The sequence below is a fragment of the Thamnophis elegans genome, chromosome 3, assembly GCF_009769535.1.
Source record: "Thamnophis elegans isolate rThaEle1 chromosome 3, rThaEle1.pri, whole genome shotgun sequence".
Classification (NCBI taxonomy): Eukaryota; Metazoa; Chordata; class Lepidosauria; order Squamata; family Colubridae; genus Thamnophis; species Thamnophis elegans.
Window position 1 is genome coordinate 41,585,091 of NC_045543.1, and position 144,179 is coordinate 41,729,269.

General features: G+C 39.6%; 4 protein-coding genes across 6 annotated transcripts in view; all 4 read right to left on the minus strand.

Annotated features, from left to right (window-relative positions):
• Positions 1-4,077: 4,077 nt before the first annotated feature.
• Positions 4,078-13,836, minus strand: GPR162 (G protein-coupled receptor 162). The gene is made up of 4 exons (XM_032213111.1): positions 12,973-13,836; positions 9,928-10,117; positions 6,849-7,000; positions 4,078-4,644 (listed from the first exon to the last, which is right to left on the minus strand). Exons 1-4 carry the CDS (start codon positions 13,834-13,836, stop codon positions 4,078-4,080), a joined length of 1,773 nt encoding a protein of 590 aa, XP_032069002.1.
• A 22,076-nt stretch (positions 13,837-35,912) lies between these two features.
• On the minus strand, positions 35,913-72,394 carry LOC116506394 (T-cell surface glycoprotein CD4-like). Of its 2 annotated transcripts, none has more exons than XM_032214122.1 (10): positions 72,322-72,394; positions 48,227-48,319; positions 46,308-46,478; positions 46,076-46,210; positions 45,671-45,922; positions 44,693-44,980; positions 37,669-37,920; positions 37,436-37,572; positions 37,249-37,316; positions 35,913-36,683 (listed from the first exon to the last, which is right to left on the minus strand). In XM_032214122.1, exons 2-10 carry the CDS (start codon positions 48,267-48,269, stop codon positions 36,653-36,655), a joined length of 1,377 nt encoding a protein of 458 aa, XP_032070013.1. In that variant the 5' UTR covers positions 48,270-48,319; positions 72,322-72,394; the 3' UTR covers positions 35,913-36,652. The 2 variants fall into 2 exon arrangements, with proteins under 2 accessions (XP_032070013.1, XP_032070012.1); XM_032214121.1 differs by having other exon boundaries at positions 37,657-37,920.
• A 30,089-nt stretch (positions 72,395-102,483) lies between these two features.
• On the minus strand, positions 102,484-110,803 carry LAG3 (lymphocyte activating 3). The gene is made up of 8 exons (XM_032212460.1): positions 110,441-110,803; positions 110,020-110,155; positions 109,683-109,909; positions 108,949-109,206; positions 108,421-108,714; positions 105,546-105,818; positions 102,962-103,077; positions 102,484-102,593 (listed from the first exon to the last, which is right to left on the minus strand). The coding sequence occupies exons 1-8, from the start codon at positions 110,493-110,495 to the stop codon at positions 102,489-102,491; spliced, it is 1,464 nt and encodes a 487-aa protein (XP_032068351.1). The 5' UTR covers positions 110,496-110,803; the 3' UTR covers positions 102,484-102,488.
• Positions 110,804-136,249: 25,446 nt separating this feature from the next.
• PTMS (parathymosin) overlaps positions 136,250-144,179 on the minus strand; it is an 8,575-nt gene continuing 645 nt past the window's right edge. The window contains exons 2-5 of one of the 2 annotated variants that reach the window (XM_032213085.1): positions 140,565-140,633; positions 138,274-138,358; positions 138,109-138,176; positions 136,250-137,227 (exon numbers count right to left, since the gene is read on the minus strand). In XM_032213085.1, the coding sequence (XP_032068976.1) occupies positions 137,177-137,227; positions 138,109-138,176; positions 138,274-138,358; positions 140,565-140,633 (273 nt within the window). In that variant the 3' untranslated portion in view covers positions 136,250-137,176. Of the gene's footprint in view, positions 137,228-137,262; positions 137,378-138,108; positions 138,177-138,273; positions 138,359-140,564; positions 140,634-144,179 lie in introns of those variants that run through there. The other variant, XM_032213084.1, reaches the window with a different exon arrangement.

Consider the following 144,179-nt stretch of genomic DNA (forward strand, 5'->3'; position numbering starts at 1 on the left):
ACTCCAAAATTCTCACTGAAATCTTCCTTGGCCAGAAAGTTCTACAGCTACCTTTAAAGCTTTTAGGGTATTCATAAGGTTTTCTAAGTTTGGCATTTCTGGGTTTGCGCAGGAAAATCTCATGCATTTTTTTCAAGTTTTGCCCTTTAGTGATGGAGGGTGGGAGAGCCCCTAGCAGAAGGATCTTCCCCGGATATGTCAGAAGATTCCGTTTGATTGGTGTCTATTAGCTGTCATTTTTTAAAATGAGAATTTATCAGTAGGCATGGTTGCTTCCCTTCCAATATATTACAGTTGAATTAACATAGTTTTTTTTCTTACTACCCATAGGTATCTAGATTGTTAAGATAGAATATAAGGTTAAAAATATGAGTCAGTTCATTACCATGTGAAAAACAGGCACCTAGGTCAATAGATTTGAGTTTTTTACATGCTGTGGGTGGAGGAAAGGAGACGATTTGTTCCTGATCTACCAGCGACAATACTAAGAATAGAAATTAAGTAGGAGGTATCTAAGTGACATGGTCAAAAAAAGTCAAGATGGTGACTACAACAATGTGGTTGAAGTTCCGTCTTTTTTTAATACATATCGCACTAATTCCTAAGACCAGTTGCAGGTGTTTTAAATTAATTACTCTCCAGAACTATTAAGAATGTGATCAGAACTTTGATATCCCTGTACAGTATTTAGCATATTCTGAGTGGCCATCGGTAAACTAAGTATCTCTAAGTTGATGTCATGTGAGTAATTGTAACAGTTTGTTGACTTGCAAAATAGTCTTTTGTTTAAAAATCCATGGTATAGGTTTTTGGAATAGTGTAAATTGGAGTAAAATTGGCCTTTGATTATACTAGTGGCATATTATCCTAAATGAATCTAAACTGACTGAAATACATTATTTTATTGGTAACAAGCCATTATATGAAAGCTTATGTGAAAGCCACAATAGTAGATATCTGTAATTATGGGTTTATCTAGTGACAACTGTGGCATATGAAATATTGTGATTTGTAGTATAAATGATACGGTCCTTGCATTGTTGAGTGAAATTGATAAAACAAAAAAAAGACACATGATGTGCCTGTGAAACTAAGAGAAAGGGGAAGGATATAATAAATTTGAATGAAGGTAGCTTGGTTGTGGGGAATTAATGAACACAATTACAGAATTCACTGTGAATTGCAAATAAAATGTATTCAAGAAAAAATGAATCCGTATCATTTACTTTGCTGTTCATATGACAATAAGAATTCATAGGTTAGTGATAGTGTAATGGTAGAATCGGGGGTTAGTTTGGGGAAAAATTTAGCAACTTTCTAAATAAATGCAGTCCTGAGGAAAAGGTATTAATGCTAGGTGATATGAATGGATGGCTGAGATGAAATAATGTAGAAGAAGTGTTTAGGTCATTTGGAGTTCTAAGAAAACATGAGAGGTGATTGGCTTAAAAAGGCCTATTTGTGATTTCCGAGGAGGAAATGACAGTCTGAAGGTGGCTTTGAAAAAAGTGGAGCCAACATTCACAGCAGAATGAACAACTGGTGAGTACACTGGCTCTTTGATATTTCCTCTTCAAAGAAAGAACTCGAGATCACCTGCAAGTGCTCCAGACATCTGCTCCCCTCAAGGAGACCAAGACAGCAATGTCTGGTGGGTTGAGAACCCTGGAAAACAAGAAAAGAGTCATCTTGCTCAAGCCATAGTTGGCAGTTTGAAAGGACACTAAGATTACATATTACCTTTCTAATCATTTTCAGAAATTGTTTAATTGTTTTTTAGCTATTAGGGACCTTTGAGATCAAACAGATTTTACACATCAGATCAGTTTTCCTAAGATCCTTAACAAAATACGTTTTAACTACAAGTTCAAGAATTATATAAAATGGGAAGGGTGAATAATCATCAAAAGGTGAATTAAACTTTAATTTTAGAAAGTTAATGAACTAAGTGGACTAAGCACAAATGAAATACGATTTTGGAATTAATTATAAAGAATTCTTCCCATAGGAAAATGTTTTTGTTTTAATTTCTTTTTCAAAAGTGAATTTTCAGGATAAGTAAAACTTTAAAAATTGGATACTAGAGGGAACTAAAATTACAATTAAAGAAGAAATCTCAAATTCAACTTACAATTACAGAATGAAACAAAATTAACATTGGAGACATTGTCAGGTATTTTTGAACCATGTATGAGAAGTTAATTTTAAGAGTGTCATTATAGACTGTGTTTAATAAGATATTATGGAAGGTTTTGCTTGAAAGAATTGAGACTGATTTGAAAGTGGATTTAAAGATGACAGGCTACAAGAATGAGATGGTAAAAGATCTTACACTGGACATACAAAAGAACAATCGATTGTCATAATTTGTTATTTGTAAATCCATTTTAATTAAGAGAAACCCTGGATATTTTTCCTATGGATTTACAAAAGAGGTTTGTTAAAAGTTTTACAGAACTTTGTAAGAAGGGACAAAGAAAAAAAATGAAATCAAGTTCCACAACATTATTCGAAGGGACTAAAGATCAAGATCATTAGAAGTAAAATGAAGGAAGAAGAATCAAATGGTTTACAAAAGCTGTCTTCTGGGATGTTTGATGAGTTCCTGGTCTAGCCTACTAGCACTTCCTGGTAATTTCTATCTAATTAACTAGATCCAACTCTGTTTAGCTTTTGGGGGATATCAATCAAAATCAGGTAGTTGCTACCATCTGCTACAACATAGGTGGATCACATATATATGTTCCCCCATTACCAACAAAATGTGAGTGAACAAGGCATGATATATCCATACTCAATATCCCCAAATGGTTGTCTCTTAGGTAGTATCAGCCAAAAGGCACCATGCCACAATTCCATCTTTCTTTCCTTAATGAATTTTCTTTGGTAAAAAATAGTTGTAGGAAACATGAAAAACTGAGTGATGGAAAATAACATTTTTACCTTCATAAAATTCTAATTGCACATTAAAAGCATCATCTGGAAGTACTTCAACTGTGAATACAACACTAGACAAATCCCTTCTTCTCTTTCCCCTGAATTAACTACTACCCTCTGGGGATAGATCTGGCATAAAAATAAACTTTGAATATATGAACCCAGACAAGTTCAGCTTGTTTATAGTGTCTTTCTTTCAGTTTTTGGCACTAGCTCTGTTTACGTTTGCATCTGTGATGGAATAATGATAAAAGATAGCTGTCAAAGATCTAATGAAATCCTGCTTTCATCATTCTCTGTTGATGATGTCCATTTCTTTCTTGAACATTTTTATGTCTCCAATTAGCCCTCCACATCTGTAATGTATGGATTACAATGCTTTCCAAGAGACCCACTGTAAGAACTGTTGTGGTATTATGTGTGAGCTACTGGTTTCTAGAAGTCAACAATGACTTGATGGCCCATAATCAATCAATCAATCAACATTGGAATGCATAACAAATACTTTCATGATCACTGCAAGTGATTCCTCTTTTCACATTTAATGCACTTCATTGGTAGATAAGGTTAACTAAGGGTGATTCTTCCCAGTTTGTCCTGCTAAGATTTACTAAGCACTTGATGACAGCACTCTCTTATATACCTTTGTGGTGTGTCCTGTAGTTTTTAGGGGCACTAATTCCCAGCTAAGTACATATCGGTTTGTAGCCTGAATCACTTTAATAGCACAAAAACATGATTAATTAACATTAAAACAAAAACCAGACACATGTGACATTTCATATATATTTATATATATATGGAATATACCTTCCATATATAAATATATATTCCTTCTCACCGTACCCGATTTTTTTTCTCTCACAATGAGTGGAGCTAAAAAAGGTGTGAAATGGATAGTGCTAAAAACACTGCCAAAGATAGAGAGCAGAGAAAGAGTGCCCTCAGTTAACTAGGGTGGTCTGGGCTAAAGTTGTCCACTGAGAGCAGGATGCCATTGTGCTCTCCAGCTATGACGTTTTTCTACCCTATCACTACTATTCTCCCCTCCATATCAGGTTCCCTTATGGCATAACTCCTATCCTCTTGGGAGTATCAAGAAAAAACACGGGAGCCTAAATTTTGAGTTCTGGGATTTCCTTAAAAATCCACAGCAGAGCTATTGCCTTTGGTGCCATTGTATAGGATGACTTCCTGCAAGGGTTGTGCCCCATGAGCTCCCATGATCCATTTGCTAGGCCCCTGTTCTCCAGCACAGAGGTATAGACTTTCGCCATCAGTCAATGAACACTGTTGGTTCCTATCAGAGCCTTCTAGTTCGGCGCCATTTAGGGAATGGTGCCTCTCACGCTGTACTGTGAATGGGACGCGTGAGTGGCGTGGGGTGCTGTGAGGGGAGGGCACCGGTGTTTCATCAATAAAGGTTGTAATCTCATCGCGGAAGAAGCAAGCACTGGAGCCAGGTCCCCGAGCCATTCCGGTTTGTAGAAACTGCCGAAGTGTAGTGAACTCATCCTCAGGGTAACGTCGACGGGGATGGTAACTACGGAACTCTGGAGGCAGAAAACTGGATGGTCCTCCATGTTTGTGTGGAGGAGCCACCCGAATGTCATCAGATGAGGACCACTTGTGAAGGAAGGAAGGAGTCGAACGATGGGAGGAAAATATATTGGTTTCATCGTGAGACATCCTCCGGGAGATAGGAACCTGAAAGGAAAGTCAGTGGACAAACAGCAGCTGAAGAATATAGATTGTTCTCCATTGATAGAAATGTCCAATAGCTTAAACATTTTAGGAGTCTAAATGAAAGAAAGAAATCTGAACCACTTAGCATATTCCTCTCTTCTCTTTATATAACAAGTCCCAGAAGGTTCACGGGCAGATTTCAAAAGGAATACATGGTAAAGTGTTTAAAGTAATTAAGTTTGAATTGTCTTTAATCAAATGTTAATAGTATGAAACTGAAAAGATTCTCAAGAATTTGTTAATCATTCCAATGCCTTACCACTAATTGGCTAGAACGCCTCATGCAAAGATCAAGTTTACTTTTTCCTGTGCAGTTAAGACTGCTAGAATATCTCTTTTCTCAGCATGCAAAAGCCATCTCAAGATGGAGAAGATCAGAGAAGGCTGCTGTCAGATATATTTGCTTTGAAATGTATGGTTATTTGAATTTCCTAATTGTTCTTTGATTATGTGACAATCTGCTCATAATGCCGTTTTACAAAAAAAGGTAATTCCCTCCCTCCCTCCCTCCCTCCCTCCCTCTCTCTCTCTCTCTCTTCTATACATGCTTTCCCTATACTATGTATTTGTGGAAATGGGGGAAATTCACTAATGATATTTTTTTTATTCAAGGGCTTCATTTTTCAATTTGTATTTTCAAGGAATTTTAGAAAAATCCAGATGGGGGTTCTTTGGTGTTTTCTCAGATACCCCTTTTCTCGGTATAAAATTCAATTATAAAAGGAAAGCTTGAATAGCCAGTATATCCATGTTACTCTGGAATGTTAATCTTTCAATATGTTCAATAATTAGAGGAGCAGCTCCCCAGTTCAACTCGGCTTAAGTAGAGGGAATAAAGCTTCTACTGTATCTCCATGCAGTGCTACATCAACCTCCAAATTGTTTTTCTCCCATGATGTTTTCTAAACACACAAACATGAATTATTGCATATAGCTCAGATGCTTGGAGGAAAATTGTGCCATATTCCTACAAGAGATGTAGAAACAGATGGGAGGTTGTATGGATTACACAGTATGAATTTTAAAAAGCTCTATATTTAAATGTCCCCCCCCCCACTCCAGATGATTGTGAAAATACAGCCTAATTAACACATAGCAGTTTGGCATCAACCTGGCAATACTCTTTGTTTAGTTAGTTACTAGCCCCCTTATGAAAACAACTAGCTTAGAAAACAGATGAACTATGTACATTCATCAAACTAATAAGTTTAAATGCCTCTGTATTCTCAGAAATAATAAAGACCCATTTAGCTATTAGCATGTCTCTAATTATGAAGTCGATTACAGAATAAGAATTGGAAGGGACCTCAGAGGTCATTCAGTCCAACCTCCTGCTCAAGCAGGATTTCCATACAAATGGTTATCCATTGTCTTCCTAAAAAGCCTCCAGTAAATTGTAGAATCAAAAGCAGAATCCAGTTTTAGAGTTCAAGATCGATGCTGTGTAATTTGAAATTCTACTTAGAAAAGAAGATCTTCAGTTCAACTCTAATTAGCCATAACATCTATTAAGTGTCTTTGGGCCAGTCTCTCAATCCAATTTATTAGCTTACCGTACAAAGGACAGTGAGTTGTTGCAATACAGTACTTTGAATCTAAGAGAACATGATTAGGTGACACTGACCATGGACTGACTCAGTCTAATAGAAAACCATATGCATATATTTAGAAGTGTAATTTGTGTATCAGGTTTCTGTTACACAACAGAGCCGTAGTGGCAAGTGGTAAGAATACAGTACTGCAGGCTAATTCACTGCTCACTTCAGGAGTTCAATTCTGAGCAGCTCAAAGTTGACTCAGACTTCCATTCTTCTAAGGTCAGTAAAATGAGAACCCAGTTTGTTGGGGGCAATATGCTGACTCTGTAAACCGCTTAGAGAGGTAAAACACTGTGAAGAGGTATATAAGTGCTTTTGCTATTGCTATTCTATCCTGTTCTTTGTTTATGCACTCATGGTAGCATACAAAGTAATCCTTTTTCCTACTTTGCTCCACAATAGCAATTGTCAAGTAGACTGGGCTGAGACCACCTGTTCCAAAATCATCCAGTGACTTCCATAGTTGCAGATGGACTAGAATCTGCAGTTCAGTATCTTTACTAAAAATGCTGCTTCTTTATTCATATGGTAGTTGCAACCAATTATCACTCAGAGCAGGCAGCTTACCTGCAAATAATGTAAACTGTCATGAGGCAACAGCATATGGTGTACCGGCAGCAGCTTAGCATCTCTAGGATCCTGCTTCATGGCTGTAGCACCATTGGCATTGAATCGCACCTTGCAGATCCTCCCATCTCCATAGTCATCACCAGGGCCATCTATATAGGAGAACAGAAGAGCTTAAAAACCCCTTTCAGTCTCCCCTTCACCATAGAGAAAACACATCTGCACATTGGCATGGCAGGGTATCTTTAAAATCATTGTGGCTCACTTCTCTTTCCCCTCCTCAATGCTATTTTATTTACTTTTGTATTTTATATTTTATAAGTTAGTAAAAATGTTTTTTAAGTCATTGAGGCTATGATATGTTGTTGGTTTCTAAAAAATATTTTACCCACCTAGGGTTCTAAGTCTATATTGTGCTGTACTAGTCCTGCACTTCACAGTACAGACCTGCTTTTGTTAATAGCTTGCAATAAATAGCCCATGATATGTTCCTATCTCATTTTTAGTGCTGTTAAAAGGTATGCTATGTATGCAAGAGAGGTTTGTTTGTTTGTTTGTTTGTTTGTTTATTTATTAGACACATTTATATGCTGCCCAATCCTGAAGAACTCCGGGTGGCTTACAAAAATAAAGAGAAAAAAACACATAACGAAACACATAACGAAAGAAACAGTTTAAAAACAGCAACACCTCATACATTCATTCTAATCGGGGCTGGATCTCAACAGTGAGGTCAACAGCCCCAGGCCTGCCAGAACAGCCAAGTTTTTACAGCTTTCCTGAAGGCCATGAAAGTGGGTATGGTCCGGATCTCCGGGGGTAGCTGGTTCCAGAGAGTCGGAGCAGCCACAGAGAAGGCTCTCCTCCGAGGGGCCGCCAGCCGACACTGTCTGGCTGACGGCATCTGAAGGAGGCCCAATCTGTGGGATCTTACTCGCCGCTGGGAGGTATGTGGCAGCAGGCAGTCTCGAAGGTACCCTAGCCCTAAGCCATGTAGGGCTTTAAAGGTGATAACCAACACCTTGAATTGTGTCCGGAGACACAGTGAGGTTGTTGAGAAACCTAAGCAATAAACAAGCTGGATTATGTTCAATTCCTTGATTTCCTGTTTAAATGGCCCTTCTTGGGTAAAACAATTGGAGTTAATTCTTGTCTCATTTGGTGCAAATGTGAATTTATTTTTCTACTAGGATTTCTATAATTTTACTGGATGTCCAAATCCAGTCTAAGAACTGATTATGGAAGATGCCTATAAGGTCAGCATTATTCCTAACCTTTAATCAGCACAAGCAACTCAGCAGTTTGGGGAAGGATCATGGGATGAAGCTTCAGACAAAGACATAGGCCTACAATGTCCTAATCTGGTAAAGTAAAGGTAAAGGTTCCCCTCGCACATATGTGCTAGCCATTCCTGACTCTAGGAGGCGGTGCTCATCTCCGTTTCAAAGCCAAAGAGCCAGCGCTGCCTGAAGACATTTCCATGGTCATGTGGCCGGCATGACCAAATGCCAAAGGCACATGGAACGCTGTTACCTTCCCACCAAAATAGTCCCTATTTTTCTACTTGTATTTTTACATGCTTTCGAACTGCTAGATTGGCAGAAGCTGGGACAAGTAATGGGAGCTCACTCCGTTACCCGGTACTAGGGATTCAAACCGCCGAACTGCCAATCTTTCTGACCAACAAGCTGAGTGTTTTAGCCACTAAGCCACCATGTCCCATCCTAATCTGGTACTGATCTATTAAGAACAGCAGAAATGGAGAGACAGCATTTCTGACTCCAGACTTATAGTAATCTAGTATTTGTTTAAGTGTATACAACTAATAAATGGAGTTAAGAGCAAGATAGTTGCTCTTAAGATAGTTGAGTCAGTATACAACTATCTGCATGGTATGTGCGGGGGGGGGGGGAGAAATGAAATAAGGGTTGTGTGATTAGAATCACATTCTCGGAGTTTGTAGGTCTGCATATATTCTCCCCTTATTAGAGAGATTGTCAGGGAGGGAAGACAATTTTTAGGTAGGCTTTCTCCTCCAGGACACAAACCCGGCTACCACGTATGCAGTGGCAAAATTCTGTGTTGTTGCAATGTCCACAAGAAAAAAATTGGTTACAGAAGTATAGTTGTCATCGTGTACCAATTATTTGGACATATCTCTAACAATTTCTGGACCATTGTTTTTACTCCCATATGTATCGACTTTTCACCCATGTAAACCAGAGAGTGACCTGAACAATTTGAGAACATGTATGTTATTATCCACTTTTAACGTCAGTACTTTTAAATATATTGTAAAAAATAATGTATATTGCTGGTCTTTGATCATAATAAAGATTTATACTATACTAGAATCACATTCTAGATTAGAACTCTAAAGTTAGTTATTGAAAAAGCACATGTGTAAATTTGATCTTTCAGATATTTTACCTGAATATTAGCTGATGTCATCTGATCAATTGATTTTCTACAATTTGATTTCAGTAACATGTTGTCATATATTTAAACATTGAGAATGCCACAAATGGCAATACTGTCTTTTAAATTTCATCTTGGTACTTGACTTTATAAGTGCAGAAACGGATTGGCTTCCAGGCTTCTAGGAATAAGGATTTACTCTTTAGACCTACTGCCTTCCTTTCCCTGTCTTGGATATGGAAATGGCAGGATTGGATAGGAAATTGATTGCGCATATCATGCTGAAGGGATTGAGTATAAAGATTCCAAAAACTCTTGCAAACTGTTAATAACATGTTAATGTAGCCCTCATCCTTAAAACTAAGGGAAAGTAAGGAACTTTTTTATTTTCCTCTGTGGAAAACATTGCAATTTTAGGAATTATTTAAGGTGCCACTCTGTGAGAATTAATACAGACACATAAACACCATCTAAAATATGCAAATTTGCAACAGATAAAAAGATAGCTGCTCCTCTGATGAATCTCCTGACAGGATACCTAATTCTGGTTGCTGATCTCACACTTCACACCTTTGAAGCTTGTGATTATTCCCCGCCCCTCTTCACAGTATGAGGCTTCCTCAATATATCATACAAAGACTGAAGTGGATAGGTTGCTCACCTTCTTCCCCATCATCTTCTGACATTATTGCTACACATTGTTCCCAGACAGTCCGGACATCTGCCCGGTAACGTTCACAAGACCAGATGAATGATGGGAGTAGCAGCGTCTGCACCATGGAGCACCAGAGCACTGCCAGCACCATCCAAGTGGGAGCAGTGTCATAGCGTAGGCTGAAGAAGCTGACCACCTAAAACAAGGAGAGATAAGAGTTGGCATGAGTAAAATTCCACAGTTGGCTCCCTGTTCATGGCAGAACACTCCAGAGATTATCAGAAAATTTCTCAGACAGCTAAAACAGGAATGCTACTCATGTTCTTTTAACTTTCAGAGTACTGATAGGCTTTGCAAATGGAATATTCTCAAAAAACCAATCAGCCGAATCAGTGAAAACATAGCTAAACATAAACATGTATTGTGGCAAATGCAACCACCCTCAGCACACTTTTTAAATTATTGCCTGTTTTCTACTCCAGCATTACAAGGGACGGGAAACGCTCGCAAATACTTTTTGGTGAACAGCTTCCTAATGGCTAGTTCACCTTATGCAGAAGCTGAAATTGTATGTCTGGAAAATAATTTCAGTATGTGCTGGCTATTGTCTTACAACACATTACAGTATTTTAATTATTTTTGTAAAGAAAATAATTCTAATTATTGCTATCATCAAGTAAACAGCAAGAGCTGATCAAGTGACATCAGCAAAGGGCCAGCATACCGTAATTGCCTTACAGAAAATCCTAATAGCTCAGTTACTCTGGTCATACTCAATTACTTTTCTGCATTCTTTCTTTATGAAAGAAGTCTGCAGTTTTGATTTGTTCTGCTGGATTTAATCATTATTTCTATGGAGAAAATACTGTTTTCCCTATAGCATTTAAATAGCAATATGTTGGTTATTGTGAAAATTAAACAAGTATGTGTTATTATCTCAAATGATGTATGGCACATGATTGCACAGATGTTACAACCACCAGATAATTCTCGTGACCTCACGGATCAGTGCCTAAAAATAATCTCCATGGATATCTATACCCTAAAAAATGCTATTGATATTTTTAAGAAATATTTTATATTATTCTAAAATTCCAATTAACAGTAGATCCATTTAGTAATGTTTCCTGTAAAGTTTCCTGCCATTTTTCTTTAATTATTGGCAACTCTGTTTTGCTGGATGAGAAAAACAAAATCAGTAACTGTGCATTGTGAATGAAAATTCAAGAGATACATTGAAATTGACAATTGCAATATGTTTTATTCTTAAGAAGGAAGACCTTAACTTATTTCCATTCACTGAAACATTGAGTGGTAAAGGAATTCTGTGTTGTGTTTTTTTAAAAGTGATCTGTAAAACCATGGCATAAAAAAAACCAATTCAGGTTTGTCTTGAAATTGGGGTGGGGGGGCAAAAAACCCATAAATGTAAAGGGTTATCTTTGCTCTATCCCTTGACTGTCTGGAATTTCTGAAAAAATGACAAGGAGTATTTGGAGATAATTGCAGGGATTTTCTATGACTGAGACATACATGTAAAAAACAACTCGTGCATTTAAAAAAAGTTCAAAAAATAAAATTATAAAGCACTTATTAAAACATTTAATTTAGAATTCAGCCACACCTCAAAGCATCTTAAAGCAAATGATACTACATCCATGCAGTCTCCTTAGCAATATAGCAGAAGTGGATTTCTATAGTTTTCTTCTGGGTTTTCTTTTACTTCTCCGTCTAACCAATAATCCTGGCATCGCCAGGCGCTACCTCTGGCCAAATATTTATCTTCTGCCATCTGTCAAGGTTGGCTGAGTGCTGCCACCTGCTCAGATTTGTTTCACATTAACATTAGGATTTAGAATAGAGGAATTTCATTATTCCTATTGTTAAATAATTGCTGATCTAGCACACGTCAATCAGGTGGTCTAGCAATAAATATGGACTTTTATCTAGCCCTGGTTTCTGGGACATACGTATAGAAATAAACAGCTCTCAAGATTCAAACATTTTTGTCCAGCATGAATGAAACCATCAAACATGCAATGATATATCTCAAAAGGGATATACATATACATACAGTGGATTATCAGTGCTTCCCATTAATTAATTAAGATATACTCAGCACTGCTGAGAGGAGACCAGAATGGCATTAAAGACATTAAGACAGTTTAAGTACTTACTCCCACCCCCACCCCAAATGTCCTAGAATACCTGTATTTCCTTTCTATCCACCCATGACATCTATTTACTTTTATAATGAAAAACAAATTACTACACCCAGAACACAATTTTGATTAGAGCAGCCATCCTTGATGCCAGATGATGTGTCTTGCATGGACAAGACACCTGGGTACCACATGTGGTCCCAGAGTCCCCAAAGCCTTGAGTGAAATCCCCAGTTTTCTCCAGAGATGGCCACCAATTATAATTTTTAACAAGACAGAAAAATGTATCAAATTTTTTATTAATTTGCAGTATTACTCCTGGCATACTCTTCAAAGCCATCCATGTATTACATAGCCATCCACCACCACCACCCCTACCCTACTTGGTGTATAGGTTCCTTTTGAAATACTATTAAGGCGTTTGGTATTTCCTTAGTGTAATGCATGGTTAGGAACTAGGCCTAAGGACACAATCTATGACTGATATACACAGTCCCCGAAGACAATAAATGAATCAATCAATCAACCTATTTATCTTTCTTTCTTTCTTTATTTATTTTCTTTCTTTCTTTTCTTTCCCATCTATCTCCCTCATCCAGGGGCTCTAGGGGGTATACAATTTTTGCCAGGAATGGCTAATTTTAAAGAGATAATGAAAAATGACAGATCTGAAATATACTTCAAAAGCTTCTTGTTACCATTCTATTTCAGAATGTCAAATGTCTTTATTTCAGGAAATGTCTTTGTATATGCAAGTTTAACAAACTGCTTTGTTAAAGTGATTTTGGTTGTGTCAGTCCTAACAGAAATTAAGGATTCACAGCTGGATTTATGCCTTCTAGAGATCCTCCAAAACAACAGGTCAAAAATAGGAAGGGATATTTCTTACCAAAATGGGTACACCAGTCAGTGTGTCATACAAAAAAACAATTGCGCTGATGAGATTGGTCATCTGCATGGAAGTCTTAGCAGATTCAGATCCATCCAGTGAAGATCTTCTTTTGCCTCTGACATCCTCTACTACTATGGCTGGCACATTGAAAGTGTTGTGAACTGAAGAAGGACAAGAAGAGGAATCTTCTGTTCTTTGGTGATGGCATCTATGATGCCTTTGGTGTGCCCACAAGGTCTGGTAGAAAGTAATACCCACACACACCAAGCCCATGACTATGCCTCCAAGAAGAAGCAAGCTGAAGCACACACCAAATCCTAGGCCGATCTTACTGACAATAAACTGGCAACCACTGGCATAATAACGTTCTCCATTGTTATGCCAGCCAATGGATGGCAACGTAGAAAGGATGAAGGAGACCATCCAGATGCCCATCACAGCATGCAGAGCCTGCTTCTTGGCATTGCTCAGCCGATAGTTGACTGGCCACCTTACCATCCACATACGATGATAAGATAAAGAGGCCACGGTGAAGCATGTGGCCAAGGCCAACGTATAATATGTAGAGACAAAGACCTTACAAATGCTTTCGTTCCAGTCGTAGTCAGAAGATTCACGTCGCAGCTGCACCACTGCATAAGTTGTAAGTGGCACTGCAGCCATGAGAATGTGTGTCCCTGCCAGGAAGCAGAGCAGGAGCTCCAAGGGCTTGTGTTTCTGTTGCTTCGCTGTGATGCTCAAGATTATCCAGGAGTTGGCTAACAGCGCAAGAAGCCCACAAGCCAGCCACCAAAGTGAGTTAGTGTGCAGAGTAGCTTTGGACAGTTCCTCCATGGAGCTGCTGTCGCCTCCACGATTCATTGTGCAGCCTCCTTCCTGGGATATGAATCCACACAGAAGAGAGAACCCAATGATTACTTCCTCCTATCTCCTAAACAGGAGAGGGGTGCAGAAAAAGTCTAGCTATTGCCATGAGTGCATATAATGTCTTTCTTCACTCTTTGTTGTTCTTTTCACCTACATCCCTTGCACTTTTAAAATTACTGTACATTGTTCCGATCCATATGTTTCTCGGACATGGTTCTGATTCATCTCTTTTTTCTTTTGATTATTTTCTCTCTCTTTTTTTTAAGAAAAATATTTTTATTCCAGAAAAAATGAATTGTATAGAGCAAAAGCTAGGCCCTGACAACACAAAGCTGAATTGCTCTTATTTGCTGTGAAGACACTGCTTTGTTTTCAAGGAAAGTTAGCATCTTCAGTGAATTGTAGGATTCCTATATTTTCTTAAAAGAAAAGACCATTATTAGTGAACAGCTTCTATATAAGGATATTAACTTATGTCTGTCCAACATGGTTTTTTGGGGAAAAATATAAGGTCCCTTGATGTTACATGTATTAAATTACTGATCTGTATAATTGCTGATTTACTGTAGGCTTGGATAATAGTTTTTGGGCGTGTTATATATTTGTGCTATTCATTTTATCATTCAGATTACTGCTAAAATTTCCTTTAAAAAATTAAGCTGCCACCAAATGTTTCAATGAATAGTGCATCTTAAGAAAACTAAGTAAATAAAGGATAAATATTTTTTTTCCTGTTGCCATCTTTTCTTCTGTTGCTGCCTTGCTTTCTCTGTCTTCAAAAATTAACTTCTGTCCGTAATCTCATTTGACGTTGCCTCTCCAAGATGAATTAATGTTGTTAATTGTTAAATAAAAATTAAAGGGTTCTTGCGGGACAGGGTTGGAAGAGTTCACTTGGAAGCAGGATGAAAGTCTTGGCTTTTAAAAGACATGACTGAGCTGTTGAATGACCACACATGACCAACTTCCTTTGCTTTTCTGCCAGGCACTTGGGCTGGCTATCCACCAAACCTTGTCCTCTGGTCTGGAATCCATAGATACCCAATCAACAACTGCAGGAAAGGTTTTAATTTCCCCAAGTTCCTTAGCCATTTAGAATTTATAGAACCAGTTGTACTGTAAAAAGAAGAAAAAAGGGAAAATGTAAAAAAAGCACAAGAAGATACCCTTTTCCTGTCTATTCTCCTGCCCTCACAGAAACCATTCCTAGTCATCCACCCACACAAATGAGTAGGTAATGGAGAAGAAAAACTATTGTGTCACAACACTGGATCAATACAACACTGAAGCCTACAGACTGAATTCAGTCACATGTCATGGCATAAGGATCTATTGTAATCTGCTTTTTGCACCCCAGGAAAATTCAAACAAAAACAGTTTTGTGAAAGCTTCTAGTGAAGAGGAAAAGCATCCTAACTTCTATTTCTTAAGTAATTCTCTCAATCTTCTCCTAGAGTCTGATAAGGCCCAACTATTCTTCTGCCTACTGTAAGGCAAGGCAAGCTAGTAATAGAATAACAGAGTTGGAAGGGACCTTGGAGGTCTTCTAGTCCAACCCCCTGCTCAGGCAGGAAACCCTATACCATTTCAGACAAATGGTTGGCCAATCTCTTTTTAAAAACATCCATTGTTGGAGCATTCACAACTTCTGGAGGTAAGTTGTTGCAGTGATTAATTGTTCTAACTGCCAGGAAATTTCTCCTTAGTTCTACCTTGCTTCTCTCCTTGATTAGTAGATTTTATGGGTAATGAAGAGTGGCAATATGCAGTTTTGGTTCATCTATTGCAGTGTTCTGTAAAGTCCTGTGCAAGCCTCTTTAAAATGCCCAGATTAACAGGATTCAGCTAAGAGAACGTTTTGGTCACTTGTGTCCCATTTTAATGCACATAAATGCAGAGAGGAAACTGAGCAATATAACAATCTTGGATGAGGACAGCAATGTCTCCCATGGATTAAACCAGGAGCAAGCAATAGAACTGAAGGGAAAAACATTTTTCCAAGGATCTATCTATCTGGTGATCAATATTTTTTAGAAAACCATGTTTTAAATGCTCAGGAATCAGGGAGGAGCAGTTAACTCAGAAGTCTCCAGTCTTGGCAACTTTTAAGATTTGTGGACTTTAACTCCCAGAATTTCCCTCAGCACAACTGACTGAGGAATTCTGGGAATTAAAGTCCAAAAGCCTTAAAGTTGCCAAATTTGGAGATCCCTGAATTAACTGTTCATCTCTGACTCCTGGATATTTAAATGATTAAAGTTGCTAATCATATAAAATGAAAGAGAGGTTTGGGGTTGCAAAAAGATTCAAAGGCCTCTTTCTAAAATTGAATGGGTTTTTAAGATACATTCTGTGTATTGCAAATGCAAAGTGATAAACACTGAAGCAAAGTATCAAAATTTCACTTATATATTAACAGAATCTAATCTTGCAACGAGAATCTTGAAGTCATGGTAGGTAGGTCAAATGAAAAGATCAATGAAATGTTAAAAGTGATTTCATGCTAACTAGGAAAAGACAAATTATGAAATTGCCAACAGATAATGTAAATAATGAAAGTCTGCTTAGTATAGTTTTATTACTATGTCTCAACTACAGCAATGATTGAATATGGTACAAAAAGGCAACCGAAACAAATTAAAGGGCTAGGATATCTCTGCTACAGAGAAAGATTTCATTGATTTCGGTTTTCTAAAGAGATGTGACAGAAGTATATGATATCATGTATGATATAAAAATGTGCATAGATAAATATCTGTATCTTTCTAAATATTATTAGCTGGAGACAGCTAGGCTCAATAGTAGGAAACTCTTTTAAAAACGAAAATCTGAATGTGATGATAGCCTTTAATCTAACATTTTTTTTAAAAAAAGTAGCTAGACAAATTGAATGAATATTTAATATTGTTTCTGTCCTGTCCTGAAGGCAGAATGCTTTAAATATTAGCTGCTGGGGAGTGACTGTGAAAAGAGAGCTATCACCTTCCTGCTTTTTTTAATGAGCATCCTGGAAGCATCTAGTTGACCTTTATTTTTCATCTTAAAACCTACTTACCGCCAGTAAAATTGGCCTGCAGAGCAGTTGGCAATACAAAACAAAAAAACAAAATTACAATTACAATGTTGGCTAATCCACAAAACACAATTTAAAATCCACAAATATTAGGTAATATAACACCTTCAGGTATAACTATCTGATTAACAATTTGAAAAGCGAAGTCCTAAGGGGGAAGTTTCTTATAACAAACCAGGAAGGGAGTTGTCCAAACTTCGAGAGGGAAGAAATTCTAGAAATATGGCGCCCACCACTGAGGAGGTCTTGACTGTGGTTATTTTCAATCTGATTTTAATCTGGAAATTAATGGACAATCAATGGGTTTTGCCAGAGCAAACTTCATACAGTATACTTATGCTGTGAAACTCCTGACTAAAGTCTTGCCACCATATTCTGGATCTGCTACAATTTCTGAATTTCCTAGAGTACATTGTAATAATCTAACTGAAGATAAACAATTAATGGATAGGAACCAGATGAGATCAGGAAGGGATAAAGATATTTAAGCCTGACGGACTTCAACTCCCAGAATTCCCCAGTCAGCAAAGATGGCTGGGGAATTCTGGAGGTTTAAAGTTGCCAAGGTTGGAGACCCTGGATATAGAGAACAAATAAACATAGCTGCTATAGGTGCTCTTCATCACCGCACTGACGAAGGTAAGGAAGTTCAAACAGCACTCCCCCAAATTACATACTGAGTTTCCTTGACCCCCGAAATAAGTGTTTGGCCTTATTTTTGGGGAGATATTATTATTTTTCAGGTGCAGGAGTCGGCAAACATGGTCACCTCATGGCTGCTGCTGTGTTGCAACATTTTTGGGGAAGGCTTATTTTTTGGGGAGGGATTTTTTTAGTGCATGCGCTCAAAAGTCCGACTGGGCTTATTATCTGAGGTGGTCTTATTTTCAGGAAAACAGGGTACATGAAATAGCACTATATACACAGACAGGTTTCCAGAAAAATCCAGTGGTGGTGGTCTCTCCTAGGATCATTAGAATGCTCTGTCTTAAGCACTTGAATATCATTGTCATAGATTATCCCCATGCATTTGCTGGTGGAGAAGAACTTTAAGCTGCTGCAGAACATCTTTCAATAAAAGAGAATATATGTAGCTCAAGGTTGAAATGAGGGGTCCTTGGTGCTCTCTAAGCTTGGTTGTTTTCTTGAAGACATTTCACTACGTAGTCTGCAATAAAACAACCAAGCTCAGGGAGCACAAAGGACCCTTCAACTCTTCCTTCCTCCTTACTTTTGAAGCTAATGCAACCTGCCTCCCAACTGATGTTTGTGACCACACACTTGGTTCTGCCAAGTCATTTATTCCCCAAGTAGCAGAAGCTACTTCAATTGAAACTTTCATTTCATAAATTCTCAGTGCCCACATGCTGTTCCTATCCTAAGCTCCCACCATGATGATGCTACTATTTCTCAAGCCTGCTGATCGCTCTCATTCCAGCTCAGTTCTTGCAAGCTGCATTCTGTCTTAGGTATTGCCCACAATTAGGTATCTGTCCTATTTATTTATTGGATGGAAAAAATCCTTCAACTAAATGATTTCCCTGACCTTAATGTTTTTCATTCAGGACATGGACTGGAATAAGAAAGAAGGGAATAGAGACACTTTCCTAGGGCTATAGTTTTGTTGGATCCCTCTCCCTCCCTCTCCCTCCTCTCTGTCTCTCTTTCTCTTTCTCTTTCTCTTTCTCTGTCTCTGTCTCTCCTCTCCAAACTTGTTTCCCCCCAAATAGATAGCAATCCATTTACAATCTATCATGCAAATAGACATGAATTTAAGAATTACAACATGAACTGCTGGTAATCAAACATCTTAAAGGTTAATTTTAAATGCTACCTTCAATCTACTTGCTGGTCTTCATTACTATTGCTACCAGTAATATTTGGTCAGGAGCTCTGCTGGATCAGGCCTAGTTCCTCTAGGAAGCATTCAGTCTTGCACAACGGCCCACCAAATGGATCTCAGGAGCCTGCAAACAGAAGATGTAAACAACCTCCTTTTGCATTGCTACTTGTGTGTTCCTAGTTAGTATCATACAAGCAATAACTTCTCTCCCCTTGTATTACCTGGATGGATAACTTTTCCAATTATTATGGGTCCAGCATCAGACCACTTTCAAGTGTCATTGTCTATATTTAGCATGGGTAGCTCATGTATCTGCTATTCACATGTAATGCCAATAAAGATATGGGTTATCTTTAGTTCTAGGGCTATTTTGCACAGTCTTCCAAAACGACAAAGCTTTCATTAAATACAGATTTACAAGAGTGGCTATTACTTCTTTCCTGCTGATGTTTCCTACAACTTGGGCAACATTGTTACATGCCCTAGTTCTCCTGCCTTTTCCACCTTCATGTATGGGATATATGGTTGCCGCATAGTTTCCAGGAAGCCTTCTGCCGGCGATTACCCGCCCCATGCTTCCTGTTAAATGCCACCTCCCACTATCCTAGCTGTATTTCCAGATGGGAACTTTTTTGTGACTAGGGAAACAAGTCGCTCACAGGCTTCTGACTGAAAGGGAAGATGCAGGAAGATGAGGGGGAACAAGTCAGAGAGATGGGGAGGGTGGAGATGAACAAGGGAGCTTAATAAGGTTAGAATCGAGGCCCTGCTCCACCTCTTCATCCCCTAGTCTTAGCAAAAGGAAGGCAGCAAAATGAAAAGGTTCCTCCCCTCAATTTCCCATTCCACAATGCCTTAGCCTTTGATCATGCCCTTAAGCAAAGTGCAACTGCCTCTGGCCTCCAAGAAGTTGCTATGGCACTAGGCCTGGGCAGAGGGAAGTCTGGGCTGAGAGAAAATTGAAGGGGGGGAGTCCCCCCCTTCCCCCGCTTTTTTTGCCCTTTCCTGCAGACCAGGAGCTCTGAGGTGGAGCAAAGAAGGGAGCCAAGCCAGGGCAACAAGGAGGAAGGTTAAGTTAGGGACAGAGGAGGTTCGACTCCTTATGGCAGACAGTCGGTTTGCTCGGTAGGGCTAGAGAGGATCAAGTCAAGAGCGTGGCTTGGGCAGGCAGGGCAGAAGAAAAGGACCCGCCAGCAGCCAAGAATGCCAAGGCGAGCGGGAGGAGACAGTCGCCATGCACAGACCGCCGCGCCGGTCAAGGCCATCGTACCGCCACCACCAGCCGCTGCCCCTTCCCGCGTTTAGCCTGGCTCGGCGAGGCTGGAAGAAAGCAGGCAGCCGAGCGAAGGGACCCATCTTACCTCTTGCCGCTGCTGCTGCCATGGCGACCGGAGCATCCTTTGCTTCTTCTGCTACCGCCGCCGGGAGCAGCTCTCTCGTTTGCTCTCCGCGCCGCCTGCCGCTGTCCGCCTCCCACCCCGAAGAGACGGCAGCCACGTCAGGGCAGGGCGAGCGAGCGAGAGGTAGCCCGCGGCAGCCGGCGGGAGGACAGCAGCGGGCGAGCAAAGGCAGCTGGGATTCTCCCCCAGCGACGGAGACGGGAAAGGGCGCTCACCCACCGGCGGCGGCAGCGGCGGCGGCTTTAATGGCTGCGGCCCGGCCCCACCGCCTCTGCCAGTGCGTGCGCGCCTGTCCCCTTCTTCCGCGTCCCTCCTCCCCGCCGTCTCCCCCAGGAGGTGGCAGCTTTCCTGCCGTTTTGGGCTGCTCGGGGATTTGGTCCCTTCGGGACGAAAGAAAGGGGAAACGGGGAAGGGAGCGTTCCAGGCTGGGCCTGCCTCCCCGTGTCCGAAGACGAGGGGCTGGGGCGGGCCCGGACGGCTGGGCCAACAGGTGGTTTGCAACCTGAAGGTGGAAGAGGAAGACGGGGAGGCTCGTGGGCAGGCGAGACAGCACAGTTAAGACTCGGTCTGTTTGCACCTTGCTGGAGTCTGCAGTAAAGAGCCGGGATAAAGTTGTGAGGCTCCACGTGCTCTCACCATCGTGACCTCGGCTGAGGCTTTACCCCAGCGATCCAGGGGAGACAACGAATACTTTTGATTGGGAGGGCTGCTCCCAGAGATGCTGTTTTCCAGTCTTACTCGCCCATCCTCCTACTTCTGTCCCAATTGTTTTTCAGCTTTCCCGAGACTGTTCATAGTTCTCCAAGTAAGCAGGCCAGGAATTAGCAAGCAGGAGACCTCTAGGACATAGGTACTAGTCAGGCAATCAAGATTGGCTGCAGGTTGTCTGGATGTAGAACCGGAAGCAGATAAAACTGGATTTCCTGTAGTGTAATGCACAGAATGGATCTTGTGTGTATTTGTGTGTAAATGACTTTTTGGAAGTTCTAATTTTGTGGCCATCTACAGATAGAAAGAGACTTTGCTTTGTTATGATAAGCAGAGTTGGTGGCTGAAACACAAGATTTTTGAGGAGATATGTAGTGTGTTTCTACAAGAAGAAGTGAGCATCTTCAACAGGATGGTGTTTATAGGAGTCTAAAATGTCATGCATACATCGTAGGACTGCAATAAAATGTAGTCAGTGAGAAAAGCTGTAAGTGAATTATGATTTTCAAATCATTCCAATATTTATTTGCATGTGGAGTAGGTGGACACTTGTGACATCCTATTGATAACCTGTTGCTCACCCTTCAAGCCCTTTTATTGTGACTCTGGAGTCTGATTCAGTTTACTATGTGATGGTAGTGTTGTGTTTAGGCAAAAATAAACAGTAAAATACATGAGTGAAGCATCCAAAATGCTTCATATAATATTTTATTTAAAGGGAGGAGGTGGAGACAATGATAAAATATGGCCTTCTTTCTTCAGCTAGCTCTCTCTATCGTCTTCGTTTTTCCTGAGGTTCTTGGATATGAAATCGCCCCTAACCCATTTGGATGGGGAAATCTCTGAAAATGTGAAAACTTTTAAAAAGGATTTGTTAGCCAGTTATTGCAGCGTTTCTGAACATTCTGGCATGTTACAGCTAAGATTTGATAAAGCAATGCCACTCCTCCTTTTTTCAGGACTTGAACTCTGGCCAGGCAGATTTCAGTTTGAATTATATAACCCTAATTTAGCCCTTAGTAATAAGCACAGGCAATGAACAGATTCTAGAATTTTTATTCAGAATTAAATTTAACCTAAACCTGTATTAATAACATTCAATTATTTGGCCAATATGTCAGTTTATAACTAGAAAATGAGGTAGAAAAATATATGAAAGTACATACACAGATGTGCATCTGCGCATGTACATAAGCAGCATGTAAGCTGCTTCCATAGGCAAAAGGCACATCTGTCTGAGACCAGCACCATGCTTTCATCCTCCCCACAACACTGAAAGTTCTGATGATCTTCATATTTCAGTTGGCTCAGGTCCTGGTCCACAAGAAATATGACCATGTTTTAACAGCACTTCTTATCTAGTGACTGGGCTGGCAGAGGATTTTTGCCTCATTGCTATTCTTTTGATCATCTATCTTCCACTGGCAGCCAAGGTGATTTGGTCTCCTCTCTCCCTTGCTATTCCTGGCAGTTCTGTGCTGCAGCTTCACTATTAACCTCTTTAGATTTGTTTACATGTTGTTCATTCTGCTTCCAGACTACAAATCCACCAAAATAAAGACTGAGGATGAGAATGGATGAGATTGGGTTGAGATGTGGCATTATCTATCTATCTATTTTTTGAGCTTCCCTGTTGGCCTGCTCAAAGGGAGACCATTTAGGTACTGATGGTGTCTCAAAATAGGTGACTTGGGAGGATGAATTAGAGATGCTCGCTCCCTAATGATATCTACTTGTCCTATCAGGTTCAGCAGGAGGGGCATTTTGCCAATCCCGTCAGCCAGGGATTGTCTTTTGGTGGAACTCAAGAAAGGAACACATTCTGCCCTGACATTATACCTCTGAAAATATGATTATCCAATTCCTGCTGGCTTTTTGCAAGGCCCTGAAAATACAGTTTTGCCAGTGGGGCCTGGAGACATGGAGTTGCGATGGAGCTGATAAGTAACTTTACAGGTTATTTTGATCAATGGTATTATGGCCTGTGAGTTTCATGTTTTTTTGTAATGCTTTCATATAATTTTCTTCTTGTTTTTAAATTGTTTCATTGTCCTCTTTTGTTTTTATTTATATTTTGTATTGCCAGGACTTTGATGATGACCGGTTCAAGGTTGACTCAACCTTCCATCCTTCCGAGGAGGGTAAAATGAGGATTCAGATTATTGGGGACAATATGCTGATTCTATAAACTGCTTTAAGGCTATAAAGGGCTATAAAGCACTGTGTAGCAGTATATAAGGCTAAGTGCTATTGTTATATTTGTTTTAATTGTTTGTAAGCTTCCAAGAGTCATACATGTGAGATAGGCTATTATATTGATTTGAAATAATAAATGAATGAATGAATGAATAAATAAAGAGAAAGAGAGAAAATTTCAGTTTTGAATGTGCCTGCAAGTATAAGAAAAAGGAAAACATCTTTAATATTTTAATGTTAATGTTCCTTCTGGATTGTGAACCCAGTCCCCTATATTAATGCACCTATTTGCATGTAATGCCACATCTAAATGGCAATGTTCTGTAACAAGGAAACCGTTTTTGTCAGTGACTCCAAATTTGTTTAGGGAACCTGACCATTAGAAGGAGAGATCTATTTGTGCAGCAAAATGCAGTTCTGGTTCCTTATTGCATCCTGGAGAACACTTGATCCACAAGAAGTTGTCCATGGCTACTATCTGGATTTGTATTAATACTGAGCTTTAACAAGGAGTTGCCATTGCTGTGATAAGTAAAGTTCTGCATCTGAAATTACACAGGTCTGCAAAAAAAAATTTCGAGAGCTGTTTTCGTTATTCCACATAATCTTTATGTTTCTTGGTGCGCTGAATCCAAAAATGACCTCCATTTTGTCATAGGACATCACATTTCCTGACAATTTAGGTAACTATGTTAAATAAGGCAATACCTCAAAATAAATGGAAATAGACTTATAAAATTAAAGTTTTATTACAATATTTTCATGAAAATCCTTTTTTGAACTGAAATGAGCTCACCTACACACACTGAACTCGATTCTTCTTCCTTGTGAGGCTCCTCTTGGTGCATTTATGCTTGTGAGTAGCATCTGGAATGTCTCTCTGAAGCATCCAACGGTAGTCTGCCATCATTGTAATGCTCTATTTTGCCTGGTATCTCCTTTCCATCTCTTTAATGTCTTGGTGGAATCGTTCACCTTGTTCCTCACTCACAGCTCCCAAATTTTTAGGAAAGTAGTCAAGGTGGGACTGAAGAAAATGCACTTTCAAACTCATCAGGCAACTTAAAGCTTGAAATGCTTTCAGCATTCTTCCGATGATCTTTTTGTAGTGAGGATCTTTGTTATTGCCTAAAAATTTATGTACAACTTTTTAAAATGCAATCCACCCTTCTTTTTGAGGATCCGTCATGGTATTGACAAACTCTTGATCAACTATAAGCCTTCTAATGTCTGGTCCGATGAACACACCTTCCTTCAATTTTGCCTCCGACAGGCATGGATGCTTGGTGACCAAGTATTTGAAACATTCTCCATCTCTTGGAAGTGATTTTACCAATTGCTTCATCAATCCCAATTTTATCTGGAGAGGTGGTAAAAGAACTTTATGGGAAGGTACCAGAGTTTCTCGAAGGACATTTTTTTCACCGACTGTTAGCACCCTTGACTGCCAACTCTTCTTGGTCCAGTGATTTTGTCGGTCTCGACTGTCCCATAGACACAGAAAACAAGGGTATTTGGTATACCCAGCTTGTTGCCTGAGCAGCATGCGCAAGACCTTTAAGTCCCCACACGCTTGCCAACCATGGTCTTCATATTTAAGTTTACGAAAAACCATTTCCAAGTTCTCGTAGGTTTCCTTCAAGTGTACGGAATGACCTACAGGTATGGAAGGGTAAAAACCATTGTGGAGTAAAACTGCTTTGAGACTTATTTTTGAAGAATCTATAAAAAGACGCCATTGCTCTGAATCATATTGCATTTTAAATTGACCCATCAGACCTTCGACATTGATGCAATAAACCAACTTGTCTTCCTGCGCAAAGTAAGGAACAAACTCCTTTTCACGATGTCTGAACCATGAAGGTGACACTCCCGGCAATAATAAATTCGTGCTTTCCAGCCTTGATCCAAGTAACTCAGTGGCATCTTTGGGAAGATTCAAGTCTCTTACCGAATCATTCATCTCCTCCTGAGAAAACAATTTTGGTCTTGTATCATCTTCTAAGTCAGAACTTGATTCGTCATCTGGTTCAGGTATGACTTCACTTTCATCGGAGATAGGTATCTCTTCCAAGGTAGCAGGAGGCTTGGGTACTGGTATATCTGTGCCATGGGGGCTGAGTGAAGATTGGGGTATGAAATGGAATGCTTCCATTTGGAATTAAACCCTTTCACATCACATGAACAAAAGTAACAGTCATCACTATGGTTCTTTTGCTCTCGCCATACCATAGGAATCCCATAACAGAAAGATTTTTTCTTACCCTTGAACCATTTTCGAAGGTCCTCAACACACCGTTTGCACACTTTATGAGGCGCCCAAACTTTATCTTGATCTCCAATTTTTAGTCCAAAGTATGCAAAGTATACTTTTTTCACAAAGTCTGTAATATTCTGCTGTTGCTTCAACTCTGTATATTCACCACAGATGAAACAGAAACTGTCTGGTGAATTAATACACTTTCATGGAGCCATAACATAATGGTTGAAGAATGATAAGCTAACATGAATTGCAATGAAAAAGTGTGAACAGCCTAGAACCAAGAACCTGATGATGATTCGTGCACAAGTGTGGCATGCAGGAGAGAGCAGCTCTGTGTCTTTATACGAGACGTCACAGTGCTGGCCACGCCCCCTGCACTGACCGGAGATTCTGCTATCTCCCCTGTGTCTCCCTCCCACTGGATTCATCAGGAAAGATTAACCCCTTCTATCATTAGAAGCACAGACTTAAAACTTGCTTAGCTTATGTATGTATTGCTGACCATCAGATTTACAGTGCTATATTTTTTTTACATAACTCGGACAAACCCTTTAATGTTTTTTTGGCATTTTATGTCTTAAATGCACTTATGTGGATTAATTAATAGTAATTTGGACTTTAAATTTGGTTAAAAACCCACAATATAAAAAATACCAAAAATTTAAAAAAATGATAAATTTGAAGACAATTTTGCATGTTGTGGCAAATCATGAGTCTAGGAGTTTTTTCAATATTTTATTTGTTTTCAGCACACCAAAATATATGGAAATTAGATGAAAATAATCAAACAGCTTTTTAGTTTCAGACCTGTGTTATTTAAGAAAATATACTGGCTTGGATCCAAGTAACAATTGAGCAGAATTGGCTTTTCCCTTTCCTTTTAAAGAAAGGATGGTAATGTCTTATCCCAAACCACCTTTGAAACTTTCCTCACTATTAAATATATGCCAAATAAAAAAACCACTTAATAAACAAAAGTAAAAGTAATGGAATCAGATTGGAAGGAGCCATTCATGCCAAGAAAACTAAACACAGTTCAGTGCAGGAATTCCTGTTGAAGCCTCCAGATTATGAAGGCAGCCTGCCTAATCTTCCCTTGATCATTGGCTGTGAAAGTGAGCCTGCTGTCCCTCCGCATAATTCATTATTCTTTGGATATTGATTTGCCTCTGCATAAAAATTTCACTTAAATAATTTTGGAGGGGAATCTAGCTAATTCTGATTTCTTGCTATTGACTGAATATAAACAAATACTGTAAGAAGCTATTCATTCTCCTTCCACCAGTACAGGAAAAGCATTTCATATTAGAATGAAATGAGTTAGATTGAAAAGGAAGTCGCATCTCATGTTCACAACTCATTACTGCAAACAAGAGGAGCAAATAGCCTTAAATGAAAGATGAGAAATATAAATAGCGGTACATATGAGTCATTGGGGAAACAAGTATAAAAGGAGGAGCAAGATGGGCAGATGTCTCTTTTGCTGACAATTAGACAATCTCATGTATGTAAAACGTATTTGCGCTGACTGCTAGAACTCCAAACAGCTCCCGGAATAAATGTTGCAATAAATGTGGGTTTATATCCCCAACACATTGCACAGTGGATCTATTCATCTAGGGACCTTTAAATTTATTTCCTTGTTGATCTTGCTGCTTGGCCTTAAGCAAATCTTTCTCAGTCTCAATTCACTCTGCACTGAATAAGTTCTTAATGACTCATTTTGCAAGATTATTCTGAGTTTGTAAGAGAGGAGCACTGCAAAGTACTGTTCACAAAAAAGGTGCAATTAAAATGAATACTAATAATATTCTAATTATGCTTCAAGATTTCTTCCTGAGTTTAAATGTTAAATGCATGTCACGAGCAGTTTTCACATTACTTGATTTAAACCCAAGAAACCAAGGGTAATAAAATCAAATGAATGTAAACAAGCATTAACACCAATAGTAAACATATTGAACCATGGAGGTGGAAGGTTGCTTGAGGTCATAATGAATTGGCTTCTTAGGTTGAATTAAGGCTTGGGACTGGAGGTTTCTTTGTCCTTATGTGAACGGGTCTTAAGTTTACTATAGGATTAGGAGTTAACTAAATCATTCCCTTAGTACAGCATCCATGAACATTTCTATCGATGTTGAGGAATATCCTGCTAATATCTGTGTTTTACTTTACTGTCTAAAATTTGATTTAGGAAATATGTTTCCAAACGGATTTTGAAATGAAATACTGCTCCTTCCGGCCACCCACTATCCTAATTTAACAGATTTATCAGAAACAGAATAACAGAGTTAGATGGGACTTTGGAGCTCTTCTAGTCCAATCTCTTACTTAACCAGGAGACTCTCCACCATTCCAGACAAGTGGCTGCCTACTCTCTTCTTAAAAGTCTCTAGTATGGAGTATCCACAACTTGAAGGCAAGCTGTTCCACTGGTTAATTGTTCCCACTTAGTCCTAAGTTGCTTCTCTCTTTGATTAGTTTCCATCCATTATTTATTGTCTTGCCTTCTGGTGCTTTGGAAAACAGATTGATACCTCTGCCCAACCTTTTGCATGTAAATCCCATGTTGACCTAGAGGTGTCCTCAAGTTGAGCTCAAACTGTGATGACTCCATGAAGTTTATTTGGTTGAAGTGATTTGCAATCACTTTCTTCCAGGGTCCTTTTTCTTTTTTTAGCTTCAAGCACATTCTTTGATGATTTCTCATTGACATTTACCAGACCTGAACCTGCTTGGTTTGGCATGGGGACATCCAAAATCTGAAGGGTGCCGAGACATAATTTTAATTATATATAACTGAACTTTGACAGTTATACTAAAGCAGTGTTTCTCAACCTTGGTGACTTTAAGTCCTATGGACTTCAATTCCCAGAATCCCCCAGCCAGCATAGCTGGCTGGGGAATTCTGGGAGTTGAAGTCCACAGGACTTAAAGTCACCAAGGTTGAGAAACACTCTACTAAAGTAAACTTATATATACCTTGAGCTAGCAATGAAGTATTGGAATACAATACACTTTTCCCTAAACCAGAGAAGTCTTATTATTTCAAGCAAAAAGGACATTCAGCTAAGACAATAATGAGCAAGGCTTCGAAGCTTTAAGGTGACTATACCAAGCTTGAATCTGTTCCTGCTGAACTAGAAGAATGTATCAGACCTGTCTGGTTCTAGTCTATTCCTTGCTTGACTTGTAATGGCAACTTCCATGATGAATCAAATGAATCAAATCTGCGGTGGTAAGTTTCACTATCTATCCTAATAATTAGCTATGCAGCTTTAAAAAAAAACTTTGAACCCACTAGGATTCTGTTAGTATCCCTCCCTGGGATGTCTCACACCTCACAAGGATTACTTCAACATTCAATTTTGATATTTGTTTGGACTGGAGACTTGCCATCTGCTTCTTGTATTCTCCCCTAAAATGTTGACCATCATGAAAAGATTATCCTTGTTCTATTAATTTGAACAGGTTCACTTTATATGTCCTTACATTGCTTTTCCTATTCTTTTCATCATATGTGAGAGTGAAATCAGGAATTACATTTCTAGGGATGACATTTGTAAATAAAAGCCGAGCTGAGCTCCAGTCTTAGAACACTTAGAGAAGTACAAAAGGTTGGTGCGGTGAGTGGTACAAGGTAGAATTTAATTGAATAGGAAATAATGGAAACACACAAATACAATAAAACCAGATGAAAGTAGAAGTGTGAACTGTGCATAATAGGCATTTGGGTACCAGTGAATGATCACAGAGGATTGATTTTCTACTTGATGCTTCTATAATACTCTACAAAGTAATGAGAAAAAATTTCTTCACATACTCCCCACCCCTGGTTTCTTTGAGTTTGTGATCATGTGCTGATTGTTAAGAATCTCCTCATCATTTAGCTAATATATTCTTATATGTGTTTCCATGCACATGATATATGCATTGAATTTGAGAAAATTTTGTTTACACTGCCATGCTCCCTCTTAGAAAAGGGTATACAGAATTGTTTTAAAATTAGTAAATGATATTATTGATTCTAACTATAATAGTCCTTGACATACAATCATAATAGACCCTGCCCTTTATGAGTGTGTCATGAAAGTCATATAATGACTGACTAACATTATTTTATGATGTGTTTTGCAGTGGTAGTTAAGCCAATTACTGTGGTTATTAAGTGAACCAATAGTTTGCTAAGGCATGGTTATGCTGAAAACCAGAAGGAGGTGCTAATTTTTGGCAAAACTATCATAAAATATGGTCACATGGCTTTAGGACACTGAACACAACTGTAAATACAGCTGTGTTGCTGAGCTCCTGAAGTTTCATCACTTGTCCATGGAGGGGCCCAACTGTTGGATTTTTGAATCAGAGTCATAATTCCCCCCTTTTGGCATCAATTATAACTTTGAATAGTTGCTAAGCAGCTAGTCATAAGTTGAGGACCACCCTATGGCTAGTAATAGTATTGTATTGTGATTATGTCAACAGTTGGATACCAAAAATATATTTTAGAATAGTTTCATCTTCAATCACAAAAAGGAAGACATATTCTTACTTCTTTCTGCTTTGAGATTTTCTCTTATTATTATTTCCTACTCCACAACCCACATGCTGGCACAGAATCTCTGATACAGAAGCAGATGGGATAGAGAAGTGTGAAAAGATTTGGGAAATGAAATAGGGCTGTTTTGGGGAAGTTTTGAGAGAGTAGAAATTGGGCACAGGGGGATTCTGTATTTTTCCCTGAGAATCAGTAGCCCTAGAGAACAAAAATAGGTATACTAAAGCCAGAAATTGCAATAAAAGTTATTTATTATTAAATTTATTTACCTGGGGAAAGGGGCCTGGTAAGAAGGAAGGCTATCCAGAAGGGATGAAAAATGTACATCCAAAGATTCAAGTTAGTAAACTCCAAAAGGGGTTATGAAGAGCTCCATCTAATCCTCAACATGACAGATGAAAATCTGTGTTGATATCTTCAGATTATTGCCCTTTGAGACAATAATCCCAAATGCATAAATGTATGTTGATAATTCTGAATTGGCTCTAATGCTGTGTGTGTGCTCAGAATTATTCCGATGGGACTGGATGTCTCAAGCGGGCATTCTAATGCCATTATATAAGTGAAGTGCATCCATAGCAAGAATACTCAATGTGATTTTAGTTATCCAGTTTGAGCCAGGCTGATGATACAGGAGGCATATTTTTCTTCTGAGAAGACAGGCTTAAGTAATTGGGGAGTTAGAGCATAGGAAAAAAAATACACTAAAAAGGGCATATTTCAAGAATACCATCACACAGAGACTACTGCATTAAGAATAACTAATGTGCAAGCTCCCTCTTGGAAAACATAAACCGCTGATTGATATCAAGCTAAATGCACTGGAGGGTTTGTGTAGCCAGTCATAAAAGAGGATGACATTGCCATTATGTTTTTCCCTGTTGTGATTAGTTGATACGCAGCCAACAGACAGATTGCTGAGCTGAACTACACTGATCTTTGGCGCAGAGCGGCTGCTAGGGCCGTGAAGGGCTTCTATTGCAGATGCTGTTTTTGACTTGGCCATGGCACAGCAGGGGAGCTCCCAATAGTGCCAGGCATTGTCTAGGGTGTTGCCTGACCTCCTGCAGATGCTCCTCAGGAATCTTCCTCCAGAGGCCAAGATGATGGGATCAACTGCAAAGGTGTCTTTGATCGATTAATTTCTTTTTCTTGGTGTTAACATTTTAACTAAGTTAGGCAAATTATACAGATGCTGGGCTTACTGACCAGAAGATTGTCAGCAAAAGGAACTGCATGACGGGGTGTGCTCTTGTCACTTGCCCCAGATCTTGCCCACCTAGCAGATCCAAAGCATGCAAATCAGAGGTGATATTCTGCCAGTTCGCACCGGTTCAGGCGAACCGGTAGTGGCAGTGGCGCAAGGCTGTGCCCACCCACCCAGATGTCATCATGGACCTGCGCATGCGCAGAAGGTTCTGTGCATGCCCAGACATGCCGCACAGGAGCGAAGCGAGCGCTTCCACTACCAAACCAGTAGTGAAGATAAGAGGATACCATTACTGATGCAAATGTGAATAGATAAATAGGTACCATATTGATGAGAAGATAACAGTGTTCCGTGTGCCTCAGAGTATAGTCATGCTGGTCACGTGACTACAGAAATGTCCACACTGGCTCCCTTGGCTAAGAAACAGAGATAACCATCCCCTTAGAGTCGGACCCAACAAAACAAGGGAAACCTTTACCTTTTTACTTCTCAATGTTTAGACTTTGAACGGTATTGAGCCAGCAAGAAAGAGTGACATCCAATATAAATTGTGCTGGCCTTCTTGGCAAGGCCTCTTTTGGTCCTTCTGCCTTAGTGGAGACAAATTCCTACTAGTCTCATAGAGGACAAATTATGAGTAGCCTAAACTTTTGTATGAAGGATTTGACAGGAGCTTCTAAAAGCAGCAGCCAAGCATTTTGCAGGCATCTGTTCTATGGAAGCCAGCTGTCCAATTTCTCTTGCACCTATGCCAAAATGGTTTAAGAGACCAATCCTAGAAGTCAGAGAAGAAGTAGGGTGCCTAGAGAACCCTGAAATGGCCAAGAGGAATCAGGAAGATGGCCATCCATGATGGGTAACATATTTGAGGAAGCAGCCTATCATTTTGCTTTATATTTTGAAAATGAAGGGATATACTTGGAAAATAGCTGCAAAGGACAGGGAATAACAGAATAACATAGCTGAAAGGGACCTTGGAGTTCTTCTAGTCCAAGCCCAGTTCAAGCAGGAAACCCGTTCCATTTCAGACAAATAGTTGTCCAATTTATTCTTAAAAACCTCCAGTGATGGAGCACCCACAATTCTGAAGGCAAACAATTCCACTGATAATTGTTCTGTCAGGAAATTTCTCCTTAGCTCTAGGTTACTTCTCTCCTTAATTAGTTTCCATCCATTGCTTCTTGTCATGCCTCCAGATGCTTTGGAGAATAGGTTGATCGCCTCTTCTTTGTGGCAGCCCCTCAAATATGGAACTGCTATTGTGTCACCCCTAGTTCTTCTTTTCACTAGACTAGACATATCCATTTCCTACAACTGTTATTCATATCAGATTAAAGAAATAAGAAATAAACAAAAGACTTTTAGCACATTATGGTTAGTTTCAGGGTTGAGGCTGCTAGTTTAAGAAAAAAGAAAGAAAAAGAAAGAAAATAAAAGAATACAAAATGCCAACCTTTTGAGAGAAGCTAGGTCAGGAAACAGAGACCATAAGAAATAGAATTCTACTGATATAGTCTATAACGGATGGAGACCGATGGCCCTTTTATGACCTGTAGACTTCAACTCCCAGAATTCTTGAGCTAGCCATGCTGGCTCAGGAATTCTGGGAGTTGAAGTCCACAAGTCATAAAGGGGCTATTATCAGTTCTGGTCTATAATATCAAAATCTTGAAAGCCTGGCAGGGTTCTTTTTCGTTCCCTCTTAATCCCAAGAGAGCCAAGGCGGGCCAATCTTGAGTTTCTCCCTCATTCAACTAATGATTTTGTAATGGCTGCTGTATATTTCCTTCAAGGCCATCTTTATATTTCTCTATAGACAATCTAAGGTTGTAGTTTAGCTAACTGAGCCTCAAGTACTTGTTAGTGAGACCTATTCTCTCCCCTCCCCCTTCTCAACATCTGTATAGTTAAAGTGTTGGTGGCTGCATTCCACTAAGGAGACCTGTTCTGGTGGACTGAAATTCAAATCAGTAATGGTGACTTTGGGCTTGTTCTCCAGGATGGAGTAGCTTGAGCAGGTTACATCAGTACAAGGTACCAGATCTGGGTTATAACAAAATAATAATCAGATGACCACTTTTCTGTATCTCTTTGCTGCCATCTTATGGTTGATACTGATGCAGTCTTACCTGTACCCGGTTTGATTTCCAATTCATAGAAAGTGATTATTTAAACAATCTGTTTAATAAAATGTAACAGCTGGGACTGCTGAAATATACACCCTCCAGAAAGGCAGAACAACATATCTTGTTTCCCAGCTGGATATGGCAATTCTTGGTGATGACTCAGTTCCAAAGCCTGTGGAAGTACAAAAACATGGTTTTCATTTCTATGCAGGGATGGGACTTTGGCTATCCTTCAAATGAAAATGGAAGTGCAAGGTTCCTGCTGTGCTCTTGCTCTCCCTGTATCCTCTGTGGAGCATAAGCTGGTTTTATATTAAGTTTCTAAGATAAGGCGGTGATCAGAAGGGCTACAGCAGCAGTGTTAGGGGAGTTGGGGCTGATAGCTGGCATTCTCTGTGGGAGCTCCCCTCTTTTAGAATACTGTAGCTTCCCTCCCTTCATATCTTCAGGTCACCCTTCTCCCTTGGCATGGCTTTCCAGAAAGTTGTGGAGATGTTCTGGAAATCCTGGGGGCTTAAGTGGGGGCAGTGAGAGTTATCAAAACCCAAGTATATTTATCCTGATTTAATCTAATATGATAATTATAGATTATGGTCATGATAATTTGATGTTGCATTGGCTAGTTGCCATTGTCTTTTCTGTGTTATTTACGGTCTTTTAAAGATTGAAGCCGCTCGATAAGTTTCATAAATAAATAAAAAATGAAACAGAGCCAGTTTGTCTAATAGTTACAGCATCAAAACAAAACAATAAATGAAATTAAATTAAATACATTAATAAAATAAAATAATAAATAAGAAAAAATTATGCCACTCTAGGCAGTTGCTTCTGGTATGTGGCTTTATGGCTGTACCAGAACACAACCAGGTTTTGGATTCAGATAGGACTGCATCTTTTTGAAAGTCCCAAAGCAGGTTCCATTTCTACCTTGACTATATTAAGGCTGTTGGGGTTGCATTGATATAATAATCTTTCCCTCCATCCCTCTCTCCTTCTCTCTCCCTCCCTCTCTTCTTCTCTCTCCTTACCTCCCTCCTTCCCTGCCCTCTCTCACACACACAGCGAGGAAGGGGAGGCCAGAATTTTATTTTTTGCTTTATCAGAAGAGTGTTTTTCTTTTATAAAAAAGTACTGTAAACCTCTAGAGGAGTAGTTACATGCTTGGCCTTTTTCAATATTGTCAAGGCATTCTTGTCTCACACATTTCCAAGCTCCTGGTCTCTCACCTCTTCCTTACAGAGGTGAAGCTGCTGTGCTATCATATTATCATTGTATCATTATTTTAATCTCAAGGGGAGGAATGGTGCCATGGTTGCAGAGTCCATTTGCGACATCTTAGCTGACACTGTTTGCAAAGAGACTTGCCAAACAAAACAAACCTTGCATTGGGGTTAGGATGGAGGCAGATGTGTTTGCTGATGGATCAACAGGAAGGATAATATGGTATTTTCACTGTTTTAAGGGTGGCTATGAAGATGTAACTTGGAGGTGTGTGTGTCAAGGTATAAATACTCCTTGAGGATTTGGGATCAATCATCCCCAGTCACCAAATTGTTTCCTTTCTGATGTGGAACAAGGGAAGGATTATCTAGTACCCTACTTTCCACCTCTATTCCAATGTTGTTGTGTACAAAAGAGATTTAAAACTTGCATAATCCAAAGTCTCTGTCTTTGGAATGGTTTGTGCTAATTATCCAGATGTGATTTTTCTAGTGATTTTGGAAAGTTCTGTCTGTTTTGAAATATATCCATCATGTAGACTGTTGATACGAAGTCCTCTACCTTTTTTTAATCTCTTGCCTGTTGCTCTCCCTGCTTGTGATATTTCATAATATTTAATAAATAAACATAACTGTATTTTTGTACTATCTGAACTGACTGGTAGGTGCTTATTTTGATCTCTGTATACTTGGCTACTTTAAGATATGTGGGACTTCAGCTTCCGGAATATCCCAGCAAAACTGGGATATGGACAAGAAAGGATGGATTAAAAAAAGATCCAGAAGTGCAGGAATGACGTGTTATTAGGAACAATTGAATTAAGTCACAATAGTAGTAGTTGTAGGAGTTTCCAACTACAGTGTTATTACTCCCCAAAATCCTAACATCTCCTGCTTTTACAATGTGGATGCTTGTATTAGAACTAAAAGTTTAGCTTCTGAACTGTTTAATTAGTATATTTGTATTCTTGCCTCAATGGGACAGCATTTGGATTATAATTATATATGACTGGCAATTTTCCTGGGGCTCATCTAATCTCAAGCCAAAGCCCTGTAATCATAGTCCAGCTACCTGATTTAGCTGCTCTGAAATAGCCGAGGGCCTCAGAAATGGCATCTCGTGCAGCCAAACGCTAAAGAAAAACAGGAATACTAAGGTTTTTGAGGAATGTTTATTAACATTAAGATATGTACATGGCTCTCTTCAGACCTTGATATTTCAAATGTCATTATTCACAAGCATCAGTGGAATGGATACAGACACTTTTACTTCTTGTTTTTGTGCATAAACAGCCAAGCAACAGGAATTTTTCCCTATGTTTACATTCAGTTCTTATGTCTTAGAGCTGTGGTGGTGATGCATATCAAGAGATAAAAAAGGGTTATTCTCCCCTTTAAGGCAAGGGTCTCCAAACTTGGCAACTTTAAGACTTGTGGACTTCAACTCCCAGAATTCCTTAGCCAGCGATGCTAAGTCTTAAAGCTTCACAAGTCTTAAAGTTGCCAGGTTTGGAGACCCTTGCCCTAAGGAATAAAATAAAACAGTGGAAAGATCCAAGATAGATTGGAAATAGTTTTCCAATAATTTTTGTGTCTCATCAGTGAAATTCTCTACTTAGAAGCAATTTTCAGAATGCAGAAGCCCCTCTTCCTCCCCACCCACCACCAGCATTTCCCAAACAGTAAAAAGGAATGTGTCCTTTGAAATACATTAAGCCATTAGCATCATAATTATATCATGACTGTTAATATACATTTAAAAATATTGCTTTTTTAAATGATAGAATATTCTCTCACAAGACATTGCAAACTACACAATAAATGCAAACAAATATCTGTAGACATGTACATGAATTAACCAGTGGGGCTGGGTGGAGGGAAAGATATAAACATTTTATTTCTGGTCAGGAATTTTAAAAACAAACAACACATCTTTGTCCATTTACAGTTGCAGTGGAGAGAACCGCAGATTGGTTCAAAGAGTAGTCGGCTATTAGACAACTTAGAAGCAATCACTAAGGTGAATCCTTTTTGGTCAATATTTTCTGCGAGCTCCACAATTTCAAAATACAGACTTGCCCAAATGATTACAGCACTATGGATATCAGATAGAAAGTTAAGGCAACCCAGCAGTATTTGAATGACATGTAACTCTGCATTGTCAATGATTGTAAATGGTCATGCCAGTGATTTTTCAACATCTGCTTTTTTCTCCTTCAGGTGTGGTAGTAATCATTAGGTAGGTCCCTGTAAGATTGAAAACCGAGTTATCCAAAATTTAGGCTCAGTGGAAAGCATGGGGTTGTTTAAGATTTCCTGTAGATAAATGTAGTTGGTTTTGCAATATAAACTGCACAGTGGGATACTTTCTGTTTTAAAAAAGCATAAAAATGAATTGTTGAAGAATGGTAGCTCATGAGACCTTTGATGAAATTGCATGGCTGTCTAATTTAGACATGATTTATTTCTGAATTTCTGTAGGTCTGCAAGCTTTATTTGATTTAACTGGTAGCCAATTCAAGTGCAATTTTAGTTGAATAACAAGCAAATGACAAATTTGAATTGGCAGAGCTGAAATCTAAAGGCACAATAAGGTTATTATTTTAAGGCATTTTGATTCTGGTTTGTTACTGCAAGAGGAAAGGAAGCTATTAGATATGGTATTTTTCTAGTAAAGAATAATAACTGTGATGTCTTGGATCTGCTGGGTTGGAGGTCCAGATGGACCGATTCATCCCAGGACAACTTAACCAAGGGCTTTCAAAGGAATATCCATGATGTGTTCCTCTTGGCTGGGCAACTGGACTCTTACCTCTGACATTGGCATGTCCTCTTGGCAAGCAAATGTTGCTTAATTTGTGCCATCCTCTTGGCTTGTTGCTGCCAAAAAATAAAAGAAAGATCCTTCTCATTTCATGTTCTTTCAGATCTGCTTCCATTTGTTGTTGTTGTTGTAGAACCCAACCTCCCTTTCGGTTTATGGATATGGAGAAACTCACCTGTTTCTGCTTAATACGTTTACAAGTAGGTACACAGACACCAACAAGAATTAACAGCAGAAGCATTGCGCCAATTCCTGAGGCTATTTTGATCAGTGAGAAAGTATTCTCTAAAGTAGTCTCATTTGAGAGCTTTTCTGTGGGGGGAAAAAGATTGGAAGTTGAGGAGAACAGAATGTGCACAGAAACAGAGCCAGGAACAAGATGGTAGTGTTACTTACCTTGGAACTTACCCAGAATATAGTCAATACTGATTTTCACATCGTTGTTCACTTTGAAATCACACCTCCAGAGTCCTTCAGTTGTAGCTATGTGACAGAATCTATGCTCTGAAACGGGAGAGCCACATTTGGGTTCACTCGTAGAATTATTTACATAAACCCAGCACAATTCAGTCAGTGGAGAGATGATATGGAGTGGAGTGATATGACCACACAAGGTCACACTGTCTTCTTTGGATTTGAGCACAGGAGGGATAGCAGAGACTGCAGGGAAAGCAAGAAAAATATATTAGAGAGATCTTACGAGATCTAGGGGAGAATGTTCCTTCCCATGAAGAATATTTTATCATATGATCTAAAGTACCAGGCTATTCATTCATGGTGCTGGAAAGAGTCCCTTCTCAATGGAAAGAGGACAGAGGACAGATATCAAAGGATTCATACCTAACTTAAATCAGCAGTATGCAAAGATGATTCAAGTTTTCCCATAGATTGGCACCAAAATATGTAGTTGTTCAATTACATAGTCAACTTTCAGAAGTCAGTTTCCCCAAAAATAACTAGCTCGGAGTAATTAGCAAATCCTTCAGGTGTTGCAGCCATAATCCTGTGCAAACTATATTGATTGAACCATCAAATCAACTCTTCTTCTAATCTCATTGCCCCCATCCAAAGTTGGAGCCCTCTTATTTAATAAAGTTGAGGAATGATCTTTATTTCTCAGCTAGACGTTTCCCCAGCTGCAAGCACAGCAACCAAGGTCCCATCAAAATGTGTCCTTAGCCTTCATGCCAGAGATAGCAGAGTTGGGTTAATTACAATCTACAAAATATTACAGATGCAGGTAGTTCTCCACTTACAACTAGTCACTTAGTGACTATTTGAAATGAAGACAGACCTCCCCCCCAAGCTACTTACGACTATTTTCAAAGTTACAATGGCCACACATCATTACACAATTGTATTTTGGGTGCTTGGCAACCAGCTGACATTTACAGCTGTACGAAGTATCATGTGACCAAGATTTGTGATTGGTTCCTGCAAAAAATGGCAACTGAGGAAAATTGATTTCTTTCACAGCTGCAGCATTTACTTAGCCATCGTGGCATTCACTTAACAAACACTGCAAAAATGTCAAAGAAATTGGGTCCAGTCACATGATGCCTCAACATTCGACTGCAATGACTTAGGACCATAATTTCGGAGGGAAATATGATAATAAATCGAGGATTGCCTGAATCTATAAGACAGAATGGGAAATAGATTCTTTCACACTAACACAGTGTTTCTCAACCTTGGCAACTTGGAAGATGTCCGGACTTCAACTCCCAGAATTCCCCAGCCAGCATTTGCTGGCTGAGGAATTCTGGGAGTTGAAGTCCACACATCTTCAAGTTGCCAAGGTTGAGAAACACTGCACTAACACCTTACTTTTCAAACGTCAAAGTTGGTTTGAATTTACTAAGTAGTACTAAAAACCTCCAGTGATGAAGCACCCACAACGACTGAAGGGAAGATGTTCCACTGGATAATTGTCCTCACTGTTCGCAAGTTTCTCCTTAATTCTAGGTTACTTCTCTCCTTGATTAGCTTCTATCCATTGTTTCTTGTCCTTCTCTCTGGTGCTTTGAAAAATAAATTGATCCCTCCTCTTTATGGCAGCCTCTCAAATACTGGAATACTGCTGCCATGTCCTCCTTCTTTTCTCTAAACTAGCCAAACACAAATCCTGAAATCGTTCTTCATATGTTTTAGTCGCCAGGCCTTTAATCATCTTAGTTGCTCTTTTTTGCACTTTTTTTCAAAGTCTCAACATCTTTTTTGTAATGTGGTGGCCAAAACTGGGATGCAGTATTCCAGGTGTGGTCTTACCAAGACTTTTTAAAGTGGTACTATTACTTCACGTGATTTTGATTCTATGCCTCTGTTTATACAACCAAGGATTGCATTAGCTTTTTTGGCTGCTTCCTCACACTGCTGCCTCATGTTTAAGTGATCATCCACTAAGACTCCAACGTCCCTCTCACAGTTACTGTTTTGAGCCAGGTTTCGCCTAATCTGTACTTGTACCTTTTGTTTTTCCTGTAAAACCTTGCTTTTCTCCATATTGAATTTCATTTTGTTGGATAGAGCCCATTGTTCAAGCCTGCCAAGATCTTTTTGGATCCTGAGCTTGTCTTCTGAGGTGTTGGCTATTCCTGCAAGTTTACTGTCATCTGCAAATTTGATGAGTTCGCCTTTTATACCATCATCTACGTCATTTATGAAGATATTGAAGAGTCAAAGAATGAAATAAGATTGGTTTGGCATAATCTGTTTTTAACCAATCTGTGCTGGCTACTAGTTATAACTTTATTTGTTTCTAGATGTTCACAGATCTGTTTTTTAATTATATTTTCCAGTATCTTCCCATGTACTGATGGTAGGCTGATTGGTCTGTACTCCTGCTTCCTTCCAACCTCCTCCTGCATATCTGTCAAGCAGACTACTTCTCAACTGAGATCTACTACCAGTACTGTTTTGAAAGGTCTCTTTTGATAGACCTGTACTTAGAAATAGCTTGACAGCTGCATCATAGGGTGCACCAAGCAGGAGCATCAGGAGAGCTCTCTCCAACTTCACCTCACATCCTTCCTCTGTACCTATACTGCAATCTGTCAGACTGGCTATTTTGGGTCACAGTGCTTCTGAAATAGTCTGACTGACAGAACTCACATCCAGAACACATCCATGCCTACATCCTTTTAGTCAGGCAACTTGACTGAGCCAACTCTTCTGAAACCCCTGTCTAATGTGACCTACTTCATTCCACACCAATTGTTCCCTAATGAGAACAATTAATTTCAAGAAGGTTGAGTTTTGACAATGTTAAAAAAAATGGCTGTGTTGATATTCAAAGGCAATAGCATCTACAATTAATATAGTAAGCTGAGATTGCATGTTATCATCAAACAGTTCAAGACTTGAGGACAGGAGCTGACGTCGCAGCGACACGACGGGGCTCCGAGATCGCAGTCGATACTTTTGCCCCTGGACAGTCCTTTTGAACCTAAACTGTCCTGAAGAGACAGTGACAGGGAAGAGTACGTCTTGCTGATCTCAGGGACATTGCAAAGTCCCTGATTGATCCAAGAGAATCTCTTCTTGCCGGCGACAGAAGCGTAGCCAAAAGCTGCTGAAATTGGGACAGCTCTAGGAAGGAAGGAAAGCGGAAAGAGAAAGTGTGTCCATCTGGTGAGGAAATCTTATTGTTACAAAAGAGACTACCCCCACCCCCAAATTAAAGCTAAATTAAATTTGAAAACAGAAGAAAATAAGCGGCGAAATTAAGCTACATTGGATAGTGTGTTACCTTTTTTAAATTTTCTTTTATGGATGGAATTTTTGCAAATATTTCCTATTTTTTAAAGTGAATGAATTAGTTTTTCTTCTTCTATTTCTTTTTTTACCTATTGATTAAAATCTCTGTCTTTATTTTTATAATACTGGTTTGGATGGTTTTTTTTCATTTTGCTTCACTTAAGAATTTTGTTTCTTTTAAGCCTGGAATATAAAGAAGATATAAAAGGAATACAAAAAGGGTTGTAATATCAGAGAGAAAGGAAGTAACACTGCCACTTGGAGGCTGGAGGCTTAAGTCCTGGAAACATTGCCCTTTCTTTTTTTGCTTTCATCATTTTGACTTTGCACTTCAAGGTTTTTCAGCTTGTTTATAGAGAGTGATAAGGAGAAGAGCATGGGTTGTTTATACAGGTGCTTTTTGGGAGCTTCATTGGCAACTGGAGAGAAGTGAAAACAAAGCTTTGTTTTGAAAGATTATAAATGAAGTGTCAAATCTAATAAAAACTTTTGAAGGCTAGAATGGCAGTGTTTACCAGTTGGAAGAATGGCACAACATCAAAAAGAAACCTTAACATTGCAAAATATTATGTTTGAAATTCAAAAATTACTAGAAGTAACAGAGAAAATTGAGAAGAGATTGGAAAACATAGATTGTAATACAATAAAATTTGATGGAAAAATTGAATATGTTCATCAAATGGAAAAAGTGGAAGTTAGAGTCCTAAAAACTGAAGGGAAAAATGAACAAAGAGACAAGATAATTGTTGATACCAACAGTGAACTGAGCGTGGTTGGAAATGGAAAGAGTGGAATATGGAAAGGAGAGATAGATGGACATGAGCTCTACCCCAGATTTCAAGGTTTAGAAGAAGAAAAAGAGAACAATTGATGGATCTAAGGAGAGAAATTTTGTTGGAAGCACTATTGATAACCAAAGATAAGATGATTAAAGAAGCAGATGGAGGGTTTCGAGATTATATAAGATATGCAACAAGCAACAAGTTGCGAAGAGAAGTCCATACAAATCTTATTAAGGAAATAACCAGAAGACTAATCCCACAAATGGCAAAAGACATAAGGCTGCACTATTACTGGAAAGACACAGGTTGATATATGAAAGCTTATAATAAAAAGTTAGTCAAATTTAGTTAAATTTAGAGCATTATGTAAAAAATGAAATGATAATGGATATAGTTAGATAAATAATTGATAATGATAACAATGTATACATATGTATTGGTTTGATAAGAGGAAATTTGATATAAATTGTAATGGTGACTACGAAAGGAAGTTTAGAAATTCTGTTATGTATGAAAGCTTATTTAGTTAAAAATAATATATATATATGCACTGGTTTGATAAAAGGAAATTGGATATAAATTGCAAACAGTGATTAAGAAAGGAGGTCTAGAAACTTTGTTATTAAATATAATCATTTTTTTATTTAGAACATTTATAAAGATGTAATGTTACCGGATGATAATGAAAACAGTTGGAGGGGGGGGGGTGATGCCATGACGAGACAATGTGCGATCTCAAAGCTCTGAGGTTGCAGTCGACACTTTTATTGCTGGGGGGATTTCTCAGGGATATCACAAAATCTCCGAGAAAAGCAAGGCAAAAGTCTTCTGCTGGTAATAAAAATTCCAATCTGTCAAGTCTGACAAAATCAGGGCGACCTCAGAAAGGAACAAAACGATGTGGAAATAGAAAATGATACCAGCTGGTGAGAAACATTTATTGTTTTAAAAAATGAACTGCCTATAAAATCTAAAAACTAATTTAAATCAAAGAATAGAAGAACTTAGCGGCGAATTTGATTTTTGTAATGGTTCTGGACAGTGGTTATCTTACCTTTTAAATGTTATTTACATGGATTGATTCTAAGCAAAACTTTTTCAAATGGATGGATTATCCCTTTAACATTTCTCTGTGACTCTCTGTAAGATACAGATGGATTGTTTTGACTTCGACTTTCTAAGCTTTTATTGTGTGGCTGTTTGGCTTAGGATCTGATAAGATTTTACAGCTATTACTTTGAAGTCTGTTTTCGCTTGCAAAGAGTTTGCAAGTGAGTGTTTCAATCTTGCTGAGCTTCTAAGAAAAAATACAACTCCGTATAAACATGGTGTCTCCCCGAGAAGTATTCTTAGCTCTGGAGAGGGTGTTGGAGACAGAGGAAAGAATTGAGAGAAAATTGGATTATTTGGTGCATTTGGCAACGAAATGTGATGGAAAAATTGAGGATGTATTTCAAACACAAAATAAGAAGACTGAAATTCAAAAAATTGAAATGGAAGATGAATATAAAGAGACTGAGCTTGTTGATATTCATGGCAATTGGTTCATTTCTGAGGGAAGAAAGAGTGGAATATTGGAAAAGGAATTAAATGGAGAGAAAATTTACTTCAAAGGACAGGACATAGAAGAAGAAGAAAGCAAAAAAGAATTTATGGATTATGAAATACTATTTGCAAAATATTTGATAACACTGCTGAGAATTAAAGATAAGCTGAAAAAGGAAACAGAAGAAGAGCGTCAATATTATATGAGAAATATTATAAACAAGGAGTTGCAAAGAGGAGTCCATACAGATTTGTTTAAGAAGATGTTTGGAGGTCTGGATCCACAAATGGCAGAAGACATAAGATTGTTTTGCTACTGGAGAGATACAGGTTGATAGATGGAAGAGTATAATTTAAAACTAACTAAACTTAGTTAAATTCAGTGATAATAGGTATAGTTAAATAAAAATTGATAATGATAGTAATGTATACAATGTTGAGTTGTTATAATAAGTAATAATTGGATATGAATATTGAATGTTACCTGTGAAGAGAAGGTTAGAAATATTTTTGGACTATATATAAAGGTTATTAACAACAATAACAATAAAAAAGAATAAAATTAGACACAGCTAAGTTTTAACTAATGGGGGGAAATGTTATGATATAGGATATAGTTAAATAAAGAAAGGATAATGATAACTATATATATGGAGGATTAGAAAATTTCAATATTAAATATTATGGATGTTTAGCTAAAACAGGATATGAGGATATAATGTTAATGGAAGATATTATAAATAAGTAAATGAAATGTCAGCATGTGGTTATGTATTAAATCTTGGTATATTTTATGATGAAGGATGTTTAAATAATTATAGTCAAACAAAAGTGGAGGTATGATGATGGTAATATCATAAATATCTGAGTTAAAATATTAGAATTAATATGAATTATATTTGATGATGGTGGAAGAGATGCACAAAAGCCTTTTGTAACCAACTGATACACTTTCTACAGTATGTAAAGGAGGATTTGTATGTTTGTTTTGAAAATAATTTTTTTTTATTAAAAAAAGAAAACAGTTGACAGAATGCCATTAAGTGGTTTTTCTTTAAATTTTGGAATATTTTATATAAAAGGATGCTAAAATAATTATAGTCAAATGAAGTTTGAGGTATGATGATAGTAATATATATAAATATATTTGATTTAAAATATATAAGTTGATATGAATTGTAGGTGATAACTGGGGAATGGCTGCACGAAAGTTTTTTGTAACCAATTGACACACTTTCTACAATTTGTAATGGAAGATGGTTTTGTGTTTTTTGTGTTTTGTTTGTCTGTGTTTATTGAAAAATAAAAAATTCTTATATAAACAAAAACAGATCAAGACTTATTCCTACCGTTCACAAATATTAGGTTGATGGTTTTACTCAAAGTTCCATGTTTAAATCCAAGACGGCATTGGTACTGTCCAGCATCTCCAGAATGGACATTGGATAAAGAGAAAGAGCTATTGTTGTTTATGTAAGGCCCCGTCATGAGAATATTATTCTTAAGCCATTTCCAAGACTGGACTTTTGGAATCTCCTGATCTCTTTTTTCTTGCAGGTCAATATTCAAAGGACAGGAAAGGAGGATGCTGCTGTTGATAGTGGCAAAATGGAACTCATCCAATGGATTGGAAAAACCTGATTTTATGTCCAACCAAAATAGAAAGTAACATATGATCAGAATTGTGTGCATTGCTGCTTTTCCACTGTAGAAAAAGACTATGGCCCTTTCCCCTCTACAGTAGTGACTTAAAGTACTAATCTTGAGATGGCAGAAAACATTTGCTTCCCTCTGAGCTAATCCCTACTCTGTGGCTGATTCAGGTTACTGCTGAAAGGGATTTTCTTGTTTTGTGAATGTGACACTCATTGATGGAAAAGTCATCAAAATAAAGAACAGGGAAATTGTAAAAAAAAAAAAAATCAACACATTCCCAGTTCAAGCTCCCTCATTGTTTTGGGGATACCACAAGGGCCACTGAGATGCGTAACAATAATTTTGCTTGGGCATGCTGGAAAAAGAGGTTCTGAAGTTTTTACTGCAACATTTTGACAAAAAATATATCTGATAAAATAACTATAGACAGTGGGCAGTAGTGAACAGAGAACAATAGCATTCTATCCTATCTGTAACGTAAATGTGAGTTAACATAGGATGTACATTCCAGAAAAAGTCAGTGATGAAGTAACCTTATCTTGGCACAATGCAGTGATATTGGAAGCAGTTAGCAGAGCAAATGATGCTTGATGCTGAACTTTTTATGAGGAAAGACTTTGAGAGTACCCAAGTTTCAGGCTCGTTGAACCAAATTTAATGACTTCTCTTACCTAGTACCTTGACATTGTAGGAGAGGTTGATATTATAATCGGGATGAGAGATGTGACATTTCCATATCCCATTATCCTGAACTGTAAGGTTTAATATCTGTAAGCTACCCATGTGCCGTTTCCATCGTGGCTCGTTCCCTGTTACTTTGGTATTGTAGGGTTCAAACCATTCAATCGTGGCATCTTTGACAGGAGACACACTCAGCTTTAAAGTATCACCTTGCAGGAGGTATCCACTTTTAGATCCGGTAACTGTGAAAGAAAGAAGGCCTACTGGTCAATTTTCCTTCCCATGCCTCTTCCCAAGGATAATTTATTTGTTTAATTACTCATTCAATAGCAGGGAGAAGAAGAGATAGACAGAGACAAAGAGGCAGATTTCATGATCTCTGTTCCACAATTCACCTGTCCACACTTCGATATCATAAGTAGCCACCTGCTTTCCATCCACATCACAGACATATTGTCCTGGTTCTGCTTTTGGCAGTTCTAGAGAAAAAGTCTCCTCATCCTTCAATATGTATGTTACAGACCTTTCACCTTTGAAGAAAAAAGAACTGGATGAAATTAAACCATAAACACAAAGACTCATATCTCTTTTTATTGGCTATATGTGGAAGGGTTCGACCAGTTTTACCTTTAAATACTTGGTGTTTCATTTTCCGTACCAGAAGTCTTCCATTATGTTTCCAGACTATTCTGTTTGGAGTGCTCTGGTCAGTTTTACTTCGACACTGAAGAAAGACAGACTTGCCAGCAGCAACATTTATCTTTTCAGCCCTTGTGGAAAAAGTTTCCCCCAGAAGAGCTAAAAAGTCAAAATAATGGAAGAAGAAAGAAAATCAACGAGAAACAAATGAGATTTCCTCAACACTGAATTATGGATGTTTCTGAGCCCAAAGTGTGTAATCTGAGTCACTGTACTCAGTCACTCTATTGGCCTTTTATTTTATGTAACTCATTATGTTTTAACGTGTCTGCTGATTTACTCTGGAGTTTTTGGAAAGTCTGTAATTAGCAAAAACAAATTGTCACTGTACAAGGAATTTGTTTTGAAGCAGGGTCAAGGAGAAATGAAGAATAAATTGATCAGCCACCTGGACAAAGAAGATAAATGTGCACATCGTTATTTTTATAAGCTATCATGAAAGATAGGTTATATCTAGATTTTTAAACCAAAGGAGAGTAATTGGATTTAGTGGTGATATAGCAAACCTGCTGGTAATGTGAAAATTCTGTTCTTTGTTGTGAGCATAGATATCAGTGCCCTACTTCTCAATGGGCTTTTTCACAGCAAGGCCATAGAAAAAGATTAAAAATTAGGGATGTGCTGCATTTTGGATGCAAAGTTACAGAGGTGGTTTAGAGTGGACATGAGCCCACACATCATATCAGTCAGTGGCTGCTCTAAGAACCTGGCTTAGTGGTTAAGACATTGGGCTTGTCAGCTGGAAAGCTGTCAGCTCAGGTTTGAGACCTCAGCATCATGTGATGAGGTGAGCTCCTATCCTCGTCCCAGCTCCTGCCAACCTAGCAGTTAGAAAGCATGCGAATGTGGGTGGATAAATAGGTACCACTTTGTTAGGAAGATAACAATGGTCTGTGATGTCATGCTGGCCACTTGACTGAGGAAACGTCTTTGGACAACGCTAGCTCAATGGCCTTGAAATGAGCACCGCCACCCATAGTAGGCGGTGATTAGTGGACTAAAAATATCCACAGAGATTCTCATGCAATCCCAAGAAAATTGGAAGTTCAATTTAAGGGGACACCAACAAGTGAGTTTTAACTGATGGCTAGAGTCCATTGCATTTGGTCAAAAACTCTTTGGGTTTTTACAACTGCTTTATGTTTCTATATTCTACATTCTGCTACTTTTGAATATGAGTTTATTTCTGTTCCAGAATATCGGGGGAATACCAGAATATCGGGGGAATATCGGGGGAATACCAGCTGATATTAGGCTTCTTTTTAGACAACAATTTCAGGGAGAGAGTTAAACCTGCATTGGCCAAAACCAGTAATGGATAGATTCACATTCCTCTCTCTGGACACTTCTTTCTTTCTTTCTCTTTCTGCCTATGAAGTAATTGTTTTAGTTATGCTTCTATTGAGGGTTGTATGTTGGTCTCATGAAAATTTAAGGAGGGGAGGATAAACTTGGGAAAGAAGCAAACCTGAAAGAGATTCATAAGGATAAAATAGTGTTTATAACTTTACTTTATAAAGGAAAATTCAAGAGAAAAATCAATAAATAATTAAATTAAGTAAACATAAAGGACAGTCCTTTACATTAAAGGATGTATATGTCACTGTTTCTTAAGGCCACATGTCTCCCACCTTCGCTTTAGAACTTCTATATAGATAATTCATGATGGCCATCATGAGTACTTCTCAGTATGTATGCTGATGAACTGCTAAGAATAACCCATTGGGGCTTCCCCCTTGCCAGCAAAAGTTATGAAAAGAAATGAAAATTGTTAGACTGAAGACAGGAAAATAAGAGATCAAATGACAGTTCCATTGTGCCACAAATATATCTTGTGATAAACTCACCCATGTAAAGAACAAAGGCAACAAGAATTCTGTTTAAAACCATATTCACCAATGCACCTTTTCACCCGGACAACTGACAGCTGCAATAAGTTCCTGGCAGAAAAAAATAAAAATCATCCAGAAAAGTCAGCATGGTTTATTCTAAAAATATCTTGTAGCATTCAATATGTAGGGCAAAAGCAACTAGGAGAAGTTTATCTTCAACACTGAACAAAAGAAAAATTAATCACAATCTTAAAAACTTAAGGAATTTGAAATAAACAGCAAAAATTAAAGACGTTTTTGATCTATGAAATTTAGAAGTGAATTAAGAGGTCAGTTAGAAATCAGAGTTATTTTGTTTGCCTTGGTTCATAAGAAAAATAAAGGACTTGACTTCCGGGGGAGGAGCTGTCGTCGCCGGGGGCTCAACGGAGTCCCCTCAGAGTTCTGGTCTGTATATCTAAAAGATCTATAGATATCTCCCCTTTTAGGCAGAAAGGGGCAGGGAGGAGCTCAGTCGTTAGAATCTCTTTGAAGTTCACAGCCTTTTGTCTTTCGCTGTGAACGGAGAAGAGGTTCAACACAAAGCTGAGCTTTTTTTTTTTTTTTTTTACTCCAGCCAGATCTTCTCAGCTGTTTTTTTTTTCAGCTCAAGGCGGGTCGTCCTCCCCCCTCAGAACAAATCTAAGCTATTTAAAATCGGTCCGGGCAGCAACCATTCCTGAAAACCTTTTTTGTTTATTATTATTTAAAATACCAGCTTCAATCTTACAAAAAACTCCTTTGTTTAACTGTTTTTCAAAATGGCGATTTTATAGCCTTCGCAGTTGATATACTTAATCAGCCCTGTTTTTCTGAAGACTTCTCTTTACTAATTGCCAAAGTTTACTCAAAGTATTTTATTGCAAATCAAGGTGTGCAGAGACTTTTTTGTTCGCTTTTGTTCTTTTATAATGGCTCCCAAGTCAAAAAATTCTAAGCGTTTTCTTAACAATACATCCCAAGTAATCGCTATAAAGCCACAGTCTTTGCCTTCTACGCCCCCTACTGGAGATATGTTAACGAAAGAATTTCTTTTTGAAACTCTCAGAGAATTTAGAGAGGAAATAATGCAATTTATTTCGGAACTATGTGATAAACTTGATGCCAAGATTGCCCAAATAAAGGAGGATACCATCCGAGTTATAACCGTGATGACAGATTACATTGCAGGAATGGAGGATAAATTGGAACTTTTGGAACAAGACAATTTTAATCTGACATCTAAAATCGAAAAGTTGCAACAGGAAGTTGAAAAGACAGAGAGACAACTTGTTATGACAAATTATAAAAAGACTGCGTTTGCAATAAGAGTTAGGGGATTGCGTGAAAACGAACAGGAGAATTTGAAGCAGACTTTTTTTGAAGCTTTCAGTCGTGTGGTGGGAGGTCCGGGACTCAACTTTGATTGGCAGATCCAAAAAATTTACCGCCATAATTCGTGGACAGCAAAACAGAGACAGCTTCCGAGAGATGTGGTTATATATTTTGCTACAAAAGTATCCAGAAACGCGATACTACAAGAGCTCTACAACAACAGGCTGCAAATTGATGGACAGGATTTGATCGTTTTTAAAGAGGTGCCACCCCAGATGTTAAAAGCCAGGAGAGAGTATGCTTTTTTAACTAAAGAACTTAGAGATAATCAGATACAGTACAGATGGGAGGCGCCATTTGGTATTACAGTCACACTTGACGATCAGAAACATCGCCTCAACTCAGCTTGTGAAGCCCGAGACTTTTATCATAAGATCTTAAAGGCGGGACTTCCTGAATTACCCGGACTTGGACAAATACAAGGAGAAGTACAAGAGAAACAACCAATCACACAACTACAAGGCGGGAGCTATCGTTTTTCCCCTTCGGAAGGGCAGCAGAGCGGAGAACAAGGATTTAGTTATGCTTCCAAAACATTTGCTTAACTTGAATAATACTCTGTGACTATGTCTTGTAGAAAATGGCATAGCGGTATACCGATCAAGAGACATTAAGGCTGTAAGAAACGATGCTATCGCCTCGGAAATTATATTGTATGGGACTTAAAAAAAAGACTTGATGGACAACTTGGAACTTTTACATAAACTGCTTATGTTGTATTCTCTAGGGTGAGGAAGGCGGAGATTGTGATGCTTTCGGATTGTGGTTTAGGTTGAATTGAGTTGGGAAGGGTGGCGCAGATGGGAGGGTAGTGAAGGTTTAATTAGAGCTTATTTTGAGCCAGAAAGTAAGTTGACTTTTATAGTAATTTTTATTTGAACATAATGTTTGGAAGAATATACTCAGGGAGCTTGAAGGAAGGCGGAGCAAATAGGGGAGGTGTACGGATGATAATAAAATATATATATGGACACGGGTAGAGGCAGGATGAGAGGAGTTGGAACAGAAACCGAGAGAAGTATTTGAGGTGTTTAAGTTGCTTTATAGAGAAAGAGGTAAAAGGGATATATTAAAGGTTTGGAAATGGATACATATTTAGATAAAGAGATAAGGTCCCTAGCTAGAGTAGAATTTTATTTGATTAACTCACTTGGTTTTAACATAGTTTGAAATCCTGCAAGTAATAAATTAATTGAGACTAGGAATGATGCACATTGCTTAAGTGTTAATAATGATGGGAAGCTGAGCTTAAGGTAGAGAGTTTATTGATTTCTCTTTTTTGGGGGGGTCTTTTTCCCCTTTCTTTTTTTTATTTTTATTTATTTTTATTTTTTTAGCTTCTAATCTATTTGGTTTCAATATACTCCAGACTTTGCTTGATAAGGAACGATGTCGGGAATGGGATCTGGGAAGTCGGAAGGGGGTCTGGGAAGGGGGTTTATGGGGGGGAGGGGGGGAGGGTGGAAATATAGATTCAATTTTTAAAACAATGAATGCACTTGGATACTGTTGCTTTTTTTTCTTTCTTTTTTTTTCCTTTCCTTTAATTTTTTTTTCTTATAATTTTAGTGTAAATTACAAAACGAATAGACCAATGAATAGTAAAAATACACCAAAGTGAGGAGTAGAGGGAAAGAAGAGGGAGGAATTAAGAGGGAGTGAGAAGGGAATGTAAGGAGGGTGAGATGGTGGGAAGGGGAGAAAGGAATGGTTGAGGGGGAGGGGAAGTAGAAGAGGGGATTGTTGGAGGGGAGAAATGAAAGTTGGAGGGGTAGAAGAAAGGGTGTATGAAGGATAGAAGTGTTATGAGTTGTGTTTATTGCTTTTTTTTTAACTGCACAGTATTTAAGTGATTGTATAAAGGAAAATGAAAATGAAATAAAAGATGTTAATACGGAAGAAAAATAAAGGACTTTATGATTTTAGAAACTGGATATCAGAAGGGACTAAAGATTCTAAGTAAAAAGGGAAAAATATAGCCCTGCTTTTGGTGTCGGTTAACGGGAACTTATAAAATGATACAAAACATTATAGCATTGGAAGTATTAAAGGGGATGTTAGAGCGATGGAGCAGTGGTGGGTTTCTATTTTTTTAAATTACCGGTTTGCTCGTGGGCAGGCACACTTTGGCACATGTGCAGAAGCATCCAGTGGGTGAGTGGAGCCTTTCACCGCCGCCACAACCGGTTTGCCAAATCTGGGCTGAACCGGGAGCAACCCACCTCTGAAATGGAGCCAGAAATTAGTAGCTACAATATCAATAGCAGCAATAACGAGGTGTGATTCCGCCCTAGTTATGTGTCCTTCTTAGGTGCTACTAAGCTGTCCCCAGTTATTGTTTATACTCCTTGTTTCTTAAGCAAAGTGGCAAAAAGCAGCAAAAGTGCCCTGCCTAACTGCATTATGTGGGCATCTATAATAATTGCTAACTTTCTTTTTTATTAATTCAATACGTTCCTCTTTCATATTTCACACTGGCTTGAACTTACTGTCTTAGCATCCCAAATAACCCATTGATCGCCAGGATGCCAAGATAGGCCTCCTTTCTGCTTGTGGACGACTGAGGGAGAGAGAATAAGCATACTATAATAGGGCTGCAAAAATACAGGTGACCACTAGATGGCAGTCCAGAGATACGGAATATGTTTAACACTTCCTTATCTGAAAGATTTGCCAGAGAACTGGGAATATCGTATTTATGACCCAGACACCATGCATTTTCTTAATGGATAGATAGATATCTCAGGGGTTGCCACAAGAAGAGGGTGTCAAGCTATTCTCCAAAGCACATGAGGCCAGGACAAGAAGCAATGGGTGGAAAGTAATCAAGGAGAGAAGCAACTTAGAACTAAGGAGAAATTTCCTGACAGTTAGAACAATTAATCAGTGGAACAATTTGCCTCCAGAAGTTGTGAATGCTTCAACACTGGAAGTTTTTAAGAAGAGATTAGATAACCATTTGTCTGAAGTGATGTAGGATTTCATGCCTAAGCAGGGGGTTGGACTAGAAGACAGACCTCCAAGGTCCCTTCCAACTCTGTTATTCTATTCTATTTTCTCAACAAAAAGGATTCTCCTCAGTTTTATTGTTTTTATCACATGCATAAACATCTATTCTATTTCTTATTCTTATTCTATTCTAGTCTTATTCTATTCTTATTTTTATTATTCTTATTCTTATTCTATTTATTATATTCTTATTCTGTTCTTATTCTATTCTTATTCTATTTTATCATATGCAAGCAGGCTAGTTTAATGTATATTTCATTCACTTAAATTATATGTCATACATATTCATGAACCACCTTTAAAACATGTGGCTTCCACCAAATTCTCCAAGCTACGCCAGCAAATCTGGAGAATGACATAATGGACAACCAATGGAGGAGGTCAGTCTACACTCTAATACAAAGAAAAAAGAAAAGAAAAGAGGAGACTTAACAGAGTGTGCAAACTATTATACAATATGCTTAATTTCACATGCTAACAAAATAATGCTTAGCATCATCCAACACAGATTAGAGCCCTACACGGAAAAAGAGATGCCAGATGTTCAAGCTGGCTTTAGAAAAGGCCAAGGAACACATTAATGCTAATGCATGCTGGATAATTGAGAAAGTCAGAGAGTATAAAAAATAAGTCACTGTGTGTTTCATTGATTATAGAAAGGCCTCTGATTGTGTCAATCATGCCTAGTTCTAGAAGATGCTCAGAAAAATTGAACTCCCAGAACATCTAATTGTCCTCATGAAAAAACAGACCAACACCAGGTTGGAAAAGGAATGTCACAGAGCTATTAAAAGAACCCTGCTTTCAATTCAAACTATATGCTGAATATATTTTACGAGAAGCTGGATTGGAAGAAGAAGCATGTTTCAAAATCAGAGGAAGAAACATCCACACCTTTGTGCTGTGCTGGTGATATTACCAATAGCTGAAAATGCAAAGGATTTGCAAACCCCAGAACTAAAAGTCAAAGAGCCGAGTGAAATAATGGGACTAAAATTAAATATAATTAAGAAAAAATATGACTATGTGTAGAATTATTAATCTTAGAATTGATAATAAAAATATCCAAGTGGTGGAGATCTTCTGCCCTTTAGGGGGTCAACCATCAACAGTAATGGAGCAAGCAGTCAAGATATACATTGCATATAAATACTAGGTTAGAGAAGCCATGAAGGCCCTGGAAAAGATATTCAAATGCCACAATGTATTTATGCCTGCAAAGAACAGAATTGGGCAAGCCATGGTGTTTCCTATGGCACTCTATAGAAGTGAAAGTTGGACTTTAAATAAGCAGGATATGAAGAGTAAAGATGCCTGTTAGGTAAGCTCCCTGTTGGGAGAGCAAGTACGTTCAGAAAAGCGTTGTGAGAGTTGTGTTGGAGAACACACAAACCAGCATACAGAGACACTGCAGTTTAAATAGGCTTTTACTTTCATGGAAATAGAGGTGTCAGAGTCCATCAAACAGTCCAAATCATACACGGATAACACAGTCAGTCATCAATGTCTTTCAGTTAAGGGATAATCCAAATAACATAGTCCAGTAATCATACAAACAGTCAGGTACTCTAGTAGTTGCAGAGTTTGCTAGTAGTTGCAAAACTTACAATAGCTCACGGCACTTTCTGGCTCCCTCTTATGGCCAATTGAGGAAAACAGCAACCAATCACATTTTACAGTATGATTTAAAGAAACAGGTACAACATTGTTACATGGTTTATATATTGCCAACCCAACCGTTAGATTATATTCCTAACAGTGCCTTTGAACTTTGCTGTTAGAGAAGACTCTTCAAGGTAATATGGACAGCTAAGAAAACAAACCAATGGCTCACCAATGGCAAGAGAGATGGACTCAGTTAAAAATTGCAATGGGCGTACTCTTTAAAGACCTGAAAGGTCAAATTATGGATAGATTGTCATGGAGAAAAATCTGACTATGGGGTAGGTGGGAGTCAAAATGAGTTGATTACAGATGGTCAGCCAATCAAAATGTTTAACAGTGAAATACATAAAATGAGAAAAAGAGGAGGGGGAGAGGGGGAGAAAGAGAATGATGGTTGTAAACTAATAAAAGTCATCAATGTACAATGAGTGATAAACAAATGGGGGAAAAGACTGATTAACTAAAAAAGAGTTAACATCTAAACAATGTGGTTCCACCACAAAACCGCGATAGACTAAAGCACGTGTGACTAAAGCGCAGTGACAAAACCGCACCGTCAAAACCGCGCGACAACAGCGCGCCGACAACAGCGCGCCGACAGAAGCACGCTGTAACATAACCCTAAAAATAACCCTAAACCTAACTCTAAACCTAACGCTAAACCTAACCCTAAACCTAACCCTAAACCTAACCCTAAACCTTACCTTAACTGAAATCGCGCTTCTGTCGGCGCGCTGTTGTCGGCGCGCTGTTGACATCGCGGTTTTAGCGCCGCGGTGTTGTCGGCGCGCTTTTGACGTTTGCGGTTATGTCGTGCCACGAAACAATGTATGTTGATATCAATATAAAATAACCCTTCAATTCACAATCCCTATAGGGTATCCCTATGATCCCTTTAGATCATAGGGATAATGATTTATTTTATACTTTCTTGCTTTCAAAGGATAAGCCATTCAGAACCCTTTGGAGTTTGATAGCTTCTAAATCAAATCAAAATAAATAAATATTGCTATGCATCTTACCTTTTCTAGAATATATGGAATTTTCAAAAGTAGATAAGAGTATATATCAATCAAAAATACCACTGACGCCTAATCTGAGGTAGGGCAAAATATTGTATCAGATAGGAGGACCCTGTCCTTTTTCAAGTCAGCCTATGAACATATTCCTACTATTGCATCTTCATAGCATAAGCCAGCCATTGTCAAAGTTATATAAAGCCTTTCATCATTGCTGTTGTTATTTTCTTATGGTGATTGAGTAACTCTAGAAGGAAAACTACTAGCGAGGTAACTTCTGATTATATATCCATCAAGCTTGGTGCCATGTACCCTAAATGTCAGCAGCCTTATCAGATCTCCAGCAGAAAGAGCTTCACATTGCATGTAACCTATTTCTTTTACCTGGAGACTATAGAAATTAAACCTACATGCTTCTTTGGTTCCTTTTGAAAGGAGGTACTGCACTGGGATTAAGAGCTGGGGTGGTGCAGTATTGGTTAGAATCAGAGGTGGGTTGCTGCCAGTAGTGGAAGTCAGGCCTGGGTTGCAGAACTGACACCGACCCAAGCCTGACATGCCCCCGAACCAGTTTCCTCTCCTCCACTGGGCCGCCGCGCAACACGCAGAACAATTTACATTGTACAGCACACACGTGTGTGTGGGTTGCGAACCAATAGTAAAATTGGCAGCAACCCACCCCTGGTTAGAATGCAGTACTGCAGGCTAATTCTGCCCTTAACAGGAGTTCAATCCAGATCAGCTCAAGATTAACACAGACCTCCATTCTTCCAAGCCTGTTAAAATGAGGGTCCATATTGTTGGGGGCAAAATGCTGACTCTGGTACCTGTTTCAAGAGGGCTGTAAAGACTGTGAAGCTATATGTCTGTGCTATTGCTATTTTATAATAAATAAAATATATTTTACAATAAAAGCTCTGTTTATAATATGGAGAGATGTACTGCTAGCAAATATCCTATAGTAATATATAGCCATCTCGAAAGTGAAAAAGATGAAATGTGCTGAACTGCTCAGTATCAAGATAACAGTGAGATTTTTAAAAATGCAAACTTTATTTGTTAAATATATCTTTCAAATTCTGTAATATCAGAAATAGAGATCTTGTTCCTTAGAGACTTTTTGTGTGAAGCTAAAAAATTGAACTTATGACTTTTGGATTTGATGATGAGAAAACATAGATTATTTTTAAAAAAAATATATGTTGTAACAAAAGAGTAGGTGGTAAGTTTCCATTTATATATCCTTTGCTGATGTTGAGATAGAGAGAAAAGTACAAATATGCCCTTGAGAAGAAGGGATGGGTGCTGGGAACAGAAACCAGAAGAGAAGAGGACTTCCAGGAATGCAGAGGCAAACTGAAGACGGCTCCTCTGAAAAGGACCCAATGACTGCAACAGAAAAAGGAGCCAGCTTCAGTTCTCAGAACTCCTCCCCAGACAAGCAGATGTCTCAGGATCATTTGCACAACCTCCAGACAGCAGATCCTCTCAAGGAGACCACCAGGTTTAGAACTCTGGGAACCAAGGAATCACAATCTTTGCCCAAGCCACAGTCAGCACCTTCAAAAGGACACTGAATTCATATACTACCTTTCTTAATCGCTTCTGGAAATTGTTTCATATTGCATATGAAACATTTGCATATTAAGACCTTTCAGAAGTTATTGAAATTAATTATAAGAAATATTCCTGTGGAGAAATGCTGTTGGTTGGGGCGGGGAACCATGATAAGATGGAACTTTCAAGGTTGGATATTAGAGGAAACCAGAAGGAATTAAAGATTTCAATTTTAAAAAAGAACCATTAATATCGCTTAGGAATCTAAGTGAAGAAACCAATGATAATTACATGATTGTTCCGCATTGTCGCTGAAACGGAGAAAGGTTACAATTTTGAGCCTTATTTGAGTAAGTTTCCAAGAAACTGGAACAAGTTTATAGCGACAATCAGAGATATAGAAGCAGAGGTGAAATTGAGAAAATTGGATATAACCAGCCTGGGAAAAATAAGAAAGGTGGGGAGGGAGTAATAAGAGCACTGTTCAAATACTTAAAGATAATTTCCATTGAATAAGTCATTTCCTGTTCTACGTCATCCCAGAATGTTGGACACAGAATAATAGTCTTAAATTATAGCAGCAATTTTTATATTGATACAATGGGAACAACGTTTATATTGAATTCCTCCTCTAAACAAGGAAGGCAAACAAGACCTCTAAAGCCCCAAGGATGTAATTGCCTTTGTGAGGTGGAAAATATAACGTAGAGTTCCTAGAAAATCATTGTTTGTTTACAGGGGTTGAATAAAATTACCTTGGTACGGGGCGCCTCTCTGCATTTCTTGTTCCTCCTTTACTCTCCCCTCCTCCTTGGCCTTAGGGCTGCCCTGTTCTTCCTCTTTTTGGTGCCTGAGATTTTATTGTAAATAAATGATACATGATCAAGGACACTCGGCTGACAAGGCCTAGGTCCTTTTCTGTGGGTTTCTCCTTTTCCACATTGCTGTTTATGACAAGATGAGCCTGCATTCTCTCTGCCATTCCTACTACACTAATCTCAAATTATTAAATAATCAGAACAAATTTAGAACCAGTACAAATGAGATCGGATGTGCTCTCAAAAAACCATCTAATACTTTCAGTTTTACCTAAAGCCAATTATAGGGGGCTCACTTTTATGGGCCAAATAATAATGCAGGCATATAGCTAACCCTTTCTTTTATGTTCTTTTTTCAATTTAAACCCTATCCCCATGTCTTGTCTTCTCCAGCAGAGTCTCCTAGGGAGTCAAGCACAATAATTCTTTCTATAAGAACTCGTTTTGAATAGTTCTCAAGAAAAACCATTAACTTGGCTTATGCTTTAATTGCAGTTATAGACTAACTACAAACATCGGCTTTGTTTTTTAATGTCTACATTTCTAGGCCCTAAGACCAAAAGTTTGGAATCTTCTACCCTTTTCTTTCTTCTACCCTTTTGCTGTGATGGACCACTAGCAGCTCATTGACAACAACTGTACTGTAGAACAAAAAGATATTTTTTGATCCTAGGATATTTGTTTTCCTACCGTACCAGTCCATCTCTTATACTACTCTATGCTTATAACTTTGTAACGTGGTTGGGAAACAAGAAATATACAATGATAGTCATAGCATTTAAAAAGAAATTGGAATACATTTTTTCTTGTGGATGTGGGTGCTTTATACAGGTAGATTTAGTACAATAACAATTATTGTTCTGCATAAATATTTGTTGAATTTAAAGCTAATATTTTATCTCTGCATTTTGGTTTGATTTTATAAACCTCTACAGCAGGGGTGTCAAACTTGTGATGATGACATGTTGTGATCACATGATGTATCCCAATTTCCCCCCTTCACTAAAATGGGGGTGGGGGTGGCCAGCGCATGATGCAGTCAGCCCGCAGGCTGCGAGTTTGACACCCCTGCTCTACAGAATTAAATGTGGCTGGCTTATGGGCATATTATTTCAAATGTTTATATTTATTTTGAAGGGTATTCATAATTTTAATGAAACTTGAAAATGACACTATGATAGTAGTATATGAATATAATGGATTTCATAAGATCAATGTATGGTTGTTTCATAAAAGGTCATTGTATGGTCAGATCCGTTGGATGTCTTTCCAAAGAAAATACCGTACATACGAGGGGGTGAATGTTATTCTGTGTTCAATTAGCTGCGTATCTAATCATGTAGTATTGAATTATAATATGCCTCAATAACTAAATTGTGCATAGGGCCGGTTATGCTATTGAACGAACTGTAATTTGCAAACTATGAAAGTGTCCCCCCACTTTTTGAAAAAAATTGCTTCATGGTTTTCAAGAGCAACTTTAGACGCACCAAACTTTTCATGGCAAATGGAGGCTTTGCAATTTTCTACACTTAAACTTACATTCACTTTATAATTATCTCTTAACATTAACATAAACTAATAATGGCTACTGAGTTGAGTCTTGTGTGGCAAAATGTCTTATGTAAAAATGTTTGAGGCATAATTTGTACACTATTGTTTTTCTTTCTCTTTCTTCCAAACTTAATTCATCTTCATTGTTTATCTTCTCATAAAACAATTACATTTTATGACTGCTGTGAGATGCAAAACAATGCAACATTAATGACTGAATAAATACTTTTTAAAACACCGCAAATAGGAGTCTTAAGAAAACTCACTGTATGGGCAAAAAAACTGCGTGTGAAGGAAGCTGCGGCTATACAGATTTTATGAAGATTAGGTGCAATTTAATGAATAAGTAGGAAAATATAGTGAGAAATTTGCAGTAATAATGAAACTTATTTTTGATGTATTATGTATTTCCATACGTGATAAACATCATCTAGAATTCTTAAATGTAGAACTGAAATATGTTTTGATATCTAAATAAAAAAGGTTACATTTTCTGCTAAGATGACCCTGTTGCTCCACACAAACGAAATAAATTCTATCTGAAACATGCTAAGCTAGCACAACTGAAATGATGGGTGAGCATAGCCTTTTGTCCGCTATGCTGGTTTATCATATAGACCTCATTTTCAAAGAGACAGCATTAAAAGATATCTGTACATTTGCAGCACCTGAAGGCAGAATTCTATTATCTCTTGATGTGAACACAAAACAGTAAATCAGATAATAGCAATTTTTTCCATAAATGAAGGTAATGCACATAGCCTGTACATTCTCATCTGGTTCTTCCTATTACTGTAGAGTTAAGGGCTAAACAATCCAGAAATTGCATACTGCTCCCAAGATTTTGGATTGCTTCTCCTCTTACAAGCCAAAATTGTAAATAAAATCTTGTTTTAATATACAGGTAGTCCTCAACTTACAACCTTTCATTTAGTGACCATTCAACGATAGGACAGCACTGAAAAAAGTGACTTATGACCATTTTTCACATGACGGTTGCAACATCCCCATGGTGACATGGTCAAAATTCAGATGCTTGGCAACTGGCTCATGTTTATGATAATTGCAGGGTCGCAGGGTCAGGTGATCACCTTTTGAGAACTTCTGAGGAGTAAAGTCAATGGGTAAGCCAGATTATCTTTACAACTGTATTACTAATTTAACTGCAGTGTTTTATTTAACAACTGTGGCAAGAAAGTTCATAAAATGGGGCAAAACTGTCTCACTTAGCAATAGAAATTTTGGGCTCAATTGTGATCGTATGTCGAGTGGCTTACCTAAATACCTCTATGTATTTAGTATTTTTAAAAACAAGCCACCCTTTTAGGTTTAGAGGAAATTCTAAATAAATTATTTCTGATTTGTTCAATTACTCATGCTAAGAGAGGAGCCAAGAAGAAGTGAGTGGGTAGTCTGCAGCTTTTCAAAATACATTTCACCAAAATCCTAGTTTATTTTTCTACACAGAGACATTGAATTTTGGTTGTATCAGAATTCAGATAGATGCAGGCACACTAAATGTTACAGCAGGAGTAATCTTACATGTTGCATATGAGGCAAGAAAAACAACATGGGTGGTTCAAAGAGAAACATAAAAGAAGCTTTGTTAGATTAAATCCATACTACTGAATAACCAAGAAAAGATAGTTGTTCAGCAGAGATAAAGACAATCTCCTGGTACTTTTAGTGCATTTTAAGAAACCCATAGAGGCACGAATCTTTGTGAGTTACAGAATAGAGGAAATTAGGAAAACTGAATGTGTCCATTCAATCTCTTCCCATCTTTGAGAAGAATTAGAGAATGTGTGCTCCTTTTTGCTACTATGTGCAAGGGTCATAGAACAAGGAGTACAGAATGCATAAATTTGCAGTCTCCGTGGAAGTAAATCAAATGTGTATTTGCAATCTCACTGCCTAGCCCTAGCAGCTTAAAAACCATGAGGATAAGGTGAGCTAGAGGAAGACAACTGGAGATTCTCTGGGTCAGGCTGTCTGATTAGGTCACCCCAACACCACCAATGAGTCCTGTGAAAGAACCTCTGACTGGGCCCTGCTGGAAGACAAAAAAGGACCTGCTAAACCTCATCAGCTAAAATTGGTATTCAAGATTATTGTGGGGAGGGGAATAAAGACAACCATGGTAGCACCTTTTCTGACAATCTACAAGTTTTATTCAAACATATAAGTTTTTGTGAACTTTAAAGTGGCTAGGCCAGTGTTTCTCAACCTTGGCGACTTTAAGTCCTGTAGACTTCAACTCCCAGAATCCCCCAGCCAGCTTCGGAACAGCTTTCGTTTGCTATGCTGGCTGGGGGATTCTGGAAGTTGAAGTCTACAGGACTTAAAGTCACCATGGTTGAGAAACACTGGGCTAGGCTAATATAGGATTTAAATTAGGTTGAAGGGGGAAGGGAGGGGAGAAGACAGGTTGATTGTTCAGGTTACATATGAGACTGTTTAGAAGCACCTTATCAGTTAAATATTGTAATGTATTAAAAAAACCACTTTCTTTGTGGAATCCTTTTCAAAGTGCCTGTAATCTTTTGATATATATGAATTCAACCATTTCCTGCTCAGTGGGGCTGTTAAAGTTCTGTTTCCCTTAAGCTGTTATTTTGAAGTCTACCACAGAGTGTTCCGGGAGTTTAAAATGCCCTGATATTACTTTGTTCTTTTTTTTGAGTCCTCATGTCAACCTTGTGTCCATCCGTTCTTGTGCAAAATGTGTTCCATTTGTTGATTTTGGCATCCAAAAGGACATTAACACCTCACGTTAGAGGACCAGCATGTGAAGAGAGCTCTAATTTTACCTGTACATTTGTTGGGACCTGTGATGGCTTCATTGATGTGGATGTGGGAACAGAGTAAACATTTGGGTTTCTTGAAGGTCTGGCTCTCATGTTAGCATCTTTGTCCTGGGGTTGTTGTTGTTTTTTTGTTTTGCTTCTTATGACAATTTGCTTCAGGTTGGATGGCTGTCAGTAAGCAACTATGGACCAGCCACTCAGGGCCTCAGAAAGTGCGGTGTCGTATGGGCTGTGGCTTGCCGATAAAGCATTTGAGTGGCTTGTGCTCGGAGCTATAGGTGACTACTGTTATGTTGTTCTCTTTCTGTGATATGTCTTTTAATAGGTCTTCCCTGGAAATTGATCTGGAACTATTGCTTTACCCATTGCTCTCATTGGGTGGGTAATTCAGTTTTCCCGATTGTCTGGTTTAATTCCATCAATTGAGCATCTCTGTCAAGTGGATCAGAACAAATGCAGCATAAAGCCTGGGATACAAAAAGGACTTAATTCCTTGCTGGCTTGGTTTACCTCCTTAGTGGAATCATAGTTTGACCTCTAGTTTGACAGTCTGAAGCTTCGGAACAGCTTTCGTTTGGTCTGACTCATTTGACCAGCTTGCCTCACTGTGCACGCAGGCCACTAACTAGTTCGTGAAGTCAGAAACGCATGACATCATCTTCTATTCATCCACAGCCCACTGGAAATGCATTCTGTGACTGACTTTTTCTGCTATGAGCCAGAAGTACTGTTTTCTGACTCAAGTAGTACTGCCCAGTTTGCCTGCTGCCCTTCCTTTCATCATAGGCAATCCCTTGACTTGGCTACTGGGGAAGGAGCATTGCATACCTCCCATCACTGGTTGCTACCCTACAATTTTGTTTTACACGTTAATTAGTAAAATGTTCCTTCCTTCCTTCCTTCCTTCCTTCCTTCCTTCCTACCTACCTACCTACCTACCTACCTACCTACCTACATACATACATACATACATACCTATCTTTTTTCATTGATCAAGAAGTTAAACTATGGGGCTTTCTTTTTTTTTCTTTTTTTTAAAAAAACGCAATATGCACAAGAGTTTTGCCACATCCTCCTCTAGTCAAGTGATAGAAAAAAAATGATAAAACTGATTTTTTTTTCTTTTTACTTTTACAAGCCCAGGAGGTGTGTGGAAGCAGGGGAATGCATCAATTGGGGGCTATGGTTAATGTGATCCAGACAGAACCTTATCACCTTGCCGAAAAAAGAAGAGGGGTTTGAAATCCAGGAAGAGGCATCTTAAGTTCACTTCTAGCCAGTTTACACATAGTAATCAAGCAGCTCATGACTATAACAAAGAAAAGTTCACAGCTTTGTGGTAGAAAATAAAAGGAAAATATTTACACTTTCCAAGAATGATTGTCCTGTCAAAATCACTCCAAGAACATAGCCCAGAATCATATAAGAAGTCATTAAAAAGAAAAATATCCAGGGATCAGCAGATTTGCTAGAGTAAAATCAGTGCCCATAATCCTACTGTCAGAAAAGTGCTGATTGAATTGTTCTTCTTCCCACAAACACATTGGGGCAACTTGCAAGTTAAAAATTAGGTTAAAAGTGCTTCATGTATACATCAGAAAAAAAGAACAAGAGCCTTTCTATTGAGGCAGATGTACATTGGGAGGAATGAATTTCCTCTTATAATGGACTTATTTCAAACTTTCCACTTTGGCTGATATTTTTCCCCAGAAAAAAAGATCAAACCCCCCCCCCCCCCAAAAAAAAAAAGCTTGAGTTCATAGTTAGGTTTATCAAGGAGCAAGGAGATGGAGGTTTTCTACTATCTCCAACCACGGAAGCTCATTGAGTTGTCTTATGATGGGATGAGCTGAATTCTATACAGGTAGTCCTCAATTTACATTTTGCATTGCCATGATCATGTATTTAAAATAAGACACTTGGCAATTGTCTCATATTTATAACAGTTGCACAGTCCTGGGGTCATGTGATCACCTTTTGGGATCTTCTGGAAAAAAAAGTCAATGGGGAAGCCATATTCACTTAACAACTATGTTACTATAACTTAATAGCTGTGGTGATTCACTTAACAACTGTAGCAAAAAAGAATTTAAAATGGAGCAAAATTCACAACAACTGCCTTGCTTATCCTGGTGGTTGTTTATGCATGTGATAGAAACAATAAAAGTGAGGAGAATCATTTTTGTTGAGAAAGTAGAGTAGAATAGAATAGCAATAGCAGTTAGACTTATATACCGCTTCATAGGGCTTTCAGCCCTCTCTAAGCGGTTTACAGAGTCAGCATATTGCCCCCAACAATCCGGGTCCTCATTTTACCCACCTCGGAAGGATGGAAGGCTGAGTCAACCTTGAGCGGGTGAGATTTGAACAGCCGAACTGCAGAACTGCAGTCAGCTGAAGTAGCGTGCAGTGCTGCATTTAACCACTGCGCCACCTCGGCTCTCTAACAGAGTTGGAAGGGACCTTGGAGATCTTCTAGTCCAACCCCCTGCTTAGGCAGGAAACCCTACACCACTTCAGACAAATGGCTATCCAACATCTTCTTAAAACCTTCCAGTGTTGGAGCATTCACAACTTCTGGAGGCAAGTTGTTCCACTGGTTAATTGTTCTAACTGTTAGGAAATTTCTCCTTAGTTCTAAGTTGCTTCTCTCCTTGATTACTTTCCACCCATTGCTTCTTGTCCTACCCTCAGGTGCCGCAACCCCTGAGATATTGGAAGCCTGCTATCATGTCTCCCCTAGTCCTTTTTTTCATTAAACTAGACATACCCAGTTCCTGCCACCGTTCTTCATATGTTTTAGCCTCCAGTCCCCTAATCATCTTTGTTGCACTTCTCTGCACTCTTTCTAGAATCTCCACATCTTTTTAATATCGTGGCAACCAAAACTGAATGCAGTATTCCAAGTGTGACTTCCGTGCTTCCGCAGGTCCTCATGGCCAGAAGCAACACACACAGTGCTCTTGTAGAACATTTAGCTTGGATGCTGATAGCAACTGAACAGCTGGAGGCTTTGTGTGACTTGACAGAGGAATCATAACATTTATGAACTGCACTTTCATTCTAATTTGTAAGAATATGATTTTTGGACTGTAGACCCAGATTACTTATGAATGATTATAATAAAATATGGTTATCCTCTATTTCAGGGGTCACCAACCTTTCGGACCTCAGGAACCACTAAATTCATAATTTTCAATCCCGCAGACCAGTAATATGATTTTTTTTAAAAAAGATAAATAGTATTTAGTGCTTGTGGACCACCAGTTGGTGACCACTGCTCTATTTGAAACCACTGTGTAAAACTTTATATATATATATAAAAAGCTAACACGCTCTCTCTCTCATACGCACAATATTGTTTTGCTTTGTAAATATTTCCCTTTCTCTATATTTTTGGGGGTTCTGTTTATTTAAACAAATAAAGGCAGAAAAACAAATTATAAACTAAAGACAAGGAGAGGACTTTCTCCATCAGGTCCTCTCTCTCTCTCTTTCCATTCTTAAAAGTTTTGCTTACATAAGGGCTCCTATTAATCTTTCTAAGGCTAAATCCTGTTCTCCTCTTGCCTTTAGGAGTATCTGTCCCTCATGTTCTTTCTTTAAAAGCAGAGCTGTGATTTTAACTCACAGGTTAGAGGGCAGCATTGAAACAAGTACTTAAGTTTCACGGTCCTTTGGAGCAGTATTTCTCAACTTTTGCAACTTTAAGAAGTGTGTACTTCAACTCCCAGAATTCTCCAGCCAGCATGCACTGGGGCATCTTGGGAATTGAAATCTATACATCTTAAAGTTGCCAAGGTTGAAAAACACTGCTTTACACCACTAGAATTATATCCTTTCATTTCCTACTTTGAAAGAACCAGAATCTGTTTTGCACCAAGGAGCTGCGTTAGGATCCGCTATTTTTCTGTAGAATGTGGAGTGGTTACAGACATGGGAAAGATCTTCCATTCAGTTCCATAGAACAGGTCTTTAGTCATGGTTTTAACATGCCCATTCAGCAACAAAATTAAACAGTTGTTCCATTTCTTCTTACTTTTGAAAGAGAAACATCTCTTGATAAACAAGAAAACAAAATATTAGTCAAAGCTACTGGCAACTTCTCGTATATAGATAATTTTAGTTACTGTAAGACCTTTCAGCAGAAAAAGTCTACGTCATTGATGATGATCTCAGTTGAATTACACCATTGTGTCACCTTCAAATCATGACTCCATCTGCTTCTAACAATTCCAGTTACAATGATAGCATTGCAGAATTAGAACAAGAGGATGAGCTTCAGTATAGACCAGACCTGGGGATTTTATGGCCACTTTGGCTGTCCCCGTTTTTTCAATTTACGTATGTATTTGTGTGCGTGCATTCACAGCTGCACACCTTCACAGCCCTATTGGTTCATCCCTCCACAACAATCCCAGTTTCTCATGTGCACCCTTGGCAAACATAATCGCTCATCCCTGGCATAGACAAATGTCAAAATATGTTTGAATAGAGATGCCACGTTTTGACATCATCAGAATTTCTGTGATATTTTTCTGATTGACATATCATTTTTAAAATTCTTCTAATTGTCCAAGGTGTGTTTGGAATTGTTAGGGGGTTCTTGCATATTTCCTCTTTGATAATTCAAGTTATGAAATTCATTTTACTGCATTAACTTATTCAAAACAGGAAACGCTATTTCTGTTTGTGGTATATTATCCTTTGATATGGATTATTGGAAATGTCTTATTTATTCAAGCACTATCATTGGTTTTCCCGAGATGCTGACTTGAAAGGGTCTCTGCTCCCTCTTTGAGTCAGCAGAAAGATAGATGTTGCCTCCATTGCTAACCTTTGATCTGCCCTTGTAGCCTCTATTCCCAGGCACTGTCAGGCTCCTGGCTTCCTTCCAAGAGAGCAAAGGTGACAATGTTTCCCCAAAAATAAGACCTCCCTGAATAATAAGCTCAAGCAGGCCTTTGAGCTCGTGTGCTAAAATAAGCCCTCCCCCAAAAAATAAGCCCTTCCCTAAAATATTTAAACACATACACAGCTGGTCCCTACCATTTCCTGGAGGAAAGGGGAGGGAACATGCCACACACGTCCCACATACACCCTCCATCCATGTGGAACGGCCTCGTGAAAGCCGCTCTTGCAAACCCTAGCTACCACGCCCATTCTCTTAGTGGCGGCCTCAAAAAGAGCAGCAGGCCCAGCGACAGTAGGGCTGGCAAGAGTGTGCCAGAAAATGAGACAGAGGTTCCGGCCCTCTCTGGATCAGCTGATCCGCAGGCCATGGGCAGAGGTTAAGGGGCCTCCTGCACCTCAAACATAATAAGACCTTCCTGAAAATAAAGACAAGCGCATATTTCGGGGGTCAAAAGAAAATAAGACCCTGTCTTATTTTCGGGAAAACATGGTAATGGATTTTATATACCTTAAAGCAGTGTTTCTCAACCTTGGCCACTTGAAGATGTCTGGACTTCAACTTCCAGAATTCCCCAGCCAGCATTCGCTGGCTGGGGAATTCTGGGAGTTGAAGTCCAGACATCTTCAAGTAGCCAAGGTTGAGAAACACTGCCTTAAAGGTCATTTTTGAATAGTGTCAGAAAAAGGAGGAGGAGGGGGAAACAATGGAAGAACTAAGGTGATTTTGCCCTGTCTCACAGCAACCGGGCATCAGATGAAGACAACATCATGAGACACTTGTAAGAACAAAAGATATCAGCAGGACTGCAGTTAAGTGCGAGTACGCATATGGTTTCTATCTAGGCTGGACTCTAGATAGCAAATCAGGTCAAACTGGTGAACAGTAATTACGCCACAAAGGATATCTACATCTCTAAAACTGAGATGGATTTAAAAGCTTCCTGAAACTACAAATGTAATCCCTTAACAAACTCTCAATCCCCACAAGATTGGTTCAACAATTTACTCAGACTATCCACTCACCCTCTGTCTTGTTTTGTCTAAGCTCACTGAACCTTCAACTGTAGCAAGATACTCACTAAGCATTTCTGCTCTTTCCCCTGGATCTGTTGAGGGAAAAAAGGGTGGCCTCAAGGAATGATCTAATACTCACGTTAAATAGCCTGAGGCTTAAGGCAGAATCCTGTAGAATGTCATAATATCTTCTTATTGAACAAAGTCATTCATGTAAGCATATGAGGTCATGGCAAAGAGGGATCACTGATATATGACTCATAGTACTTCCACACTGCTATTTTTACTCCTCACACTCTGAGAAGAAGGTTGAAGTTAACGATCCATTATTGTTTGAATTCTGCTGATTTGAATGGCTGAGAACAAGGAACAAAATCATTGCCTCAAAACAAACACATTTTTTAAAAAAATCCATCAATCTTACTCCATCTACAGTAATAGGAAAAGGAAAAGAAAGAAACACAGTTCAAGGGATGGTTGATCTATAGCTGAAATAGAAGCGACAGACAAAATTCTTGTCAGTTTCAAACCTTCCCTTCCCAATTCCTTTCATTTAGCCTGCTGCAAAGCAATTGAAGTAGCAGTTCTACTTTAGAAGCCAGAGCTCAGAAGCCAGAAAGAACAGTAAGGCAAGAGTTTCATCCTCCAATAGGAAGCCACAGGATTATAAACAAAACACAATGTTCTGCACCAATTTCAATTACAGTAAAGATGAATTGGAAATAAATCTCAGTTCTTGAAAAACTACTGACATCATGGAAGTAAGAAGCCTAGAGCCACTTTGAAATTGGCATAGGATCTTTGAGTGGAACTGCCTTCTTACAAATTCTTCAGAAGGATGCCATGATCGACAGTGCTGAACCAGCTGAATTTCCGGAGAATCAAAATAGCTTTACTGTACTGCCATTGCTCCCCTGGCAAGGTCATCCTACACTGAGCTTGCAAAGCAACTTCAGTGACAAAGCCATGCCTAAACGCTACTTGAAATGAATTTTTCAACTTTCATTTCATCCAAGAAGTTCTAGATCTGATAACTTATCAAACTGGCCATCCCTTTTCTGCTAATCCACCATTGGTAGAAGTCAAATAATTATTAACTCAAATTTAGTTGTCCATCTTTTGAGATTTATGAGTGCTGGAGATTATTCAAAGAATCTGGTTTCATATATCTACCCACCTCCCCAGACTAATTGCCAGATCTGAAAAACATGCAATTAATTTTATCCTTGCATTTTGTAAATACGTTGGCTAAGCTCTATCAGACCTTAGAAGATTGAAGAATGCATTAGTTGATAATGAAACTAATTTTAAAAATTAATATTCTGATAAAACCAGATTTTTTTAATTAGGATTTATGGAGTCACAATTAGAAAGGACTTGTGGATGATTAGTTTTATACATGGTAATTGCAGCCAAGTTCCCATATGCACTAAGATGGAAAAACACTCCCAGATCCACAATGGAACAGTTACATGTGAGGATGACAGAGCTTGCAGAAATTGTCAGATTGTTTGATTAGGAACAAAGCAATAAAAGGTTGGAAACTTTTTATGGACTGTTTGCTGAGACACAAAAGTGAGCTAGTAATCTCTAGATTTGCAGATGAAAAAGGATAGAAAGGAACTATATAAGGCAATTCTAAAGAGGCAGAAATGGTAACATTTTGTTTGCAACTGCTGTGCAAATAGTTATGATAACGTGTGTGAGTTGGGGGAAAATGGGAGTGGGGCTGGGAGAGCCAGCAAAGGCCATTTGTCAGTCAGTGGGTATTGTTGCAGGAGGAGAAAAAGTGGAAGGTGTGAGGGCCACAACTTTGCAGACCAGTCGTAAGTCCCTCTTATTCAGCACCGCCATAATTTTGAATGGTTGCTGAATGAATAGATATAACCATAAGGCTACCTGTAAGAAGCCACTTCCTTAACTTTTTCTTTTCTTTTTCTTTCTTTATCTGCAGGGCTTCTAGCACATTTTTTGTGCTTTTATCATTCTCTACTTTCCTTTTATATTTGTTTGTTTGCTTTTTATTGTATAAAAGCTTTAAATAATACGGACAAACACATATAAGAAAGGTCAAAGAGTATTGAAAGGAAGCAACAATTGTGAATAAAATACAGGTAGTCTTTGACTTGCAGCCACAATTGAGCCCAAAATTTCTGTTACTAAGTGAGATCTTCTTGCACAGTTGTTAAGTGAATCACAGCAGTTACTTTTTAAATGAATCTAGTTACCCTATTGACGTTGCTTTGTCAGAAGGTCACAAAAGGTGACCACATGGCCCCGGCACACTGCAACCATTATAAATATGAGTCAGTTGCCAAGCATCTGAATTTTGATCAGAAATTCAGGGAGGCTGCAATAGTCGTAAATATGAAAAACAGTCGTAAGTTACTTTTTTCTGTATAACTTTGAACGGTCACTAAACCAACTGTGGTAAGTCAAAGATTACTTGTACAAAGTTTATAGGTCTCTTGTACTGCCACGGAATAATTTTGATAACCAGAAGTTACATTTTTTTCTACATGTATTCCAGTAATCTCCCAACTTGTGCATTTTCCTGAATGGGCTAAATGTAAGATCTACATCCCCCACTCCCTCCACACCTAATTTTATCAGGAAGAGGTCTGATGGAAAATCTATCAACAAAGCTCTTGATTGACACTTTGATGGTCTGCAACTGCTATTGGACAAGGACCCATTAAAAAAATCAAAATAGAATTTTGAATTACTTTCAGATTTAATATGCTTTTTGTATTATTTATTTATAAAATTGGCTGCCTCTGGCAACTGAGGGTACTGGACTATTACAATTTATATAAACAAGTCATCAATACATACTTCTGCTGAAACCTCTTCAAATTACGAGCTAAGTGAAAAGTTATATGCTCTTGCCCAGTTCCTTCTCATTTCAGTAGACTCTACATGGAAAATCTTCCTAGTTATTCAAGAATTCTCTAATAAAAGAATCTCTCTGGTTTTCCAAAGGTAGATTCTACATAAAAGGATAATCCAGAGTTTGAAATATACTATTGCGGAAATCTTCTCTCCTGAATGAAAGAAAGATGCATGAGGTGAGGGGGAACAAGGGCTCTGTTTGATCAATAAATCAATGTAAACTTGGATAAATATTAGTCTCATTTTTCAGAGATGGAGTAAAGGACAAGACAGACTAAAATGACTTATATCTATATTATTATTTTTATATATTATTATATTATATCTATCTATATTAGATACCACGGAGTTTGGGGGAAAGGGGTAGGAGAAGCATATTTCACCCTAAACTCTATGTTCCCAGCCTCCATTTGTCTATCGGAAGGATTATTCTTGTTTTTTTTTAAGTGTCCAAATTATTTAGTTTTCCAGATGAGTGCTTGAAGACAGGGCAGGGGTAAGTCCAATCATCTTGAATAGAAGATAGAAGAAGCAAAATATGGTTCTGTGAGCTGCCATTACCAACGCCACATGGTAATCTCTATAATCTCTATTCCGAAAGCCATTTTGGAAAAGCTACTGTGCCCTTGAGTGGAATGGTAAAGAATCAGACAAGGCTTAAGAGATAAAAAGGAAAACAAAAGAGAAGCCAAATAATTGGGGTGGGGGGGAAGAGAGAGAGAATGAGATCAGTAATTTTAAAAAAGGCATGCCAATAAATGAATAGGTAGAGAAGTAACTCTGAGAGTTAATACGGACATTTCTGTTGATCTGGACAACTCCATAAGCAACTATTACTATATCTTTTTCTGTTTCCAAACCTTCTGTTTCTGTCTTTTGCCTCTTGGAAAGTAAACGTTAGGAAAGGGACGTTTTATGCTTAACTCTGGGATGCTTTTGTAAAAGAAAAGATGATGAAGAAAAAATACTTCCGATACATAAATAAGAGAATTCCAATTTCTCTCTCCCTCTGTTTCCAAGCACTATAGGAAACTGGGTCACAGAAATAAGAGTTCGTATACAGTAATACTCTGAACTAAGAAAGGTGAAAAATAGGCCCCCAAATTCTAGTAAAAAGAGAGAAAACAACATAAAAAAAATAATACTAATATAGTCCAGCAACGTCGGTTACAAAGTGTGGCCTACTTTTAAAAGAGAAAAAAAATATTGATCTTTTATAAGCAAATAGGAGGTTGAGGATGGATTCACACTAATCTGAGGATAAAGTGGAGCTGCACAAAATGTCAGAGAGCACATCATATTTTTAGGGCATTTTAAAGATATGGGTTTAAAATATTTGTTAGCAGGCCTAAGAGAAAACTGTTTGGGGTGGAAACATAAATATGTATTTTAAAAAAACAAGTAAATGAATTAGTGTATGTTTCTAAAGAGTAAAACTTTGCCCTTACCTTGCTCCGTCTCTCTGTTACTTCTCTGTTCTTTCCTTTTGCATGAATCTTTTGCAGATGTCATCTAACCTACAGACAACAAGAACTGAGGGAAGAAGCAGAGAAAACAAAACCAAACAAAAAAACCACCTTCCTCTTACAAGCAAAATAATGTATTCAAGGAGAGAACTTGACATTTCTTGTTTTTCCTCCCTCCTTACCTCACATAGATACATATCAGGCACACTATTCCCCTTTCAGTATAAGCAACTTAATGGAAATTGAAGAGAAAGGGGGGGGAGGGAGGGAGGGGAGAGGGAAAAGAAGAAAGAAAGAAAGAAAAGAAAGAAAAGAAAGAAAGAAAGAAAGAAAGAAAAGAAAGAAGAAGAAAGAAAGAAAGAAAGAAAGAAAGAAAGAAAAGGCAGACAGTCCCAAAAGTACTTTTTCAAGAGGCAATTGGACTTTCTGGTTTTTCTTTGAAGATGTTTCTCTTCTCATCCAAGAAGCTTCTTCAGCTGAAGAAGCTTCTTGGATGAGAAGCAAAATGTCTTCAAAGAAAAACCAGAAAGTCCGGTTGTCTCTTGAAAAAGCACCTTTGGGACAACCATGATCTGGATGACTGAGAATCTCCATAGACAAAAGGCAGGCAGTATGAAGAAAAAGAGGGAAATCAAATTTGGGTTAGATTACACCAACATCCTTGTTGTACTTTCTGAACCTTTCCATATTTGTAAATCATCTTTGCTTCTGCCATATCTGTACACCACTTCATTATCCTTTATTCTTGAAAGTTTTCACTGCTCTCTTTTTGAGGATCTGATCAGTTTCATCCAACAACGATTTTCTCAGTCTTCTTCCACTCCCAGCCCATTCATTCTTCCTTCATGTATTTATTTCGCAATTTGACCCTCGTTCCTACATTCTATATCAGTGGTCCCCAACCCCCGGTCCGCGGACCGGTGCCGGGCCGTGGAGTACCTGGCACCGGGCCGCACAGCAACGGCCGACTCTTCACTCATGCAGCGCCGTCGCCGGAGGGGGGGAGCTGCGCGGAAGCACAGGAGCAAGTGAGGCGAGGAGGAAGAATCCCCCGCTACTACACCACCTCCACCCCCTCCCCGAGTCAGCCGTCCCCTCAGTGAACGCCTCCGCCTCTTTCTCCTTTCTCGCCTCAGTCGGCTCGCCTGGAAGCGAGGCGAGGAGGGGGCGGACCATGCGCTGGAAGCGGAGCCCTTGGAGGCCCTGGCGGCTTCCCCGGCGGTCGTTGCTGGCCGCTCTCTTCTTTTTCTCGCTGTCCTCCTCATTCCTCTACTTCAGTGTTTCTCAACCTTGGCAACTTTAAGTCCTGTGGACTTCAACTCCCAGAATTCCCCAGATAGCATAGCTGTCTGGGGAATTCTGGGAGTTGAAGTCCACAGGATTTAAAGTCGCCAAGGTTGAGAAACACTGCTCTACTTCGTCTATGTGGCGCCCGGCATTGGTAAGGGTCGCGCGGCGCGGTTGGAGAAAAAGCGGCTCAGTCGTCTCCGAGTTGCCCAGGGAGGGGCGGCGCGCCCGGGACGGAGACGGCGCTTCCCCGCCCGGCCTTGGCTTGTGAGAAGGAACGGCGGGAGAGGTAGAGAGAGAGAGAGAGAGAGAGAACGTTGGGCAGCCGAGGGCGGGGGGGGGGTCTTTTGAGGGGAGATGGGGGGTGCACGATTTTGGCGCGCGTGCGCCCTCCGCGGGCGTGGGTGCGGGGCTGAGAGGAGTCTAACGGTAGCACAGGAAAGGGGAGGGTATGAGCGCCGCCTGAGCTATTGCAGCGCACGGTGGAAAAGCGGCGGTCTTGCCCACCACTTCCCTGCCTCCCGCCCGCTCCAGTTGCCGCACCCAGGGGTGGGGGCTCGGTGCCTGAAGTCTCTTCCAAAATTTCGCCAACGGGCATCGGTGAAGCGCGCTCTTTCTCTTCCTCACAAAACACATTTCCTTTCCCCCATGCGTAGTTATTGGCGATATGGACTCTTGGAGGCTGCGCTCCCAGGTCGCGTTTCCTTTTTGCAGCCCATGAGAATGCCTGGTTCTGAGCCTCAAAAAACGAGAGTTCTTTTAAGGCTGCAAAAAAGGAATATACTTTGGTCCTTGAAGCGCTTTTCCTGTTATTTGGACATTATATATATACGTACGTACATACGTACGGCATGTATATATGCATGTATATATATATATATATGTCTGTAGTCCATAATATAGTGATGATTAAAAAAAAAATTAGTTGAGCACATGGAATCTTTTTTCTTTTAGTATATTTTGGAGGTGGGGGCCCACTTTGTTATTTAAGATAGTATCTCCTTTTATATATGGTAGTTTAATCAAAACAATCTGATATATAAACAATCAATGTGTCGTCGCGAACAACGCCCCCCCACCCCTGCGCGCGCTCAGCGGGCCACGGTAAAATTATCAAAGGCTGACTGGTCCGCGGCGATAAAAAGGTTGGGGACCACTGTTCTATATGATTAAATAATGCAATGTATTTCGTTCATACTAATTGTCACTTTCACATTCAACCCATATTCATTCAGCACTCATTAATTCTTGACCTTGTTTTCTTTTATCACATACATTTTTCAATCCCGTCTCACTCCATTCCCCTTAGAGTGAAACTTTGTGTCTGGATAGTCTTCACCACTGATCAAATTCTCACTGCAATTTATGTCACTTGCATGATATAATCATAGAAATGACCTCTAATGGTGCAAATGATGCCAAATTACATAACTTGTGTAATGATATCACAAAAATCTACATTACGCTATCTCTTATTCAACAATAATGACCAGGGGTTAATGCTTTCTCTCTAGGAAAGGTGGTAACTAACATATGTTGTTAGTCTGGAGAAAGTTTCAGGTTTAAAAAGCAAGCTCTATTAAAAGGAATTAATTTTAAAAATATTTTTGCAGGTTTTTGCAAGTTCCCGTGTATTTTGTATTTATTTGAATAATAAACCCTTTAAAAAAATAAAGTCTCATCTCTGCAGAGCTGCCATTATCCCCTTTTAAAAAGGAACTAATGGCATCTCCCTCAAAAGCACTGCCTTCTCCAGTCAATTTCTCATTTTGCTTCTCTTAGAACTTATTATAACTTGATTGTCTATGTTCCGTAATCCTATCAATTTCAAGGTATGCAGTCTATGTTACAATTTGAATTTAGTGTCACTGATGCTTCAAAAATTCATGACCTATTGAGTGAGCACAAGGGTGTGGGGGGGGGGGAATAGGGTGTGGATAGAGAATTAAGAATTCCATTATTTTGGTTACTCTTTGTTATAGACATTGGAAGGAGATCATTTACTTACTTACTTATATCATCAAGCATGTATTAGATAACATGTATAAGTAAAAACATGATTTTGAATACATGAAATGGATACAAATAAAAAGGAATATTAGGACAGGGATGGTAGGTACATTGGTGTGCTTATGCATCCCCTTACTGACCTGTTAGGAATGGAGCGAGGTCAACAGTAGACAGTTTAAGATTAAAATTTTGTGGGTATAGGGAAGAAATTCCCAGATGTACAAATAAAGCACATATGTATTCTTTATCTTTGACATTTTCTGGGCAGGATGTGGCTAGCTAGGTGCTGGGCTTTGCCCATCCCTATAATGCACTTCATATAAATAAAACTCATTTCTGTTACAGTGACATCAGCTTCTCTAATCATTGCTCAGGTCAGATTCTCACTTCCAGGAATGTTTACAAGTATACATAGACTACATGAATTGTAAAAAGAAAACTTGTTGACTTGATTTTTCTCCTTGTTAATTTGAAAATTAGTAATTTGCAAAATCCTTCTCCCAGTTTTAATGCCTAAAGCTGCCTCTTTTATCTTATTTTCTCCTAATTGTGTAATTAGAAATAAAAAGGAAGACTGACAAAAATGAAATTGGCCTGTTAAATAACTAATGAACATGGGCGTGATAAAGGTCATTGATTTATCCTAGGGAAGAAGGACAACAAAATAGCAGTAATAGCAATAGCAGTAGACTTATATACCGCTTCATAGGCCTTTCAGGCCTCTCTAAGCGGTTTACAGAGAGTCAGCATATTGCCCCCAACAATCTGGGTCCTCATTTTACCCACCTCGGAAGGATGGAAGGCTGAGTCAACCCTGAGCCGGTGAGATTTGAACCGCTGACCTGCTGATCTAGCAGTAGCCTGCAGTGCTGCATTTAACCACTGCGCCACCTTGGCTCTATAAAACCCAGTTGGACAGTCTGAGAATTTACAGAAAGAAACTGAAACATGAATTGATTTCACTAGCTATTTTCATTACAAAAGATTTGGCAGGCAGAAAAAGCAAAAAATAAAACAAAACCCAAAACACAGAAAAAGCTATGCATGTAAATTCCTCGATCACATAGAATGAAAATGCAAGCTAAGGAATAGACATCCTCAAAATGTCTTTCATTTTGCCAGTGATGACCCTTCCCACTGTACTTGTGGGGCATGTTTTTTATCTGAAGCTAATTGAGATCTGATTTGAATTAGCTGCAGATTTTTAAAAAGTGTCATCAATTCATGTCAAGTGCCCAAATTTTGATCACATGATCATATGGATGCGGCAATGGTCATAAGCATGAAAAGCAGTTATTGTAACTTCAAATAGCAGGGATGTGCAGTCAGTGGAGGCAGGGGAGGCAGAGCCTCACCCCTGTCATCATGAAAAGAAAAAAAATGTAAAAGGAAAAAGGCAAGAGCTGAGGTCAGGCTGAGCTAGTTGCTGCCAGAATCACCATGGATGACTCTGCTTAGTGCTTAACTGTTTAAAAAAGCCTCTAAAAAGTGCCCTCTACAGGAGGCGGCAGGAGAATGAGGTGCCTCATCTAGTCTGACTTTATGATCATTCGAGCAGAGCTAAGCAAGGATTAAAAGCCAAAAAAATCCTGACATAGATGAGGCACGTCATTCTCCTGCCTCCTGTAGAGGGTGTTTTTTTAGAGGCTTTTTGGAGGCTCTGGCAGCAACTAGCTCAGCCTGACCTCAGCTCATGCCTTTTTCCTTTTACATTTTTTTTTTCTTTTCATGATGGCAGGCAAGAGCAGAGTTGAAATCCTCTCTGAAACAGCTGGAAAAGGTACGTGTGTGGGTCGGAGGAAGGGGGAGGAATTCAAAAAGTTTGATTGCATGCAGAGCCATGTTGCCTTTTCAAACACGCACACATACACACACACACAAACAGCTGGATAAAAGTATATAAGTCCAGCATCACTGATTACAAGTTTGAAAAGGCAACGTGGCCCCATCTGCAATCAAAGGCTCGGATCGAAAGGCAGCAGAGGAATGGAGGGGGATATGGCACAGGAGCTGCTTTCAAGCCATTGGAAAATATATCCAATCCAACTTCTGTGTTTGTGTTTGTTTGAGAGTGAGTGAGTGAGAGAGGTATCCATCTTCTCTGTGTGCGTGTGTCTGTTTGAGAGAGGGGAGAGGGAGGAAGGAGGGGGAGGGAGAAGAAAAAGAATGAAGGCAAACTTTTTCGCAAAGGAGAAAAACAAATGCTGTCGCTTTAAATCAGAACTGAGCATGCCTGGCTGGGGAATTCTGGGAGTTGAAGTCCACAAGTCTACTAAAATTTGAAACCCCTGTGTCAGTGCCTCACCAGCTATAAACCTCACTGCACATCACTGTCAAATAGTCACTAATTGACTGATTCAAGTCAAGGACTACCTGTAGTGGCTGAAAAAGGAGGTCTGGGATTGCCTTAGAGTTCCAATCTGGAGTTCACTTCTTAATTTGCCTTTGAATCAAAATATCTTCATTCACAAACTGACAGTCTGGGCCCCAGATCTGAACTGGGAAGTTTATGAATGCTCAAGTGTTTGTGAAATGATTTCTTAATTATTTGTGTTTCAGAGGGTTCAGGATCTCTGGATATTGTATGCATGAAGGACAAGAGAATTTCAAAAGATAGAGCTAATATAGCGGGGCTACAAAACTCCAGACAACTGGTGGAGAATGATAAAGTGATGCAGAAAATCCTTAACGCTTTGCTAGCATCCAGTACAATTCTGATTTCCCCCCCAGCCCTGATAAGGTAACTATTGGAGATATTCAGCCTGTTATGGCTTGCATTAAGTGGCACTGCTCATAGCCCAATCAAATAGTTCAATATGCCCCTGTAAATGAAGATATCTCAAAATGATGTTGAATTTCAATGATTTTTCTTCTTCTTTAGAAGAATAAGGAGGGGCTTTGTGGTTTCTCACCCACATTTTGTTGGTTGCTTTCTATGAGATCCAGCCATAGGTTAACACAGAGGAAACCCACCAAGTCCTATACACTGCTGAGATTTCATCTCTCTCTGCCACCCACTCTTTCCTTGCTGCTTGTAACCCTCTCTGGAGTTGGGGGCATAGCTTTGATTTATAGGTGAAGTGTCAAATAGACATGTACTGTGGGGAAGACAGTGAATACCGCAAATCTGAACTGATAGTCAACATGCAGTATATATCTTATTTCTTACTCTTGCTCCTAGGGGTAACGTGAGACAGGATAAGGTAGGCTAAAGCAATAGAGTTTTTGAGAGTCAATAAATGTGAAAGAAAATTAATCTTGGAAATTAACAGGAATTACATGAACATATGGTAGGCACATATATGTGTGTGTGTGTGTGTGTGTGTGTGTGTGTGTGTGTGTGTGTGTGTGTGTGTGTGTATATATATATATATATATATATATATATATATATATATATATATATATATATATATATATATATATATATATACTTAAAGTCACAACCCCTGGTATGCCCAAGTATGGGAGGAAGGTCACACTTCCACTCTCTGTCATTAGGCTCGTCACAAGAAACCATCCAGACAGAAACCCAATATTTTTTACTGTTGCCTTTTTTGTTACATTTGTTATATTTATGCTGATAAATATGCTGATATATATATATATATATATATATATATATATATATATATATATATATATATATATATATATATATATATATATATATATATATAGTGTTGTATTTGTGCTGATAAATAAATAAAGGGAGACTAGTATAGATCTATTTCAAGCCAATAAGATCCCATAGATTAGGCCTCCTCCGAATTCCATCAGCCGGCCAATGTCGACTGGCAACTACCCGGAGGAGAGCCTTCTCGGTGGCTGCTCCGACCCTCTGGAACGAACTCCCTGTGGAGATTCGTACCCTCACCACCCTCCAGACCTTCCGCGTAGTCCTTAAATCCTGGCTGTCCCGACAGGCCTGGGGCTAAAGACTCCAACCCCACTCGAATAGTATGACTGTTGTGCTTTTTTAATGATGTATTGTCTTCATGTTTGTAACTTGTTTGTCCTTCCCTCCCCCTGAATTGTGAGCCGCCCTGAGTCCCCTCAGGGAAAAGGGCGGCATACAAATAAAGTAAATGAAATGAAATAAATGAAATTTAGCTCTCATCAGCTAGCCATACCCTTACTGGGATTCGAACCTGTGTTGTATTGCATCTTAGGCAAACGTCTTAGCCATTAAGCCACAGGTCTCCTCCTTATCAGCTGAAGCCAGGGAAGCCAGTATTGCACAAATGCAATACATATATATATGTATTGCATTTGTGCTTATAAATAAATAAAGGGAGACTAGTATAGATCAATTTCAAGCTATTTAGCTCTCATCAGCTAGCCATATCCTTACTGGGATTTGAACCTGTGCTGTATTACATATTAGGCAGTTGTATTAGCCATGTAAATACAGCACATGTTCAAATCCCAGTAAGGGTATGGCTAGCTGATGAGAGCTAAATAGCTTGAAATAGATCTATACTAGTCTTCCTTTATTTATTTATCAGCATAAATGCAACACAAATGTAACAAAGGCAGCAGTAAAAATAATAGCTTTCTGTCTGGATGGTCTCTCTCTAGATATAAAGAATTTAGTAATTTATAAAATTAAATTAAAGTATAATAAATGTATTTATTATAAATTATGTTAAATCTTAAGTAATCTGTCATTATGATTACTAATTTATTTTTATATAACTCTTCCTGATAAACAAGCCCAGAGTGGTTATTTAAAAAAATTTTTTTTTCAGAAAAAGTATTTATTTTTCCCATTTCTATCTTCCAGAATCCAATGATTCCAGGTAGTTATAATAATAAAAGCATAAAAGAAACACAATTTATAAATATTATACAATATTATAAAATATATCATCAAATATATAATACAATAATTTTAGCTATAGAATTTCATAAAAATAATGATCAGGGGAGGGAAAATAGCTTCTATGAACTCAAACAATAAAATACAGGTAGTCTTCAACTTACGACTACAATTGAGCCAAAAATTAATGTTGTTAAGTGAGAAATTTGTTAAGTGAGTTTTGCCCCATTTTATGCAACATTTGTTAAGTGAATCTGGTTACCCCATTGACTTTGCTTGTCAGAAGGTCATATGACCCCAGGACTATGCAATCGTCATAAATGCGAATCAGTCATCAAGCATCCAAATTTAAATCACATGACCACAGGATCTGCAATAGTCATAAGTGTTGCAATAGTCATAAGTTACTTGAAAACAGTATGGGCTAACATCATAGATGCTTCACTTTGGCAGATTGCCAAAGCAGAAGTCATCCTAGTTCAGGATTGTCAAACTCCGCGCCCATGGGCCGGATGCATCATGTGCTGGCCACGCCCATGTCTGATTTAGCAAAGGGGGGGAAAGTTCCGATATGTCATGTGACATCAACATGACAAGTTGAATTTGACACCCCTGTCCTAGAGAGTCCCTTGCTGGTACATGCATAGTAGAGGTGGGTTCCTACCGGTTTGGACCAGTTTGGCCAAGTAGGTAGTAACTCGGCTGCCCACACATCCGAACCGGCTCTATCTTGTTTTTTTGCTTCTACAATTTTTTCACTGCTGTGCATGTGTGCCTAGCACGCGCACACCTGAAGCACATCCCTGAGCGAACAGACAGTAAAAGAATCTGGAACCCACCTCTGGTAGGTAGGTAGGTAGGTAGAGGGAGAGAGAGAGAGAAATACAGTAGGGAGGGAGGGAGGGAGGGAGGGAGGTAGATAGAGGGAGAGAGAGAAATACAGTAGGGAGGGAGGGAGGTTGGGAGAGTAGGTAGGAAGGGAGGGAGGGGGGGAGAGAGAGAGAGAAATACAGTAGATAGGTAGGTAGGGAGCGAGAGAGAGAGTAGGTAGGTAGGTAGATAGATAGAGGGAGAGAGAGAGAAATACAGTAGGGAGGGAGGTTGGGAGAGTAGGTAGGAAGGGAGGGAGGGGGAGAGAGAGAGAAATACAGTAGATAGGTAGGTAGGGAGTGAGAGAGAGAGAGTAGGTAGGTGGGTAGGTAGGTAGATAGGTAGGTAGGTCGAGGGAGATGGAGAGAGAGAAATATAGTAGGTAGGTAGGGAGAGAGAGAGGGTAGGTAGGTAGGTAGAGTGAGGGAGAGAGAGAGAAATACAGTAGGGAGGGAGAGAGGTTGGGAGAGTAGGTAGGAAGGGAGGGAGGGAGAGAGAATAGGTAGGTAGGTAGGTAGGTAGGTAGGTAGGTAGGTAGGTAGGTAGGTAGGTAGAGGGAGATAGAGAGAGAGAAATACAGTAGGTAGGTAGGGAGAGAGAGAGGGTAGGTAGCTGCCTGGATGAGTGATCTCTGTGAGAAGAGAAAGAAGACTGATTCTTTTTATTTTTCTTGATTTTTCATGACATTTGGTTGGGTTAGAGATTGTTCCCCACCTGTCAAGTTAAAGAGCTTATATGTTGTTTTGACATGGTAGAAAACTAGAGATTTCTGAGATTTGCTGTCTGCATTGCTAATCCGTATCTTTCTATTGGCTGCACTCTCAGACACCAAAATAATGGTGACAAAGCTTAACAGATATTAGAAAACTTGAAAGGTGTCAGGATAAAGGTGTGATGAAGTATGGATACAGCAGTGGGGGGTTTCAAATTTTTTTAAAACCTCTTCTGTAGGTGTGACCTGCTTTATGGGAGTGGCTTGCTGGCCATGTGACCAGGTGGGAGTGGCTTGCCGGCCATGTGACTGGGTGGGCATGGCCAACTTTTAAAATGTGATGAAACTCACTTAACAACACTCTTGCTTAGCAACCAAAATGTTGGCTCAGAAACTCTGGCATTTGAATCATGCAAGTCTTAAAGCTGTCAGGTTACAAGACCCTTGCACCTCTAACCCTTTAGAAAAAAAACCCAGGGGTGTTCAAACTTGACAGGTTTAAGACTTGTAGACTTCAACTCCCAGAATTCCTCCTCTCGCTCTTCATCTTGATGATGTGCGGATGGGCGGGGGAGGGAGGGAGCTGGAACCGGTTCTAAACGACACTGTAGATTTGTGGACTGGCAGGAACCCACCCCTGCTACCTACCTATCTACCTACCTACTTTCTCTCTCTCCCTACCTATCTACTTTATTTCTCTCTCCCTCCCTCCCTCCCTCCCTCCCTCAATACCTACAGTATTTCTCTCTCTCTTCCTCTTTCTCCCTACCTACCTACTCTCTCTCTCCCTACCTACCTACTGTATTTCTTTTTCTCTCCCTCTACCCACCTACCTACATACCTACTCTCTCTCTCTCTACCTATCTACTGTATTTCTCTCTCTCCCTCCCTCAATACCTACAGTATTTCTCTCTCTCCCTCTAGCTCCCTACCTACCTACTCTCTCTCTTCCTACCTACCTACTGTATTTCTCTCTCTCTCCCTCTATCTACCTACCTACATACCTACTCTCTCTCTCTCTCCCTACCTATCTACTGTATTTCTCTCTCTCTCCCTCTATCTACCTACCTACCTACCTACCTACCTACCTACCCTCTCTCTCCCTACCTACCTATTGTATTTCTCTCTCTCCCTCTATCTACTTACCTACTCCCTCACCCTATCTATCTACTATATTTCTCTCTCTCTCCCTCTACCTATCTACCTACCTACCAACTCTCTCTCTCCCTACTTACCTACTGTATTTCTCTCTCTCTCTGTCCCTCTCCCTCTATATACCTACATACCTACCTACCTATTCTCTCTTTCCCTACCTACCTACCTACTGTATTTCTCTCTCTCTCCCTCTATCTATCTACCTACCTACCTACTCTCTCTCACTCTCACTCTCACTCTCCCTACCTACCTACCTACCTACCTACCGTATTTCTCTCTCTCCCTCTATCTACCTACCTACCTACCTACTCTCTCTCTCTACCTACCTACTGTATTTTTCTCTCTCTCTCTACCTACCTACTCTCTCTCTCCCTACCTACCTATTGTATTTCTCTCTCTCTCCCTCCCTCTACCTACTTACCTACCTACCTACTCACTCACTCTCCCTACCTACATACTGTATTTCTCTCTCTCTCTATCTCTCTACCTACCTACCTACCTACCTACCTACCTACCTACCGTATTTCTCTCTCTCTCCCTCTATCCACCTACCTACCCTCTCTGTCTTTCTCTCCCTACCTATCTACTGTATTTCTCTCTCTCTCTTTTTCTATTTCTCTCTCTCTATCCCTCTACCTACCTACCCACACCCTCTTTCTCTCTCCCTCCCTACCTACTGTATTTTTCTATTTCTCTATCTCTCTCTATTTCTCTCTCTCTCTATCCCTTTATCTACCTACCTACCTACCTACCTAACCACTCTCTCTCCCTACCTACCTACTGTATTTCTCTTCTCTTTCTCTCATTCTCTATCCCTCTATCTACCTATCTACTTTTTTTTAATTTGCCTCTTCAAAACCTTGGTGCATCTTATACTCCAAAAAATACGGTATGTCTGATTCTGCCCCACTAAATCTTGCACTAAACTCAGAAGAGGTGATTTTAGCTGGCCTTTCATTCCTACCAGAAAGATTGAAGGCTTGAATATTTACTAAACTGGGCTTTTCAAGTTCTCCCCCTCTCCATATCTATGACTCATTTCAGCTGAGCAGGTGGCATTTGGATAATATTTGCAGTATTGGGGATAATATTTCTTCTTAGAACTAATAACTTGGTTACAAAAGATCTTTTGTCCAAGGTCTACAAAAGTAAAAAAAGACATCTCTTAAAAATAATTCACCTAATGGTCAAGCAAAATTATTTCAGGGGAAGCTCTGAAGAGATATAATCAACAGGATTTGTTTGGGTCAGTTCCAGATGACCAACTCCGGGATCTTAAATGCTTCTTGTATTCCAGAATAAAAATGTGCTAAGGAAAATTGCTTTTTAGACCAACGCTGCTTCAATTTATGCTTTTCATTGTATAGCATTGTGGAGAAATTACTTCATATAGGTGAGATTTTCTCCACCATTTTTAATTGCATGTCACAAGAGGTCTCACCTAGTATTAAAAGCGTACCCATATTCACAAAATATGTTTAAAAACTTCAACCGTGAGCCCAACATGTCATTTGAAACAGAACTCCAGGCATTTCCTAGTTAAGAGGGAGTTCATTTTTCTGAGTAAGCTCTTTCTCCTTTCGTCCTATTCCAAGGAAAGAGTTAAAAAGTGCAGGTAGAAATGGAATTCACACAACGCAATCGATATCTAAGTCATTATGCAGTAGTTTTCATTTTACATATTATGATCTATAACTTCGTAAGTTCCGTGTGGCTATTATCCCATGCTCCATTTCTAGATGTGTGAGTTGTTTCTTTTTAAAGCTGTTCCATTTGTATAGTATAGTCTTTATTGTCATTGTACAAAATAAATCCAATGAAATTGGGTTTAGCCTCACTGGTGCAAAATTATAGCAGAAACGAAAAAAGAAAGAAAAGAAAAAACTAGAGAAAAGAAAAAAAACTACTGAATTATAACCCGTCTTCTCTATATTCAAGATTTCGGCTAGACCCTTCAAAAAAGCACCAAATTCCTGACATTATTAGGCGGACTAACATGGACCGTGGCACGCTAGCTGGAGCTCAACACATGCCTTCCTGTTGTTTCATAGTGATTATTAATGCCACTCCACACAAAGATAGTCTCCTTCCCCATCCAATTAAGTGTTCATGCCATAGAAATGAAGGCCAGAAGGTCCGGCTTCCTTACCAAATATACAGCAAAACATGTCCTCCTTTTTATTCTCGTGTCCCCTATCTGGTGGGCATAGCCTTAAAATTAAATATTTTCTGACTTTAATATCTTGCTTTTTTGTTAATTGGAGACTGTTTTCACAATAGTAATCATTCAAACTTTTGTCTATTGTAAATAGTCTGCTTCTTTGTTTTCCTTATCTGTCAACAGACTCAACACCTAGATTTTTGTTGTTTATTTCCTGATTCCAGAAATCAGTCTCAAACCAGCCCATTCAAATCTAGCATCACTGGAATCTCTAGATTTCATGATGTTCATGTCATACATTTCTATAGTGAAATTTGGAAAGTGTGTACAGTAGTCCTATGTTCTTGAAAATAAAGATTTATTGGAAGAATATTGCAACTTAAAAAACATTTTTCCTGAAAAATACATTTTTTATGATGTTGGAAAAAGTAATTACATATACATATAAGCCTAAGTACATTTTTTAGAATTTTTCAATGTGACTTTTGTCATGAATGATAAGAAAGTTAAACAGTGTTTTCTCTCTCTCTCTTAACCCATTTGTTCTCCTTTCTAATTCTCCATGTCTTCCTTTCCCTATCCAATTATGTGGTAACTCTACGTTTCCATATCTCTTGTTATCTACTAGATTTTACTATGAATAACCAGAGTTTTATCCTGTAAAAGTATGGGTGTCAAACTTGATTGTGTCAAGTGATGTATTGTGACATTTTTTGCATTTGTGGAGCCGGGGTGGGTGTGGCCTGTGCATGACACATCTGGCCCACGGGATGCCAGTTTGATACCCCTACTGTAAAGCTACCTCAAGCTGGCCCTAATAATAATTTACGTAGGTGTAATTCAGAGTAGTTTAAGAAAAGCCAAACTGCCCAATCAACACACTTCTGCCGTTGTAACCAGCTTCAAAGGCCAAATACTCTCCAGTTGCAGCTGCAACACCTGACATTTGTGGCAGTTTGTTGACTGAGCCTCAGCTGGCATCAAGGGACTTGCGTGTGGGCTAGAAATAGAATATAAAGCTTTGCAAATGACTTTCAGATGATTGATTCTGCTGGGACAAGATCTGTAGTGAAAAAGACAGGGTTAGAACAACTCTTGAGGGATCAAATAGAAGTCAGGTATAATACATGAAGATGGGGAGTGTGAATGGCTGGTTGTACAAAGCAGTTGTACCCAGTAGCAGTTCGTAAAACACAACAGTTCAAACTTGATCCAGCCAAGTCTGAGAATAGTGTCGGGTTTATTTAGTCATTCAATTTAGAGTTATTTTCCTCACTGAAGATCCCATAGGTAGCAATGCAATCGAAACAACAAAGTTGCTGACATTAAGGGCAGGATTAAGCACCAAAACTACATTCCATCCATACTTAGTATACACTTTCTGCCAGAATTAAAGGTGTTTTCTTTCTGCTGTAGAAACAGCTTCAGTATGTAGTTAGCTAGCTTCAGTACTGAGAACTAGCTTTCAACAAGTACAGTAAAGCATGAAGCTCACATATATTTTGCTATTAGTGCGGGGGAGGGGACCCTTAGCTTGAAAGGAGAAGCTCCATTCCTTTCCAAAGAGACTAGTTACAATAGGGCTTGTGGAGAATAGGAATTGTGCTAATTTATCTCTGGCTTAAGTCTAATACAGTTTTGCCATTGCAATTAAGATTGTTAAAACGTTGAAGGAAACTTATGCCTCATCCTTCCTCCTGGCTTTTGAGCTTCAGGACCTGTAAGGAAAATACTGGCCACAGTACTGAGGACTTTGCAAGTCCCTTTCAATATTCCAGAAGGAGCAAAACTATTGACAATTTTGTTTTAATTTCCTTCTTTCAGCACCTGGCAGTTGGTCTTTCTTTGGGAAATGAAAATTATGGCAATGGGGAAATGCCTTAGACATTCCTGATTTAAAATAGAAAGATACTATACTTATACTAAACATGTTTCCAGATGTGTTTGCTAAGAGCTACTGTTTTCTTTTAATACTTCAATTTCTCCCTTCAATAATTGTATAATTGCAGACCTAAAGATAAAGCCCAGTAGCCATCAAAATTATATTAATCTTTTAAGCCAGAAAATGGGAACTTTTTTTCACTTTTATCTCTCTGTACAGTGTATCTCTCATAATATACAAAATATTTGAAAGACGCCTTAAAAAAAACAGTAGTTCAAAAGAATTCCAAATTTCTATAATCATTTTATAGTATTGGGAAACAGTATTGGAAAACTTAATTGGCTTATTTTTGGTCAAAGTGAGTTATAGTTAAAACAGCTATTAAACTGTGTGTATCTTTTAGTCCAACTCCCTGCTCAAGCAGAAGAACTATACATGTCAGACAAATGCTTATCCAATCTCTTCTTAAAAACCTCCAGTGATAGAGCGCTCACACTTTGCCTTGAAGGCAAATCATTCCACTAATTAATTGTTCAGGGAATGTATAATTAGTACTACCATAGGTTGCTTCTCTCTTTGATTAGTTTCCATTCATTGCTTCTTGTCCTGCCTTCAGGTGCTTTGGCTGATTCCCTCTTCTTTATGGCAGCCCCTTAAGTATTGGAAGACTTTATGACGACACTCCCAGTCCTTTTTTCAGTAAGTACTGTTGAAAGAAATGTCCTTCTGGGTTCGGCTCCAAGTGGGGAAAAAGACACTGGAGACATGGAGGCTGCTTGGAAAGATGGTTTATTGGTGGACAGGACCACATGGCTTGAGTCCTGAACAGAAAAGGTGATCAGATGCTTCAATGTTGGTGGAGAAAAGAGAAGGAAGGACTGAGATGCTGAGTCCCTGGTTTTATGCCTTCTCTGGCCTTTGATCTTGATCTTGTATTCTGATTGGTTGTCAGATTCCCATGAGGCCATGCAGGGGCAACTCTGTAGGCTGCGTTTTGAATCCAGGTTTGGTTGAGCTCTCAGATGCCATGTGGCGAGTTGGGTAAAGTGCCAATATTATCATGCCTTAATCCCATCCCCCTGGAGCTGAAGGGGAGAACTCTTTATTGTGTAAAGGAACTGGCTTGGCCTTCTTAATGGCCCATTGACAAAGTGGGTGGGGGCAGGAAGCTGCACGGAGCTATTGTCTCTTTAAAACATGTTTCTTCCTTTTCACATCCAGGAAAATATAATATTCTGCCATTTCAATATTTCCTAGGATATTTCATTTTCCTGGGAGAGAGCTGGGTGATAACTTTCCACAATACATTAAATACAGTAGAAAAGTCTCCTCCCTCTTCATTCTATATAAAAAGAAGAAAAGCAATTTCTCACTTTTTTTTCTTTTTGTCTGATGCATTAAAATATGTTCCCAAATCCAGTAGCCATCCAGGAGTGACGGATTCCTTTTATTTTATTCAAATTAGTAAGTCTGGTGAGGAGCAGATAATTTAAAAAACCGTTCATTAATTCCAAGATAGGAAGGATCCTTTCAACTCAGAAAAGATTCTTGTATAGTACCTGGTGCCCAACTGAGTAAATCCCTTTCTTTCTTTCCTTCTGCAAAAGATATTAATCCAACTGCTACTGCACCCAGTTTAGCAATAGCAATACCAATAGCAATAGCAGTTAGACTTATATACCGCTTCATAGGGCTTTCAGCCCTTGAGAGACCGCCTGCTGCCAATTACCTCCACTAGACCGATTAGATCCCACAGATTAGGCCTCCTCTGAATTCCATCCGCCGGCCAGTGTCGACTGGCGACTACCCGGAGGAGAGCCTTCTCTGTGGCTGCTCCGACCCTCTGGAACGAACTCCCCGTAGAGATTCGAACCCTCACCACCCTCCAGGCCTTCCACAAAGCCCTTAAAACCTGGCTGTTCCGACAGGCCTGGGGCTAAAGAATTGTTGCCCCCGTCTCGAATTGGTATGACTGTTGTGTTTTAATCATGTATTGTTTTTATGTCGTTTTAAATTCTTGTTTGTATCCCCCTTCCCTGGTTGAGTTGTGAGCTGCCGTGAGTCCCCTTCGGGGGAAAAGGGCGGCATATAAATAAAATCAACATTCAACATTCAACATTCTCTAAACAGTTTACAGAGTCAGCATATTGCCCCCAACAACAATCCGGGTCCTCATTTTACCCACCTCGGAAGGATGGAAGGCTGAATCAATCCTGAGCCGGTGAGACTTGAACAGCCGAACTGCAGAACTGCAGTCAGCTGAAGTAGCCTACAGTGCTGCATTTAATCACTGCGCCACCTCGGCAGTTTAGCAGAAAAGGACAGGTATCCCTTTACAATAACTTCTATATCTTCTCTGTGACTAATCCATGAATCTTCTCTATTACTGTACTCATATAAGATAACTGAATCAAGAGGGAAGGAAAGATTAATACGGTATGCAAGACACCCCCAGGGCTGTTGTGTCAGAGAGAATTATCTCTTTCTTTGATTGACATAGAGAAAAAGTTCTAGGAATTCCCCTATAAAACAAGGGATGCTGAAGGAATCTCACTGTTCTCTTAATATAGAGTAGTGAAATGAAGGCAGGAGGAAGATAGGGATAGGGATGATAGGGATAGGGATGAAACTTGAAAAGAGTAGGTAAGACAACCTCTACTATTCTGCCAGCATTTTTTTAAAAAAAACAAAAACAATAAGCTGGACCTTTTTCAAAGATGGACACCTCCCATTGACCAGTGTAGTATTCCAGAATGTCATCTACCATTGATTAACTGGTGTAATAATTTACCTCCAGCAATAGCAGACTTGGTTAGTTTTGTTTGCAAACACACCTTGTGTCTTTTTAATATTTTATTACAATCTGAATAGCTCTTACTTTGAATAAGTTCTCCTCAGCTAAAGTTGCTTTTAATTCTTTTCTAGTCTTCTTTTCCCCATCTTCTCTCCCAAAACCTAGGCAAAAGTTAAGCAATCTGATTTCTTTTTCTTTATTTCTCTTCCCTTCCAAAAGTAGCATGACTTTCTGAAGAAATAATTTGGTAGGCATTTTTCTTTCTTTAGAGCTATATATTATTCGTTAAGAAATTTGGCTTTTTTATTCACACTGTTCCACAAATCCAGGTGTTTTCACTGATTGTTGCATTGTTGTTATTTGCATACTGGTTGTATTTTATGTTTAATTTTCATTTCCGTGATCTATTAATAAGAATACTCCCTGAAGAGAAAGTTCTGAAGGAGCATGACTCTGAAATGCATTCTAATTATTTTAATGGGGAAATTCTTTTGTCTATATCACCTATTTTTTTCAGATCCTCGCACCTGAGAGAAAAGCCACAGACAGTCACACAGATGGCAAATAAAAATGTTGTAGCACTCTAACAAAAAAGGGTAACTCGAGGAAGGATCTGCAAGGCTTCTAACAAATGAAGTAGGATAAGCTCTAGACAGTCATGGGACTGACTGCCAAAACAACTGAAAATTGGCAACTTGCTGACATCTAAATTGACAACTTGCTGACATCTAAAGCCTCCGTATAAGAACTCAAAATGATTTAAATTTGATATCATTGAGCAAGAGGGGAGTTAGCCTTATTAGAATAACAAGTTGGATTTAGATTCCAGGAAAAGGAAATAATCACAGTAACAACTATAAGAGGGATGTGGTGGCTCAGTGGCTAAGATGCTGAGCTTGTTGATCAGAAAAGTTGGCAGTTTGGCAGTTCGAATGCCTAGTGCTGCATAACAGAGTGAGTGCCCATTACTTGTCCCAGCTTCTGCCAACCTAGCAGTTCGAAAGCACGTAAAAATGTAAGTAGAAAAATAGGAACCACCTTTGGTGGGAAGGTAATAGTGTTTTGTTCATCTTCGGTTCTTAGTCATGCCGGCTACATGACACGGAGATATCTTCAGACAGCGCTGGCTCTTCAGCTTTGAAACAGAGATGAGCACTGCCCCATAGAGTCTGGAACGACTAGCACATTTATGCGAGGAGAACCTTTACCTTTAGCTTTAACAACTACAGAACAGATAAATGAGCCTGAGAGCCAACCAGAAGAACCTCCAAGGGAGCATAAAGTAGCTACTGATTTTATAACTTACTGTGCTTTACAATAGGTTGTCAGAAAGGTTTTAAACAGATATGGTTTATGACAAAGTAGAGGAGATAACTTTTGGATTGGTTTATTCATAAGTATTCAAACAATCAGGATACAAAAAAAAAACCCAGGAATATTGAAGTTATCAAAACTGGTTTAGAAAAAAATATGATGCAGAAAGTAAAATCTTGAGTGAAATCAACAAGGAAAGACTGAATAAAAGAAAGAGAACAAAATCAACTCAAAAGTGAAATGGAGGTTCAGAGAACCTTATCAACTCCATCAACCCTATTAACTCAGCTCTCTAATAAGAACAGCTTTGGAATCAGGCAGACTCTATGATTAAACTGATGGATCCTGCAAATTAGAAGGGTCAGCTTTAAAATAGGAAAACAGGGTCCACATAAAGCAATTCTAAAATCAATTTTGTGAAACAATTGTGCAATGTTAAATTTACCCTGAACATTTGAGGATCAGAGAAGAGTTAGTATCTTATTATGGTGGAGATAAATTACCATTGGGTTTAAGAAGACCGGTTTTCTTTCAATGGTTTTTCACTTAAAAGACTTTTTTGTGAGTCTTGTTTTCAAATAACAGCATTTACAGACTTTCAAGATAGCTCTACTATCACTTTTTTCTTGCAAACGGAGAGAAGATACTCTTGTGAATCAGAAATAACAGTTGGCACAATGCAGAGGTTAAATCAGAGAGAAGAACAGAAATTTGCTCAATGTCATGAAATCCATTTGTCTCTCTCAAGATCATATTTAAGTAAACTCTCTCTGAAAAGAGAAGGCATAACTTTCAGAGCCCTGGTGAGGATAACTCCTTTGCTTGGCCTTTGATAAATGAGTAAGAAAAATATCATCCTTAGTTTGACCTATGATTCTCTTTTGAATCTGTTTTGAATTTGTTTAATTCTTTAAACAATTACTTGTAAGGACCTTTGTTTGTATTCTTTTGGAATAATCAGCCTTAAAACCTATTGCTCAAAATTACAAGTTCCTGTGGCATGTGTTCAGCTTACTGTCAGTTTCCACTGTCCAGTTAAGTCCAATTCTACAGGGTGATGCTCATTTCCATTTCTTAGCTGAGCTTAGCTTAGCTCCATTTCTTAGCTTGCCCAAAGACATTTCCATGGTCATGTGGCAAGCACGACTATATGCAGAGGCACATGGAACACACTGTTCCCACTGAAGTGATATCTATTTTCCTACTCACATTTGCATGCTTCTGAATTGCTAGGTTGGCAGGAGCTGGGACGAGTGACAGGAGCTCATCTGTTGCATGGCATCCAGGTTTCAAATCCGGATTGTCAATTTTCCAGTTGACTAGCTCACCATCTAACCACTGAACCATTGCACCCCACATGTAAATTATGTACTTGCTTATATGGAAATTAACAGATATAATGAATTGATCAATAGCCATGTATCCAAGCAGCTACCGTATTAGTAACTGTTATTAGTAACTTTCATGCTCTATTTTATATTGTTCATATAAAACAGATATTCTTCAATTTTCTTGCTGATAAACTAAATAATATTGATTTCAAAAGTGTAACTGTGAGGGATGGTGCTTATGAAGGGAGAGATGGTGTCGATGAACTGCAGTGAAGCATCAGTTTCCCAGGAAGGAGGGAGCATATCCCAAGGCGCAGGACATTAAACAGTCTCGCCTTAGAATCTTCCAGGGTGTATCTGTTAAGGTAAGAGTAGTATTGGTTTAGTCTGGAAAGATTCTGAAAGATTCTATTAAGTGTAAACAACTAAAGAACTGAACTTTGACAGACTTCTGTCATTCTTGGGCTGGACTTGAGAGTTACTGAAGATGCTTGAGGAAACCTCAAGTATCTTTAATAATATATACCTTTTGGACAATAATATATTTAATTAAGGCAATACTACTTCAAAAGTCTTTTGTGGGATTTATACACAGACATAAAAATTCAGTGGCTAGTGCTGGAATGCTGAAACATCAATGATGGTGGATCTGATCAAACTTGTAGGCTAAGGGTTAAAGTATTCCATGCAAAATATTTTCTAGCAATCTTGATGGACAGCCAATCACATCTATGCTTAGTTAATTATGGTCTTTCCAGATGACTAGACTTTCAATCTCCTAATCCTTCTGATTCTAATTTAGAAGGTGCCCAAGATTGACTTGAACTGTTTTGATTATTTGCAGCTGCAAGATATAGGATTAAAGACATGTTGGCCTGCTTGTAAAGGAAGCAAGCAGAGGAAACAGACAGTTGGTGCCTTGTCCTTCTCGTCAGTAGTTGAGCACAGAGAACTATAAGCCAATCAGTGCTTGTTTGTGGACCAATAGCTCAGTTACTCATGCTGGCCTCCCACTCATTGCTTCCTCCTCCTCGCCAGTACAAGAAAACACATTGCTAGCACGCCCCCATTTCTGACTGTCATGAAGGCATATGAGCAATTCTGACTGTTTACTTCTTATATGGTCATGCCACTCTGCTGCACTGCAGGATTTCAGGACCTAGAAAGTGGTGTAAACGAAATCAACATCTCCTCTCCGGCAGGAACTGAGAACGGAGCTTCAAATCCAAGGAAGTTCGGTATAGCCATTTTTGACTTAGCTATCGTTTTTTGAAAAACAGAATAAGTTCTCCATCCACAGAAAGAAGGGACAGGTGAAGAACTCACATAGTGGCAGAGTGTGAGGCACGGGGTCTTTTGGATCACTTGCCAAAACTAGCCATGCATCTCTAATTTGTTGGCCCCTTTGTTAACTTTCTAAATTTCATGCTCCTGATAGGAGATTGTTCTGCATTGTGTTTTAAAGATTTGCAGGTTTGATGTGCAGGGCCTCCAGCTTGTTGATGTGTGATGACCTTTGGGGGAAGCAGGAAAGATCAAGCTTCTTCAGAGGCTCTGTAATGGTAAAGTACCATATTACTTGCAATTGTGAGATTTTTATTATGACATTGTTTGCAATCAATATTCATTTAAAATATTGTAGCAGAGTCTTTATATTTATTGTTTTGGTTATTATGGTGGCTTTTAATACTATACTGCAATTACTGTGGATGTTTTGTGGTTTTATATTTTTATTGTATACTATAGATGTTTTAACTGTAGCTCTATAATTTCTCTTGATGCTCTTGATTTCCTGATTAGATTTGGAAGCATTGAAATTCAAAAGATGATGCTGGTGATGACGATGACGATGATATACTCAGCCATTTCTCCTAAAGTGAAAAGATGAAATCAAAAATACAATATAAAAATGCTTTGATTTTGGTTTATATAACTTTAAACTGTTTAGGACTTTCAACATGCTAATTAGAAAACTTTTTACAGAACTGCAGGGGTGGGGAGGGCTGAATTATTTTAAGTATTTAATCCACCACTGAAATGTTTGTCAGTCATATAACCATGTGTCAGACACAGTAAAACTGTCATATCTGATAAAAATATGCAGTCCTTGGCAGCAACTAAATTATTCAAGTGTCATTGTCCCCAGAATTAACTCATTTGTTCTACATATGCATTTGTGTGGAACAGATAGAAGGCAAAGTGCCCTAAAAATTTAACATTAAGACGGTTGCTTAGCAATATTGGTACAGCAACTAAAAATATTGATGCAATCTGTGTGTGTGAGGGGGGGGGGGAATCAGCTATATGTACAACTGAACAGAATATGAATATGGAACGGAATGCTGCATCAACCAGGATATACTGTTGTATACTGTTGTGTAAAAGACTTTAAATGCTTTTCCTTTTCAGGACTAAAAGAAAACAGCTGATGAACAAATGCTTCCTAAAGAAGACATCTAAGAAATTGAACATCCCAAGACTTCTCTGCTTTCCAAACGAAATATGGGCTTTCCCACTCTCATCCTGACTATTGACCTATACTTTAATCAGTAGAATGCTGTGCCAGCATGAAATTTTGTTATTTCTCATTGCTGATCTTTATTCTGCTTCTATTTTCTCTATTCTCAATCACTGCCAGTTGTCTGAATATGCCCGTTTCGTACAGGTTAACGCATGCACAATGCCCAGATGCCAAAACCGTTGGTTTTTTGCCCACTTCAGCTTTCTTGCCCTCTTCCGTATATCTCCATCTGGTGTGTGTATGTGTGTGTGTGTGGAGATCACCAATCATGGCCCTGCAGCAGGTGTATGAGTCACAAGCAGCACCTTTATTTCATTTCTTCTTCCTTTCCTTTCTTTATATCTGCAGCAAAAGCAGACTTTCATATTCTTCCATGCTCCATTAAGGAAACAATGGGAAAGAGGTTGTTCCATTCTTATAATACTTTAGCCTTGTCCTAAACTGGTAAGGGCTGCAGAGTTAAAACACAGTAATGCTGGCTGAGCAACCTACCATTACTGTGTAACTGGAATGTTGGAATGTTTATTCAACTTGTATGCCGCCCTATTCCCGAGGGACTCAGGGCGGCTAACAAACCAAAGGGAAGGGGAATACAAACAGAACACAAGACAAGCAAGTTAAAACAAAACAACAATCACAACAGTTTAAGTGGGGCCAGGAACTCATCAGCCCCAGGCCTGCCGGAACAGCCAGGTCTTAGTGGCTTTGCGGAAAGCCGGAAGGGTGGTGAGGGTCCAGATGTCCACGGGGAGATCGTTCCAGAGGGCCGGAGCAGCCATAGAGAAGGCCCTCCCCCGAGGGGTCGACAGTCGACATTGACTAGCGGATGGTATTCGGAGGAGCAGGCCTAATCTGTGGGATCCAATTGGTCATAGGGAGGTGATTGGCAGGAGGTGGTCTCTCAAGTACCCAGGTCCAATACCATGTAGGGCTTTAAAAGTAACGACTAGCATCTTGAAGCGTATCCGGAAACCAACAGGTAGCCAGTGCAGCTCGCGGAGAATAGGTGTGACATGGGTGTACCGGGGTGCACCCATAATCGCTCGCGCGGCTGCATTCTGGACAAGCTGAAGTCTCCGAATGCTCTTCAAGGGCTGCCCCATGTAGAGCGCGTTAATAGACTGTCATTTAAATTACCAGCTGCCAGTTACTTCGGCAATGCCATAAAGGATCCTAAATGACAACCACTATGGTGCTGTCTAAGCACTCATGAACTTGTGACAAGAATCATGTGCCTGCAGCAGCTAGAGTTGTGTTTCTAGAGGGATGTAAAAACAACCTTCGTGCTAGGAATTTCATTTTTACCTTTCTTATTCAAAGCCAAAAAAAAGATTTGCACAAATCTGTATCAAGCTCTTTATGCACAAAACAGCCAAATAGCATTAACTGAAAGAGAAAGGGTTAGCTTGAAATGACCAGTGTGCTTCTCTGATTTCCACCAATATTAGACTTGTCTTTGCTTCCAATCTAATTGTGGTAAAAGTTTATCACCCCTGGCGGTTGCTGATGGGTACATGGAAGAACATAGTTCAACACAGTGATGTGCGGTGAGGTTTATGACTGGTGAGGCAAGCGGGAAAAAGCGGCCCTATGTCAGACACAGTGTCCTGCCTCTATGTCGGACACAGTGTCCCGCCTCTATGTTGGACACAGTGTCCCGCCTCTATGTCGGACACAGTGTCCCGCCTCTATGTCGGACACAGCGCCGGGGCGTCCAAAAGCCCTGCTGCTATGTCCAAAAGCCCTGCCGCTATGTCCGACATAAAAAAAAAGTGCCAGCCCGCGCGCCAGCAGAGGCGGATAAAATACACACACACACAAATTACTTACAATAATACAATTACTTACAAATTACATTAATTTTGAATTCCTACCCCTCCCTCCGACCCACATACCTTTTCCAGCTGTTTCACAGAGGATTTCAACTCTGCTCTTGTCTGCCATGATGAAAATTTAAAAATGTAAAAGGAAAAAGGCAAGAGCTGCTGAGGTCAGGCTGGGCTAGCTGCTGCCAGAGTCCTCAATGGATGACTCTGCTTAACTGTTTAAAAAAGCCTCTAAAAAACGCCCTCTACAGGAGGAGGCAAGAGAACCAAGTGCCTCATCTACATAAGAAATTTTTCGGCTTTTAACCCTTCCTTAACTCTGCTTGAGTGATCATAAAGTCAGACTAAATGAGGCATGTGGTTCTCCCGCCTCCTCCTGTAGAGGGCACTTTTTTAGAGGCTTTTTTAAACAGTTAAGCACTAAGCAGAGTCATCCACTGTGACTCTGGCACCAACTAACTCAGCCTTTTTCCTTTTACATTTTTTTTTCTTTTCATGATGACAGTGATGAGGCCCTGCCTCCCCTGACTGTACATCACTGGTTCAACACTGACTGGGCTAAGGGCATCTTAAGGCTGGTGTGCTCACAAGCTGGGGATGAGATGAGGGGAAACAACAACACAGTGATATATCCAAACGATGTTGCCAGGGTATCTTGATTTAAGTGCTGGTGGAGACACAGCCCATCTACAGCACTTCATAAGATTCATAAATCATAAGATACAATAATAAATCACAAGATACAAGCAAGGGATAATTCATAAGATACGAATAAGATAAGTTAGTATGAAAGATGAGAAGGATAACAGCAATACCCTCCTACCAAGTGGGTAAATATCTTTAAGCATAAGGCAGTGCTGTGGGAGTTAGTTGTTTAGAAGAGTGATGACATGAAGAGGGAACTGTCTTTTTGTCTAGTTTGTTTTGGCATGCAATGCCCTGCAGTGGAGTCCTGAGGGGAGAAGTTTATATCCAAGATGTGAGAGGTCTGTATATATTTTCACAGTCCTCTTTCTGGCTTGTGCCAGGCAGTCTGGTTACAATTGGTTGTTTTTTTTCTGCAGTCCTAACTATCTGTTGAAGTCTGTACCTGTCCTGTTTGGTTGCTGTGCAAACCAGATAATTATAGAGGAACAAATGACAGTCTCAATCAAATGCAGTACTTTTCATCAGCTGTCCTGATTTTAGAGCTTCCTCTACTTTGTTTGGCCGTTCCTGAAGAGGCCGGTTTCGGTCTGGGAGGAAAACTTTAATTAACATTTATTTGAACCATTGTCCTTCAGCTTGTCTGTTTGGAAACATACATGGCTACTACTTTACAAAAAATAATCCCAGGTAGTTTATGGTCTGATGCCCAAATGATTTTTTTAAATTAAATAACTTCTTTCATTAAAAACCTGAAATAATGTAGATTTACCCTTGACAAGTAAGTTAATTAGAATCAGTACTAGCTGACCCAGTGAGAAAGGGCTTTAGCTCTTACGAGATTTAAGATAAATTTTAATGAAATCATATAAAAAGTCTAGTCATATTTAGTACCCCAATAAAGCTGGAAAACTACCATATAGTAATGAAATGGTCCAGAATGAAATATTTAGTCTACTCCCTGACTGATCAGGAATTGGAAAGATCTAGGGAGATATATTTTGAATCCTTGCTGAGTGATTGATTGGCCTTGGTGACGTGGATTAATGCTGTCCATCATCTTTGCTATACAGTATGCATATGCTGTCTCGTTGTTTTCAAGAATGTAGCATGCATTATGCTTAAATATTGATTTGGATGTTTCTACCTCCCTCCCTATCTCTCTCTCTCTCTCTCTCTCTCCCTACCTACCTACCTACCTACCTACCTACCTACCTACCTACCTATCAGTCATAAGTACTGTGCAAAGCTTTTTCACTCAAAACCAAAGCCTTCCCTTGAGACTGAATTAAGAATAGTCCCCTATAGGTAGGGACTATTCTGCTATTCATGCTGCAGTCCTGCATAAGAATAAAAAAGGGATAAACTCATGACTATCAACACTGGAGGAAAACATAAACATGTTTTATACAAATATAATTAAAATATTGAAAGGAGTTCAGTTTTATGACATATATGTAACATATGTGAGGGAGGGAGGGAGGGAGGGATAAATCATCTTTCTTTTTTGCTCTTTCTTTGTAGACTCTAGATGGCAGTGTCACTTTAGCAAACTTCTAGATAAATCAATGGAGGGTATATGAGAAACAAACTGACAGCCAACAATTGTGGTGCCCTATTGGGATCCATCAAAATACTTCACAAAGAATGAACAGGAGCAGCCTAGTGCCTATGGCCACTTCAGACTGGTCTGGTGAATATGATCCCTCCCCCATGTCCTCTTGTCCTGTCAATTCTGTCCCCTTTTAGCTTCATGGGAAAGAGGTGGACACCATTTTCAGCCACTGCTGTACATGCAGCTCCCTATAGCTATTAAGAGGGGTGGGGAAGCTGCTTAGGTTTTGAGCACAGGTTTCATACTCTTTCAAATTACTGCACTTTTGTGGAGTTTTGAAAAAGGACTACACCTAATTTAAAATAGGCCCATCCATCACTTGTTCAGTAGGTTGGGGGAGCTGGTGCAATAAAATATCTCTCTCAAAATTGCTTCTCTGGGCATGGAGCAACTGGGTTTTAAGACAGCCCTCTCGCCATTTTAACATGCTGCTACACCATTCTGCCAATTGCTATTTGGCATCAGCTTCAGATGCCAAATAGCATCTGACCAGAGATAAACCAAGGGAAGTCATTCTCTCAAAACATGGCAACCTGTGTGAGTTGGCCATCCCACCATACTGACTTTATTGTGCAGTTTTTCCACCCCATCAGAGAACTGGTGGGATTTCAACATAATAGTGTTCTGAAATATGTTTGAATATTAGTAGCTCGGGTTCGTAATTAGGCCATTGGTTTGAGCCCCGAGCTTGGCAATTTGGTTGCAAACATTTCATCACCATTCAAGGAGACATTGTCAGTGCATCTTGAGTTGTGCTTGTCTGTCAGAACACATGTCTTTAAATAGCTTTTTATGAGATGCAAATTAGTCTGAATGTTGTTTGTTCGGATATTTCTGAGTCATAGCCTGATTTCGGACTGTAATAATAGTGTTCTATCATACAGAATGTTAATAGAGGCATTTGATGGATGCAGTAAAGGGAGATATAGAACCAATACATGACAATCATTGGCTCAATTGAAGGGGCAGTACTTTCTCTGCAAACTAACCAATCCACTGCTGAGGTTAGCCTACAAAAAACCCTGAAATGTTTTAGCCCAAATACAGGGCAGCACTCAAGGGAACTCAGTGCAATTCAGAAATGGAAGACAGACATGCACTCTGAGTTCCATTATCTAATAGGGACAGTAATGATCACTATGTGCTTAAATGGGGCAATGGTTCTTAATCTCTGGACCACTTATCAGAACATAAGCAGACCAATCAAAGGTTGCCTTTTCTTGATAAATTGTAATAAATTACAACACTCCAACATCAACATTTGAAATATGGTACATTTGTTCAAAAGTTGTAATAATAATAAAACAAATACAATTTAGCAGTTTTTAACTTTTTTTCACCTGTTGCTACATCAATTAAATAGACCATAGATGTCACACTTCACAGTATTAACAAAACATAATGATAGTTATGATTATGAGAATCATCATGCGGAAGCCCTAGAAAGAGTGCAGAGAAGAACAACAAAAATGATAGTCTGGAGGCTAAATCGTACAATGAATGGCTAAGGGAACTAGGCATGTTTAACCTAATGTAGAGAAGGCTCAGGGGAGACATGATAGGGCCTTCCAATACATGATGGGCTGTCACAGGGAAGAGGGAATTGATTTATTTTCCATAGAACCTGAGGGCAGAACAAGAAGCAATGGGTGGAAGCTCTTCAGAGGGAGATTCAACCTGGAAATGAAGGATTACCTGACAATGAGAATGATTAATCAAAGGAGCCGCTTGCCTCGCAGAGTTGCGGGTTCTCCATCACTAGAAGTTTTCAAGAACAGATTGGACAACCATTTCTCTGAGTTGATATAAGGACCTTGAACAGAGGGTTGCACTAGAAGACCCACAAGGTTCCTTCCAGCCCTAAGATTCTATGAATTATTATTTGTGTTTTAATTACTTATTTTTAATTTAATAGTTTTAAAAGACCAGTCTTTAAAGTCTAAGCAAAATGACTTTATTGAAAGATTTGAGCTTTCAGAGATAATTATTTCTGTTTATAGAACTGTGGATTACAAACTGAAGAATAACAACTGGGTTCTGCAAAGAAATGAAGCTGGAAGGAAAGGCCATCTGGGCAAATGAGTGCTTGCTGGCACTTGCTGGGGCAGCTGAGGCTTTCTGAGTCATGGCAAGCAGCCTCACAGGCATGCAGCTCTGGGACTGCTTGCCACCTTACAAGGCAGGTGGGCAGGGGGCCTAAACACACAGATGGGGGAGATACAGGTGGGTGGCGGGGAGTTGGAGGCAGTCCCTTATCTTACTGAGGTCCTGGGCTGGGAGGGAGAAAGTTTGAAATGGTTTGGACTGAAATGGGTACCTGCAATTCCTGATTAATAACCACAACCATGGGATTGCTGCTGTAAGGTGGCATGGCCACATGATGTCTCACTTTAAAGGTAAAGGTTCCCCTTGCACATATGTGCTAGTTGTTCCTGACTCTAGGGAGCAGTGCTCATCTCCATTTCAAAGCCAAGGAGCCAGCGCTGTCCAAAGACGTCTCCTTGGTCATGTGGCCGGCATGACTAAACGTCAAAGGCACACGGAACACTCACTGTTACCTTCCCACCAAGGTGGTTCCTATTTTTCTACTTGCATTTTCACATGCTTTCGAACTGCTAGGTTGGCAGAAACCAACCAGTAACGGGAGCTCACTCTGTTACGCAGCACTAGGGATTCAAACCGCCGACCTTTCTGATTGACAAGTTCAGCGTCTTAGCCATCGCATCCCTGACTCACTTTATGACATACCAACTTAAAATGGCAATCCTACCCAGTCCCAATTGTGGTCATATGTTGAGCAATACCTGTACTATGTTGTGTAAAAATCCATGGATCAGGACATGCAACAATAGACTTGAGAAAGGGACAGAAATGAACAAGACTTTCTAAACTTGCACAAAAGGTGGGGGGGGGGGACATATACCAAGCAGTTTTTAACTACCAAGCAGTTAAAAAGGGGAGCAATCATCTGAGAAATTCAGCAGATTTTAAAGGTGACTTCTGTGAAGAAATTGGCTGTACATCTGCTCCCTCAACAGATTACTGTACATTCAGGTTTCACTGTTTTCAAGGTCTATCTCACAGTTTAAAACACAGTAAACTTACTGACCCTTGACCCAAACCAACATAAATCTATTCATAGGTTTAGTTGGCCAGTCCTGGCAGTTCTCATATAAGTAATCTCCTTCCTTGTTTTCCTTTCCTTTAGTATTCCAATTCTAGAGTCTTCTTCTGGCTTCCATTCTTTTCTATTTTCCCAGGCAAAGCATCCACAATCCTATCCAACGCTTGGAAGTTCAGGGAATACATCTAAAAATTAATAATGGTAAAAGAAATTGTAGTTAGTCTTTTGTTTTATGAACAGCTTTATCAGTTGTTCTTCAGGGAAAAAGTGTAATCACAAGGAAATGATACTATGTTCACATCATTTGGAGATGAGGGAGACCTTCAGCTGGGGCTAAAGCTAATGCTGAAGTGCCACAGTGCTCACCCCCCACAATCACATTTACCCCACTGGGTAATTGAGTTGGTAGCGGATGGTCAAAAGAAGGGCACGACCTCGGCCTCAAAGGAGAGGGATTTTAATTAAATTGTACCCTGGTGATTTGGTTTCCCACATATTTTGAAAAGTAAGATAGGCAAGAACAGCAAAAAAATGGTGGTGGATTATGGCTTACCCTTCGTCTCAAGTAGACCAAAGCTATGATGAAGAGTAAGACAACAAGAAAAAATAGTAACAGGCCAAATATTGTCTCAGTTGGTACAGAGGGCAAGCTGGCAAGCTGGGCACTGGCTGCAAGACAAAATTATACCAAATAAATCAGAATGGGGGAAAAATCAGAGTAGATCAAAAGCTAATAAACTCAAAAATCCATCTTTAGCTTAGTATGTGCACATTGTATCACATGGAAATTCAATTATCTGATATCAATTATCTGTAGTAAAATGGCAACAACTGGATGAGATGTAGTTCAGAACTGAAGCTCATACATTTTGTAGTAAGTACATTAAGATGGGAGTGATTACAATGTTTGGTTGGATGAAACAATAAAATACAGAAGTAATCACGAAGCACCATATATATCAAGATAAAAGTTGTGTTTATTTAGCAACAGGTCTCACTGTATTGCATAGGGATGTATTCCTGCATATAGAATCGTACTTTTTGCTTTTGAGACTCCTGGGATCCTCCTTCCTTCCAAATTAACTGCTATTAGTGATTTGATTTTAAAAATAAGGTACAAATAATGTGAGTGCGGAGAGACTGATTAATTCTTCTAGGCCTCTGAAGCGTTCAATCCCTTTAACCACTGTTCTTTTCTGAATAGACGGTCTGCATTTTATGACACCACCATTCCAATCTAGAAGCCCACATCTTTACCACAAGGTTTAGCCTAGCTCTGCTTTTCAATCTCCATGTAAAATTTTTAAGTGAGATCATCCAGAGACTTGAAATGATATGTAATTAATAACCAGGTGCCAACTATTCCTTCTTCTTACATTGAAAGCAAGGGAGACATTAATAAAAATTGTCTTAAACAGTTAATAAATAGACTGTGTTAACAACCTGTGGGTTGAACTCAGTACCTTAGATATCTCAGTGGTGGGTGAGATATCCATAAATAAATTGTGTTCAGCCTACTTGGGGACCACAATATCTGTCCCAAGTTGCTGTCTGGGCCTATTGTTGGGAAGGTCAGATTGTGTGTGACACTCAATCCCCAAATAAAAACAAAAGCTTCATTGGAGGTTGAGTTAGACAAGAAGTAATTGGATCGCCTAAATGTCATTGTCAGCTATAATCTCAAGTCTGTAGATGCTGCTGAATTGCAACCCCCGATAGTTTTAGCCAGGCTGAACAAGGGCGGCGGGGGAGGGGTGGAGGAATCAGTTGCAGTTCAGTTCCTTTGAAGGCAGGGAGTCGAGAGCTTTTTTAAAATCGGGACGGAGCTCCAATTTCCAAGACGACCGAATTGCTCTCCCTCCCCTCCCCGCCTGAAAAGGAAATGAGCTCAGGATCTCCCTCCTCCGCCTTCGCAAGGGGGCTTTGTTCTCACAAAGAACCGAACATGAAGCACGAGAAGGGAAATAGGCGAACGGCAGCGCTGTTCTTCAGCCCTCTTCCCGGCTCTCCTTTGTTCAGGCGAAAGACGGAGGGTCGAGGAACGAAATTGCAGCCCGTGCAATTGACATGCTGGAGATGCGCCAGGCTCCACCCAACGCTTGGGGCGATATTGTTCCAGCCCGTTACCCCCACCCTGGCCCCACTTCGCTCCTCCTTTTGGGGCGAGCGGCGAGGGAAGCTGCCGCGGTTGCTTCCGCTCCTCTCAGCCACGGCACCCGCGGCTCCCGCAAGTGAAAGAGCAGAGGCGGGGCTGTGGCAGCAGGAGCCGCGGTCTCTCTCTCTCCCTTCTCCCTTTCCACCAGTGGCTGAGCGCATAAATGGAGCCGAGAGCGACCACCAAGCGTTTGACAGCCTGGCTCGCCCTCTTTAGTCACCTGCCGCGGCGATGGCTTCGCCTGGCCGGGTTGGGGAGAAGCCTCCGAGCTTTGTTTCGGAGAAGGGTTGCGAACGGGGGGGGGGGAGGAAGAGAGCGGGGTGACGTCAGCGGCTCGTGGCTGGAACCCGTCCAGGTCACGCTCCCCCTCCCACAAGCATCTGCCAGCCCAGCAAAATTTTGAAATCTTGCGGTAGAATTTCTCCGTGGGGGTCAGCAGAGTTTCGCCTGCCCTCTCATGTCGTCTGGGTCACACTATTGCAGGACGTTAGATCTGAGCCTGCTTCTTCGGCGGGGGGGGGGGGGCGGTAATCGGGAAACTCTTCTAATTCAAAAGCAGGGAATGAGGCTAACAATGAGAGCTGCTCAATGCGATCTGGTTGTGGGGTCACAGGGGCCATACTGCGCTGCGTTCTTGTTTGTTTTCAAGCCCAGTTTGTGGGTTTGGCTTCACAGCCGGGTCACTTTTAACCTGCTTTCTGAGCTTCATGGGAGATCTTTCAAATTTTTTGCTATCTGGGGCAGCTGGTGAAGAGAGTAGGGGTGGAGGTTACTTTTGAATGCTGTTCCCAAACAACTTCTTGGAATGCATAATACCAGAAGAAGTTTCTATTTTCTCCAAGCTTCTGTTGAACTGCTTTATCCTGGCACTGTGCTGTAGTTTCTACCTTCTTTTTCTTGTCAAGCATAAACATGGGAACTGTTGTGATCATATAATTTGCAGTGAAATAGGCATTTCTGCAATTAAAGAAACAAAGAATACCTGCAATTTCCAGGTGATACTGCACCGATCCCAGCTTCCCCTCTGGACCATGGGCACTGCATTCCCAGATGCCTGCATCCCTTGATGACACCTGGCGGAATTCCTGGATTGGGCCCCATTTCACAGGCCTACTGGAACCAGACTGAGAGCTGTTGCTGGATTCCAGGTCCAGCCACTTCCACTGAAAATGCTCTTTTCCTGTGTAGTAGCTGAGGTTACAGATGAGGACCAAGTCAGAACCTTCAGGAATTCTTGGCCCAATGTTGGTAATGACTGAAAAAAAGCAAGGAAACAGAAATCACCAATCCCCTGTCCCTTTCACCTTCCTCTTAAAACACTCAGTTAGGTTAATCAAACTGCAATACTGAGACTTGGATCTATATAAAGTACTATATTATTATGTATTATTCCAATACTCAACAATCCTAGGTTGGATTGAGGAAGAATAACTAGTCTAAAGTCATAAAATGAGCTTCTATAACTAAGAATATATTTTAACCTGTGTCTCTTTGCTCCTATCCCAACTTTATAGCTACTACACTATACTAGCTGTCTGAATTTAATTTCAGGTTGTTCACATTTTCGGCATCCTGTGGAGCAAGTGGAACCCTGTGGGACACATTCATCCATTTATGAACGGCCATTATTTTGATGTCTGTAATTCTCTTTAATTTATTTAATTTCTCTTGGACTTCTATAGTTACTATTATATTGTTCTTTGTTTTTCTTCCTAGCATTTTTCTGCAAGTGCAGGACCTGTTTTTTTATCAATTAAAAGAAGGAGCCCTAGTGGTGTAGTGATTAGAAATGCAGTATTGCAGGCTGGACAAGGAATAATGGATTGAAACTGAAAAAGGAGAGATTTAACTAGGAAATAAGGATAAATTTTCTGACAGTGAGAACAATCAACCAATGGGACAGCTTGTCTTCTGTTGTGGGAGCTTCATCACTGGGAGCTTCCAAGAAGAGACTGGACTGCCATCTGACAAAAATGGTGTAGGGCCATGATGGTGAACCTATGGCACACATGCCAGACGTGGCATGCAGAGCCCTCTCTGGGCACGCGTGCCATTGCCAGCTGCTCTTCTGGGTTTTGTCAAGCACATGTGTGACTAGCTGTCAGGCGCGCAAGTGCACAACGGAACCCGGAAGAGCAGGTGGCCGCTGTGCGCATGCCGAAAAGGTTAACCATTACTGGTGTAGGGTCTACTTGGGTGGGGGGTTGGACTAGATGACTTCCAACTCTGTTAATCTGTATCTATCTGTAACTCTGGCCACAGTCAGGAGTTTGATCCTGACAGGACTGGAGGTTGACTCAGCCTTCCATCCTTCCGAGGTTGGTAAAATGAGGACCCACATTGTTGGGGGAAAATATGGTGACTCTCTAAACTGTCCATAGAGTGCTATAAAGCACTGTGGGGTGGTATGTAAGTCTAAGTGCTACTGTTATTGCTATGCATTGGTTGTGCAATAAATTGACTGATTGGCTTGTCGCCTGACCCTGACTGCCTAAGAAAGAATGACTGGCAGTCCAAAGTCATCCAGATGGCTTTCATGTCTAAAGCAGGACTAGAACTCAACAGTCTCCTGGAGATTTCTTTCTCAATTCCTTCCTCAAAACTCATTTTCCCAGAAGCAGAAAAAAATCAAGCCAACAAAAAACAACACGGCATCACGTCTGCCCACCACCAGGCTCAGTACCACCAAATATGACTCGGAGTTTCCATTCATTGTGGCTGACTCTCAGATAAATAATCATAGAATATCAGCCTTGGATTTTTTTTTTTCCTGGATAAGGAATCCCTCTCCACCTCCCCCTGGTTCAGTTGCATCTGATTCTAAGAAATTGACTGGACAAGCCCCTGCAATTTTCTTGACAAGGTTTTTCTGAAGTGGTTGTTTGCCATTGCATCCTTCCTAGGGCTGCGACAAAGTGATTGGCCCAAAGTCACCCAGCCGGGTTCTGCCCAAGGTAGGATTAGAACTCACACTCTCCCTATTTCTAGCCTGATTCCTTAATAGCTGCACCATTCTGGCTCCCATACGAGCGATACAAGCATTTAAAAAAATAAGGGAAGCTCTTTACTATAGAACTTTAGAGCAGGATTTTTTTACATGGAGCCTGTGGATAGATTACAGATCTATGAATCTGTGTGAAAAAATATAACTGTTTTTACTGATCTTCAGCTAAATTTTAGTTGTCATGTCATAATGCATATAGGCAAACAATGTAATGTATTGCCCACAGACTCCAAAAATGTTTGTTAACTTCAATAAATCCAGCTGTCTAAAATGATTATACCTTAAAAAAGAATATTGTCAGGTTGTCCGTTGGATTAATAAAGGAGATATATTGCTATATTATGTATCTGTTGTTTTTTAATCTTTTGATTAAAATTTGAGCATAATTGGCTTCCCTCCATAATTACAGTATGTATTTTATTTTATGCATTAAAATATATCTTTCTGGGAAGGCCTGTATAGGTTTCACCCAACTCTCAGAATAGTCCATTAGAGAAAAAGGTGAAGAGTTTTGTTCTGTAGCTATTCTGACTGAGTTTAAGTCTACAAGTCTTTTGATCAGCTTGCCTCATCTATTACTCTCTGGCTACATTGGCCATCAGTTCCATCTTTCCAGATAGCCTGGCCAATGGTAGGAATGATAGGGAGTCCATGGGAATGATAGGGTACACCGTATTCAATTATCCCAAAGGGGTAAGTATTCTGGTGGTCCATGGTCCCGCCTCAAAAGATAAATGTGCTACCAGTTCAACTTTCTTTCAGGGTGCTGGGAGATAGGATGGATTAGGTTCCCTTAACTTTCAGGGGAAATCCCTTAAGAAAAGAATGGGCCTGCTACAAGTTTCTTCCTCACCTGTCATCACTGCCAGAGTGACATTCTGAATTATAGTAACGCCTTGGATGGTGATCTCACAGAGATATTGGCCTGCATCATTGAATCCAACAGCTGGGAGATGAAGAGTGAAATCTTGATAATGTTCATAACTGGGAGTGGGTTTAGCCTTCAGATCTCTCCCTGTCATGTATCTCCATTGGATGGCCACTTCTGAAATTCCATAATTCGTGGGATTGGAATTCAGGACACAGGGCAGATGAGCATCAGATCCAGCTGCTGTATAGATGACAGAGGGGGCTTGCTCAGTAAATCCTATAGTGGAGATAATAAAAATAACACTCTGTGTTTAGCGGTGGGATACCAGAGGGTGCAAAAATGAGCAATAGCTAGAATTCAGTGCACAATGGTCTTTCTGACTCATTCAAGCACACTAAGAATGAGAGAGAAATAAGCATGGTTTTACTTACCCTGGTTCTCCCCCGCCCCCCGCCCCCAAAGAGTAGAAATGTGAGAAAAGGGAAGATGAGATGAGAAGATGGATCTCACCTATAACTTGCAGGTTGTATCTGACCACAATTATCTCCCCATCTGCAAAGGTGAGTTGGCAAACCCAGTGCCCACTGTCACTACTGACTGATTCAGTGATAAGCAGGGTTTGACCCATAGGATGAAGCCTGTAGGAGGTGCGGACGAGGACATCTCTGTGGAACCAGAGGACGTTGGTAGGATTTCCTGGGTGGCTGGATTTGCAGTTTAGCCTGACCGATTCAGATTCAATTAGAGGACGAGAAGGGTGAGCAGTGACTGTTAAGAAAAGGAAAATTGTGTAGTAATAGTCATAGAACACTTTGATCCCTAGCCTATGGGACTATTCATGAATTGATTGTCAGGCCTGCCGTGTTCAGAAGACCTATTTTTATGATATGGAGGAATGGAGTGAGAAAAGAAGGGAAATCATGGTTTCTTGAAGCACCCTATCAGCCTGGTTTTGATACTGTTAAATGGATAACTCTTACAGGGAAAAGAATGCTGAAAATAACAAGGTAAGATGGTGGGGACTTTCATGTCCCACATAGTCTTAGTTAGCTTACTGCTTCTATTCAACAGGGGACATGAATCATTTTGAAATGTTGAATCCCATAGATGCATGCAACTTCAGAATTGCTGCTTGCTTATCAAAGAATCCAAGTTTTTAAAGGATTCCATCCATCCGGATTCAGGCTTTGTCCCTGTGAGAGTCTCCATACTTTTCTCTTTGAGCAGCTATCCCATCCACCTACCTGACACCAGACCAAGCTCCACGAGGCAGTGCCAGTCCTTGTTCCCATGGCTCACGTGTGCCTCATAGGTTCCTGCATCTTCCTTCAGCAATGGGTTAATCTGGAGTGAAAAATTCCCCTTAAGAAAGCCAGTGTCCCAGACAGTTACTCGGCGCATCATGGAATGGGCCAGACTCTTCAGCCCACTGGGCTTCACCTTGAGCACCAAATGACGTTTCATGGAAGAACTGGTCATAAAGAAAAAAGGAAAGGAGAAAGTGGAATATAAAACAGAAGTGCCACTGATTCACTCCGCCCTCCGTTCCAAATTAGATAAAACTGGATCATTTTATCTTACCTGCCTCCATGGCGCACCCAGTGAATCTCTAATCCTTTGTGCAGGTGCCTCAAGTTGTCTTTCACCACCTGGGGACTTAGGTAGCAAGGAAGGGTCACACCTATGCCTTCCTCACCCCACACCTTGTACTTCTCTCCTGTTAAATAAGGTATATTTCTAGCTGCAGGAAGATTATTGATCCAATGCAAAATAAAAGACATTATGAAAGTAGTTCGGCTCTGAGCCCAAACAAAATAAAGGCATCTGAAAGAAGACTCAGAAGGGGACAATCTGTGGCTTTAAGACATAGCTAGATAATAGCATATTAGGCAACAAGGGCACAAATGCTAGGAACTGATACAAAACAATTAATGCAGATTTTCTCCCCACCCACCACCTCCCATGGTAAAAAAAACAAAAAACTCTACCTGCCCTAACTTACCACTGGTCATCTGCAGAATAAGAACAAGAGTGCAGAAAAGCAGGAGTAGAGTCATCCTTGCATCCGAAAGAAAGGTAAGTCCTCCAGCCCCCTCAACCCCTTGCCAATTGGCCTGGCTTTGAATGGGGGTGGATTGACCTGGTTTGCAGAAGAGATTCAGACAAAGGTAGGAAAGATGAATTTCTGATCAAAGGACACGAAAGGTTGCCCTTATATTGCAGATGGGCTATTGGTTTCCTGATTGCATTGAAGTGAACGTCACAGCCGAGAAATTACCCCCAATTTTTTTTAAAAAAACAAAAAAACAAAAACATGCGCAGGAAGGCAGAATGGTTCTGAAAGCACTCTTCAATGGAAACTGTTTCTTTCTCATTCTCTCTGCTGGTTAATGACCACAATAACATTTTTTTCTTCCTCTTTCAGTCCACTCATTAACTATTGTTTTTGCCTGCAGTGGAAAATATATAAGGGCTAATTTCTCAGGAAGTACCTTTGGTGTATTTTTCTTTGAAGTGTTGACATTTTCCCCTTTCTGATATTTTTATTTTTGACTTTCTTTGAAGGAATAAAAAGAGTAATACCTGGAGACAGCAGAAGAGAAGAGAAAGAACTGAAGAAAATCACAAAATACAGTGACCTGCACGTAGAAATAAAATGACTGTGGCAAAAGAAAGCAAAAATAGTACCAATAATAACAAAGTGCCTTGGGTGCAACCCTAAAAAACCCGGAGCAGCCCTTGAAAACCATTGGGAAAATCACCATCAGTGAATTGCAAAAGACAGCTTTACTCAAAACAGCCCACATCCTGCGATAATACCTTTAATACCATCAACCATAGCAACATCTGATTATCCCAAGTCCTTGGAAAGAACTTGATAGGTGGATAAGAATGCCAAATCCAGTCTAAACATCTGGCTGACTGTGCAAGGAACTACCTATAATTCATGATGTTCAAAGTGCTTCATAAGCATAGATCTTACTTAACACACAAACACAGGTCCCCAAATTTACTTCCCATAGCAAGGGGCAAATGGAGTCCTTCTAATTAAAGTGGTCAGGGGTCCTTAAATGTTCCCAAAATTGGTTTCAAAGGAACCAATTTGAATTAAAGCTGGTAGATAAACAGGCTGTATGTAGTTCACCTATACATTTTCCTCAAAGTCAAAGAAGAAGTTTGATCCAGGAAAAAAATGTTGATAATTTTCATAAGAATTATAGACGATTTATCCTACTTTTTTCTGCATTTATCACAAGGAATTAATCACATTGATCCCACTTCAGTGGAGCAGGGCTTAGAAGGAATGGCCAGGAAATAACTATGTTAATGCCTCCTCTTCCTAGCCCAGGCTACTTTTGTCCAGTAACAGAATAACCCTGTGTCAATAACCAATTTATGTAACTCGGTCCTTCGTTCAGTGTGCAAACATGATTGAACATTCAGAGAATTATTTCTCAAAAAAGTTTCTTTTCTGGCTATTTTGGAATGTGTATCAGAGAGAAGGAATTTATTGTATAAAAATACTGATGGGGTCTTCTTTCTTTTTCCTTTTTCCTTAACAATATGCTTATTAAAACTTTGCAGGGCCAATAGCATCTATGTTTTTTTCTTCAGCCATGAAGGCCAAATACTAACACTGATCTGGAGATGGAAAGGAAGTACGTATTTTCTTTGGCCATTTGTTTAAACAATGTTGTTTACAATGACGTTCATAGGAAATATTCGAGCCTTATGAGAAGGCCCCTAGGCCATTCCCAGGAAAGAAAACTGGAAAAACAGAACTCTAGAATACAGGAGTTTGTATATTATCAGAAAATGGTTGTTAGGGTAAATTCTCTGAACTGCTTATAGACTGAATAATAAGCTAGAATGTTTATGGTGCAAGGAAAGGACAGAAGGGAGAAGAAGATCTGAAGGGAAGTTCTGTGTAAATTCATTTGAATATGAGTTGAACTTTCTATATAATTGTGGATCTTGCTTTATTAGAGCCTGAGGAGGTGGGTGATGCCAGCGCATAGATGTTCCAAAATGCCTAGGGAAGGACATAGATGTACAATCAAACTAAAAATGATTTAACATTACCACAGCAGAGGTGGGTTGCTGCCGGTTCAGCCCGGATCGGCTGAACCCGTAGTAGCAGCGGCGGGAGGAATCAGTTGAAAAAGGATAAGCTTCCAAAGTCATCTTTGGAAGTCAAACTCAGCTTCAGTCCTGAATGGGATTTTGAATTGGCTAAGTGACAGCATCTGGCCAATCTTAATTGAGCTTAATAAAGATGTGCAGGGATAAAGAAGGACTAGGGGTGACATGATAGCAGTATTCCAATGTCTCAGGGATTGCCAGAAAGAAGATGGAAGCCTCTTCTCCAAAGCACCTGAAGGTAGGACAAGAAGCAATGGTTGGAAACTAATCAAAGAGAGAAGCAACCTAGAATCTGACAGAACAATTAATCAGTGGAACAACTTGCCGCCAAAACTTTTGGATGCTCCAACACTGGAAGTTTTAAGCAGGGGTTGGACAACCATTTGTCTGAAATGGTATAAAGTTTCCTGCCTGAGGAGGAGATTGGAATACAAGGTCCCTTCCAACTCTGTTATTCTATTCTAGTGAAGAAATTGTGGTTGAATGGGAAACACCAGGACATCATATGGCTATGAAGTTATAAATTAGATTGTGAACTAAAAAAAAAGTCTCTTAATGAAAGGAATGGTAAACCATTTTCATAACGCTACCATGGAAGTAATATAGTAATGTCAATAAAGCCACTGCGTATAGCTTGACTTGGAGACCTTATCATTTCATAATCACTACAATCCCCTTGAATAAACAGTAGTTATTCTTGTTTTCTTCTGGTACTTGTCTACCTGTAATTCTTGCATTTCTTCAGTCTATTCAAGAAGAGGGAAGATGTTTAAGCTGAAAGCAACAACAAGCCAGCTTTTGGAATTCGCAAAAAATAAAGCTGTTATTTTTTCCAACCTATCTTTCAGGTGATAGGTAAGTCTGTTGCAGGCATCTGTAAAAGTGCTACTATTATTCATGGGTAATTTGGAATTCATAGTGTTTGTTCTGAATACTGAGAGAGGTAAATTGTAACTTATTTTCCACTGACTTTATGTGCCAAAACATTGTTACCAATTTTCCATCCTCATAGGATGTGTTTGCTGTATACCTTAATAGAAGTTTTCTCTGAGTTCTGCTGTAACAATAACATGCTTTGGCTGAATGATGATTCCACAGTTCTCGGAGACTGACTTCTGACATTGCATGTTGCCTCAGGAGGTTCAGAATAGAGTTGCTACTCAGCAATGGGAATGTGCTATTTAATAACCCCACTGGGTCTTGACCCTTTCCAAACCCATTAAAAATTTGCTACTATTCTTTGTAGTCTGTAACCAGGGAAGGACTTAGGGAGTTAAGTAACATGCAGAGGCTCCTGAGTTTCCCAGCTTTACATGAATTATTCAGATCTCTATATCTGAAGAATCAACACTTTTTATGAATAAAAATCTGCTTGATTCTTCCAGTAATTGCCAGAGGCTTCTCTTCATGCGCTCCAGACTTCTGAAGTGAAGAGAAGCTGGTAAGAACAATTGATCAAATGTTGCATCACAAACATGAAATGACCCATTCATTAGGAAACTTCCTTTGGCACATTTTACTTACATATTGTTAATCCATTCACAATTAGAATTTTAAGTAAATCATTTTGGTTTCCATCAAATATTTAGTTCTTTTCTTAAGCCTTCCCAGGCAACATTTTCTGGGTGATTTGTTTGTTTTATTCTAGCTTTTTAATTTGATATTTGCCTGGATTACCTTATGACTATTGTTTATTTTATATGAACATTTTTGTATTTTTCTGTGATTAATTTGTGTGACTCGGTATCCATCCCTGCAATGGGACTTCTCTTTTATCTTCTCTGATTGTCCTTGCATTTGTAGGTCTTCTCAGGAATGTTACCCAAACCGCTGGAGAAATTTGGGTGCATGGGCAGATTTCTAGAAGTAGAGGGGCCAATGTTAAAGTCTCCATGAAAAAGTAACATGCAGTAGTGGTCAATATCTGTGGGAACATCTTGTCATGTCTACAGTTATAGGTAGTTCTCAACTTACAACCATAATTGAACCCAAAATTTACATTGCTAAGTGAGATATTTGTTAAGTACGTTTTTCCTCATTTTACGATCTTTCTTGCCACTGTTATTAATTGAATTATTGTAGTTGTTAGTGATATGTAGTTAAGTGAATCTGGCTTCCAAAAGGTGATCACATGAGCCTGGGATACTGTCATAAATATAAGCCAGTTGCCAAGCATCTGAATTTTGAGCATGGGAGCATGGGAATGCTGCAACTGACATAAGTCTGAAAAATGATCAATAATCACTTTTTTCAGAGCCGATGTAACTTTGAATAGTCACTAAACAAACTGTTGCAAGTTGAGGACTAGCTGTATTAAAGATAACAATTTGAAACACTGGGCAAATATAATGAATGAAATCAAGCAAGAAAATAATAATAGCAATAGCACTTAGACTTATATACCGCTTCACAGTGCTTCACAGCCCTCTCTAAGTGGTTTACAGAGTCAGCATATTGCCCCCAACTATCTGGGTCCTCATTTTACTCACCTCAGAAGGATGAAAGGCTGAATCAACTGCTCAGAATCGAACTGCTGGCAGTTGGCAGAGTTAGCCTGCAATACTGCATTCTAACCACTGTGCCACCACACAGTTAGATATGTTGGTTATCTTTGAAACTAAGAAAGGGAAAGGATATAATCGATGAAATACTTTAAAGAAGAAAAAGCAGTATATAAAGCTGCACATGAATATGGTAGAAACAAAGATCATTTACAAGGATAAAAAGATAAAGTGAAGTGAGAAGTGAAGTGTTGTGTAATCTAGACTTTGCTATCTTTCCTTTTAATTTATTTTGCATTCTCTTCCTTATTTTCTGCACTTTGTCTAAGATCACATGCCCCAAGTAGGAATAACAGGATCAATATGTATGTGTGTACAAATTGCAAACATCTGTTCAAAATCAGAGAAAGGCTTGTATTTAAAGCATTACCTATCTACACACATATGCAAACCTGCAAACTATTGTCAGTTCTGCCATCTTCAGCTTGGCGCTTTGTTGGCATCCTGCTATCAAAAGTTAGAGGGGAGAGGGATGGGGGACAATAAACCTGTTTTATGATGGGGAATAGGGAGGAGGGAAATGGCAATTTGACCAAAGAGGTGTGGAACCAGTTTGTGCAAACCTTCAAGACCACACATCCTGAGAGTGAAATGTGGATTGCCCCAAACATCTCAGCGATTCTCAAAACACTGATGCAGCTCTGTATTGGCTGAAGATGAACTGGTCAAGGGGTGAGGGGGGGAAATTGTAACCTTTCACACGTGACTCTTAGTTCTAGCCTGACTTTACTGCAACCAGCAACCTTTAGTAAAAGAACTTATCACATTACCCAAATGGAGTTGAGGATCTTTCTTTCCTAAGGGACTTGACTGGGGCAGGTCTGACATTAATTGTTCTATATATTAAAGCAAATGAATGAAAAACAGTGTTGAAATATAGTGGGGATAGAATGAGTGGAAGGCTACTATACCTTTGCATTGTTTGGCAGAATGCACCCCACTCGGTGCCAGCAGTCAGTCTTCCAGAAAATGCAGATCTGGATCCCAGAAATAAAATCTATCTTGGTGACACTCTTTGAGGCAATCATTTACTTGCTGTGTTTTTCTTTCCATTTCAAATAATTTCCATGCCAGAAAAGAGAAATAGAAAACTCTGAACTCCTATCTAGTGGTTGTCTGGATTTTGCAAGTCAGATATAACTCTGGGTAGTAGGAAAAAAGGTATAACAGTGAGAAGGTTTCAGGTACAATGAATCAGGAACTAGAACAGAATTCAAAAATACTAGAAGTTTATTTCAGATTCTTCAACTTACAAGAATCTGATCTAGTAGTGGTCAAGGAGAATTGGCCATTCCAAAAAGACACTAAAAGATCAATCATATAGCTATCTCTTTGCACTGATGTACAGTGCTCTTAAAAGAAAATAACAGGAGAATCACAGACGTTGAGGCTGACTAGCCACAAAGGAGAGAAGATGTGCATGCATCACCCCGAAATAGCCAATAAGCAGTATGCTAAATCTGTCGAAAGGCAAAAACACTTCCATTTTAGAAAAGAAATTGAATTTGAAAAATCTAACTTCAAAATTCTGCACGCCTCTTAAACTGATTAGGCTTCAGCTCTCAGGAGCTGAATTTATACTTGCTTATAAATTCTATTCCATTATAATAAAAAATGAATTTAGCAGCAGAGTAGGAACAGAAAAAGGGTTCAGGCATTGTAGTCTTTTTTCTTTGGTATGCAAATTTGACCATTTCTTTTTATAATAAAAAAGGCCAAATAAGCCTGCCAAAGAAAAATGAAATTACAAGTGGATATAAAATATAATTTGACATTAGAAGACTAATTAATCACATTAACTTGATAGTTACCATACCCACAGACACATTAATGTATACTGTTTTTCTCATTGGAAGTTCAGATTGTCAGGGAAATCTTCCTTAAATGATGAAATAATCATTTTTATTGCTATTACCAGTATGTCTGAAAATTAAATACTGTCAGAGAGAAAAGGTGCTGTAAAAATGTGCTTGGAAGGAAAATAAAGAGTTAAATTATCCAGGATTGATTGATGGATGTCCATACATGCATGCATGCATACCTTCTGGTCAGATTTTGATTCCTGGGGACTGCCTGAAAAGTCCCTGAAGTTTTCTTGGCAAAACTTTTCAGAAGTGGGTTATCATTGCCTGCTTCCTTTCACTGGCTGAGAAACAGGAACTGTCCTAAAGTCACTCAGTTGGTTTTATGTCTAATGTGAGACCAGAATTCATGGTGTCTGGTTTCTAACCCAATGTTTTAAACCCGTGTCAAATTGGCTCTCCAGGAAATTACATGTTCTCAAATTATTTCCAGACAGGTAGAAATAAAAACCAGAATATAAGAAATGTTTTATGGCGTAAGCCAGCTCTCATCAAGGTAGTGACCTCCAAATTTGTCAGAATTCAACTCTCAGATCTCCAGCTAGCCAAGAGTTCAACACATCTAGATGACATCCAATCATAAAATTGAAATGGGTCCTTTTAGGCCATTGAATCTAATCCCCTGCTGAGTGAAAGAATCCAGATTAATCTTTGGTCTTTGCCAGAATGTATAAAGTGAAATTGCTGCCATTCATGAAAACTGAGCAGTTGTCAGATTGCTCCTATACTTAGAAATGTTTGCTTATTGAGCAACCAGAATCTACTTTTATAAAAGACCATTATTTCACTTTTTATATCCTGGGATAATATAGAACAGTCTCTAATATTTGTAAAGTGCTATCATGTCCTGCACTTACTATTTCAAGGTATCAGTCTCTCCATTCTCCCGATCACCTTGATAAGCGCTCTCTCCATTTCTTCATGTGGAAACTAATCAGCTGGAGGATCAGTTCCTTCATACTTCACTGCAGTTTCATGGGAACTGTTGATCAGCTCTCTTAAGAGAACTGCTATGCCATCCACTCTAACTTTAATTAGCTTGCTAAACAGAATGTTTTGTTAAAGTCAGATGTTAAAGACAAGAATGCTGTGTAATGTCCACACCATTCCTACAATCTACAGAAGAACATCAAAAGATAAAATAAGATTTAGTCTTATAAGGCTTGTTCTTAAAAAGTCCATGCTTACTAATGTTAATCACTATTATTTTAAAATTCTTACAGATAGTTTGTTCTATGCTCTGATATAGAATTTCCTCTGGTATTGATATCAGTCTGATTGCAATCTAGTTCACGGGATCCTCTTTCCCCCCACTTTTGAAAATAAGACCATTCTTCTAATTATCTAGCATTTCACACTTTGTTCAAGATTTCTGAAAGGTTGACTGATAGAGATTCATCCACTCAACCAGTTTCTTCCGTTGCTATTTAGTTTCTGACTTCCTAACCTGATGGATATCATTTCGCCAGGATTGTCTGCAACTGCATCTTCAAGTTCTTATAAACTCTTGCTGCTGTCATTTATTTATTAAATACATATGCCGCCAATCTCACGATTCAAGGCAACTCTAATCTAGCTATCTTGGCTCCTCTTTTTAAAATTTGCTCTCAAATTCTTCCTTTCAATTAGTGTATTCTCCGGTGATTTTTGCCTGCACCTTATGTCACTTTTCAAGATAATCCAGACAAAAAGCATAAACTATGAGGAACACTACCTTTACTGTAAGGCAGTGGTGGGTTTAAAAAATTTTTAGAACCTCTTCTGTAGGTGTGACCTGCTTTGTGGGAGTGGCTTGCCGGCCATGTGACTGGGTGGGCGTGACCAACTTGTAAAATGTGGTGAAACTCACTTAACAACGCTCTTGCTTAGCAACCAAAATGTTGGTTTAGAAACTCTGGCATTTGAAACATACAAGTCTTAAAGCTGTCAAGTTACAAGATGCTTGCACCCCTAGTCCTTTAGAAAAAAAAAACCCCAGGGGTGTTCAAACGTGACTGCTTTAAGACTTGTGGACTTCAACTCCCAGAATTCCTCCTCTCGCTCTTCATCTTGATGATGTACGGATGGGCGGGGGGAGGGAGCTGGAACCGGTTCTAAACGGCACTGTAGATTTGTGGAACCTCTTCCACAGAAAAGGTTAGAACTCGCAGGAACCCACCCCTGCTGTAAGTATACAGTAACAGAATCTTGCAAATCTGAACACACACCTCCCCTCTCACCTTTACTTTCCAGAATACTGGGGAGGATCCCTTCTGAAACACTTCCCACAACCTTTTTCCTTTTGTGGGCTGAGATACGTTTAGCATGATGGTTGTCTGGTCTGAGGTTTCCCCTTCTGTATGCTAAGGTCATTCCCATTTATCATTACACATTATGTTTCCAAAACATCTGAGTATTAGCTTCATTATTAGAGACCCCAGTGAGTAATCTGGGTTTACATCACGCAGTACTGAACATTATTTTGTTCCCCTCAAGCATTTCCCCCGCACCTCATTACATCTAGCTATTCTTGTTCTATATTTTGATGAAGTCTGGAATGCAAAATACTTTATCTTTTTATTAAACATCTTTGCTGCCCATTTTCCTTCAAGACGACTCGAGTGGAGTATTGATATTGAGTCTTACTCAAATGTGAGAGGAATTCAATTATTTCATAGCCTCTTTGAGTATTCCGTTGCAATCTCTTTTTTGGTAGCAGAATATAAATTGATCTATTCCTGTCCATTGGCCAATGCTGTGTTTCCCATGTCAGCTTACAAATTGTACTCATATTGCACTTTAACTGCTGGTATTTCCTCAATTCCTGCAGCCTTGCTAGTTGCTGAATTTTTTAAGGGCCAGTTTTACTTCAGGTTGTGTAGCTTAGTTCAATCTTCATATGTATCAACAGTTGGCATTCTTTCTTGGACCATTTTCTCCTGTATATTTTTGCCTTCTGCATATTTTACCATGCCCTTGTTTGGACAGTATTTTCCTATCATGTCTGCAATTTTCTTAAATAAAACTCTCATCCTTCAACTTTCTTGTTCTCAATTTCTTTACATTTTTTTCTTTAGATATACAGGTAGTCCTTGACTTATGATCAGAATTGAGTTCAAAATTTTTGTTGCTAAGCGAGACAGTTGTTAAGTGAAATTTGATCCATTTCATGACCTTTCTTGCCACAGTTGTTAAGTGAATCATTGCCGTTCTTAAGTTAGTAACAAGGTTATAAAGTGAATCTGGCTTCCCCATTGACTTTACTTGTCAGAAGGTCACAAAAGGTGATCACATGACACCACGACACTGCAACCGTCATAAATACGAATCGGTTGCAAAACATGCACATTTTTGATCATGTCACCATGTCATAATTGTCTTATGTGGAAAATGGTTGTTTTTCCAGTGCACTTCAGATAGTCACTAAATAAATGGTTGTAAGTCGAGGAGTAGCTGTAACTCCTTGTGTCATCTTGGCTTGTTCTGAAACTCAGCATTTAATTGGACAAGCTTTCCTCGGTCTCTTGTTGCCTTTTCCTTTCTCTCTTTCATCTGCAGTTTTTAAAGTACTTGCAAGCAGCCACCAGGTTTATTTTGTTTTTTTCTCTTTTGTTTGCTTCATCTTTAATTATGTCTTCAATTTCATTCCGCAGTTCTTCAGACATTCTAGCCATCACTTCTGGGCCATTATATCTACTCTTTACCTTCACTACATAATCATTACAGAAAACTGTTAAGATCAAATTGAGTTGGTCTGAGTGTTCTTTTTTTCCTCAGTTTAAGTTATAATTTTTGCATGAATTTTGCATCAGGTCTTGTTTTAGTGGATTCAACACACCTTTCCTGCCTGGTCTCAGGCTATCTTGCCCATTTTATTTCAGTATGTTCCATCATTCATCTATGGGTATTCAGTATTCTTTCAAGTTGTTGGATACTGGCCTTTATTAGCCCATTACCTGCTTTGTTTTTCTATACCAGACCCCCCCCCCCCTTATTCAAAATGCGATTTTCTTCTGGCTTCAGCATTCAGGTTTCTTCTAATTAGGATGACTTTTTGTGTTGTGTTAAAAAGATTCTACCAGCTGCAATAGAACTATTTCAATTCCATTTCCTCTATCTCCCTGAACAAAACATAATAATAATAATAATATCATTCTGTCAGTTGGGGTTATATCAGAGCATTGACTTTTATGCCCATTAATACATTCTCTCTTCTTAGAATTTCTTTTCCATAGATGTTCTGGCAGTGACATGCGGTGAGGTTTATGGCTGGTGAGGCACTGACACAGTGGTGGGTTTCAAATTTTTTTAGACTTGTGAACTTCAACTCCCAGAATTCCACAGCCAGGAATGCTCAGTTCCAATTTAAAGCGACAGCATTTGTTTTTCTCCTTTGTGAAAAGGTTTCCTTCATTCTTTTTCTTCTTCCTCCCCCTCCTTCCTCCCTCTCTCCCTCCCCCCTCTCTCAAACAGACACACGCACACAGAGAAGTTGGATTGGACTATCTCTCCTAACCCCTTCCCCCTCTCACTCACTTTCTCTCAAACAAACACAAACACAGAAGTGGGATTGGATATATTTTCCAATGGCTTGAAAGCAGCTCCTCTGCCACCACCACCCAAAATGCAGCCTGCTGTCTGGATGGGAAATTCCTGAAATGCAATAAAGCCCACCCACCCACTCACCTCCTGCTTGCAGGCTGGGGTGAGAGAAGAGGCAGAGAAGCCGGATTGGAGCTGATTCGAGCCTTTGATTGCAGGCGGAGCCACGTTGCCTTTTCAAACTTGTAATCAGTGAAGCTGGGCTTATATAGTTTTATCCAGGTGTGTGTGTGTGTGTGTGTGTGTGTGTGTATTTGAAAAGGCAACGTGGCTCTGTCTGCAATCAAACTACACTTGGGGAGGGATCTACACTTGAGGATGAAGTTTGAATTCCTCCCCCTCCCTCCGACCCACACACGTACCTTTTCCAGCTGTTTCAGATAGGATTTCAACTCTGCTCTTGCCTGTCATCATGAAAAGAAAAAAAATTTAAAAGGAAAAAGCAAGAACTGAGGTCAGGCTGAGCTAGTTGCTGCCAGAGTCACCGTGGATGACTTTGCTTAACTGTTTAAAAAAGCCTCTAAAAAAGCATCCTCTACAGGAGGAGGCAGGAGAACGATATCCCTATCCAGGAATTTTTAGGCTTTTAACCCTTGCTTAACTCTGCTCAAGTGATCATAAAACGTCTAAAGTCAGACTAGATGAGGCACACAATTCTCCTGCCTCCTCCCGTAGAGGGTGCTTTTTTAGAGGCTTTTCTTTTCATAATGACAGTGGTGAGACTCTGCCTCCCCTGCCTCCCCTGACTGCACGTCCCTGCATTCTGGGCCTTTTGTGCTGTGAAATGACCATGCAAGTCAATTTCAATTCACTGATCCCCAAAATGTTTATGTTCCCTCTTGACATTGCAGCTCCAACCACGTCAAGTTTGCCTTACTTCATGGATCTGATATTCCACATGGGAATAGTCTAAAAATCATTGCACCATCCAATTTTCTTTTTACTTCTGGGATCATTGGTAGTGGGAGGTCCTCTGATATTTAATCCAGACATATCATAAACACCACTGCTACTTATACTTGCCTTCTGCTTTTCCTCTGTAGGTCAAGGGATACTTTCTGACCCACAGAGTTCATCTTCCAATAGTGTGTTGACGTTGCCTTCATTGTGAATGTCCATATGATTTTCTTGGCAGAATACTAGGGTCAGATGTCTTTTCCATCTTCAGTGGATAGCCTAATTCTCCTTGGATTGTACATGCATAACAATATAGGTCATAAAATCATGTGCATATAGTGTACTCCTTTGCTACTACAAGATAAGAATCCACAAAAGAGAATTGTCAGTTTCACAGACCATGTTTCATCTCGCTGAAGAGGGAATCCTCTCTCATGTTGCTCAGACCTTTTACTCAAGATTAAAGGAAAAGGTTGTCCACAAGACAGGTCAGGAATTTCCCCAAAGAACTACAGTGTGTATGTGTGCGCACACACGCACACACACATACATATTTACAAAGAGATGTATGAAGTTCATTTCTTGGGTTTATTGTGTCAGTATAAGTATTTTTAACATGGACTTCAAATCTTCTTCCCTTTCTATTGCTTCTAATACTTTTGAACAAATTATATCTTTCAGTTGCTGAAAGATATTACATTCATAAATCCTTCCCCAAGTCTCAGTTATATGACTGATAATAACATTTGCCTTATTAAATTAAGAATTCAAACTCTCCAGTTTATTTATATAGTTCTATGTTTAGTATCAGATAAATTAGATTCTTCCTGATTCTTCACAAATATAGTTATTCTCTTGTTACCAGGGGTGGGTTCCTACCAGTTCGGCTGAACCGGTAGTGGTATGGCGGGCTGGGTTGCTGCAACTGGCAGTGACCCAGACCTGCCATGCCACCAAACCAGTTCCCCAGCCTCTTCTGCCATTGCTGGCACATTTCTGTGCATGTGCAGAACAGTTTTCAGTCAACTGTGCATGTGCAGCAACACGCAGCGGGCATGCGGGCAACAGAAGTGAGCAGCATGGCGCAAAACACCATCTCAGCAACCCGGTAGTAAATTGGTTAGGAACCCACCACTGCTTGTTACTTCTTTCTATGCCCAAACTCTTATCTGGAGTTATGGATTTATGCCTCAACTTTCACAAAATTAAACTTAAAATTAGTTTGAAGATGCCCAATTTATGTATGGCTGCATGTGTTCTTCATTGTCCTTTTGAGCTGCAGCCCAATACCTGCCAGCAGGTTGTCCTCCTGAAATTGATCTCAGAAATGAAATTTCAATTTTATTCGGAAGCAATCATTGACTGGTGGCCCTCTAGTGGTGCTCTGGGATTTTGCAGATGAAATCTACAGTAGTAGCCCTATTTCGACAGCTGTAAGATGTTCAGGGAATACAGTTGCTGTTTTAGGCATTAAAGATAGTCCTTGGCTTATAACAGTTCCTTTAGTGACTGTTTGAAGTTTACAACGGCACTGAAAAGTGACTTATGACTATTTTTCACACCTATGACCATTGCTGACCCTCTGGTCAGGTGATCAAAATTCAGATGCTTGGCAGCTGATTCATAGTTAGCTGCCGGATTGTCCTGTCATCACCTTTTACGACCTTCGGACAAGCAGAGTCAGTGGGGAAGCCAGATTCACTTAGCAACCGTGTTACTAACTTAACAACTGTGGCAAGAATGATTGTAAAATGGGGCAAAACTCATGTAACAAATGTCTCACTTACCAACAGAAATTTTGGGCACAGTTCTGATTATATGGTGAGGACTACCTGTATAATTTCTCTCCATGTGGATCAAAAAGAAGGGAAATTATTAATGGGCTTAATGAGTCTTCCAAGCTGCTTTTTCACATCCCTAATCTAGGCACTTAGGAGAGAGCTTTTGGGGAAGGTTAAATAAAACTCTTGTATACAACAAGATGGCAATTCGTGAAATCTTCCTCTATAGCCTAATGTATTTTTTTTAATGTATTTGTAAAGTTTCAGTTGTTCTTCTTTTCATAAAACATTTGTAATTCAAATGAGCAAGATATTAAGAACAGTGTAACCATCATGGTTTGTTCCCAATCCAGCAATAGTAATTGAATTCAGCCATAATAGTTGAAGCCATTGTTGTAACATCCTTTTCATTTGGGATGGACTCTTTCTGGTCCAAGGAGACCTTCAACATATGAGTAGGTGATGGTGCACCCACCCTCATAGATAATGGAGTGCTTTCAATTGGAAGACATCCAAAGGCATTTGGGCTTTTGTTCCCACTGGTGTTAAAACCTGTGTGGCTACACAAATTTGTAAATCTATTAGTAACCCTAATCCATTTGGTGGTAGGGGAATTAACTGAGACAATTGAAATAAACTGATGCAATCAATCCGTGCATGAAAGGCAGGCAAAATAATTTTGCTAGACAAAAAAGGAACAAAAGCGTTATTGGTCTGTTTGTCAGTCTTTCCCTCTTTGACAGCTTCTTCAAAAAATGGGAAAACATTTATAAATGAAAGAAGACATCCTTTGAGCCCTATAAAGTTCTGTGATTTGGGTCCAAGAAATTCCACAACAGAAGATTCATCTGAAAGTGCTTGGGGTTTCTAGGTTCAAGAACAGTCTTTGCCAATCATTTCAGGAGCTACAGTATTTAGGCAACTACCTTAAAAAGACATTATTTTATTGTATGGTATAAACCTTATGCAATATAATAAAATCTCAATTTACCAGGCTTTGTTCCACTGATTCAACCTCATTCGCTAATGATATCATTACCCAAATGATGAAAATTATGTAATTTATGTCAATTTATGGCATTTGCATAATGGCAACATAGCAGAAATTATGTGAATCCCTGCAGTGTTATTCTCATCTATTTAACAGACATTCCTGAAGACTAGACACCCAATCACGGCCCACCATTGCCTTTTAGAACAAGTTTTCACGTGCATCACAAGAGAATAGACATGAATACCATAGTATAAGATTATGTTCTTTTTAGCAATAAACCATGGAGGATACACACACACACACACACTATATACATATACATATACATATACATATACATATACATATACATATACATATACATATACATATACATATACATATACATATACATATACATATACATATACATATACATATACATATACATATACATACTTACATACATACACATATGTATGTATATCCTCCATTATATATAATGTGTGTGTATGTATGTATGTACGTACGTACACACACACACACACACACACACACACGTACTGAATTTATACTTTTGGCATATGCAGACTTATCACCATACAATATATGATGGTCATAATGAAATGCAAATAGGAAATAAACACATTCAAGTACCCTGAGAATTAAACAATGGAGTCATATGGTGAAAATAATAAATAATTATAATATTTTTAACTAAAAGATGTCATGCTTATCAAAATGTCTTTTAAAGTAAGTTTATTCAAAACTCTTCAAAGTGTTTCAGAAACTTGACTGAAGGAGGATACTTGAGGATGAAGGAACTTGGAAGAGAGATTTAGGATTGTCTGAAAAGAGCTGGAGCCTTCCTGAAGGTTTATTATTGCAAACAACTGAAGAAGACCTCCTTCAATTAAACTAAATTATTTTTAAAAGACTAATGTGTAACACAATGCAAGTAACATATGTTATAGAAAAAGATTACAGAGATCTTGTTCTTTTACCTTGTTTACAAAGTTCTATAATTCAGGATCATCCAACTGAAACTTCGGAAGCAAATGCACGGTCTTTCCTCACTACTGATTTCTAGCACTATCTACCTATCTTGGAGTTGTCCTGATATTTATAATTCCGCTTGCTGATTTCCCTGTCTTGCCTCTATCTTCAATTATAGCCAGGCATCTGATTCCCCTCCAAGGTACAGCCTAACAGATTTTACCCACTTTGGATGGTGTCAGAATAAGTGGCAATTATCTTAATACCAGTACAACTAAAGACAGCTGAGCCTTGTCTCATCTGGATTACCAACAAGATGGTGATAGTCATGGGGCATGGTAGAAAGAAGAAAGAATTTGCATTGCCTTGGTAGGTGAGGAGGATGCAGTCCATATTGGCATTTTTCTCCTCTGAAGATCTAATAGCAAAGTGGAGTCAGTGGGAAACAGTGGAAGTAGATCCAGATTAACCTTCTTTTCCCAAGACTTGAGTCAGTCATCAGCTCCATTGTATCATGCTCTCTTTTGCTCACCACGATAAACGTTCATATATTTAAAAAAAGTTTGCTTGCTGGCAGATTCCACCAACTTCTATTAAGCAACACCTCAGTTACATGCACATTGCACAGATAAATCATGTAAAATGCATCAAAGATATCCTGCTGAAGTAATCAAGTGGTGCATGTGCATAATTCTGTTTGACAGGAAGCTTGCAAAACTCACTGACAGGCCAAAATGTTTGGCAAGCAAAAAAGAAACAAGAGAGGCCTCATTTATCTTCAGGGATTTATTATAAAGTTGGGAGGGTTTCATTTTCTAAATATTTTGCATAGTGTTTGCCATTGGTAGCAGCAAGAGCAGCTCTCTTTGGTTACTGGTTTCCCCCAAGTAAGGAGAAGAAAATAGTACATGCTCAGAGGTGTGGTTTTCTCACATGCCACTTTACATGACCTTTAAAAGAACAGGGCATGCTATTGCCTAATTCATTTCTATTTCCATCTCCTTCACTGGTAACATAGATAATTTCCTCTATAGAAACTTAATTTGGAGGGTAATAGTTCTCTATTTATTGTCTTCATTCAACATCAATTGTTATTTCTTCTTACCCTTTCTATTTAAAGTCACTGAAACACTGTATAAAATACCCTCTTATAAAAGCTTTCCTTGCATCCCAAACTATTTTTACTTCTATGTCTCTATTAAGATTATTCTCAAAATATTGTTTTACCTTTTCTATCTCAATGCTCTTCTACTGCTTCCATTTTCAACATTAAAGTTCAGGGGTATCACCAGTAGGGGTTTCAAAATCTTTAGAACCTCTTCTGTAGGTGTGGCCTGCTTTGTGGGAGTGACTTGCCGGCCATGTGACTGGGTGGAAGTGGCTTGCCGGCCATGTGACTGGGTGGGCACAGCCAACTTGTAAAATGTGGTGAAACTCACTTAACAACGCTCTTGCTTAGCAACCAAAATGTTGGCTCGGAAACACTGGCATTTGAATCACGCAAGACTTAAAGCTGCCAAGTTACAAGACCCTTGCACCCCTAGCCCTTTAGAAAACAAAACCCTAGGGGTGTTCAAACGTGACAGCTTTAAGACCTGTGGACTTCAACTCCCAGAATTCCTCCTCTCACTCTTCATCTTAATGATGTGCGGACGGGCAGGAGGAGGGAACCGGAACCGCTTCTAAACAGCACTGTAGATTTGTGGGACCTCTTCTATAGAAGAGATTAGAACTGGCAGGAACCCACCCCTGGGTATCACCAAAGAAAAGAAGAAAACAGTTTAGTATTTTAAAGGCAAGAGAGATATAAGATAGAAAGATAGTCTAGGAAGTTAGCCATCCACCCCTCTCCTAGAAGAATGAAATATTCTAAGAAATATTAAAAAGGCAGAATATTATACCTCCCTGGATGAGAAAAGGAGAAACATGCTCTTGGAAAGCAGCCCCCATCTTTGTTAATAGCCCAGAAAGGCTGGTGCTAATCTAGCTACAAGACAAAAAACTGGGCCATCTTATCTGCAAAAGACGTTCAGCTCCAGGGTGATAGGATTATCCCTCACTCAAGATCCAAACCAGGACAAAGCCATTAAGCCATAATAGGAATTGTCCAAAGCCCCTTCATTACATCCCCCTGCAAGATTTAACCAAGCCTGGGACTCAAGACAACCTACAAAGTTAGCCCTGCATGGCCCCATGGGAGTCTGACAACCAATCAGAGTACGTTTCTTACACAGGAACAGGAAGCTCCAAGGCAGGGCCCAAGAGAGGGTATGAATCTCTTTCTCTCTCTCTCTAAACCATGTGCTCATTTTGCCCAGGACCCCAAAAGCCCATGTGATCCTGTCCACCATTAAACCATCTTTCCAAACAGCCTCCATGTTTCCAGTGTCTTTCTCCCCACTTGGAACTGAACCCAGATTGACATTTCCTCAACAATTTGGCACCCCAGATGGAACTCCAAGCTAACCTGGCCAATGGACCTCGCCCAGGTAAGCCTCCCCTGCCGGCAGCAGACCCATTGAGTCTTTCCTGTGCCTTTCCTAAACACAGAAAGCAAAGCCTGGAAAGTATAGGGCAGTGATGGTGAACCTTTTTCTTATGTTGTGACAAAATTGCGTGCATGCATGCTATCATGCTTGCACACTAAATCCTCCCTGCCCAATTGTGCATGCGCACATGACCTCCCCGCATATCCGTGCACAACCTCTCCCCAGGCTCCAGAGGCTTTCTTGAAGCATGTGGAGGGCGAAAACGGCCTCCCTCAGCCCCCCAGAAGCCAGAAATGGATTGTTTCCTGAACTTCTGGTTGGCCCATTGGGGCTGTTTTTTGCCTTCTCCAGCCTCCAGAAGCTTTCCTGAAGCCTGGGGAGGGTGAAAAATGACCCCAATGGCCTAACCAGAAGTTTGGGAATGAACTTCCTGTTGGCCTGTTGGGGGCGTTTTTCAGCCCCCCCCCAAGCCTCTGGAGGCTTTCCTAAAGCCTGGGGGGGGTGAAAACGGCTTCCCCTGGCCCTCCGGAAGAGCAAAAAATTTCCTGGCCGTCGCGCGCATGAGCGCTGGAGCTGACGGCTGGCGTGCCACCAAGTATGGCTTCATGTACCACCTGTGGCATGTGTGCCATAGGTTCGCCATCACAGGTATAGGGGGTTAAATCCAGAGTGCAGGACCTTCTGTTAAGAAAGGGATAGAGTGTGCGGGAAGGGATTGAAAGGCAAATGAGAGGTTCACTTTTGGGTGACTGGCTGAGCATCATTGAGCACACCCCTATTCTGTAAAGGAGGTACCCATACTCAATTTCGGTAGACATCACAGGTATAGGGCGTTAGATCGAGAGTGCAGGACCTTCTCCCAGGCCATTTGCCTGAAAAACTGAGGGGTTGACCACAAGTTAGAAGGTACCCTCACCTGTTTGGGGTGGTGTATTCCATGGTTGTGAGGGGCCAAGTAAAAGAAAAGAGAATGGAGCCTTGGAGACTTGTCACGGACAGTGGTTAAGAGCAGATCAGGAAATGGGAAGCCCAGAGTCTAGTATCCCACTGAAATTTCCCCAAGGGAGACCAATAGAGGCCTGAGTTTGGGACAAATTGCCTGTCCAAGCAGGAATGAGGAAGACGCGCATTCGCAAGCTATGTGAGAAATGAACTCTGCTCAGGAATGAAGCAAGAAAAAAACCCAATTTGGCTAAATAAAGTTACTTAAAAGAAAAGGGAAATATATAAATAGGAACACTGGGATTTTGTTTTGTTCTCTCTTTCCCTCTGTCTACCATGGAACCATGTGGTATGTTTGTTAAGATTTGTGCCTTCCCTAATTTAACTGAGATTTATGGTGGGAATGACCAGTGTGTGTAAACCTGAGAGTTCTGTTTTCCTCTCTTTTTGTCCTTGTTTTTTGTGCATGTGCCAGAGGTGGGTTCCTACCAGTTCGCACCTATTCGGTAGAACCAGTTCGTCAAATCTACCGAACCAGTTAGAAGAGGTTCCACCAGTAGACCCGGAAAGCAGGCCACACCTACAGAAGAGGTTCCAAAATTTTTTGAAACCCACCACTGGTCCTTGGATATGATTATTCTACACTATCGTGCTCATATTTATAAAACTCAGTGCCTCTGTGAAAGGTAAGGATGACTACTGTGTTTGTGGTGCAATCAGAACATTGTGTGTGTTGAAGTTGTTTTAACGCAAACCAAAGATGCCTTTTAAAAAACAAGTTTACATCATATTCTTATGCATGCCAGTGCTGCGTGAGAGGTAATTTAAGGTGGTTCTGACAAGTGTCGTCGGCATCTTCATATCCAGTCACATGGGTAGCAAGCCACTCCCACAAAAGAGGCCACACCCACAGAGTAGGTTCGAACAATTTTTGATACCCACCACTGGCATGTGGATGTGTGTGTGTGTGTCTAAGTCTTTGTGTGCCCTCAAGATAATTGCAACTGAGAAAAGAATTTTAAATTGTTAGGAAAAAGAGTTAAAACATTTTTTTTAAAAAAATGCCATCACCCTGAATGCCTGGCCAACAGAACAGGGTGAAGTTTTCTTCCCTCTCTATACTTTTAAGAAGAGCCCAAGGTTATGAGAGAATGTTTTAAATTAATTTACAGGAAAAATTTCATTCTTGGATTTACTGTGTGTTTAAATGATTTCATCTGTCTGTCCTTTTTCTGAAGCATGTGAATCTAGTTTTTCTTCCTTCCTCATCTGTAATGTCTCCATTTTATTATAATTGCTTTATCTGTTTAATAACTGTAGTACTGATGTCCCCCCCCCCCCGCAAACTCTGCCTGCAAGCTATCTATCGCCCTCCACACACACTCATCTCTAATCCTCTTACAATGCCTTTCCTAGGAAGATTACCCACAAAGGGGGGAGGGGCCCTTGTTCTCATGTCTTTCAGCCCTGCACAGATGACTCTGCAACCTGTAGAAGCTGATCATGCTGATCCAGATGCTGCCTCCAGAAGAGGATGTTCCATCAATTTGAGCCAGAAATTGGGTTTGGTTTGAGTCATCCACCTGAAAGTTAGCACAGCAACCAGAGTGGAGCAGACCTTCCCAAGTTTGACTGACTACCCTTGCCACCAAGCCAAGCCTAATGCCACCCAGTAGACATGAAAGAAAGGACTCTGAGATGGACAAGTAAAGACCACAAGATTCTCTTCAATTCCCAGAAGACAGCTAGAAAGACTATGGGGGAGGGTGCAAATTCATTGTAAAGTTTTCTTTCTTGCCTCATTTACGTTGTATTCAGTTAAATGGACTCTGGGGGGGTTGTATTTAGGAGTGGTTGCCACAGCAAGTTCTGAACACCTTGGACTTTTGTCTGGTGGGAGGGAAATTTGTCCAGCATGTTTGTATTGCCTGTATTGTAAAAGTAGCTGCATACACACTCAGACACAGAGAGACACCCATTTACCTACCTCCACACAAAGCTTCTCCTTTTTGCTCTGTGGCCCAAGTAGTCATATCTCCCTGCTAATTCCATGGGGGAGGGGCATCCCTCTCAGGCAATTCCCTCACTTGTAGAGATAGTAGAAAAGAGATCTCCAAAACTCAAGCCCTGATTGGGACACCCAAATGATGCTGCCCAGTTGCCCAGTAAAGCAGGATATGTTGCACTGGTGGTCTCATTAGTAGGAGTACCAAGGCTCATTGTGTGTAATTTTAAAAATACTAAATAGCCTGGATTGCACACTAGCTAACCTCAATTTGGACTCACAAATCCTGGATGCACTAAAATAAGAGCTAGGGCAGGTTCAAGAAACAACCCTTAGAGATGGGCATCCTGTAATTTAAAGCAAAACCATGGCTGTGAAGAATTTTGGGATATGTGCTTTCTTGAAACCTGACTGGAAGCTCACAGAAACTGACATCAAACATCTGAAAATAATCGGCATAGAAAATTGGATACCGTAAATTTCTTTCCAGAACTTTTGCCCTGGCTGCCAGACCTTCATGGTTGAAAGCTCTCCTTTTGGGAGCCACTGAAGGAATCCTTTTCTGCTGCCTCTATCTGTACCTTCCCCTTTGCACCAGAAAAATTAAAAGCACCCATCAAGTCTCCCTGATCTGATTAATTTTTAATCTTTTGCCAATAACATGTGTTCCATCCACATATTTTTGGTTGTAGGAAGTTAGCACCCACCCCTCTCCTAGAAGAATGAAATCTGACAACCAATCAAAGTACATTTTTTTTACACAGGAACAGGAAGCTCCAAGGTGGGATCCAGAAAAGGGTATAAATCTTTCACACACACAAACATCCATGTGCTCATTTTGCCCATGACCCAAAAAACCCATGTGATCCTGTCCACCATTAAACCATCTTTCCAAACAGCCTCCATGTTTCCAGTGTCTTTTTCCCCACTTGGAACTGAACCCAGATGGATATTTCTTCCAACAATTGAGAGGGGGACCAACCCTCCTTGACTTGTTCCTGATTACATGGATATTGCAGTCCATTTTAAAAATATACATCCTATAGTGGGAACAGGAGTGACTTTAGAGTGGCTTCCCCGTTGGGTTTTCTTCTAGCAGGGAGCATTGGAAAGCTCCCTCTCTCTCCCTCTCTTACTTCTTTCCCCCTTCCTTGCAGGCAATTAAGTGGCTGCTGCTGGGTGTGGGAAGAAGTGAGGGATTTACAAGACTGGCTGGGAAACTGTCAAAGAACTTAGAATATGAAGATCACAAGTTGTAGCGCAGCTACAACTCCCCCAAATTTCATTCCCTTTGGGAGTTATGGGTCCCAGATTTTGGACTCAGTCTGTAATTTACTCCATGAGGTACCTTGGTTCAAAAATTGTTGCCTTTTAATGCACTATTTCACTAGTTAAAAGTCATGACAACAACAGTTTGAGTAATATATAAACCGAATCAATTTGTAAATGATTTGTTAGCTTTTCCAGCCACTGCAGTATAGAAATAACATTTATTTAAAAACATGAATGTCTTCTTTAAAATTGATGCACTACACATATGTGATTCATGTCACTGGTTAAGTGCAAAATGCCTTGTGAAAGGTTGCCTGATTGATTGCTCCTGAGACAGGCATTTTAGTTGAATTAAATCCAGTTTATTCATGCACTTCGCAGAGATTGTCCTTGGTTTCTGTTCTGAGCAATGCTAAGTGTGGCCACCAGAGGGAACAAAGGGAACCAAATTCATGCACATACTGTATATCTAGGCTTTCTTGGATCAACTGTAGGAAAGTGGTTTTTAATCACCGTCAAAAATATAGTATCATATAGGTGGGCCTAGAACAGGGCATTATCTTTAACATTGGATTGAATAATTAGAAAAGTGCTAATGCATTTTGTATATTCAGAGTTGATTCACAAGTCATATAAATTTTCATTTGCTGAATCAGATAAGCATTCTACTGTAATGGGCAGTTGCACTGTGATACAGAGAGTCCCAAATCAGAATATGCAACTTCCACAATCTGATTGTTATCACTAAAGAAAGATCATTTAGAACGGTGTTCCCCAACTTTGACAGCTTTAAACCAGGTGGGGAATTCTGGGCATTAAAGTGCATCCATTTTAAAGTTGCCAAACACCGATTTAGAGCACCGCAGAAATTACATTTTGCAGTACTAATCTGCTTGAGAAAGGCAACCTTTGGGGAACTCTGTGAATTCAGATTTAAGAAAAATTGTTATGTTTGAATATTTCCCCAAATGGAACTTCAGCAGCAAACTGCATGCATGCAGAGAAACAGGAATGAGCCTAGCTGATGCTGTGAGAGCATTGCTCCAAAATGGCCACCAAAATGGCAACCAAAATGGCTGCCTCACTATTCAGAGCTAATCCTTTTAGGAGGAGAGGAATAGCCTTTCTTCTCAGGCCTCTTGATTTCAGTGAAGGCACTTATGATCCAGTTTGTAGCAACAGCAAAGCTTTCCCTAGACTCACAAAACAGAGTGCCATTTAAGGGCCAGCCAATCCTTTTTACTCCCCTAGGCATTTTTACACTCTTCCACACATCTATTTTATTTGTCATTTGGAAGCTGCTTTGCAGAGTGATATGATTGTTGTGGCATTTTAAAATGTAATGTTGTAAGCAGCTGAGAAAGCAGGTCCCATGCATTTTATTTCACGGGAAGAATTATCTGAGCCAGCTTAACTTTTATTCAGATCAATTGGTAGCGTCCACCCAGCTGGGCTTTCAGGCCCCTGTAAATCTTACCGTACCCCTTACCAGGAATTGAGGCTTCCATATAATTTACAGTACAGTCCATGTACAATGCCTCTAATGCCAAACCTCTCCCAAGGAATTCCCTTTTACCTATCCATAGCCAATCCTCCCAAATATTATTGGCATCAAGTTATTCCTTGCCTTTATATCCCTTCCCACATTTATGGTCCAAACTCCTTTTTAGAGGATCAGTCTGTGATTCTTTCTTCTAAGCAGGAAATGTGTAAATTCTAGAGGGGCATCTGCTGCGCATTCTGTGTTCAGTACAACTTGTTCCGTTTCCCTCTCCAGGATTATGATGCTCTGATTCCAGCCAAACCTATAAATGCTTGCGACTGCATTGGTTGAATGTGTGGTAATTCAACCTAGAGACAGAACAATGCTGTAAAAACTTTCCCAATGGTCAATCCAACCATTAACTGGAACTCAAGGTAACTTGCATAGAACTGCAATCTAATAAAATAGTAATCCCCCCCATCCCCCCCCCCCCCCCCGAAGCTTGCCAACAGGCTTCCCTATAAAGGAAGCATATTCAGGTAACCCCAACTTAAAACCATTCACTTAGTGACCATTTGAATTTAGAACAGCACTGAAAAGATGACTTATTATCAAATCTCACACTTGCAACCATTGCAGCATCCCCATGGTCCCAGGATCAAAATTCAGGTGCTCAGCAGGTGGCATGTATATTTTTGGCAGTTGTGCTGCTCCAGGGTCCTGTGATCACCATTTGCAACCTTAACCAGCCAGTTTCAGATGAGCAAAGTCAATGGGGGAAGCCAGATTTGTTTAACAACTGCACCGCTTTGCTTAACAACTTAACCACAACTGGTAGAAAGATTGCAAAATGGAGCCCAATTCACTTAACAACTGCCTTGCTTAGCCACAGAAATGATGGGCTCAATTGTGGTCATAGGTTGAGGACTACCTGTAGGCTAAAATCTGCTCACTTTTAGCACTATGTGTATCACATATACTAAAGTTACAGTAACAGATCATTGTTGATCACTGAAAAACTGATTCACAAAATTACGAAGTCATCACAAAAACTTCAAAAGGAAGCTCCACTATAGTTTTATCAAAGTATTTTGAAACCATGTTTTTTATTTATTACTGTTACTATGTGTAACTCTTTTCTCACCCCTTTTTGGCTCCTGTAGAATTACCATAGATTTATGCACAGCGTAAAGAAAACGGTGTTTTTTTTCTTTATCTCCTCCAGAATCCTAAATTTCTAATATTTTTCTTTGCACAATAACAAACTCCAGATTTTGTTACCAAAAATCAGGGTTAACAACCAAGCTGGAGAAGTATAAAAGAGAATAAATGCATAATGAAGGTATCAGTGACTACTAGCTATCAGCTTCAAATACTATAATCTCAAAACCATTTGGTGGACGACAAAAGTTGGAGATCCATATACCTATCTGCTGCTTATAGGCTTTTCAAAAGCTCTGGATTAGTTAACAAGGCATCAGAAATAAATGTGTCTTTGATCTGACAGAATATTTTTTGTTCTTACTGTACCATTATTTTTCAGCCCCACCACTGACTGGTTTTCCCCACATATGGGAATAATTAAAGGGTGTTTCCATCTTAATCTATCATCAAACCAATGGCCTCTCTTTTATCCCTAACTTTTAAAAATGTAACTACAAATGGGAAGTGGTTAAATGTCAACAAGGAATAGAATGTATTTTTAAGTTAGCAACATTTGTTAGTTTAAGAAAAATAAATTATTGTGTACTAGATCTGACTTGAACTGAATGCAGATGATTGTGCCATCTGCATGGCAATTTTTCCAAAGCAAAAATTATCTGAAATCTTTTTGAAAGGTTTTTTATTTACAGTGCTAAACAATATATATATTTATATATCTCATCCTCATAATGTCTGTGCCATAGAAAATACTGCAGATGGATCTGCTTTAATTTACAAAGAAAAACAACCGAAGAACCTGACAGGAACAAGGGAGAAATCAAACTTTGGTCCCCTAATTAAAAAATAACAAACACCCAAAATGGGAAAAAAAACCACTGAATCACACATTACTTTACACATTAAAAACAAGCTTTGCCTCCAGGAAGAAAAAAGTTCACCAGATTCAGCTTGCTGCCTGTCATTTAAATTTGTACAAAATGCATTAATTAAAAACTGTAAATATTTTTTTAAGTAAAACACATTTCACTGTATTATCATCATCACCATCACTACATTTTGACTTTTTTCCTGCAATCGAAAGGGAACAGGCACAGCCCAGGAACACATCGTGGCAGATTTCCCTTGCCCTGGACTTCCTGTGTGCCAAATGTGATTTAACCCTTTCAGCACCATAGAAACTCCACAAGGTTGTGGAAGGGGCCAAGAGGAATGGGCAGGGGTGAAGTGCTGGATGGGAGCAGGGAGGAGTTTGCAAGGAGGTGTTGAAAGCTGAGGAGGCGTGAGGATCTCAGGCAGCAATTGTGAGGGTGTTCTGGGAAGAGATCGGAGGAAGCAATGTTTCTAAAGACTGGAGCTATCTGAATGGAGGGTGAAGGGTAATGAAACTGTAGAGAGCACTGTAATATGGAAACAAATCTTGGAGCTGGAGAAGAGCTTCCTTCAGCTTCCTCTTGACAGAAAGCACATTGAATTCCTCTTCTTCCTCATCTGCAGCTACAGCACTACAGAGGCTGCCTGCACAGACAGAGGAATGAAGGTGTGCGGATAGTTGGACAGCGGAGAAGAGGATGCAGATGGAGCCAAGAGGATCAAGCTGAAGAGCCATTTTCTGTCTTCTTTCTTTTCGGGTCAACTTCATCCTTCAACAGAAAAAGGTGGATGTATTTGATAAGAAACACTTTGGCTTTAATACAGGCACTTCTAACTCAGTTGATTGGTGAGTGGAAAATCAAAGAACTGTTGCATCGGTTGCGCCAGCCAGCAATTTGGAAAGTGAATCCCAGAGGTTTCTGTAAAATAATCACTGCTGTGGATCCACAAGACACATAGAGAGATATATCTTCTTTATTTGTGCCTATAATGTTAAATTTCTTGCCTGACATTAATAACTCTTTTGGGTTCCAGATGCCACCTCCAATTTTAAGCTATGATCTAATGTTGGAAAAATAGCCAATACCACCCAGCAAGTCTGTGAGACAAGCAAGACTGTGGAATGAAGAACAATCTAGGTTCACTGCCATCAATCTCCATGGAGGGACCTGCCACCAAAATCTTGCCTTACGTTAGAAATTGTCTAACTCCATTTTATATTCTACTTGTACAAAGGGTCTTCGGGAATTAAGATTTCCACAGTATCCTAAGAACAGGTTTCATAAATTGTTATGAAAAGGGTGGGGGAAAAGGGCAACTTCTTGTTAGCTTCTAGTTCATGCCTAGGCCCGCAGTTTCAGATACAAACCTTGCCGCAATCCCTAGAAATTCTAAATGTAGACTCACTTTAGTCCAAAACTTCTCAACATACTTATATACTCAATCATTGTATCTGTTGCCTTTATACAAAGGAAATTGTAAACTGTCCAGAGTCAGTTACATAGTGAGAGAGGCAGTGTCTAAATTTGATAACTCAATCAATGTAGTGTTGAATCAGCCCCTGGGTACTTAGGTGCTGTAGTGTTGCTCACTTTCCCTGTATATTCCTATTAAGGCTTTCCTGAACACACTAAACAAAGTTCCTACTCACCTCTTCCTGCTTCTTTTCTGCAGATCGTTTTACTGCATGTGTATCTGGTTCCCGTTCATTCTCATCATCTTGGAATTAGAACAAAGAGTAAATCAATGCTAATTAATCTACCCATGGAATTCACTTACCAAAAATATATGAACTATGTGGCTGACTTGCTCTTACCTTCATCTTCTTCATCCTCATCATCTACATCCTCGGGATTTGCATCTTCATCATCTTCCTCTTCCTCAGCCCCATTTTCATCATCCTGCATAAAGGAAAGTCACATGATAAGCGCAACCTGCCAAACAGGTCATAAAGCCAACCCCAATAGACTTTGGCTGTATTTATATCTGTTTATTTCAGCTCCTATCCCCAAGACAGGTTGAAATTATAGCTACCATTATTCTATTACACATATAGCTCACTCTTCTTTTGAGAAGTTGGGAGTTCTTAGCAACCCTCAGCACCAAAACTGCTAATTTTCATCAGCAGGACTGTGCTACGAACCTATTCTTTTTTTGTCTTCTTATACTGACAGTTCTCTTGCTTTTCAAAGTTATCTTACTCATCATTCTAAATCCATTTCTAGAGTAGTTTGCAAGCCAGCATGGGGATAGAGTAAGAATCAGAGTGGATGCATGCACATTCCATGCACTATATTAGGCATTTTAACAACAGATTCACTGCTAAGAGCCTACACATATTTCGTTTAAATTTGTTGACATTATCACTTGAAAGATTTTCAGCCACATGTCAAGTCCTAATTATGATTTTCAAATGCTGGGTCAGATCTTCATTGATTTGTCATTATTGTTTTTCCTAGCAAATACTTTGTGACTAACACTTTTGAGTACCTGCTTTACTTATAATTATGCTTTATTATAATTATGGAGCCAACTTTGTTACTGTGCACTCCACTTCATCTTTGTTTTTATAGGTTACTCTGATAAAAATAAATATTATGCAAAAGGCTGAATCAAAGTTTTGGGACACTACTGTGAACTATGCAGTAGGAGAAGGATGGAAAAAAGAATGATATGTAACAGTGTAAACTATACAGGTAAATATGTGATAAGCCCTAGTTAGAAACAAAATGCTCTACTATGTAAATGTGGTCTTTTGCAGCAATATATATTTAATAGATTATGTGAAAGTCTTCCTTGTATTTCTTCCTCCTTTTCTCTTAGGGACTTCTTCATTTTTATCTAATTTTGGATAGAGTGCAAGTTATCTTGTCACCAAGACTTTTGGATTATACAGATTAGGGATAGAGCTTTTGTATCCATAATTTTTCTCCAAACTCCACTCCGGTCTTTGTATTTCTCTGCACAGAGAAAAAAAAATCACTGAAAGGTGGATGTATTTTTATAGTAGGGGGGAAACAACTTTATCCACCAATACTATACCAAACCAAGAAAGTTTCTAGGGAGGCAATCATCCCATGCCCACTCTGAGAATCAAATGTTAAATTATGTCTTCTGAGCCCAATACCTATACAACTCTGCTCATTCGCTGGTTCTCTTCAAAGCAAATTGCAAGACATCGAAGGGGTTATGGTAGCCAACAGTAATTTCACTTGCCCTCTGTGTTCTGCCATCTGCACGGACTCCTTCCACGGCTCCCAAAGACAGATACAGAAACAAAAGAACTGACCTATGACAGCCTAGCTAAGCCAAAAGAAGCCACATATTTTGGAATGTCTGCCAACTGTGCAGCTGTTAACCACAAAGTACTTACCAGGAAAAAAAAAGAATGACAGATCTATGAAAAACTAACTCAGCATTTAAAAAACATCTAGGCTGCCCCTTTTTCTACCTGCTATTTGTTATGAAGGGAGGGAAAGGGAATGGTTCCTGCTCTTCTTTCCTAATTTTTCTCACAACTGGAATTCTAGGAGCAAACCTTGGGAAGCCTCACTGGCCCTTTGACTTTTTATTGCCTTCTCTAGACTCTCCTTTACCCCAGGTCTTCAGTTCTGCAATGCCTGAAGTCTGAGCCAATGGGAACTACTTTGCAACATTTGTCCGTTCATTCTTTGGTTTGGTCCATTTTCCAGGGTCTTCTATTGCTGATAAGATTCTATTCCACCTCTTCTCAGGGTCTCATGGAGAGTTCATTGAAGAAAAGAGGGATTGGAAACTGCACCACAATGCTGCTTTCAGAGGCATGCTTTTACTTTGCAACTCCAAAGCTCTATCAGTTGGCAGCAAAAAAAAGATGATGGCTGGCATTGCCACTCCCCTTTAGGCCAAAAAACTTTTTCAACTCAGAGACTATGTTTATTGTTTCATCATTTCAAGCACCATAGCTTGGTTCAATAATGATCACGAGAAGCAATGCAGAAGGTCCATCAAAAAAGTGAGATGTGGGCAGACCCCATGCATTTCCTCACCTTGCCCTCTTTCTTCTGCCTCATTCTTGCCATACCTGCTCACCTCTGGCTCCTGCATGAAATGCAGACCCAATTTTACCTCTATGATCTCTTTCTTGTCTTTGCGAGCAGACTTCTCCTCATGCTTCTCCTTCTTCTCTTTCAGCTCCTGAAAGAGATGATGCAAACTACATTAATGTTACATTCACCATGGCTGGTATGATAAAAAAAATGTTGCAAAATAGGGAAGCAGCTGAAGGAGTGACTCAGCAATTGTTTTTTTTAAAGATCATTTAATGAAATGCAAAAGCAGCCAGGATTACACATTATATGAGAGAACATTTGAGAGATGCTTTGTACTTTTTAAAAAATCACAGTATGTCATTGAAATTGCACATGCCTGTCATTTTCACACCTGTAACAAATAAGAAAACCCAGATAAGATAAGGCACATTGAAATCCAACTGAGGGTTTGTCAATATTCAGTACTTGTTGCATAATTTACCTCTAGACTGAGACATACACTCCAAATTGCACCTTTCACTAAACATGTGGCAGAATTCACCAATCCATCAGCATTCTTTTAATTGGGCCGTATGGAAAATAACTTGCAAAAGGGTTGTGCTCTGTCCATTTCTTATACTGCTGTCTTTAATGATGCATAAAATCTGCAACCTGTTGTAACATCTCATGAAATAAATACAAACCTTATGATTGCTTCTTAAGTTGTAGTACATTAGAAGTAACATTAAATCTCCAATATGTTCAGCAATATACACCAAATATTACTTCTTTCTAAACAGGAACTGCTAAATGTTTGCAAGAATATCAATACAGAAAGTGGCTTTCTTGTATTTCTGTAATTCTTGTGATGCAGCTTTGCAGATTCAAACCCTTTTTGTGCTACACGATGCTACTTTAGCAAACATGTAACTCAACTGTATTCCAGTAATTGTCTCTGCAAGTATCAACCAAGAACATGTTTACATGATCAAAAAGGCTTATTGAGATGGCAGAAACAATGAGGACCACCTTAGTCTAATGGTTAAGGCATCAGCTAGAAACCAGGGGACTGTGAGTTCTAGTCCTGCCTTAGCATGAAATCCAGCTAGGTGATTTTGGCCCAGTCTCTCTCTTTTTCTCTCATCCCAACCCACCTCTCAGGTTTGTTGGTGGTAGTGGTGAAAATAGGAGGAGAGGAGTATTAGGTATGTTTGCTACCTTGAGTTATCTATAACAATAAAGGCAGGATAAAGGTGCTTAACAGGATAAGAGAGAAGACCCCACCCCCAAGCCATCTGTCCCGTTGGGGTTTTTTTTTAGTCTCTATTTCATTCTTATTAATTTTAACTGTTTGTTATTTATCTTTTCATCATTTTTGTAAGCCTCTCAGAATCATTCCATCAGGTGTATAGAGTATAAATTTAAGACAGGGGGGGAGGGGGGAGGGAGATGGAAGGCAGGAAACATGTCCCATAAATATTCTACAATTCGCTTTTGTTTTTTGTATTGAGAATTTATAGAAAAGAAATCTGTCTTTTTTTAAAAAAAAACTTGAAATTCTACATCACTTCCTTCAAGGGCCAGCTAAATAATAAATCATGTTCTCTTTAATGCAACTACAACTAAAATTACAGTGTAGGCAAGTGTCAGTGTAAGATTGAAGGGGGGATGGGACAAAATGGTACAAGGTATCTTATAGATGAGAAAGGTTCCAAGCTGTCATTTTCCACTAGAGGGCATTGTGTTATTTTTGAAGACATAATATTTCTGATCCTGCCAGCCACAGGGGAGCCTACTCTGGCCTAGTTACATGCTAATCTCACCTGAATTGATCGTTTGGGTAGCAGACCCACAGCATCCAAATCTGCATGTCTCCCTCCAAACTGCTTTATTTAATACATCCAAATCTCAAATGAAACTTCCTTGGTATCTTCTTCTTCCAAAAACCGATGGGCCTTCATAATGGATCCTGTTCTGGATTTTCTCTGTAAAACAACTACCTTTTCACTGTACCCACTATCCTGCTATTTAGAATAGCTTTCTGAATTCCCACATGGATGGTCTGTGTCCAAAATTATAGTGCACAATGGCCTTAAAATGTAAAGGTTCTCAGTGCAGGATGAAAAACTAAGACACAAATCATAGAATAGACATCATCCAGTTATAAAACAGCAAATAACTGTTCAGATCAATTCATCTCTGAAGGAAGCTGTTAAATTGGGTACAAGAAACAACACAGAAGATCACTAGGGCAGTCCCCCTTCTGAAACGATTGCACAGAATTAAGCATATAGTTCTGGGCTACAAAAACACTGCCTTACCCTATATGGAAAATTATTCAACCAAGTTCCAGTTCTCTTTGGTTTTCATGACAGCAAAGACAAAGCAGAAGCGAGGCTGAGTCCTCTGCAATGTTTAACCTTTATCCCCATGTCCCTGGCTGCTCTTAGGATTGTTCCAATTAATTATTTCTTTTCCTTTTCAACTGGTTAAAAAAAAAACATTGTGCAAGCTTCAACTCTGGAACACGAGCTGTTTGCCGTTTGTCTGCATTTTCCATCTATCTCCCTGTTTTCCAACAGGAAAAGTATCCTGTGCCATTGTTTGCCCTTCTCTGTAAAGGCACAAGGGAGGCGAACAGCACAGCCTCATTGGATCCCACAGTTTACTTCCAAATAAACATATTGGGGATTTTGCATCTCGAAAGTCTCTGTGTTTCATTCCATATGGAAGTGCTTAGTGACAAGACTCCTGGTGCCTAATATTGTGACTAACATTTGACTATTTTTACTTGTCTTTTCACCTCCTCTTCAATTAATTTCAAACGGGTCTTATTCACAAACTAGTTGATGGAATGTAAATTAAAAGGTAGGGGGGAAAACCTGCCCTCTGGTATTATCTATCTCACTCCCCAACCCCAAAGACCTGTGCGATTTTTCTGAGGGATGTTTTGTCTTATCCTTTGAGGACCATCCTCACAAGAACACAATAAGCCCGGTAACCCATTTTCTGCTCCGCTGAACGCCAGTAACACCCGCTGTTTCCGGAACAGATGTACAGAGTATGCTGCTACTAACGGTCGAACCGCTGAAGCCGCCAATACCTAAAACCTGATGCCTCCGGAGTCCAGAGACTGAGCGGGCGATGAGAAGGACGCATATGCTGGCAACCTGGCAGGCAAGCGCGAGCCCGCGCGCACCCCCGCCCTTTAATTGCCTTCCATTTTTTTCCTGGCTTTGTGTTGCGCTCCTCCGCCTTACGGCTTTCTTTCTAATACAAGCGAAGCGGTTTAGCCTCCTCTGCCCTCCAAAGCACCCGGTGGGAGGATCGGCCTCCTCCTTTCCAAGCAGCGCACCTTTTGAGCGCTAAGCCCAGGAGAGCGCGGGCTTTTGAAGAATGAATCCCCCCCTCCCACCATTGTTGCCTGTCGGGGCTTTTCAAAAGAAGAACGATTTATCTCGGCGGAATCTGCCTTTACCGCCGCCAGTTGTCAAAGGCAAAGGACCTTTGGCAAAAATAAATAAATAAGGAGCCAAGGGCGCTTGGGGTTAATGGCACCGAGAGGAGGGCGCTCCCCGGGGGGGGGGGGTGTTGGAAGGACCGAAGCCCACACACCGCCTGAGCGCGCCAGGAGCTTTTCTCGACCCCAATCTCCAGCCAGGAGCTGCTCCATTTCCAAGGAAACAAAAAAGGAAGCGCGCGCGGGGCGCAA

Bases quoted from the DNA above. Each gene is read 5' to 3' on its own strand.
- LOC116506394 (XM_032214121.1), bottom strand. From the start codon at position 48,269: ATGGTTTTAAACAGAATTCTTGTTGCCTTTGTTCTTTACATGG. The intron at 46,479-48,226 runs GTGAGTTTATCA...TTGACTTTTTAG, and splicing joins TGCCTTTGTTCTTTACATGG to CTCTTCTGGGGGAAACTTTT. The intron at 44,981-45,670 runs GTAAGAGAAGTC...ACATAAAATCAG, and splicing joins CTACAATGTCAAGGTACTAG to GTTTTTCCAATCCATTGGAT.
- GPR162 (XM_032213111.1), bottom strand. From the start codon at position 13,836: ATGAATCGTGGAGGCGACAGCAGCTCCATGGAGGAACTGTCCAAAGCT. The intron at 7,001-9,927 runs GTGAGCAACCTA...TCTCCTATATAG, and splicing joins AGAAGATGATGGGGAAGAAG to ATGGCCCTGGTGATGACTAT. The intron at 4,645-6,848 runs GTAAGCTGCCTG...CTTTCCTTTCAG, and splicing joins ACAGTTTACATTATTTGCAG to GTTCCTATCTCCCGGAGGAT.
- LAG3 (XM_032212460.1), bottom strand. From the start codon at position 110,495: ATGACTCTACTCCTGCTTTTCTGCACTCTTGTTCTTATTCTGCAGATG. The intron at 105,819-108,420 runs GTGAGGAAGAAA...GCTTTTTTTCAG, and splicing joins CACTCTGGCAGTGATGACAG to TCATTACCAACATTGGGCCA. The intron at 102,594-102,961 runs GTAAGCCATAAT...ATTAATTTTTAG, and splicing joins TGGTCTACTTGAGACGAAGG to ATGTATTCCCTGAACTTCCA.